We start from the raw sequence: 112,881 nt of genomic DNA, 5'->3' as shown, positions 1-112,881 counted from the left end.
GATGAGAATTCACCTATGATGGGCTCCTTCAGTCAATTCTCAATGTCCAGAATCTCTCGTGAATAGCCATTTTGGCAAGGCACTTATAGGGAAGCCTGCACACTCATTCCTCGACATGCAGACCTGCCTTTTGGAGCATCCACTGGTTGGAACTGCTTTGTCACAATACGCTCATCAAAGCGAGCATTTGTTTTGCATCCAAAGTCAACACAGCAGCTGCAGTCAGAGTTTCTTCTCTACTGTCCCAACAACATGCCTTCAATCTCAGGGCTTCTTCCACTGTACCAGTATCAGACCGCCACATCCCACATCAGCCTCCTTGTCCCCTTTCTGAACAGCGATGCCAAATTACGCTTTATGGCCAGTTCTGCGCTACGGACTTGCTACTGTACTAGGAACTGATTGAGCTCATTCTATTTGGGATTCTGATGGGACAGATAGTTAGCCCATCAATCTGGGCTCAATCCAGGCCCCTGAGGTGAAGAATGGAAGATTATTATTCAGGGAAAACTGACTTGCATGACAAGAAGTCACAGATATCCATTGGAACGAGTTTAAGATACAGATCCCAAAAATTGAGGATTCCCTAAGTTATAGTTTAAGGAAGACGAAAACTGCCACTTTTGGTTGCCGAGTGCTGAACTGCTTTCGTCAGTCTCCTTAAATTCACCTAATATCAGATTTAACCCACTCACCCTACATAAAGCACCAAAACCACCACTTCTAAAGCATCAGCCAGCAGCTTCCGGTGGTAACAGGGCACCATGCATTCTGCTGGTGTTGCACTGAAGGCAAGGGTATTAAAATGACTTTCTGCAGAGTTCAATTTAATCGAGTACACACGGTTCATTTTCATGTTAACTCTAAAATAAATATTTGCAGAGAACAGATACGAGCGCGCAAAAAAAATAACAAATTAAAAGAGCAAAGGGAAAAACTGGCAAACCGTCTAAGGGGAAGGAACTGGGGAATATAGAGTAATGCACATTAAAAGGCATCGGAGATTACAAACAAATGTGCAACTTTTCAAAAACCAAAACCGTCACAAAAGTTGAGCTGGCCGGGAGGGAGAAGAGGAAGAAACGACGAATACACAGGTCCAGCGGCATTTTATATACATGTTACAATAATGCAGATTTTATTTTGATAGTTTTTAACTGTAGTCTAAGTAGGTCAGCTGAACGGGATCTTGCAACTCTTTAAAGAAAAAAAAACAAGCGTGCAAGGATCCCACAGAAGGCAAGTACCGTCTACTCCTCTTAAGTGTACACAGTATCATTGCTACACAAAATTAAACACAAACAGAAATACATACTTAAAGCAAAAATAACCAAAAAATAAACACACACCAACTGTCTGCAGTCTAATGTGTCCAGCGCCAGGGCACCAGGTTTTAACATTCTAACTTTTCACAGTTGAGTACTTCATCGATTTTGTACAATTCAGAAACATATACACCAACACCTGCATGCAGGCAGCTCAGATTAACCTTCAACAAAGAGTTCAAGAAATGATCAGCTAATCCAATGAAGGCAGTAAACGGCTGTCAGCAACCATCATTCTATACACAGCTGAAGTATACATAAGTTACACAGTTGGCGAGAGTAGATTGAGGCTGCATAGGAATCAAGTTTCTGAAACTTTACACACTGTATAAAAACTGCAGCATTCCAGAATTTCATTTTCTGCTTTTCTTAAAATTAAAAACATCAGAAGCTACTAGATGGCTGACTGAAAACTGTGTGTGAAGGGAGAGCATGGCAGCAGGGATTACACTCTCAGAAAAATGGGTGTAGTTCACTGGTCGTTACTCTCCCTTGCTGCTGGTTCTGTGTCTGACAGGAGGGGGCAGGGGGAGGGGGAGGGGTGTGTGTGTGTGTGTGGGGGGGGGGGGGGCAGGGAGGTTAGCGAATGGGAAATCAGCAGAGGTCAGGGGCATAACAAACACACACAGTCTCAGAATCCAGGCTGCACCAGTTTCCATTCTGAAACACCATTTTTAAACAGGTAAGCTCTTCTAATTCATGAAAACTGAATTTTGGAGCCCTACAGTTTTGATGGGACTCACCAACAGCTTTAACAAGGAGGAGTTTGGGGGAGGGGGTGGAATTTAAACACATATTCCTTTTTTTTTTAAAAAATACCTCTTCAAATACTAAAGAAGTACAAACCTGTTTTCTGTTGCACACAGTTTATTTAACAATATGGTATATAAGTAAGAAATGAGTTTTTTAACCAGTTTATACAGTGATTGAGAGTTTTGTTTCCTTATTTATAGTAATTATATAACTTGCATGATTTACACTATAATTGCTTTCGTCTCATTTCAAGTTTCACAGAGAATAGAGGAGGAAAGGAAAGGATTTTTCTTCTATTAAAATCAGCACAATCTATCAGTGATCATCCTAGTTTCACTAAAACCAGTTTATCATGAAACAAAGCAACAATTTCTACATCTGCAAGACAAAGTTTGGCATTTGCCAGTACATGTGTGCAATGGTCTATTCCTATCTATACAAATTTAATACTTGAAACGCCCGCACAGACTTCACTATAGAAAAACCTTCCCAGAACATGTCAGAAAATTATTGGTATACATTATATGTTGCATTTTTCAGGAAATTTTCTTTCCTGGTTTTTAAACACAAAAAATGCTTAAAGTCTGAAAAATACAAAATAAAAAATATGAATAATATAACGAACTTGCTTTTTTTCCCCATTTAAAAAAAAAATTAGGCATGAGTCATTAGCAACAAAAGAAAACAGGAAACAAAAATAAAAGGAAAAAACAAAACACGACTAGATTGTGCAACCAGTCTCAACAAAAAATATATTCTTTGTATTTTAACAGCATGTCATCCCTCAATGTCTAAGGAAGTTGCAGTTCCTTCCAGGGATAGTTTGTCCCCAGACAGCTGAAATTTTCAGTACAAAAAGTCTAAGGAAAAATTGCTCCCAAAATGCTACAAGTTTTCTTCCACAAACTTTTCTAGTGTGTCACATGTAATAGTGGAGCTCGTTAGGCTAGAGCTGTCAGCACCCAGTCCTAAGTCGCCAGTGGCGCTGTGTATAGCACTAATGCTGGGATTAGTCAGTTGTGGAAGCATTGCACTCTGTTCTGGGGTGCTAAAATGTCCCTGATCCATGGGGTTAGCCTGGGGCGCTGCTAATCCTGGGTGTGGGGAGCCGGTCTGGGGAGAGACGTGGTGGGGAGAAGGCTGCGGCTGTATCCTTGGCGAAGGGCTGGAATGTGGAGGCTGGGACTGGGGTCGGGGTGAGGGCACCGGCTGTGGAGACCGCACCTGGTTGCTGAGGGAAGTGGCCATCTGTTGGTTCTGAAGGTGAGATGACTGCGGTTGTCCTGAGAGCATGTGCTGCTGGGGGCTCATGGGGTTGGGCTGGCCTGGCGAGCCCATTTGTTGCTTCATCTGTTGCTGTTGCAGAATCCGCTGCTGTAGCGTCTGTTGGACGCTGGGAGTCCCGTCGGCTCCCATGCCTGGCTGAGCCAGCTGGTTTATCTGCCCCATCTGGGGGATCTGTCCCATTGGCCCACCTTGCATGGGCATGTGCTGCTGCATGCGTTGCTGTGGCATGGCTTGTGGGTAAGCTGGTCCTTGTGGTTGCTGGAACTGGGTGTGACCTGCCATTCCTCCGGCCATGCCAGTGCTCTGCTGTGCCTGCTGCTGTTGCTGGATGAGCTGGCGCCTGATCAGCAGCTCCCTGTACTGCGGGTTAATAGATGCCAAGCTGGGGTTGTGCCCGGGGTTCATCATATTCATGGTTTGGCCCTGGGCGTTCATGCCGCCCAAGCCTTGCTGTTGTGGGGACAAGGTAGGCCGCTGGGCACCTGCCTGCATGGGGTTCAAGTTCTGCAGTGGATTCTGCATGCCTGCTTGGGCGTGCATGCCTGTTTGTTGCATTCTGGGCTGGGACTGAGGTTGCATACCAGGCTGAGGCTGCATGCCGGGCTGGTTAGCCTGGTACTTAGCTGTTCGTTGCTTTATGAATGCTGCCATAAGTTGTGGGTTGGACTTCAAAATGTTAAGAACCTGCTGCTGCTGCTGAGGAGAACTGGGTGATTTCAGTGTCCGTAAGAGGTCCTGGAGAGCATTCGGGGAGATGTTGCTCCGCGGAGGCTGCTGGGCACCTGGCATTCTCTGCCCTGATGTCTGTGGCGGTATCTGCATGCCACTCCTCGACATGCCAGTCTGCAGAGACTGTGACTGCGATAGTGTCGTTCCTTGTGGCCACTGCCCTGGTTGCAGACCAGGCATCACCTGCCCCATTGGAGGCCGAGCGACTTTCATACCCACAGCTGGCATTTGGTTGACGGGCCCGATCTGATTTGCCATCATGCTTTGCCGCGCCATCCCTAGGCCATTGTTCATGTTTGTCATTTGGTAAAGCTGCTGCTGCTGCTGGGCCTCCAGCTCAATCTGCCTGGCGACTTCCAATGCCGCGGCCGGTGGGGGTTGAACAGGAGGAGCTTGGGGAAGTGGCGCTACCTGGTTTGTAGGCTTTCCTTGCGAGACAGCGGTGGGGGGTTGAGTCCTTGGTGGATTGGAGAAACCACTAGGCAAGTTATTGGATGGCGGGGGCTGGGGCGGGGGCTGAGGCTGTGGTGTCTGAGGAGTACTGGGCTGCTGCTGTCCAGTGGGCGTACCAGGCGCGGCTGAGGTAGGAGAAGGCAAACTTTGCTGAGGCACATTTCCGCGCTGCATAGTGGCCATCCTTCTGCGGAGCATCTGCGCTTGCTGCAGCCGATGTTGCAGCTGCTGCTGACGTAGCTTGTGTTTGATGTTGAGGCAGAATGGCACGGGGCATTTGTTCTCTTGGCAGTGTTTTGCGTGATAACAGCAGAGGGCAATAAGCTGCTTGCAGACAGGGCAGCCTCCGTTGGTCTTGCGCTTGCAGCCCTTGGTGTGCTGGACAACCCGCTTCATCTTCTGGCAGGATGGCAACGAGCAGTTGGCATTGCGGCACTGGCAGGCGTGGACCAAAGACTGGATGCAGCGTTGGATGCTGAGGCGACGAGACTCCTGCGGGCTCTTGGAAAGTGGATCTGGTTGGTTACTGCTCTCGTCATCCAGCCCCAAGCCCCATTTAACCATTTTGTGCTCATGGCCTTTAGTGTTGTGGCAGTTGACACACAGGTCGTAGTCCTGGACAAGAGGAGAAAGAAAGTCAGAACCACTGCATTGTAACTAACAACTAAAAATTGTAACAGTAGCTGACTTAAGGATGTGTATAGCAACCATTTATTGTGGCACAACTGTAAATATGAAAATGTTCTTCATATCATGCATTAATTCCACTTCATGTTCTAAGAAAAGATCAATACTGAAAACAAATAAACTTACTCAGAAGAGTATAATGAAAGTTTTGCATTAGAGAGATGGAATAGGGGGATGGTTTCTGGCCCTTGTTCTCCCCTCCTTCTCCGAGGGTGCTGACTCCTGCTGGGATATGGGCTCAGGGCACCTTCAGTATCTCAACCAAATGGCCATTCCTCACACGTGAGCCTGGCAGTGAGCATCAGCAGGCTAATTGATCACAGGCGGCATCACTGCCAAGCTGCATCCTGTCTTCACCCGTTCACCTACACACGCTTTCCACTAGATTGTGATCAGTGGCAGGAACCCGGGTTGATTATCCCCTCCTGTTCCCAGTGGCCCTGCAGGCAAGGGCTGTGGTCCTTGCTGTTCTGGGTTAGCTGATTTCCCAGCACAGACCAGGGACATCTGGCCTGCATGGCTCAGCTTTATTTGACTTCTCCAACTGAAGCTGGTTAATGTACACTTCTAACTGCTTATTCTTTTCAAGAACTCTTCTCAAATGGCACAAGTGATTCATTTACGGGGATCATCCAACTTGAAACATTTATATTTTATTACCAGAAGAGGAGTGGTAGGAGAGTTAGCCCATCTTACCTCACAGACTGTGCAGTGCCACCGAGTTTCCACATGGTGCTTGCACTCATTGCACGTGTAGACAAACCGGTCCTGGCCTTGATTGTGCAACTCCACCAGCATGCACATGGTGGACCACTTTGCACGGCGTAACGAGGAGAATTCCAGGTGCTTGTCCCTGGCCAGCGTCAGGAAAGCATCACGGCCGTCCATCAGATCACAGCTCAGCAAGGAGTCGGGGTCCACAATGGAGGGCAACGTATTCACCACCGGTCCAGCATGGAAGTGGATCACAAAAAATACCTGAAAAAGTAGTGTTATCATTAGAAAGGAACAGTGACGGTCTGGGAATTGATGCATTGGTTCTTGCACATTAATGTTGGCTTGGAAATTCAATGCACTTTTTTTTCTTTAAAATATGTGAATCAGAAACAGGAAAATTTGTCCAGAGTTATTTTATAGGAATGGAACTATTCCACACCTAATATCTTCTCCTCATCACATCCTATTTGCATTTACAAGCTGAGGATAAAGTGAACTTTAGTAACTCAAAAAGGGGTTGGACTGACACCTGCTGCTTCTACAGTGAGTACAGGTTCCTGAGATAGATCCTGATGGTCACTACAGGTCTTGGGGGCGGGGGGACAGTCTTATTATGGGCGTCAGTCTTCCATTGCGGGAATCTGGAAGATGAGTTTCTGCCAGTATACCCCATCTTGAATAACCAAATATCAGGCTCCATTTAGAAGACCTGGTAAAACACGAATTGAACTTGCCAAATGAGGGCAACGGAGTTCAAAATGGTCAGAGCTGGGGCACAAACTTGGTTTCCTGTTCCAGCTGACCTCAGCATTGCTAGGTTATCCACAAAACAATACATGAATAACTAGCAATAAGACCCACCGTTCAACTCCTGGGTTGGGTTTCGGACTAAGTCTTGAGGGAAGTAGTACTCTTCTTTTGGCTCCTGTGCTCCCTCCCTCCCCCATCTTCCTTGGTCAGGAGATGGAAATGGTGCAGCTTGCGAAGCTTTCGAGAGACCTTTTTTGTCACATTATGGTTAACTTGCCAGGAGGTAGGGCATTTTTCCCTCTGTCTCTCAGCCAGTTATTTATTTATACAGACAGACAGACAGACAGAGACACACACACACAGACAGACAGAGACACACACACACAGACAGACAGAGACACACTTCAAACTGGCAAACTTGCTATCTAAAAGAGCCAGAACGCAAACATCAAGAGGACTCCCAATGTTCCAAAATCTGACGAAAGGTCACCGATCTGAAACGTTGACTTTGTTTCTCCACAGACGCTGCCCAGTCTGCAGAGTATTTGAAGCATTTTCTGTTTTTATTCCAAAATCTTAGTTATTGGACAACGCAGCCACTTAACTCTGCAGCAGCAACAATTCTACAGCGTTCAAAGACCAACTGATATTGTGAGATGTAATATGATTAAGTAGAATTATTCTGGAATCTGAAACCTATTATGATAAGCTTTTGTTCTTCACTCTCCGCCTCACTAATTTTCTCCCGACCTCTCCTACGGACGTTGACTCCTTACTAGAGTAGTTTCACGGGTGTCCACTGCCTCGTTACCTCTCTCAGGAGGCCATTATTTGTGTGTGAGCGTTGACAATGGGCATCAACAGGCTGTTTGGCCCCTGGGGAAGGAAGGAGGGGTGGGAGGATTTCACCAGAGCCTGATCCTGTCCTTACCCAACACTCTCACACGTGTACACTTGCTGCAGGATTTGCTGGATCACAGTCAAGACCGTGAATCCTGGGTGATTTTTCTCCTCCCCTACCCCAGGGATGCTAATTTTTTATATTAAAAGAAACTTATCAATCAGTAGCAATTCAGGTAAGAAGGGCATACTGGAAAAAACGCATTTGGTGCTCAGGTAGGCTGATTTTATAAAATTGACTACAGTACCTCTTTATGCTTTTCCATCGTGGCATAGAGTTTCTGGGACAAGTCATTAGCTACGTTCGGCATTCCAGGTTTTTTCTTGTTGGCTCGGCTGATGCTGCTTTTATTCTTATTAGTTTTCTTGTTGTTCTTTTTCTTTGCATTTTTGCTGTCTCCCTTCTTTCCCTGGAACAGGTATAAAAGATGGGTATTCAAACAACTAAAGAACTTGTTCTCTACTACTCTAGATACCTCACATGGGACAATAATTCACCATGACTATCCTGATAAAGGTTAGTTTATACAGAACATAATTTAGGAGCATAGTCCATTCTGCAGCACTTCCTCGTGGCTTTACTTCTTTCTAATGTACACACATGGTGCATATTCTTGCTTGAAGTCTGGATAACTGCAGACTCTTCCATTAGTGTATTGATCTGCAGCTCCTGCACAAAGACCTCACACAAACGGTCCTAACTTGGGCAGCATTCTCAGATGGCCACAACAGGCATTTTTACAAACAGGGAAGAGTACCTACGATGCTAAGAATGAACTGCAAAGCCTGTGGGGACTTCTGTACCTAGGCTGACCACTCATTATTCCCCCCCGAGGTAACCATGTCACTAGTGATTACAATCAAAGATTCCTTAAAGACAATATGATCATGACAATTAGATAAATTGTTTTTAATGAGTTGGAATTTATATCATAGCTTGGAACAATAGTTTGAGGTTCCTTTGTCACCCTGCACTTTGTGAAGCAGGATGTGCTCGTTGGCATATTCTTGAATAGTAGAACTGCCTGTCTCATATGACTGTTGTAATGCTGCACTTCAAACATCAAATGGCCAATTTTTGCTCTTGATGTAATCGACAAGGATCTAAATTAACATTAGCCCGAATACCAAAACAGAGATTAAATTAATATTTGAGTCACAAGTTCAAGTGGCCTCCAGATTTTTAATGTACAGATCGTAACCAAGGTATTGAACCTCTACTCTGATTTCCATGTGAAGACTGAATTTCAAATTCTCCTAGAGTTCCACATTATTTTTTAAATGTGGTAAAAAAGTTCGGTTTTTAAATCATAGTGGGGTCATCACTTGGTCCATGAGGTGCAGGAGTTGTAAGGAGGAATGGGAACACTCGTTTCAAGAAACTTTTCTTGTCCACAATTACTAAATTTGAACAGCGGGAAGGAGGTGTGTTGTTCTATCTCAAATCAACTCATCTCCAAGTTCTCCTCCAAGTCGCACACCATCCTGACTGGATCATATATCGGCCATTCCTTCATCGTTGGATAAGCAGTAGCAAACATTTAAAAAGATATTTTATGACTCGCAACAAAAATATATCCCTATGAGGAGGAAAGACTCCACAAAAAGGGTGAACCAACCATGGCTAACTAAGGAAGTCAAGGATGGTATCAGGTTAAAAGAAAAAGCATACAACATGGCAAAGATTACCGGTAAGCCCAAAGATTGGGAAAACTTTAAAAACCAGCAAAGGATGACTCAAAGAATAATAAAGGAAGAAAACAAATTATGAGAGTAAACTAGCAAGAAATATAAAAACTGACAGTAAAAGCTTCTACAAGTATATAAAAAGGAAGAGGGTAGCTAAAGTAAACATTGGTCCCTTCGAGGATGAGACTGGGGAAATAATAATGGAAAACAAAGAAATGGCAGAGGAATTGAACAGATATTTTGTATCTGTCTTCACAGTAGAATACACTAATAATATACCAATAATAGTAGAAAATCAAGGGGCAAAGGGGAGGGAGGAACTAAAAACAATCACTAGAGAAAAAGTACTAGATAAACTAATGGGTCCAAAGGCTGACAAGTCCCCTGGACCTGATAGCTTGCATCCGAGGGTCTTAAAGGAAGTGGCTACAGAGATAGTGGATGCATTGGTTGTAATCTTCCAGAATTCACTAGATTCTGGAAAGGTCCCAGCAGTTTGGAAAACCGCAAATGTAACACCCCGATTCAAGAAGGGAGTGAGACAGAAAGCAGGTAACTATAGACCAGTTAGCCTAACATCTGTCATTGGGAAAATGCTAGAATCCATTATTAAGGAAGTAGTAGCAGGACATTTGGAGACTCATAATACAGTCAAGGAGAGTCAACATGGTTTTATGAAGGGGAAATCGTGTCTGACAAATTTATTAGAATTCTTTGAGGAAGTAAGGGGCAGGGTGGATAAAGGGGAACCAATGGATGCAGTATATTTGGATTTCCAAAAAGCATTTGATAAGGTGCCACATACAAGATAAGAGCTCATGGTGTTGGGGGTAATACACTGGATGGATAGAGGATTAGCTAACTAACAGAAAACAAAGAGTCGGGATAAAAGGGTCATTTTCAAAATGGCAATCTGTAACTAGTGGGATGCTGCAGGGCTCAGTGCTGGGGCCTCAACTATTTACAATATATATCGATGATTTGGATGAAGGAACAGAGTGCCTTGTGGCCAAATTTGCTGATGCTACAAAGATAGGTGGTAAAGCAAGTTGCGATGAGGACACAAAGTGTCTGCAAAGGGATATTGACAGGTTAAGTGAATGGGCAAAAATTTGTCAGATGGAATATAATGTGGGAAAATGTGAAGTCATCCACTTTGGGAGGAAAAATAAAAAAGCAAAATATTATTTGAATGGAGAAATACTACAAAATGCTGCTGTACAGAGGGATCTCTGTACAGCAGCATTTTGTAGTATTTCTCCACAAAATGCTGCTGTCCTCGTACATGAAACACAAAAAGTCAACACACAGGTGCAGCAGGTAATCCGGAAGGCAAACGGAATATTGGCCTTTATTTCTAGGGGGATGGAGTATAAAAGCAGGGAAGTCATGCTACAACTGTACAGGGTGCTGGTGAGACCACACCTGGAGTACTGCGTACAGTTCTGGTGCCCTTATTTAAGGAAGGACATACTTGCATTGGAAGCAGTTCAGAGAAGGTTCACTAGGCTGATTCCGGGTATGGAAGGGTTGTCTTATGAGGAAAGATTGAACAGGTTGGGTCTATACTCACTGGAATTTAGAAGAACGAGAGGAGATTTTATTGAAACGTACAAGATTCTGAGGAGACTCAATAGGGTAGATGCTGAGAGGATGTTACCCCTCATGGGGGAATCTAAAACTAGGGGGCACAGTCTCAGAATAAGGGGTCGCCCGTTTAAGACGGAAATGAGGAGGAATTTCTTCTCCCAGAGGGTCGTGAATCTTTGGAATTCTTTACTCAAAAAGCTGTGGAGGCCGAGTCATTGAATACATTCAAGGCTGAGTTAGACAAATTTTTGATCAGCAAAGGGGTCAAAGGATATGGGGAAAGGGCGGGAAAGTGGAGTTGAGGTAAAAATCAGATCAGCCATGATCTCATTGAATGGCGGAGCAGGTTCGAGGGGCCGAATGGCCTACTCCTGCTCCTATCTCTTATGGTCTTCTGCTCTTATGGTCGTTGGTTCAAAATCCTGGAACTTCCTACCTAACATCACTGTGGGAGAAACTTCACCACATGGACTGCAGCGGTTCAAGAAGATGGCGCACCACCACCTTCTCAAGGGCAATTAGGGATGGGCAATAAATGCCGGCCTCGCCAGCGACTCCCACATCCCATGAATGAATAAGAAAAATCTCAATGTAAAGTTGGGCAGGTCACAAACTGAGTATGAGTCCAAAATACTAAATATCAGTCAGGCATCAATGGCAGACTGGTGGGTCCCCTCGCTGGTGCGGAGCTTGTATACGAAGGCCTAAAGCCAAACTTTAATTCAAGTTTAACTAATCCATAAAATCTTGAGGACAGCCTCCTCCCAACACTCACATCAGGGGCTTCGCTGGGGATGCTGTTCTCCTCTCTCTTGCGTTCCTCCTCTTCCTGTTCCAACTCTTTTATGCTTTCTTCAAGTACGTTGGGCCAAAAGTCACCCTCAAAATAAGGCAACTCATTTGCACTGGTCAGCCGGTCCTCTGTCGCTTGCTTGAAGATATCCTGCCAGCAAATCGAAAAAAAAATTAACATCAAATGACATGTATTTTCTTATACAACAGGACTGTATGAAGCAAAGACGCCTTATTTAAGTTTGCACAAGTGTGGAAGAATGGTCAAGGGATGCTAGAGAATTAAAAAGTGTAATTTCAAAGGAACACGTTATTTTCCACAACCAAATACACACCAATTATTAGAGAGAGATTCATTGCCTCAAATCTAATTAACAATAGTGTCATCTCAAAGTGTGAAACTTCCTTTGGTATGTCACTGATGTTAAGGTTGTATCACTGTATTTTAAGATATTCATATAATTCAGGATTTGATATATTATAGAAAGTTTTATGCTTCAGGTATTTAGGGGAAGTTGCTGAATTATGCTGGATAAACAAGTGGTCGTACGAGTCTTATGCTGGTTGTGAACTCTATTGTTTAGATTCATCTGGAATCCCATGTCAAAGAGAATTTGGATTTAAAACCAATTGGTTTGACGAGACAGAGATAGAGATTATAGATAGATAGCTTCTTTGGAGCTGATGATTCAAAGGAACTGTTCTGTAATCGAGTTTAAGCAGAAGGAATTAAGCAGTGCTTAGAACTTTGGTTAGGTCTAAGGGACTATCAAACTTCTGCTGGAGAAGAGCTGTGAGCGGATTTAACTCTTTAATGGACTCTGTGCTGTATGGATGTGAACACTACCTTGTATTCTGTAGTATATGCCTAAACTTAATTCTGTCTCTTATGCTTCTGTGTGCTCTTTAAACTGTAAATAAATGATGTATTTAATTTAGCCTGTAAAAGTTTGGATCTATATGGTAACATTCTGATTACTATGGAGACTGAAACCATAGGACACACCTACAGGAACTGCAGCACATAGCTTACCGCAACTTAGAATAATTATAAAAGACTTGGGTCACCCATCATCAGCAAACAAAAGTACAGCCTTCCAGATTCATAGGTTCAAGGTCAACTCACGGGAAGTGATGTGAAACTGTTGGAAAAAGGTGTTGTAAAAAACCTGAATCATAATGTCCTGTAAGACTTTAATCTGGCAGAAAACCTCCCCTTTTGATTCAAAGTCTCAGATAATATGAATTTCCACTCTGAACAATAGATTTAATGCTTTAAAGCTACCTACACAGCCATCTTATTACAAACCAGTGAACAGTCTAACAGGCCATGTGCCACTTTACTTACAGTTGATATAGTTTGCCCTGACAATTGGGTAAGATGGAGAATAAGAGTCTGCCCGAATCAAACATGTTAACACGCATACAGGTTTACAACGATTTGTTCGAATAGGATTATCAGATTGTTCGGACAAACCGTACTTTGTATCCCACTAAGTTCACCCTTCGCAGGATTTTTTCTTGTACCAGAGAGCTGGGAGGTGAATCGTTTCAGCAACTGGAGACTGCAAGATTAGCGTGGAGTCGGGAGGCTTGGGGGAGGGGGGGTACTGTCAAAATACTACTAGTTAAGCAAATCTGCATTGGTCAGCATTTGAAAGCAACATCAAGCTAAAGGGATTGGATTACATTGGGGCATGCACAATATTTTATTTGTAAAGCAGGTATTGGGAGGATAATAGAACTTCAGAACACACCTTGAAATCGTGTATGATACGCTCTGCGAAAGCTTTATCCAGCATCTTCTTATACCATTCCTGTAACCGTTTGGGTTTGGGGATCTTCTGATCTGCTGGGTGGCAGTGGAAGATGTAATCATCACCTTCACTGGGAGGGCACGCCCAGATATGGCCTTGTGTAAAGCTGCGGGCAACAAGGTGAAATGGATTGTTCAGATACCTTTACAGCTCCGATCTAAATCACGCGAGGAAAATGGCAACCAGACGTACAGATTCCAGTTTAAATTGTTCAAAAAACTTACTTATAATTATACTCAGACATGGATGCAACAATTATACTCGGACATGGATGCAACAGTACTGCCAAAGTACAGCAATTCCAAAGCCAAAGATTGATTATGATTGGTAATGTGTATCTGAACTAGATAAACAGAGGTGTTCATGGGAAAATTAAAAGAGGTATTTCATTAGGTATAAAAGGAACAACGGAGAGAGTAGAGACCAGTATAAAACCAGCTGTAGATAACTGTGGCCACTATTAGGGATGCTGAAAAGGCAATGGAAAAAGGCGGCAGTTGACGACTGTATTAGGAATGGTGAAGCTTTTTTCAGTTATGTTACAAATCAGAAAACAACTGAAAGTCTCATTAGTCCTTTGAGGGACAGGTTCAGTATGAGAGCGAAGATATGGCTGGTGAGCTAAACAGATACTTTGCAATGGTTTTCATTTCTGGTGATGATGCTACAGTCCTGGTTATACAGGGTAGGTGTTCAGCTAAAATTGCTTCAACAGATTTAATTGCAGTAATGGTCTTAGTTAGGATTAAGGCACTTAAAAGCTGATTGTGCTGCTGGACCTGATTCCATTTACTGCAAGTGTGCTTAGAGAAATGGGGGATGTCATACGTGAGCCCTCAAGTATGGAATAAGCTGTTGCGGTCTGGATTGGTTCCAATGGATTGGAGGGAGGCTCCTGTGGTCCCATATTTAAGGGGGGGGGGGGGAAACAGACCCTGGGAATTACAAATCTGTCAGTTTTGATGTCGAGAAGTTGATGGAAACTATTATATGGGATATGCTCTGTGATCAATTGGAAAATTCAGTGATTACCATGGATTGCACAGAATCATAGAATCTTACAGTTCAGAAGGAGGCCAGTACCAGTTCTTTGAAAGAGTTATCCAATTAGTCCCAATCCCCTGCTCTTTCCCCATAGCCCTGCAAATGTTTCCTTTTTTTTGACATGGCTTCATGAAATGCAAGTCCTGTTTCATTAAACTGATTGAGTTCTTTGAAGCAGTGACCAGAAAAGTGGATGATGGCAATGTCGTTGATGTTCTAAAGTCTAAAAAGACTTTGATAAAGTGTCACATGGAACGTTGCTGGAAAATAGACCATACAGGATCACAGAACCAATATTATGCTGGATAGGTGACTGGTTAAAATCCTGCAGGTGTTGGGACTGCTGCTTTTCGTTAATATTGTGGAGTAATGCTTTAATGGAACCATTCATAAATGGACAGACGACAAAAATGCTAACTATTTCGGTCAAATCAATAGATTGCAGGCTGATCTAAATAAGTTAGAGAAACGGGCCCATGTGTGGCGGATGTCCTTCATGCAACAAGCTCAGTGTAGTGCATTTGAGGTCGGAAAACTTCAGGCATGTTTATACCAAGCAAGGATCCCTGTTAAGGTTATGGATCGAGAGGGACCTGGGGTATTGGTTAATTACTTATTAAAGGTGCACAAGCAGTGTGAGATGGCAATAGGGAAAGGGAATAGGGTTTTTAAGATGTAATGCTTAGACAATCGAGGAAAAAACAAAGAGCATTACACTTAGGTGATACATGATTTTTGTACCTCTGCACTTTGGACTAATAGTTTTGGTACCCACACGTGGAGAGAGGTATTGAGGTTCTAAAGTAATTGCAGATAAGTGACACCAGAACGGCACCTAGCTTTAGTTATCAGGATAGGTTGCAAAATTTAGGGTTATTTAGAGTAATGCAGGCTTTTAGGGGGTATGAAGGGCTTGGATTAGGGATTGTAGGGCTAGAAGGCATGCATATAAAATCCTTCGGCAAAGAGTCTGATTAGATGTCAGGAAGCATTTTTTCTTGTTGAGAAAAGAAATACGTGGTGGGTATAGATTTGCTGCAGTCCTTTAAAGGGGAATTTGCAAATTCCCGAATGAAGAGGACATTTCCAATTGTCGAGGCCAAGTTGTTAGTTAGCTGGGATTATGAGGGCTATCAAGTCTCCTGGAACTTTGTTTGATTGCCTTTGGGAGTCAAAGTTTTTCCTGAATTGGCTAAAGGTTTTTTTGGCTCTCCCCTGAGACTGAGTGGTTCAGGGTGGGCCAATGGCGCACGTGTTGCACCAGCAGATATGGGGGGCTTGATGCGTTTCATGGCCTTTCCTGTCCTTTTTGTACACCACTATGAGATGCGAGAGGGGGCATGACATGCACAAAAACTTTGCTCCCCATTACACACAAAGAACAAATAAACTTGCAAAGCTCTACCTTTGTTAAAATGGTACTTACCCAAGTTTTTTCACATACTCCAGGTAGCCAATTAAGATTTCATGATAGACTGCAGTTCGGAGGCACCTTGGGCGGAAGAAGTGAATACTGTCGAGGTATGATATGTACACACGCCTGCAAAGTTGTGCGAGAGACACAGTATCAGCCATTAGCTAGTGATTAAAAAGGCTATATTCGCCTTCATTAAACTAAACATCTACTATCCTGGGGACAAAACAAAGTGACTACTACTTTAAGGGTACATCATTTTCTTACAATAAATATTCTCCATTTTTTTTGATTTACTCCAGTTTCTAAGACATTTACATACTCTTTCAAAAGCTTAAGAGTTTTTTAAAAAAGCTTCTCCACTATTAAAGCATGGTCAAACTCATTGTTCCTTTACAAACTGAACATAAAAAGAAACTAAAGCAGGCTGTGAATAAATAACCTGCTAAATAAGATATTGCACACAGTGCATGTCAGTACCTTGTATTGGGGGTTGGGCAGTCAGAGCCGTATTCCTGTACATGCATTCCAAAGAAACAGACGTCCACACCATCAATCTCCTCAAAAGCAAAAAGTGCTTTGGTTCTATAAGGAAAGGTCTCCGACATTTCGCCTGTATCCACAAACCTGAAACAAGGGGCAACCATTAGACAGCCCAAAGGGTGAGTAACATTAGATCACAATACTCCCTCAGCTGCAAGTGCAAAACATTCTACCCATTAACAAACATAGTAAAAGCAGGGCAGGGAAGGAAGAGAAAATAGCATCCAAACTATATTTTGTATTAAAATAAACAGTCTGACACTGGGACCTACTTTTAGCAGGTTTTTTCTGCTCCAAAATCAGTGACATAAACTTTATACAGCACTAGCAAAGCTGGATGAGTAAATGTAGGGTGCTACATATCAAGGGGTCCTAGTTAGACTGACTCCACCAGTTAGTCTGATGTCACAAACTATGAATAATGAGTCTATCTTGGCGTAAAATTAAATGCCCAGCAGACACCATTGTAGTTATGTCACAATTGTGGTTTAATTTGATTTTCTTTTACTTTCTAACGTCTGGAAAGCTGCCGTTGCCATTTCCTCCCTGTCCTTACACCTGTACCTCCCTGACCCCCATCTCCTAATCACTCTAGGCCTGAGCCCTAGTCTTTTGGCAGTTTCTCCCCACCTTCTGCCTGCCCTTTCCAAGCTCACCTCGTCCACAAGACCAATCCTGCTCTCTCTATCCCTTCCCACTCAACTCACGACCACCCAGTCTCTCTTCTTGGCCTCCGTACTTGCTGATATCAATAATGATTTCCCTTCCTAAAGCACTGCCTGCCTCCTCTTCAAAACTGCCAGCATCATCTCAAGAAACCCACACCCGACTCATCCATCCTCCAAGTACTGTCCCATCTTCAACCTCCCTTTCCCCTCTAAGGTCCTCGGGCACACCATTGCCCCTAGGGCAGAATCCATTTCTCTCAGAATTCTGTTTGAACCACTTCTGCCCTGCTCACAGCATTGAAATGGCCCTAGTCAAAGCCAGAAATGAATTCCTCTGTTATTGTGGTGCATTATTCCCCCCCATATCCTATCTGCAGCATTTATCCATGGCCTCCTGCTCTTCCTGTTGCCTTTCCACATCATCATCTGCAGGCACCAGTTCAGCTTCCACATGTGTTTTGACACACAAACTATTCTCAGACAGAAAATTATAAAACTCCCAAGTGGCCATATCTTTCAGTGCTTCATGGGCAGAGAACGTATTTAATGACTTTTGTAATTAGAGGGTCCTCCGGGTGTTTGCTTTACTTGCCTGCTTTTCATTCCTGGTTTAACTTCCACAGTTTTATCGGAGCTGGATACCACACGGACATACACCTCCCCAGCCTCTGGGTGGTTCTGACGTCGCAGAAATTTGTTCACTCTGTCTTCTAAATGATTCCCTAACCTGGTTGTTTGTAACCCTATGAAAAGAAACACAGCATAAGGAAACACATTAGAAGTAAGTGAAATTCAGGTTACAAACTGCCCATTTCTCAAGTTAGGAAACCTCCAACTTCCTGGAAGGTACATTATGATCATTAGTGGATACAAAGCAATGTGACATTTGAGTTGTTGCAGCTGAGCTCTCACCAGGAAGAACATTTTTCTCTCTTTAAATCATGTATTAGATTACCAGGATCCAAAATCTATCAGTAAATATTTATGCACCAGAAATTTGGGGCTAAAAGAAAGAGGAGATGGTAATTTTATAAGCCGGTCACATCCTCCCTCAGGATTTCCGCCCAGTGAAGCAATTCCGTCATAGTGGATAGGGCAGCAACATACTCCCATCAGTTCCCGGTGTTGGTCCATTCCACTCCAGCACCATTTCCCACTGCTGATTAAAAACCAAAAAGCAGCTTGGCGAGATAGATACAGCTTTAAAATCAGCAACGAGGGTTGATCATTTAAATATCACATTGCTGAAAGGAGAAAGGTTGTGGGCGTAGCTGGTACAAAGGAGAGAATTTTGATGACGAGCAACATTGTCATATTGATCCGCTTAGAACAACCACGGATCACTAGCGTTTCTTAAGTGAAACTCTGGTCACATTATATATGGTGATGTGTGACAATGTAAATATAGGTTCATTACTTGTTTGCTCTCTTACATTAACTATTTGAGAATTTAGAGTGTATATTATTCAGTTCAAAGGCCTTCACTAATAATTAATGACTGCTGCTCAATCAGAACCAATTTTTAATTCAACCATGTACTAATTTGGTTACCTACTGCATTGTCACATTACTGCAAACGTTGTTAAGGGTGCTATTGGTGCCTTTCCAATCTCACAGTCACACTTAGTTATTATGTTTTATATTTCAAAACTGATGGTTGGCGGGAGCAGGTATGCGATACAGAAATTGCTCTGACATGATGCCATGTGTCCAGTCATGTACCACTAGAGTAGGAACTGTTAAATCCATAGGGTCGCCACACAATATCTGTGCTCCCAGGCTGTTTCAGATGAGAAGCTTTAAAGTATAAAACACAATAAGGCGGCGTGACAGACACCTCTGGTTATAACAATCCAGTAGACTGCACGTCCTCTTCTACCGCATATTTATTGGTTTAAGGATATTTATTTGTAGTGACAACCCGAGGTTAAATAAGATCTAGTTTCCAACTGTAACTGGTTATGCTCATTGTCAGCCTAATTGCTCAGGGATGGTCCAAATTCCCCCTCTGCTCCATGGAAAATCCCAGGCTGGGGTTTTTCCATTGACCCTGATTACGATTTGGTTTATAATGTAATGGGTGTTACCACCTTTGTGCAATAGTTATGATGTGGAGATGCCGGTGATGGACTGGGGTTGACAATTGTAAACAATTTTACAACACCAAGTTATAGTCCAACAATTTTATTTGAAAATCACAAGCTTTCGGAGGCTTCCTCCTTCCTCAGGTGAATGTCAAGAAATCCTCGAACCTTTCGCATTTATAAATCACAGAACAGTACCTGGTGAGTACAGATAATCTTTCCAACTGCCCGTTGCCAAGGCAATCAAAGTGGTCAGACAGAGAGGTGTTACCTACAGTACCACCGAATATACAAACAACCAAAAAAAAACCAAACAAACAGAGAGAGGCAGAAACATAGAAACATCCGGAAGGAAGAGAAAGACAGCAAATGACCCGTTATATTAAAAACAGATAACTTTTGTTCGCTGGTGGGGTTACGTGTAGCGTGACATGAACCCACGATCCTGGTTGAGGCCGTCCTCATGGGTGTGGAACTTGGCTATCAATTTCTGCTCGACGATTTTGCGTTGTCGTGTGTCTCGAAGGCCGCCTTGGAGTACGCTTACCCGAAGGTCGGTGGCTGAATGTCCTTGACTGCTGAAGTGTTCCCCGACTGGGAGGGAACCCTCCTGTCTGGCGATTGTTGCGCGGTGTCCGTTCATCCGTTGTCGCAGTGTCTGCATGGTCTCGCCAATGTACCATGCTCTGGGGCATCCTTTCCTGCAACGTATGAGGTAGACAACGTTGGCCGAGTCACAGGAGTATGAACCATGTACCTGGTGGGTGGTGTCCTCTCGTGTGATGGTGGTATCTGTGTCGATGATCTGGCATGTCTTGCAGAGGATACCGTGGCAGGGTTGTGTGGTGTCGTGGACGCTGTTCTCCTGAAAGCTGGGTAATTTGCTGCGAACGATGGTCTGTTTGAGGTTGGGTGGCTGTTTAAAGGCGAGTAGTGGAGGTGTGGGGATGGCCATAGCGAGGTGTTCGTCGTCATTGATGACATGTTGAAGGCTGCGGAGAACATGGCGTAGTTTCTCCGCTCCGGGGAAGTACCGGATGACGAAGGGTACTCTGTTGGTTGCGTCCCGTGTTAGTCTTCTGAGGAGGTCTATGCGATTTTTCGCTGTGGCCCGTCGGAACTGTCAATCGATGAGTCGAGCGTCATATCCCGTTCTTACTAGGGTGTCTTTCAGCGTCTGTAGGTGTCCAAAGCGTTCCTCCTCGTCTGAGCAGACCCTGTGTATTCACAGGGCCTGTCCATAGGGGATGGCCTCTTTGACGTGGTTAGGGTGGAAGCTGGAAAAGTGGAGCATCGTGAGGTTGTCCGTGGGCTTGCGGTAGAGTGAGGTGCCCGTCTTTGATGAAGATTCGTGTGTCCAAGAAAGAAACTGATTCTGAGGAGTGGTCCATGGTGAGCTTGATGGTGGGATGGAACTTGTTGATGTTATCGTGTAGTCTCTTTAGTGATTCTTCGCCGTGGATCCATAGAAAGAAAATGTCATCGATGTGTCTGGTGTATAGCGTTGGTTGGAGGTCCTGTGCAGTGAAGAAGTCCTGCTCGAACTTGTGCGTGAAAATGTTGGCGTATTGGGGTGCGAATTTGGTCCCCATGGCTGTTCCGTGTGTTTGGGTAAAGAACTGGTTATCGAAGGTGAAGACATTGTGATCCAGGATGAAGCGGATGAGTTGTAGGATGGCGTCTGGAGATTGGCTGTTGTTGGTGTTGAGTATTGATGCTGTCGCAGCGATGCCGTCATCATGGGGGATACTGGTGTAGAGTGCCGAGACGTCCATCGTGGTGAGAAGTGTTCCTGGTTCAACTGGTCCGTGGGTACTGAGTTTTTGTAGGAAGTCTGTCGTGTCGCGACAGAAGCTGGGGGTTCCCTGTACGATGGGTTTCAGGATGCCCTCGATGTATCCAGAGAAGTTCTCACACAGGGTTCCGTTGCCTGATACGATAGGACGTCCGGGTGTGTTGGCTTTGTGTATCTTTGGGAGGCAGTAGAAGTCTCCCACGCGGGAAGTACGTGGGATGAGAGTGCGTAGGATGTTTTGAAGGTCTGGATCGACGGTCTTGATCAGTTTGTTGAGCTGGTGGGTGTGTTCTTTGGTCGGATCTGCGGGTAACCGTCTGTAGTGTTCCTGGTTGTCCAGTTGTCGGTATGCTTCTTTGCAATAGTCCGTTCTGTTCTGTATGACGATGGCGCCTCCTTTGTCCGCTGGTTTGATGACGATGTTGCGGTTGGAACAGCTGACAGATCCGGAACAGCTGACAGAGGGATCCGTGGTACAGCAACCGAAGAGGAAAGAGTCAAACTGGACTCCTCCGGAGGGTCGCTGCCCTCAGCTTGACATGTATGCTCAAGCTGTCAGGAAATGCGTCAATGCCAGATTCATCAGCCGCACTCACAAGACAGTCCAGAATGTCACCCGAGCACAACGCAACGCCATCACCGCTCTCAAGACCAACCGCAACATCGTCATCAAACCAGCAGACAAAGGAGGAGCCATAGTCATACAGAACAGAACGGACTATTGCAAAGAAGCATACCGACAACTGGACAGCCGGGAACACTACAGACGGTTACCCGCAGATCCGACCAAAGAACACACCCACCAGCTCAACAAACTGATCAAGACCTTCGATCCAGACCTTCAAAGCATCCTACGCGCTCTCATCCCACGTACTCCCCGCGTGGAAGACTTCTACTGCCTCCCAAAGATACACAAAGCCAACACACCCGGACGTCCTATCGTATCAGGCAACGGAACCCTGTGTGAGAACCTCTCTGGATACATCGAGGGCATCCTGAAACCCATCGTACAGGGAACCCCCAGCTTCTGTCGCGACACTACAGACTTCCTACAAAAACTCAGTACCCACGGACCAGTTGAACCAGGAACACTTCTCACCACGATGGACGTCTCGGCACTCTACACCAGTATCCCCCACGATGACGGCATCGCTGCAACAGCCTCAGTACTCGAGCAGGACTTCTTCACTGCACAGGACCTCCAACCAACGCTATACACCAGATACATAGACGACATTTTCTTTCTATGGACCCATGGCGAAGAATCACTGAAGAGACTACAAGATAACATCAACAAGTTCCATCCCACTATCAAGCTCACCATGGACTACTCCTCAGAATCAGTTTCTTTCTTGGACACACGAATCTCCATCAAAGACGGGCACCTCAGCACCTCACTCTACCGCAAGCCCACGGACAACCTCACGATGCTCCACTTTTCCAGCTTCCACCCTAACCACATCAAAGAGGCCATCCCCTATGGACAGGCCCTGCGAATACACAGGGTCTGCTCAGACGAGGAGGAACGCGATGGACACCTACAGACGCTGAAAGACGCCCTAGTAAGAACGGGATATGACGCTCGACTCATCGATCGACAGTTCCGACGGGCCACAGCGAAAAATCGCATAGACCTCCTCAGAAGACTAACACGGGACGCAACCAACAAAGTAGCCTTCGTCATCCAGTACTTCCCCGGAGCGGAGAAACTACGCCATGTTCTCCGCAGCCTTCAACATGTCATCAATGACGACGAACACCTCGCTATGGCCATCCCCACACCTCCACTACTCGCCTTTAAACAGCCACCCAACCTCAAACAGACCATCGTTCGCAGCAAATTACCCAGCTTTCAGGAGAACAGTGTCCACGACACCACACAACCCTGCCACGGTATCCTCTGCAAGACATGCCAGATCATCGACACAGATACCACCATCACACGAGAGGACACCACCCACCAGGTACATGGTTCATACTCCTGTGACTCGGCCAACATTGTCTACCTCATACGTTGCAGGAAAGGATGCCCCAGAGCATGGTACATTGGCGAGACCATGCAGACACTGTGATAACGGATGAACGGACACCGCCAGACAGGAGGGTTCCCTCCCAGTCGGGGAACACTTCAGCAGTCAAGGACATTCAGCCACCGACCTTCGGGTAAGCGTATTCCAAGGCGGCCTTCGAGACACACGACAACGCAAAATCATTGAGCAGAAATTGATAGCCAAGTTCCGCACCCATGAGGACGGCCTCAACCGGGATCTTGAGTTCATGTCACGTAACCCCACCAGCGAACAAAAGTTATCTGTTTTTAATATAAGGGGTCATTTGCGGACTTTCTCTTCCTTCCGGATGTTTCTATGTTTCTGCCTCTCTCTGTTTGTTTTTTTTTGGTTGTTTGTATATTCGGTGGTACTGTAGGTAACACCTCTCTGTCTGAACACTTTGATTGCCTTGGCAACGGGCAGTTGGAAAGATTATCTGTAATCACCAGGTATTGTTCTGTGATTTATAAATGCGAAAGGTTCGAGGATTTCTTGACATTCACCTGAGGAAGGAGGAAGCCTCCGAAAGCTTGTGATTTTCAAATAAAATTGTTGGACTATAACTTGGTGTTGTAAAATTGTTTACAATAATTATGACTCAATTTAACTGCATCCAACCCGGGGTTCAAGAACCAAACACACACTCATTTCATGGTCTTAAAGAAGGATCGAAAAGATACAATACTATAATATTGTTACCCATCACTGCACTAGTCACAGATGCCAATCCTTCATCATGATGGTTGCAGGTCTCATATAATGGAATACAGTCTCCAAAACTGCCTTCAAAAAGACATTTAAAAAGATGTCAGCTTGGCTCAGTGGTAGCACTCTCATCCAAGTCAGAAGTGATGGATTCAAGCCAGGTAATGACCATTTGTAAACAATAAAGGCCCAGCCACCTCTCCTTGACATTCAATGGCATCACCTGCGCTTGCTCTGATGTAACATTTTCCCTTTCTCTTTCCAAATTGTCTGCTTTTTTATTTTAACTTTCATTTTACTCTTTCCTATCTATTTCAACCCAAGACAGATGCGGGTAATATTGCAAATAAAAATAAGGAAATGGCAATCTTGTTGAATAATTACTTTGTGTCAGTCTTCACAGTAGAGAAAGAGGATAATATACCTGACATTCCAGGGAAACTAAATGAATCAAGGACTGGAACTCATTGAAGTTAACTTAAGCAAGAGAACAGTATTTGAAAAAATAATGGCACTAAAGACTGATAAATCCCCAGGACCTGATGGTTTCCACTCCAAGGTTATAAAAGTAGGTGGTGAGGAAATTGCAGATGCTTTAGCCATAATCTTCCAAAGCGCTCTCGATTCAGGAATTGGCCCTTCAGGTTGGAAAATTGCAAATTTAACTCCATTATTTAAGAAAGGTGCGATAGAGAAACCAGGAAATGGTAGACCAGTTAGTCTAACATATGCTGTGGGGGAGTTATTGGAATCCATAATTAAGGGCAGAGTGACTGAGCACTTAGAGAAATTTAAGCTGGTAACAGAGAGCCAACATGGATTTGTAAAGGGTAGGTCATGTCCAACGAACATAATTGAATTTTTTGAGGCAGTAACTGAAGTAGTGGACAGGGGAATGTCTATGGGTGTAGTTTATATGGACTTCCAGAAGGCATTTGATAAGGTTCCACATAAGAGAATGTTAGCTAAAATTTAAGCTCATGGAATTGAAGGCAAATTATTGACCCGGTTAGGAGACTGGTTAGAAGGTAGAAGACGGAGAGTAGGGATAATGGGTATGTACTCAAATTGGAAGGAAGTGACTAGTGGTGTCCCACAAGGATCTGTGACCTCAACTATTCACTATATTTATTAATGACTTAGATAACACAATAAAGGACCATATATCCAAGTTTGCTGACGACACAAAGATTGGTGGCAGAGTAACTACAACTACACCGAGGTTCCTTCCTTTTAACCGGGTTCTAATCCATGCAAAAGAGTGTGACTTTGTAAAGGTTTGGCTCCTTTTGGATGGAAGCATAAAATTACAAAGAGACATTGATAGATTAAGTGAGTGGGCAAAACTGGCAGATGCATTTCAACACGGGTAAGTGTGAGGTAATCTATTTTAAGAATATAAGAAATAGGAGCAGGAGTAGGCCATAACGCCCCTTGAGCCTGCTCCGCCATTCAATAAGATCATGACTGATCTTCGACCTCAACTCCACTTTCCCGCCCGATCCCCATATCCCTTGATTCCCTTAGAGTCCAAAAATCTATCTTGAATATACTCAATGACTGAGCATCCACAGCCCTCTGGGGTAGAGAATTCCAAAGATTCACAACCCTCTGCGTGAAGAAATTCCTCCTCATCTCAGTCCTAAATGGCCAACCCCTTATCCTGAGACTCTCCAGCCAGGGGAAACAGCCTCTCAGCATCTACCCTGTCAAGCCCTCTCAGAATCTTATATGTTTCAATGAGATCACCTCCCATTCTTTCAAACTCCAGAGAGTATAGGCCCATTCTACTCGATCTCTCCTCAAAGGACAATCTTCTCATCCCAGGAATTAATCTAGTGAACCTTCATTACACTGCCTCTAAGGCAAGTATATCCTTACTTAGGTAAGGAGACCAAAACTGTACACAGTACTCCATGGGTGGTTGGACCAAAAAAGGTTAGATCCGAGTAATTTTTTTAAATGGTGAGAAGTTAGGAACAGTGGAGGTCCAAAGAGATTTAGGGGTCCATGTACAAAGATCATTAAAATGTAGTAGTTGGGTACAAACAATAATCAAAAAGGCTAATGGAATGTTAGCCTTTATAACTAGTGGGCTAGAATATAAAGGGGAGGAAGTTTTGCTACAGCTATACAAAGCCCTGGTTAAACCACATCTGGAGTACTGTGCAGTTCTGGGCACTGCACCTTAGAAAGGATATATTGGCCTTGGAAGGAGTGCAACGCAGATTCACCAGAATGATACCAGGGCTCCAAAGGTTAGATTATGAGAGATTACATAAACTGGCTTGTAGTCCCTGAAATATAGAAGGTTGAGGGGTGACTTGATTGAGGTTTTGAGAATTTTGAAAGGAATTGATAGGGTAGATAGAGAGATACTTTTTCCGTTGGTGGGGGAGTCTAGGACAAGGGGACATAACCTTAAAATCAGAGCCAGGCCATTCAGCAGAGAAGTTAGGAAACACTTCTTCATGCAAAGAGTGGTAGAAGTATGGAACTTTCTCCCACAAAAAGCAGTAGATGCTAGCTCAATTAATAACTTTAAATCTGAGAATGATAAATTTTTGCTAGCCAAGGGTATTAAGAGATATGGAGCCAAGTTGGGTGGATGAAGTTTGGATACAGATCAGTCATGATCTCACTGAATGGCGGAATAGGCTCGAGGAGCTGAATGGTCTACTCCTGTTCCTGTGTTCTCTCCAACTCTTTCCAGGCTCAGTCATTAATCGCACTATAAAATTTACCTCGCACAGCCACATGCAGTCGGAGGCTTTAATAGTGCTACCGTTCATCAACTCTTCAGAACCCAATGAAGATAAATGGTGAAAATTGGGATCCAAGGAGCAGTAGCACTATAATCATGACAGTGTTACACTTATACTGAACAATGCATGGTGAAGGCAGAGAGGTTTGTTAGCACTAAACAAGCCATTTTAGCTGTCAATCAAATACAAGTGATACAATCCACCACAGACAAAAGAGTTAAACTCTCAAGCCACAGAAAACACTTACTTTTGGAGCTGAATTTGTTCTCCTTCCTCGTTTTACCAGTTTTCTTCAAGCAATTGTCACAAACAAAGCTGTAGAGAGAAATTTATCAAAAATAGTAGTCTGCATACAAAGCATCTGCACGGTTAAATTCTAGTTAGGTATCATTCAAAAGGGGAAAAAGATTGCATTTGAACATTAAATCAATTTTACATGTTCCTTCTCACCCCACTTTTGTAGATCTTAGTTAATTTTCTAAATATAAGGGAGACAATTACTTTTAATTGGTAGCAGGAAATCTGTAGCAACTGATCTGTAACTGTTTTACATAAACAAATCACTCCTTAAGATTTTAAGTAAGTACTGGGTCAGTTGAAGCATTCAAAAGAAATGGATAAATTCATCATTCAGCAAAAATACATATTGATATGTCTAGAGGTCGGAAAAAGAAAAATGGTCACATTAGGCCCCCAAAACAAAGTCCTTCCTCCATTATTAAGGTTGATAATCAGTTGCCCCACCAGGACAGCCTGATATTGGAGCTGACTGCGTCCTAATATTCAAGAGTTTTCATTAGCTTTAGGGAACTGATGAATCAACAAAACAAGCATACAGAAAATATCAAAACAGCCTTGAAGAGTTTGTCTGAATGTCGCAAACCAAGGGTTTCGGTGTGGCTCTGTATCACTTGTGTTACTAACTGCCTGGAACTGAGGACACTAATTGACCAGGAGGCTGTAGACCAAGCAAGCACCAAAACAAAAACAGCTGTCACAATCTACAACAGCCAAAACAGCTTGACAAAGGGGTAGAGGTGGAGCTGGGAGGGAGATCTTGCCTGATCTACGCAAGATTATTTATGTGGTGATGTCCCTAACTGACCTGGACTGCTGGGGGGAGGGGCACATGTAAGTCATATGATAATTTATCTTGACTTCCAAAAGGAGCCATACCTTTACAAAGTCACACTCTTTTGCATGGATTAGAACCTGGTTAAAAGGAAGGAACCTCGGTGTAGTTGTAACAGGAGCAAGACTGGGAAGGGACGGGGTTATTTAGTGGGGCACCTCAGGGTTCCATCATGGGATATATAAATACAAGTCATTGTTGTCGAGATCTTCCTGGTATATATGAAGCACTTGGAATCCCAGTCTCAAATGCAATATAGATAAATTCATAGTTGACAGATGTTAGGGGTATAAGCCGACTTGTCACTCATCATATCTGAACAGTGCAAGCAGCAAAAACAAAGCAAATAGGATGTTAGGTTACGTTGGAAATCAATTCAGTTCAACACCCCCCTCCCCGAGGTCACGTTAGGCTGTGTAGTATCCTCCTGGTCAACACAACATAAGGGGCCCATTCTGGCCCAAGGCAGAGCAGAGCAACGAGAACTGGTGTAAAAAGTTAAGTGAACGACTTGATAAGTTAGGATTCCTTCGCCTCAAAAAGAGACATTTCAGTGGGGACCACCGTAGAGATATGAGATAAAGTAAACCCTAAACAACACTGCCAGGACAGCTGGGAAAGGCAGCAAATTTAGGACAGATGTCAGGAAGCATTTCTTATCAAAGCGTTTGGGGCCAGGACACCCAACTCATTTAACAAACAGCCAGAAATGGCAATGGGACGATGGAAGGATTAGTATTTTGGGAGGATGAGGTCAAATGGGCCGAAGGGCTCTTAACCTGAACCTATCATGATCAGAAAGCCTTAACCTAAAAATTAGTTAGAAAGTATGTAACCTAACAACTAAACAATACCACCTACCCTGAAGGCCAGATAGTTTCATTATGGAGAACGCAGATTTGATGCATTTTACGACCACATTCTTTACATTCAACAAAGCTAAAATGAGAAAATAAAATGTTAGATGCCCAATTTTGCAAATGTAACATTTTTGCACATTAACAATCCAAATTGATAACTTTACTAAATATGTAACACAATTTTAGACCAATAAAAAGGGCTACAAATAACCTGCAGTAAACTCTGCAGCAGGTCTGGAAGCAAATTAGTAAGAGTCAGGTATGCACACTGAAAATGATTTCTCGCTGCTAGCCAAGACCTGAGTTTAAATGGCTATGTTCTTTTAATTATTATAAGATAGGGTGCAGTAACTACAAATTGTCTTTAAATAATTAAAATTATGATAATTCATCAGCAATCCCTGAAGAGTGCTCATAACCTCAATCAGAGAATTCAAATTGGAACAGGAAACTAGAAAAGCTATGAAGCCAACCAAAGTCTTGACTAGGGATAAAGGGAACAATCAAAAACAGGTCAAATAATTCCAAGTGACTGGGAGAAACGAACACTTACGGCTCAGGATCCAATGTATCATTTTTCTTCTTTTCAAACTGATCTTTTGAAATGGTTCTGTAGAAAGGCAACAAAACAACAGTAACCAGGGGTTCTGTTTCACAAAACAATACATTACATTTTGTCCCAACTCTAGATTCTCAGTAGTACTTACATAGCATACCACATCTGTATGCTCAATTTACATCCATGTCTGCAGTCGAGGAGTTTAATTATCCAGGCAAATTTTAATGAGCTCAGTATTGAGTGTTCATGAACTGGATTCCCTGAGAAAGGTAGGTGGCAACTTCCAATAATTGCTACATGAACCCTCTATGAACCAGGCAATAGAAGGTGGCGACAGCTGGAATTTCACGACCAGAGAGGTCGGAAACATCCTGGCAGCAACAAATGGTTTCCGATTGGCACTGTAAAACTTTAAATACAAGCATTTCTGGAGGTCAACTGGGTATGCAGACTGAAGGGTGGAATACCAGGCAACTGGAATGGCCTTTTTAAGAGCCACACAGTCACATGGAGCCTCTGGGTGTACTGTGATATACCTGCCCCTCCATCCTGGTGGCATGTGATCTGAGTGAGTTGATTGATAATGTACTTCGACGGATCTAAGAAGTCTTCTATGGTTGTCACCCCTGGCTGAATTATAAGGATGATGTTGAGCATGAGAGAAAACTGTACAGATGTAGAGAGAAACTTCCCTAACCCAGGATATCAAAAGATCACCTCACACTATGGTTTGTCTGTCTTGACTGACCTACAACAGAATAGAAGGCTGCCTAGGGTCTGAGAGGTTGCCACAAGTCTGTTTCCGGGTTACCACATTTATTGAAAGTAAGATGGGCTGTGTCTAGATAAAAGGTCTATTCACGTGACTGGATACCATCACTGCTCAAGGGATTTGCTGTGGTAGTCTACTTTCCCCCAAAGTGTTGAACAGGAAAGAGGACGATGGATTTCAACACCAGGGCTATATCTGATGGCCCTGACTCACAGCAGCAGAAGCTGAAAATCTTGAAAATAAATGTGCATTTATATAGAACTGTACATGTTGAAACACCTCAAAGTTCTTCACGCAATTACTTTTGAAGTGCAGTGACCAATATTAAGGCTTCATGTGGTTATGTACCTCATTACAGTAGTGTTACGCATCCCAATTTTCACTCAGATGGAGGGTGAGGGCTAAAAAGTCTCTCAGAACTCCAGCCATTTAAAGTGCCTGGACACCTATGGATAGTTCGGTGCTCCTTGAAGTGAGCAGCTCATCGTGTGAGGGAAATTTCAGCGAATCGTTGTGAAAGATGCTGGCATGAGACAACATTGGAAGAAATGGGTGACACATGCAGCCTATAAATTGTGTCAAACTAGTTAATGGTGAAGATCAGAGAGATCTAGGGCTGTTAGTAGACTTGGCACTTAATACAGCGGCTGTAGGGCAACAATCAACAAAGGAGATAGTAAGATGAACTATACCGTAGAACATAAGTGGGAGGATGACATGCTGAAAGTGTACAGTGCTCTAGTCAGACTGCACCTTAAATAATGTCAATTTTTGATCATTAAGATACAAGGGAAACCTTCAAGTCCAGGTAGTGATGGAGACAACAGACACAAGGCTGATCCCTAGTATCTGAGGATTAGGTTATAAGGAGAGGCTGGAGAAACTTGATTATTTCTGTCTTGAAAGGGAGAAACCGAAAGAGGACCGTACACATATATATATTAAACGGTACATAAGAAATTGGAGGAGTAGGCCATAAGGCCCCTCGAGCCTGCTCCGCCATTCAATGAAATCATGGCCGATCTTCTGCCTCAACTCCACTTTCCCACCCGATCCCCATATCCCTTGATGCCCGTAAGTGTCCAAAAATTTAACTGATCTCAGTTTTGAATATACTCAATGACTAAGCAACCACAGTCTTCTGGGGTACAGAATTCCAAAAAGTCACAAGCTTGTGAGTGAAGAAATTTTTCCTCATCTCAGTCCTAAATGGCCAACCCCTTATCCTGAGACTATGACCCCTAGTTCTAGACTCTCCAAACAGGGGAAACAGCCTCTCAGCACCCACCCTGTCAAGCCCTCTAAGAATTTTTTACGTTTCAATGAGATCACCTCTCATTCTTCTAAACTCGAGAATTTAGGCCCATTCCACTTAATCTCTCCTCACAGGACAACTCTCTCATCCTAGGAGTCAATCTGGTGAACCTTCACTGCACCCCCTCCAAGGCAAGTATATCCTTCCTCAGGTAAGGAGACCAAAACTGTACACAAAAGATGAATCCAATCACCGCACAAGATAAATGTTGACAGTAGGACAAGAAGGCGTACACCGAAAGTGGTGAAAGGCAAATTCAGGACTGTGAGGAAGTTCTTCATACAAAGACTGATGAACATTTGAACATGAGCAATGTGGTTGATTCTTATCAGTTCTCTGAAATGGCCTAGCAAGCCACTCGGTTGTCAAGAAGGTGGCTCACCACCACCTTCTCAAGGGCAATTAGGGATGGGTAATAAATGCTGGCTTTGCCAGCGACGCCCACATCCCATGAATGAATAAATAAAAAGAAACTTGTAATGGACCTCTGGGTAAGTTAGTGCAGCCAAAAGCTTGGAATAATTTAGAAGACAGTTGGATGATGTAATGATGGAGAGGACGAAAGACATTATAATGGGCTGAATTTTCAATTAATCTCAGGAACTGACCTTAGGACCTAATATCTTCTGGTGGCATAAGACAACAGATGATGCATTGCTCAGCAGCAATGCTGACGTACTTGCCAATCTGCATGGTACTTTAGACTGCAGATGTCTGTTTGGAGTCATTATAATATCCAGTAAATGCCATGCTGAATGCAAAGGTGCAGGATGGAAATGGTAAAGTCACCAAGACAAGGGTTAGTTGAGGGTTATTCAGTGATCACATTATGGGAAACTGACACAATAATCATGTCAGCATTTCCTGCTGTATTCTCAGTAGATGCTGGAATTACAGAACTTGGGTAGTCGTGTGGCATAAGGTGCAGGCGGATTTGAGAACCCAATACCTTTGTCCCACTCAATAGGTACAGCTCTTTTGGACAATTTTAGTGCCCTTTTGCTCAAGCCTCTTTCTGACCTGCAGCTGTACATCTTTAATAAGCTGGAACTTACAAACCCCTTGTGATGGGCGTTGAAGGAAACTGTACTCATGTGGATAATTTCTTTCCAGCAAATTGCTACTCCTGAGTTAGTATAGCCTGTGCAATTCTGCAAATTGTGAACAAACACCTCATGGGTGGCAATCCATGGAAACAAGGCAAGATGGGTTGATCTTAAAACTAGTACCAAAGTCTGGATGAGCTGAACTGAATAAGGCATCAATTGAAGTGAAATAGGCCGTGGCCAATTTAGACTGCAAAAATAATAAGGTTTGGTTCTGAGATTAAACGTTGAAGCTGATGACTTTGCAAAGTGAGAAACCTTATACAAAAAGGCAAGGACCTATTTCCAAACTTTTAGAACAACTTTTCAGAAAGACCCAGGACTAGTTAGACAAGGTGATGCGACATTTTCCAGTATTAAAGGCTGCTGCCAACGGGAGAAAAAGAACCAAGGTTGTGTCCACTACTTCTCTCTTCTGCTGGTCTTTTCAAAAGAACCTAGATACACTTCTTTGACGAAACAGAAATACTGTGCAAGATGCCAAACTCTTAAATGGTTAGTGTCTCGGTGGTTTTCCCCCAATTTTGATGGCAGCTTATTTGTGGCAGGTGGAGGTTCAATGAAAGGAAAAGAAAGCAGGCAACGGACTTCTGAGCAGGTTGCACAGAGTAGAGGTCACATCAAACCTAGTCTGTCTCAAATGCAGGAAATCATCAGGTTGGCTGCATGCAATGTTCAAGTTCATTTCACTTGAATGCTTAATATAACACAAGTTGTACTGCAGACATTACCAGCAGCATTCCAGTGATTTTTGATCTAACTTGTGGATAGTCACCAAAGTTCTGGATTTCACATTTGGGTGGAAGATGTTCAAATTCAAAAGCACCTTAGTGATCGAAGGCTTACAGAGATTAGTGTCCAACACACAGAATACCTTTTAATTGGACTTCAGTATTTTTAATATATACAAGAACCACTACTAGTTCTCAATAATACAATAATGAATTTGGCAAATTAAAATTTTCCCACCAACCTTTCATTCTTATTCATCCTGGGCCACGGTTCCAAAAATGTTCCAGTCCTGCACAGCAGGGGATATTTGGAAAAATAAGCTCTCAGGTAATGACATATTCGTTGAAAAATGTGGACATAAAAAGGTCGAGGTGCCCAACGCTAATTCCATTTTACAGAGGAAATGGCAACACATGCAGAAAACAAGTAAAATCATTACTTACGTTTGCGGTTGTGCAGGATCGTCACCCAGAGTGACACTGTCGCCTTGGATCTCGTTGAAGCACTTCTCACAGAAGTGATACCTGTCAGCAAGAAGGCCATATTTGGGTGAACTGTTCGTCCACACAACACAGCCAGCCGAGCAACGGAGCCACCAATCAGAGAGGAGGGCAGGTCACCACGGCGAGAGGATTGGTTGGTTGATTGATGAGATTACGGGTCAGTGTTTTACCAGGTTGGGTCAGGTCAATGTGGACAATGGGGAGGGGAGGGTTAAGAAAAAAAGGGGAGGAACAAACAGCACAGACAAAGTAAGACGGAACACCAAGACAACACAGAGCAGAAAGCCAAGGCAAAGCATAGATTAGCATTTGGTCTCATCGGATAGGTTAAAAAGCAACACCACTACATAATTAAATCATTAAAATTTGATTCATGGGCATGTTGCATCTTTTGGATTACTAGTGCTTTTACCAATCAATCTTTAGCATGTTTCTTGGGTTGTTTTATGGTTACTGTGCTGGCAAAGCAGGGTAATAACCCATTACTGCACTAAGTCCAAGTGGCTTTACATTTACTTTTAAATTTTCACGTAATTGCCAATGACTTAATGAGGACCACCCCCTAAATAAGTTAAAAGATAGTTTGCCAAGCTGAATCCTCAATCAATATTCTGAACTGCATGGTGTTGTGCACAAATTCAATCGACACTTTGCAATTTTTGCCCACACAAGTGGTGGCATTTTGCCTCCTTGGTTGTTTCTAGGGTTCACAGTGGCCTGGTTTCACAATAAATATCATCCTAGGTGAGGCACATAATTCTGGGCTGCAAAATCATGATCTTAAGAGACCTTGGAGAGTATTTTATGACTCAGGTACTGTACTTTGAATAGTGCATTCCGTCCAGAAGCATTTTTAACAGTGGGGGAAACCAGGCCTCATTGAAATTAGCAGGTAGGCAAGTCAGGGGAGAAAATTTGCAATGTATGAGCGAATCATTCCACAGTTCAGAACATTTCATGGAGTATTCCGTTTGCAACTAAACTGTTGTTAAACAGCGCAAACTCGGCATTTAAGTGTCCCTCTCCCAAATAAAGCTTTTCACCCTCTAAAAATGGCCAGATTCCTGCATCCAGTCATTCCACGGAATGCCTTGGCAAACACATTGTCAAAATAGGACAAACTTGTACTAGAATTATATTAAACGGACAGAAATCACAAATGTACACGCCATCATTCAAATCCTCAATTAATATTTGAATGTCATGTAACATACAGCATTTGGAGTTTCTGAATTGTCAGGAGTGCTTGTTGCTTTAAGAAATCTATTGTGGACCAACCACTACAAATACTATTTTATAACCTATTTCATGGCTTGGTCTTGGGTATGTTTAAAAAAAAATCTGCAAAACGATGAGCTTGGCCACTGCACTACCCGCAAGGTTAAGCACCAAGGCTGATCTGCAGGCCCCGTGACTAAGTTGCCCTGTTCCAATCCCAAAGAACGAATCACCCAGAGAAGACTCAGTGATGCAGAACTGAGAGCCCTGGTTGCATAGGCCAAAATGAAGGGCACTTTATCTCATATCTGCCTAGCAGGCATGCTGAAAAGCCCTTCAGTCATGCATGGTTTGTAAACGCTGAGATCCCTGCGATGGGCATAATTTTTTCAACAAAAGCCTAGCTGGGAAAACCACTTCAGGAGTCGCTCGTAATCTGTGAATCTTTCTATGCAAAACTGCATGTAAAGGACTTGGCCAGAACACAGTTCCTCCTCTACCGTAAAGGGAAAGACTTTGTAATCTTTTGGAAGACCTTAAGGCCTTCTTCATGATGTAGATCGGGTATGGGCTTTCATACCACTCAGCTCAATTAACACCCACAGCAGACAGAAAACGCTGTCCTTTCAGCTGGAAGCAGGAAAATGGGCAGTTAATCTATTATGACTAAACCCAAACAATTATTTTATTGCGATTCCTGTAACTGATTACCTCACGTTTTGACATCAAGCTTTCAGATTGATCAAATCGGGAAAAGGATTATGTTTGGAGCTTACTTCAAAACACAGCTAGGAAAAGTTCCACTCCCAATATTTTCTATGAACCAGTGCAATGACAAAGTTCCACGATCTTACAGATTATCAGGAAACACTTTTTCACACAAAGGGTACTGGAAATATGGAACTTGCTCCCCCACAAGGCTGTGGATTGAAATTTGAAATTTTCTATCCTGTCAATTGAAATTTTCTATACGGAGATTGATAGATTTTTTTGTTAGGTAAGGGTACCAAGGGATATGTAGCAAAGACGGGTAAAATGGAGTTTAGGTACAGTTCAGCCATGATCTAATAGAACGGCAGTACAGGCTCGAGGGACTGAATGGCCTTTGCCTATTCCTAAGTAACTGTCGCTTGCTTTTAGCATTACCACCTACGTTGTAAATTTTTTCTAGCCTCTTCGTTTTTTTTTAAATCCCCGGAAAACTTTTTTTTTTAAAACAAAAAAAAACTGAAATGTAAAATTCTAACCATTTACCATTCAGCTCCTTAGACTGGTTGCAGTTATTGATACCTGAATCATTACGGGAATACTGCTGCCTTAGATCTGACAGTGCACTCTGGACCATTAGAAAACCCAAATGCATGCTAAAAATTTGAGTGATAAAATAACAAAGAAGCTGGCTGGGCTGCGATAAGCTGCATGGCCACAGAACAAAGCAACTCTGGTCACCTGTAGTAAAAGTAAGGGTAACTATGCAAGACAAAGATTCGCGGGAGTTTGAAGGTGAGGGGTGAGCAAAGGGAATGTGAATGCATCCACAAAGCAGTACCAAATATTACACAGCAGACATACGCAGATCATTGTAAAATCTACATTAGGACTAAGGGTGCCACAATCTAAGAATCTAACATTACAACAAAATCAGAGTGTCTGTGATTTACAAATTAAGAACATGTATACAGAATTGAAGATTTTCCCCCCACCCATACAAAAACAATGCCTAAAGTGTCCGGTTATTTAAAGCAGACCTACCTTTCAGTTTTGTTTTTCATGCATTTGTTGTTATCAAGATTCCTGGTACTACAGGGAGAGGCTATACTGCCTTTTCTTCGCAGTACATCTTGGAATGCAGGAGGTATGTATGCACACATAACTCTGCACGCATGCACACAATTCCAAGAGGGTGCCGTGAGACAGAGAACAGCAGGCTGTAGACTCCTCCACAGCTTCCTGCGTCATCACTGCTCCATAGATCAGGCAGCCGGGAGCATGCGACACTGGACAGCCATCAGCTAGGGCTGCCTGCTTTTCCCCGCAGTAGATTGTCTCGCACCTTAGCCAAGATGCTCGAGTCACCTGCGGCCTAGACTTGTTTGCAGAGAATCACAGTCCACTGCTCAGATTTGAACATGTTGCAAGACAAGTGTTGCTGCATAGCGTTAGGCTGTGGTGATCTGCAGTTCATAGTTTCACTAATAGAAGAAAGTTTTAAAATCAAAACTATTTTTTAAAAGCCTTAAGATGGACAACAGTGGTAGAATATGCTTGCCTCACAGGATAATGTTCTGGAAAGTTTATTACTGGGGCATTTTAGACTTTTATGTTGAGGGTAACTTTTTCCTGAAGGGGTTGGTTATATTGTAATATTTACTCCAGAGTTGTAATTCTCTTTCGAACATTTGTGCAGCAGTAAGATGATAACAATATGCAATTTCCAAGTTTTGTGTTAGCAAACAGGAATCTGTAAACAGAACTGAACAAATTCTCTACCTTAACAAATGCTCAAAACAGTGGCAGCTACACTCTCAACTGTGAATTAACTTAGCAGATTCAGAACAGAAACAAGTACCCCTCCTACCTTTTAAGGGCTATTTCAGCTATTGCTACATCCCAAGTAACAATTTTACCAAAACTTAACAGTCAACTGAATTTAAATAATTACTCTCAACATTATGGCACCCTTCGGCCTAAGCAAAAATTGTGTGGTTCCCGTAAAAGGTTTAGTTATCTAGCAAGTTTTTTTTTATTAAATGAAGTCTTATGCAGATTGTGGTTTACAATAGCACATCTTCAGCGGCTGCACAGGAACAAAAACAATTATAATTTGGCAACAAGATTTTATACGCATCTGGAGTTACAAAAGAGATGTGGCAAATTGAACAGTTGACCGTCCCAGTGGCTACAATACATAGCTTGCAAAAAAAGTCACCAGTGCAATTAGCAGTAGATGCTGTTAATAATTTATTTAGGAGTCCTAAATCCAGCGATCCAAAATAGTGAGTGTTCTCAATTCACCAAATGGAAGGACTGTACACCTGTCCAAATTATTTTGCGTCAGTTTTAATATGTGCGTCTGGACTAAATAAATTTGAGTGTAATCCCTGATATTAAGCACTTACTAAACTGTAAGAGGGTTTTTAATTTAAAGTAAATTCCTGGTAGATTTACTGGAACCACACTTTCAAAAGGTTATTCCATACTTTGAACAATACTGCTGTCCATCGTTATAACCGGACACTGTTTTCTGGTAAAACCTTGGCACTGCTGTGAATTCAACTGTGTCCACATGACCATAAAAAAAACAAGAAACAACCAATAGGTGGATGAAGAACGTGAGCTGACGCCCTCTTGTTGGCTCTCTCACTCACACACACCCAACCTCCTGCCTCACTGCAAGGTTCTGAATGGCACCAGCAAGTTCAATCATCCATGTGTACAACATACAAGAAACACGTACAAACACACACACTCTCGCTCAAATACTAGCAACAAAGAGACAGATATATGCTTTTTGGAAGAAAAAAAAGCATTTAAGAGAGATTCAACAGTATACGACTTAAAAGTTATCTCAAATGGGTTTACACATACAAAGAAATCAAACTTTCGGCAGTCAAAACTAAAATCAAGTTAATGTGTCAATTGCTTTCATCTTGATCTACGTATAAAATTAATATAAATGTAAATTCCCCTGCAATCATTATACCCTATAAAATACCAACATGGCAGTGTGCTATGAACTACTGGCAGACTTGCTGCTCACAGGGACACATCCGGCTTAACTGGGTCAGATTTCTAAAGAACTTTGGTCAATTTGATTTAGAAGAATGGAAGTTGACCAGTGGGCCACTCGGCTGGGTAAGTACAGATTTTTTTTCTTAAAAGTATGGTGAGATTTGACGATAGCAATTATGAACATATGCACTGTAATATTATGGCATCTGTGACACATTAACACCATCTTGTAACAGTGCCAGTTATCAGAATTGTAATAGTACTGTGCCAATTAGTGCTTAATTCCCTTCGACTCTGACTCAATATTTTCCATTTTTATTTGGCAAGTAAAATGGCCTCTGGCGAGAGATGAGTTAAAATCTGTAACAGAGAAGATCTGCAGATTTATACTTTGGTAATAAATGTCATGAGTAGTAAATTTAAGCCAGAGACAATGTAAACCCGGCAAATTGTTCAGCAATGTCAGAGCATGGTTGAAGTGAACCATTCACTCACAGGCTGCCCACTGCAGTAGGATACGTTTCTGGAGGCAAAACTGACCATGTACAGTTTTATTTGAAGAACAGATACAAGTTTTAAAAGTGTAACAGCGGAGAACAGTATCTGGGATCTGGTACATCCCGAATTCTTTGCTGGTGCCAGTTAAAACCTTGCCTGTGATTTTTCCGTCCAGCAGCTCATACAGCCACAGCTCTGCACACAAAATACCAAGTTCAACAAAGCAACAAAAAGGAGGTCGGCATTAGTCAATATGTTTACGGTTCGGTTACATCAATCTCAAACAGTTAGATCCTCAAAATCAAGAACAGGTCAGTGGAACCCTCGGAAGACAAACCATGTGCATTACTGGCTAAATCACTTGAGTTACTGCACACATTTTCTGTTTTGCGTGTCCCATTCATTGCCACTATTTCACGCTTTAAAAGGTGATTTGCCAATTTAAAGATTATCTCAAATGGGTTTAAACACAATGAAGCTACTGAAATATTGGTTTATTTAGTCAGCTCTTTGAAGGGCTAACATTAAATGTAGTTATCATTTTATCAATGTTTCAATCGCAAGTGATCTACATATCTGATATGCGTGCAGTACAAGCCTGTTCATTCCATTCCCCCACCATACACCAACAAGCGCTGCCCACCTACTGCAATTGTTTTTCAACATACTCAGGTGGGATAGGAGGCGACACTTCAAGTGTAAAATGGCATCATTATCTTAATCCCTGGATCACGAGATTTAACTGAAGTTTTGAATACAGAGTATTCACCCTTAAAAAGAGTAGCACGTTCAGTCCTCTCTTCCCTTCCATCAATGCTTGAAAGCAAATATAGTCGTAAATATGTATTTTCTGTTAGGAGGTACACAGGTCTTTAAAAATGGGAAGACAAGCTGGTGAAGTAGTTAAAAAAAAAAGCATATGGGATCCTTGGTTTTATAAATAGGAACATAGAGTAGCAAACCAAAGATGTTATGCTAAGCGGGTACAAATCATTGATTAGGCCGCAGTTAGAATATAGTGCCCTACTTTGGGCAGGAGACCAAGACCATGGAGACAGTGCAGTAGAGATTCACTAAGATGATTACAGGGATGAAAGGCATTATTATGAGAGAGTAGAGAAACTGTTCTGATGAAAGGTCATCGACCTGAAACGTTAACACTGTTTCTTGCTCCACAAATGCTGCCTGACCTGCTGAGTGTTTCCAGCATTTTGTGTTTTTATTATTTTAATAGAGAAACTGGGTTTCTTTTCAATAGAATAAAGGGAGCAATCGAAGTGTTCAAAATTATGAAGGGCTTTAATAAGGTAAATTGAAAAAACTATTTTCACTGATTGATGAGTCAGTAACTAGAGGGTATCAATTTAAAATCATCGCTGAAAGAACAAATGGAGGGGTCAGGAGAATTAAAAAAAAAATGTTTTAAAAGAGGGTTATAGGACATCGAATACCCGACCAGAAACAGTTATAGAAGCAGACTACGTAATAGCTTTTAAAAGGGGAGTGAATAAATATTTGAAAAAATAAACATTTAAAAGGATGTAAAGAAAGGACAGGTGTCTGGGACTAAGTTATAGCTCTTTTAGAGAGCTGGCACTGGCACAATGGGCCGAATGGCCTACCTCTGTGCTGTAAATTCTCAGAGTCAATATCCTTGCAGAGTTATATAAGAACATAAGAAATAGGAGCAGGAGTTGGCCATACGGCCCCTCGAGCCTGCTCCACCATTCAATAAGATCAAGGCTGATCTTCAACCTCAACTCTACTTTCCCGCCCAATCCCCATATCCCTTCATTCCCCTAGAGCCCAAATATGTATCTATCTCAGTCTTGAATATACGCAATGACTCAGCATCCACAGCTCGCTGGGGTAGAGAATTCCAAAGATTCACAACCCTCTGAGTGAAGAAATTCCTCATCTCAGTCTTAAATGGCCGGCCCCTTATCCTGAGATTATGCCCCCTAGTTCTAGATACTCCAGCCAGAGGAAACAACCTCTCAGCATCTACTCTGTCAAGCCCCCTTAGAATCTTATATGTTTCAATGAGATCACCTCTCATTCTTCTAAACACCAGGGAATATAGGCCCATTTTACTCAATCTCTCATCAAAGGACAACCCTTTCATCCCAGGAATCAATCCAGTGAACCTTTGTTGCACCACCTCTAAGGCAAGTATACCCTTCCTTAGATAAGGAGACCAGTACCCCAGGTGCAGTCTCACTAAAGCCCTGTACAATTGTAGCAAGACTTCCTTACTCTTGCACTTCAATCCCCTTGCAATAAAGGCCAACATGCCATTTACCTTCCTAATTGCTTGGTGTACCTGCATGCTAACTTTGTGTTTCTTGTACGAGGACACCCAGATCTCTCTGAAGACCAACATTTAATAGTTTCTCACCATTTAAAAACTTTCACCATTTTCCGTCTTTCACTCCTCTGCCAACTCAAATGACATACAGTACAGGGAGAGAGAGGCTGTGTGCATATGCCAGAGCACCTCTGAAGCCACCCAACCCGAAGAAAACACCATCAGGTGAACGTGCAGCAGTAACCAGCCAGCAGTGTGTTTCTCCGGGCCTGGGTAGCTCTGGATCAGCACCTGGCCACCATTAAAGTGAATGAAGCTGCTCCTGGACACGTGACCCATCCCATAACCCATATCACATAAGGAGGCTGAGGAGGAGATGGAGACTCAGGATAGAAGACCTATGCAATGCTGCTACGGGAACAAAATTTCTGAACAGCTAAAGGAAATTTGAGACGCTATTTTCAGGCCGAGATAAATGAAGTACTTTGAATAGGAAGTATTCCCTAAAGATTTTGTTTGAAAACCACTCACAGTGAACAAGGAGCAAAAACGTAAAAAGAGTACCTGATGGTAGCAATTAGAAGTATTGATGCTTTATATTAATAGTCGTAACCGGGGACCCTACACAGCATGCGAAAGAGAAGACTTGACTATTGACAAAATTTTCTAATCAGACACTTTGTAGACGATTTCCCCAACCACTATCAAGTACCCGAAATTCAACACCAGTTAATGCAAACAGGCGAAAGCCATATCTGCTCAAAATTTCATTCCTTAACTTTCACAACCAAAGTAAAAATGTAATCACTAACTATCAGGAGCACGAAGAAACAGGGTTCTTTGACATTTTTGACAGCAACTGAAAAAGCTTCGATTCCAACCCCAACATTCTTTTTATTTCATTCAGCACTTTGTGTGTTTTCTTCCTCTGCTCTGACAGGTTGCTATTTCAGCTGTTAGAAATTTCAGCCCCCAAGCAATAAAACAACCTATTAATATTAAAATCAGCCAAGTCAGTGTTAATGGATGGTGCATGCACGTACAGGAACAAGGTTTGCATAAAAGAGTGCAAGCTTCTAGTGTCACAATCTGGAGTTGAGGAACAGGGAAATCCATTTTCAAAAAGGAGCCATGGTTTCTGGAAATCCAAAGAACATTTCCAGACACTGAAAGCGCACAAGTATGTTTCCCAGCAGGCTGATTTCCAAAAGGAACTGAGTCTGACAATGGGAAATTCATGAAGTTTAGTTAAACTCACAGACAGAATCATAAATTGTCACTGTGCCTTGTGACACATTTAAGACAGAGAAAGTTAAATATATTTCTTCCCCACAACAATAATTGAAATGTCACCTCAAACCCAATAGAGCATAAAACATATTCCACAAATAGTCCAAGCCTGAAAGGATTCTTTTGTGCAAACTAATCTACACAAGCACATTTAGTATAAAGTCCAGAAAGCATATAGTCCAAAACAAAACCACAGATAAATCCCTCACAAATCAAAGCAGTAAACAGCTCATAATCACATCCCTCATTGGGCCCAAATTCATTGGCTTCCATTCCTAGTATCTTTAATGAATCCTACATTTCTAATGTAATTGCACGCAAATGGAAAATACAAGTGAACTAATCAAAGCAACATGTTTTCCTAAAGTTTACCTGCAGTCAGGCAATGAACTTGGTTTGTCACTGGGAGGAGAATAATTTCCTGTGTCTCTGCCTGCCTGCCTCCCTCCCTCCCTCCAGCAACATAACGTTTAACCTCCACTTCCTTACCTGTTCTGATAGCTGAAGTATGTGGCATCGCGAGGGATTGTACACAGCTGCTTGCCGTAACAGCACAACGTCTGAGGGGAGAACTCGTACTGTGAATAAAAGGCAAAGTAACATTTTAATCTGATCTAGTCTGCCAATTGTGCAGAGATTTTAATTCCGTGCAGGAGCAAACATCTTAAAAGCAGGAACTTCAACCTTCTCACCTCTACTGCAAATATGTAGTTACTGACATGAACCATCAGTGCTTCTTACTAACTTTAACTGTACTAATTTTAGTGGAGAATATGGACAGTGAGGACATGGGGAAATCAACAGCACTAATAAAATTAACTGAAAATATGTACAGGCCAGGGGCGGTTACATGTATGCCTTTATGCTTTGGGTGGTTAATGGGCTCACCAAAGTGAGGGATGTTCATGCTGCAGAATTGAACATTTCCCCACTTTAACAATTAGGAACTGAAGATTTTTCAGGAACAGGAAAAGGCTATTAGCTCAACAAGCCCGTCTTTTTGACCATGAGCTGACCCACCCTCATCATGTTCCTCAACGCCATCTGTTTTCCAGAAACGCATCTAGTTATCCTGTTTTAAACTATTCACTTCAACGGTCTTCACTGGCAATCCATTCCACAATCCTATGATCTTTTGTAGAAACTCCTAATTCCCTCATTTTAACTCGTTTCCTGTCGTATTAGAGCCTTTGGTTGCGGGGGACAATTTGCCTGAGACAAATCTCTCCCACAGCTTCAATTTGTAAAGAGAAGAGGCAGCAAATTATAAGAAGCCTCCCCATGGAATTTGAAAAAAGGAAAAGGAGGGGGGAGAAATGATGGGAGAAGAAAACAGGTAAACAAAACATTACTCAAACTTTAAAACAAAAGCAAAATACTGCGGATGCTGGAAATCTGAAATAAAAACATAAAATGCTGGAAATACTCAGCAGGTCAGGCAGCACCTGTGGAGAGAGAAACAGAGTTAACGTTTCAGGTCGATGACCTTTCATCAGAACTGGAAGTAGTTAAAGATTTAACAGTTTTTAAGCAAGTACAGAGCCAGGGAAAGGGAGAGGAAAGAACAAAATGGAAGGTCTGTGATAGGGTGGAGGGCAGGAGTGATTAAATGACAAAAGGGATAGGAACTGGAGTAGGTCATTCAGCCCCTCGAGACTGTTCTGCCATTCAATGAGATCATGGCTCCATATCTCAATACCCTTGGCTGGCAAAAATCTATCAATCTCAGACTTAAAATTATTAATTGAGCTAGCATCTACTGCTTTTTGTGGGAGAGAGTTCCACACTTCTACTACCCTTTGCGTGAAGAAGTGTTTCCTAACTTCTCGCCTGAATGGCCTGGCTCTGATTTTAAGGTTATGTCCCCTTATCCTAGACTCCCCCACCAGCAGAAAAAGTTCCTCTCAATCTACCCTATCAATTCCTTTCAAAATTGTCTCTTTTGTCATTTACTCACTCCTGCCATCACCTTACAATTAAAAAGGTGAATAACACATCACACCAATGACTGAAGGAAAAACCTCAATCAAATCACCTATTAACCTTCTATCTTCCAGGGAATACAAGTCAAGTTTATGTCATCTCTCCTCATAATTTAACCCTTGGAGCCCTGGTAACATTCTGGTGAATCTGCGCTGCACTCCTTCCAAAGCCAATATATCCTTTCTAAGGTGCCGTGCCCAGAACTGTACACAGTACTCCAGATGTGGTTTAACCAGGGCGGTGTATAGCTGTAGCAAAACTTCCTCCTTTATATTCTAGCCCTCTAGTTGTAAAGGCTAACATTCCATTGGTCCTTATGATTATTTTTTGTACCTGACTATTACATGTTAGTGATCTGTGTACTCCTAAATCTCTTTGAACCTCCACTGTTCCTAGCTTTTCGCCAAAACTCGGATCGATCCTTTTTTGGTCCAAAATGGATGACCTTACACTTACCTGCATTGAAATCCTTCTGCTACAGGTTTGCCCACTCACTCAATCTATCAATCTCTCTGTAATTTTATGCTCCCGTCTGCACTACTTAATATGCTACCAATCTTTGTGTCATCGGCAAACTTGGATATCTGGCTCTCTATTGTGTTATTTAAGTCATTAATAAATATAGTGAATAGATGAGGCCCCAGCACAGATCCTTGCAGGACACCACTAGTCACTTCCTTCCAATTCGAGTACATACCAAGAAGATAGATGAGGGCTGTGCAGTAGATGTGGTCTACATGGACTTCAGCAAAGCCTTTGACAAGGTACCGCATGGTAGGTTGTTACATAAGGTTAAATCTCACGGGATCCAAGGTGAGGTAGCCAATTGGATACAAAATTGGATTGACGACAGAAGACAGAGGGTGGTTGTAGAGGGTTGTTTTTCAAACTGGAGGCCTGTGTCCAGCGGTGTGCCTCAGGGATCGGTGCTGGGTCCATTGTTATTTGTTATTTATATTAATGATTTGGATGAGAATTTAGGAGGCATGGTTAGTAAGTTTGCAGATGACACCAAGATTGGTGGCATTGTGGACAGTGAAGAAGGTTATCTAGGATTGCAACAGGATCTTGATAAATTGGGCCAGTGGGCCGATGAATGGCAGATGGAGTTTAATTTGGATAAATGTGAGGTGATGCATTTTGGTAGATCGAATCGGGCCAGGATCTACTCCGTTAATGGTAGGGCGTTGGGGAGAGTTATAGAACAAAGAGATCTCGGAGTACAGGTTCATAGCTCCTTGAAAGTGGAGTCACAGGTGGATAGGGTGGTGAAGAAGGCATTCAGCATGCTTGGTTTCATTGGTCAGAACATTGAATACAGGAGTTGGGATGTCTTGTTGAAGTTGTACAAGACATTAGTAAGGCCACACTTGGAATACTGTGTACAGTTCTGGTCACCCTATTATAGAAAGGATATTATTAGACTAGAAAGAGTGCAGAAAAGATTTACTAGGATGCTACCGGGACTTGATGGTTTGACTTATAGGGAGAGGTTAGATAGACTGGGACTTTTTTCCCTGGAGAGTAGGAGGTTAAGGGGTGATCTTAAAGAAGTCTATAAAATAATGAGGGGCATAGATAAGGTAGACAGTCAAAATCTTTTCCCAAAGGTAGGGGAGTCTATAACGAGGGGGCATAGATTTAAGGTGAGAGGGGAGAGATACAAAAGGGTCCAGAGGGGCAATTTTTTCACTCAAAGGGAGGTGAGTGTCTGGAACGAGCTGCCAGAGGCAGTAGTAGAGGCGGTTACAATTTTGTCTTTTAAAAAGCATTTGGACAGTTACATGGGTAAGATGGGTATAGAGGGATATGGGCCAAGTGCAGGCAATTGGGACTAGCTTAGTGGTATAATCTGGGGGACATGGACATGTTGGGCCGAAGGGCCTGTTTCCATGTTGTAACTTCTATGATTCTATACCCATTATCCCTACTCTCCGTCTTCTACCGTCTAACCAATCTCCTAACCAGGTCAATAATTTGCCTTCAATTCCATGAGGTTTAATTTTAAATCACTGTCTCTTATGTTGCAAGGCAAAGGGATGGGGTAATGGGACAAGTAAAGAAACAAATGATGAGTCTAGAAGAACTGTAAACGGCAATTGCAGAACCATTACCAGCAACTGATGCCCGAAAAAATGGGAGCAGTGGTTATAATCTGAAGTTATTGAAATCAATGTTGAGTCTGGAATGTTGTAAAGTGCCTAATTGAAAGATGAGGTGCTGTTCCCTGATTTCAATTAGGCACTTTACAACATTCCGGACTCATCACTGATTTCAATAATTTCAGATCATAACTACTGCTCCAATTTTTTTGGGCAGCAGTTGCTGGTAATGGTTCTGCTGTTGCCATTTATAGTTCCTCTAGACCCATCTTTTGTTTCTTTACTTGTCTCATTACCATTCTCCTTACCGTGCACCATCATCTCTTTTGTCATTTACTCACTCTTGCCATCACTTTACAATTAAAAAGGTGAATAACACATCACACCAATGACTGAAGGAAATGCAGCAAAAATTATGGGAATTTTATACTAACTATACTCCTTTGGTTACAGTTTAATTATCCATTTTTAATTTAGGCACTTAAAACCACTAAGTAGAATCATAGAATGGTTACAGCACGGAAGGCGGCTATTCGGCCCGTCAAGTCCGTGCCGGCTCTTTGCAAGAGCAATCCAGCTAGTCCCACTCCTCTGCCCTATCCCCATCGCCTTGCAAATTTTTTCCCTTGAAGTACTTATCCAATTCCCTTTTGAAAGCCATGATTGAATCTGCCTCCACCACCCCCTCAGGCAGTGCATTCCAGGTCACAACCATTCGCTGTGTAAAAAAGTTTTTTCTCATGTCGCCAATCACCTTAAATCTATGTCCTCTGGTTTTTGACCCCTCTGCCAATGGCAACAGTTTCTCTCTATCTACTCTGCCAAGACCCTTCATGATTTTGAATACCTCTAGCAAATCTCCTCTCAACAAGTACTTCACATTTTTATAAATGATCTTACCTTCCGTCCACAGCAGTAGCCAAGAGATTGCATGACTGGATCGATCTCCAGCTCGAAGACCTCGGCTAATTTTGTACAGTATTTATATACGCGTGAGGTCTTGCGGTTGTACAACCATGCATTATTGAACATCAACCATACATCTTCCACGTACTGCCATGGCTCTTGGTACTGTCCAGTGTCCAGCTTGCGTTTTATTGTCGACAGATCCATAGAATTCTTCACTATGTCAAAATAATCCTACACAGAAGAGGAGGAGGAAGAAGAAACATCCCTTCAGTAACTGAAATCACAATGTTCTACAGTTTTCAAGTATAATACAATCCCCACTGGAAGTGTCAAGTTAAGGCCTGGAGCACAATATTTACTTTTCAGTTCCTGAGAAACACGACTGCAGAATTGAGAAATTGTTTACTTTTTATTAAAAATCAGGATTGGACAAAATGTTCATAAGAATCTGTAGAATGAGGAATGGCTATTTGATCCCAATTGACACAAATACAAGTTGCCTGCATCCAATGTTCTTGGTAACCTCAGGGTGATCTAATAACCATCCTGCCTTTCACTTAATTTTATACACCCTGAAGCAAAATCGATAAAGCTCCCCGATACGTTTTTAGGTTTCTTTATTCTTTTTTACTCAACATTTTTTGGCTTCTTAGACTACTCTCTGAGGTGAGCCCTACCTCCTTAACTTCCAGAGAGTGTTTTCATATATGTGGGAAAGGAGGAACTAACTAATGATAATCAGGCAATTTTTTTTTGAAAATAAGTTGCACAATACACTGGTATAGTATAGAGTCACATGTTTGAAGTTCTAAAAAAGGTCATCAGGAGAGGTTTATCGTTTTATTCACTCTAGAATTAAGATATCAGGAAGATTAGAAAAGGCCCAAGAAATTTTGTTCATTGGTTTGCTCCTAATACTCTGTAAAATAAGAAAAGTTGCAAGTATCTCCTTCTTAAAGGGGTCTCACCAGGCACCAATGCACTGCAATGAGTTAAATATCACTCCTTTGGCTGACTATAAGTCACTGATCCGGTCAGCCTCATGAGTGGAAATATCTTAACACATCACTACTGTGCAATATCCCTACTGATGTATTACACTCGAAAGAAAACAGGACCTTCAACTAGACATTTTTTATAAGGAGTCCAGGGGAGTTTCTGCGATTTGTAATTAGGATTCAGGGGGGATAAAATCTTTCAAACATCATCGATATACCCGTAACAGTCTGTTTGATTTTGTTATTCAAACAAGGTTATCTTACTAGCTACACAAGAGAAAAGATGTTGAAGATACATCAATTCTGAATCACTGCCTCACTTGCACCAAAAACCTCCTGCCATTTGCAACCCATACACGGAGTAGCGGGTGTGCGGTTAATGAACTTGCAATTTACTGATATCATACTCTTCTGTGGCTATAAGAAAAAGTGGAGGATTTTAAATGTTCTCAGGCAAACCACTAAACCACTAGCTTCCTCTAGTAGAACAATGAGAACGAGCACTAAACCGACTCTCGGCTTGATTTAGTAGTATTTTACAAAAGTCAGCCTCAATTATTAAGACTTAGGGTCAATGAAACATAAACTTCTGCATCCCGTTGGAAAGACCCAAGGACCACTTCCAACTATACAGTGCTACCAGTATATCTTCCAGAGAGTAGCTCAAGTTAGATAACCGTATGTGTATAATGCAAAGGAAATATCACATTTTGTAGAGTGCCGTTCAAAAAAAATTAGACAGCCATTATTTTCCCTCCTTCATATATTTAGTTAGCATATGCAAACCCCATTAGATTGGCAAACAAAACTATGTACAGATGTAGTTACCTATAATGAATTGCCATGTTATGCATTAGTACGATTAAAAAGTAGCATTATCTACACTGCATACAACAGAAATGGCCTCCCAAAGTGACAGATTCTATGCACAATTTGCTATTTTTTATATTCTTGCTGCAATGTGGAGTATTGAAATTTTACATCTCAGTCAGGTCATCTTTGAAGAGCTATGAATTTATCTGGACTTAAGACCGCAAAACAACTCAGTATTTTTGGCTTACTCAAAACATCAAACTTCTGAACTGGATCTAGTGTCGTAAGGACATTCGCTAAATGTTTTCAGCCACTGGAGAGCAGAGCAGAAGTCAGTAGAGATTGCCATCAGCGCATCCTACCCAAATTCTCTAGTCTGAACCCACTAAGAATTTTTTTTATTTGTTCATGGGATGTGGGCGTCGCTGGTGAGGGCAGCATTTATTGCCCATCCATAATTGCCCTTGAGAAGGTGGTGGTGAGCCGCCTTCTTGAACCGCTGCAGTCCGTGTGGTGAAGGTTCTTCCACAGTGCTGTTAGGAAGGGAGTTCCAGGATTTTGACCCAGCGACGATGAAGGAACGGCGATATATTTCCAAGTCGGGATGGTGTGTGACTTGGAGGGGAACGTGCAGGTGGTGTTGTTCCCATTGACCTGCTGCTCTTGTCCTTCTAGGTGGTAGAGGTCGCGGGTTTGGGAGGTGCTGTCGAAGAAGCCTTGGCGAGTTGCTGCAGTGCATCCTGTGGATGGTACACACTGCAGCCATAGTGCGCCTGTGGTGAAGGGAGTGAATGTTTAGGGTGGTGGATGGGGTGCCAATCACGCGGGCTGCTTTGTCCTGGATGGTGTCGAGCTTCTTGAGTGTTGTTGGAGCTGCACTCATCCAGGCAAGTGGAGAGTATTCCATCACACTCCTGACTTATGCCTTGTAGATGGTGGAAAGGCTTTGGGGAGTCAGGAGGTGAGTCACTCGCCGCAGAATACCCAGCCTTTGACCTGCTCTTGTAGCCACAGTATTTATATGGCTGGTCCAGTTAAGTTTCTGGTCAATAGTGACACCCAGGATGTAGATGGTGGGGGATTCAGCAATGGTAATGCCGTTGAATGTCAAGGGGAGGTGGTCATTGCCTGGCACTTGTCTGGCACGAACGTTACTTGCCACTTATGAGCCCAAGCCTGGATGTTGTCCAGGTCTTGCTGCATGCGGGCTTGGACTGTTTCATTATCTGAGGGGTTGCGAATGGAACTGAACACTGTGCAATCATCAGCGAACATCCCCATTTCTGACCTTATGATGGAGGGAAGGTCATTGATGAAGCAGCTGAAGATGGTTGGGCCTAGGACACTGCCCTGAGGAACTCCTGCAGCAATGCCCTGGGGCTGAGATGATTGGCCTCCAACAACCACTACCATCTTCCTTTGTGCTAGGTATGACTCCAGCCACTGGAGAGTTTTCCCCGATTCCCATTGACTTCAATTTTACTAGGGTTCCTTGGTGCCACACTCTGTCAAATGCTGCCTTGATGTCAAGGGCAGTCACTCTCACCTCTGGAATTCAGCTCTTTTGTCCATGTTTGGACAAAGGCTGTAATGAGGTCTGGAGCCGAGTGGTCCTGGCGGAACCCAAACTGAGCATCGGTGAGCAGGTTATTGGTGAGTAAGTGCCGCTTGATAGCACTGTCAACGACACCTTCCAGTGGTAATGTTTCGTTGCAGCCAAGTCGAAGCTTCACGATAAGTCGCTTTAGTCTGTTTTGTGGAATGCTGTTGTCTAGGGGCCAATAGGGTTTCACTTTCATTAAAAGAAAAAGAATGAACTTGCATTTATGTAGTACCTGATCATGTCCTCAGAACGTCCGAAAGCTCTTTAAAACCAATAGATCACTTTTGAATTGCAGTCACCATTGTGTAGGTAAAAGTAACAGCCAATTTGTACAAAGTGAGCCCCACAAACAGCAAATGAATCAATGGCCAGATAATCTGCTTTGCGAGGAGTTAGTGGAGGGAGGAATGCTGGCCAGGACACTGAGAAAACCTCCTGCTCTTGTACGAATAGTGCCATGGGATCTTTTCCTTCCACCTGAGCTGGCAAACGCGGATTCAGTTTATCATCCCATCCAACAGATGGCACCTCCGACAGTGCAGCACTCTCTCAGTACTGCATTAAAATGTCAGCGCTGATTATGGACTTAAAGATGAGAGTGCTACCAACGAAGCCAGGTTAACACATTAGGTTTACTTATGTTATCACTTAAATACATTTCAGCTACAGGAAACCCTTTATTATTACAAAAAGCATTTAATGATTCGAAACATAGTTTAAATTCCTTCCAGTGAATACTATCCCTAGTTACTTTGTCAGCTGCATAGAGTAACATGGTCAATAATATTTAGCTACCAGTACTTACTGGAATTCCTAAAAGCGAGGGATCCACAGGTTGCCTGAATGGCAATGATTCTGGGTCCTGACGGTACAATGCTTCAAGAGTGGGCATAAGGGCTTGCCGTAATTCCTCTGGTTTGAAAACTATCAGGAAACAACAGACAGTGACATCAGCTTACCATTGAACTGTGCCCTGTTCCAGAGAAACAGTACTCTGCCTAAACAAAAGCATCATGACACATTGCCACTCCAGTCTATATTAATATAATCAACTATGCTTTAATTGAAAGGTTACAGCTGCTTCTAATATTATGGATATCAGGAATGACAACCAACTATATAAACACTTGGCTCAGACTGTGATAGCCATTCATAATAGGGATACCTACTCAGTTCAGATATTCTAAAACAATTTACAATCACAGCTTCACAACGCTGCTACTAAATGCACAAATTTGTTGTGGGAGATAGTTTTCTCACATTTCCAAGCAGTGACAATCCTAATGTAAAACTTCCTATCTATGCCATGGAAATGTGCAGAAGCCTCCCAGCTGCTATTTTACCTGTAGAGGACTGTACTGAATGTCTTTATATTGTATTTTTTGTATCCCCCATCTTCCCACAGACCAGATAACGTCCATAAGCCTTTGTCAGCAGCAGGTATTTGAATAAGTTTTTTTTTGGTGACCCACAAACACCTACACTTTCTGCGTGACTGAGGTGGTGATGCCGATGACTGAGAAGATGCATTGGCGCCCGCCTCCTCTTCCTCTTTGGGCTCAGTTTTCATCTCTGGTTTCTCCTCCTCCTCCATGGGTTCTTGCTTAGTCTCAACACTCTCGTTACTCTCTTCCTTCAACTGTGGACATGAAGACATCTCATCACACTGCAGATAGAAGAAAAACAAAGACCTTTACATGGCCATAGCTATGAAAGCAGTTTCACGTCTAACGGGCAGCTTTTAGTCCATTACAATTACATTCACAAATTGCACTGTATTTTTCTTTTAAGAGCCAATAACAGGGATAGACTTTAATGCCTGAAAACCAATTAAAGACTTTAGCTGGACTGATTAAGTGCTTCAGCTTCTAGTAAATATAATTTGGAGGTCTGTAGCTGTGGCATTCTGATGATCAGCATTTACTGTGAACAGGTCAATCAGTTCACTAATTGACACCTTCATCCAAACCAATTCAGGATTAATTTCTTAAACACTTTTCTCAACAACCTCTCCACCTTCAACTCCAGTTAATGTGGCCAGAGTCCTTTCCTGCACAGCCATTATCCACCCTTGCCACACTCTACTGAGCCCCACTGAAACAACTTAAACATTTTAGTCTTCAAACCCCTCCACTTCCTTGCTACAGCCTACCCGGATGATCTTCTCCACCATTGCCCCAGCCCACAACCTGAACTCCTGACTCCAAACTAATTTGCTCCCTCAGACAGGCCTGGGTCTAATCCGGAGCTGCTCGAACCAGAGGAAATAAACCCACTAGTGGCGAGATACTGTTGCATACATAAGAGGCAAATGGAGCCTATAGGAGGCCAAATATCAATCCTCTGTATTGGTAGCCCACATTGCAGATACTGAACCCAATTTACTGCCTGTGAGCTTCCCTGATCCTGACATGGTAGTAAGGATGCTTCAGGTCAACTGCAACTAGTCCCCAGATTGCACCGCCTGTAGGAACCAAGTTAAACACAACAAAAAATTAAGCTGATTTCAGAAAACGTCAAACTCATTCTGGACTACCGTATTTCATCAACTCTCCCAGGGATAAAGATACAATTACTGCAATACAACACGCAATATTTGGAACTGTTAAGGTGACATCTGCTAGACTCTGTACCTCAGTTTTTATTTCCGTCTGGGTTTCCGGTGCCTCGGATTCCATTTCCTCCACTTTGGCCTCTGGTTTGGTTTCAGACAGTGGTGCTTCAGTTATGAGCTGCTGAGAGTTTGTGTCTGTACTAGCCACAGAGGCTGGGGTAGCTACTCTACCATCTGTGCTTGCTGCAGATTGTGAGAGCTTTAAAATTTGGGAGAGAAATAAAAATATTTCAGTTGCAAGAAAAAAGCTAAATAGAGGATACAGAATGAGAAGCTGTGAAAAAATAATCCATAACCCACGCAGCTTTGTTACGCATGAGTTAATAAGTGGGACGTAGATCATAGTTAATACCTATTTACAGGCTACCAATTACAGCACACATTATATAAATAAAATTAGATTAAATTTAATTTTAAATGTAAACTAAATTGATGCATGGATTGAGGGATGGTTCTAGAAATATCACTGTTAGCTTGACAACTGATTGGACTGCAGAGAATAAAGCTTTGCCTGTGATACAAAATGTATTTAACATCTTAGCATAATTAATACTGCAGATAGAATTTTTTTTAATATAACTAATCCTTTCATACACCCTTTAGGTGGTTATCAATGGGAGCAACAGCAAGAGCATTATTGGCACAAGGAGGGGTGTTATAATAGTCCAATATTAGTGAGAGACATAAAAAAAGCATCTTACACCAGGCAGCTCCCCAAAAGGCAGCCAACTAATTCTATTCTAGACTTCCTGGCCAATTAAGAAAACAGGCATTATATTTTACACTCGTCAAGGTAGGAGAGGTCAGTTCTGGAGAAAGGAACTACCATTCTGGGCACTTAAAGCCAGCAAATACTCAAAGCCGAGTCACGTTCCTTATGCTTTGCCTCACCTTCAGAAGAGCACTTCTGGAAGTGTACATTTCAGTGCACCAGTGTGACAATTTCACTGGCCGTGGCTTCTCTCAATTGTACTGACAGTTTAGCGCTGAATTAGCAGTCCCATGATGTGGGCCCATGTTCACTAGGAACTGGGTTGAGACTGGCCAAACTCATTTCACATCGGACCATGTCATGCAGCAAGAAAGAGGCTTTCATATCACCCCGGGCTGGGTCCAACTTTAAAAAAAAATAGCTCAAACATGTGTCTTTCATACACTATTTGATTAGACAAGGGAAAAGTAGGACCATTTTCAGCTTTGCCAAAAATAATTAACTAACAAGTAAATTCTGTACCCGTAAAGGTCATTGAAAACTTTAGGGGTTCAACGAGTAAAATTCAGAACTTCTCCATATCCTTGATGGCATTTAAGTGACTGAGGAAACAAGTCATTAACTTTATGAAAACAGTGATTAAATATTTGTCATGGTAAAAGAGAAAATTGATGCGATGATTATCAGAGGCTATGATTCTCATTTTGCTATTGCTCAATCTAAACCATTTTTGTTTCAGACAAGACTACTTACAGGAGTGGTAGGCTGAGCCGGCCCAGTTGACTGCTGCACTGGTTGTGGTGTTGGCACTGACTGTTGCGATTGTACTGGAGTTGGAGGCTGTGTCGGAGTTTGGGTCCGAGGTGGAGTCTGATTTGGGGTCGTGCTCCTTGCTGGAGTTGGCGTTGGTGTTGAGGCCCGACCTGAAGAGGAAGTTGGAGTGGAGGCCTGAGACTGGGAAGTTGCTGGTGGAGGAGAAGTCATGCCGGATGGGGGTGGATGCTGGATAGATGGTAGACTCCCAGCAGTGGTAGCGGCGACTGGGGCAGAGACAGAGGCAGGTGGAGGGGTCTGCCGGAGAGTTGGTTGAGAGACCGGTGGACAATGCATCTGAGCATTGGGTACTCCTATCATGTTTACAGAATTGTTCAATGGATGTGAAGTGCCGGGTGCCTGAGCCTGCTCCAAAAAAAACACAAGACACCTTACTAACTCATTAAGTACTTGGGTTTGCTGACACTGTACAGATTTACAGTAACAATTGAGAGAAGTTTAAAATAGTTCAATTAACTATGTTTTAAATGGGGGGGGGGGGGGAAGAGCCTTTAGAAATACACAAGGCATGATACTGCAGTCAGAGTGCTTCATGGTAGCATAGTTGAGCACCAGCGTGTTAAATAACATGTTTATTCCACATTATTTGTCAGAATTCAAGCCATTTTAGGTAGTTCACTCAACAATGAGAAAACAAAGCATTCAAAAAAACTCTGGATGAAACACTCAGCTAGAGACAAAGCCCATATAGGATACAGGTACACAGAGTGAGTTTAAATGTACATTTCATGTTGTACGGAACAGGCAAACTTACTAACTACATCCCAACTAGATCACCATGTTCTGAAGCTTCAAATGATGACAGAATTAATTTCTGGGCACTATTACCAATGTAATCCTGTCCCTCTTTAGACTCGGGCATATTTTCCAAACTCATTTTGAGCTCACAAATGAAAAGCAACTGCAAAAAGCAAGGGGTTTCACCTGAACATGACTACTTGTTAGAGTTGGAATATACTGAGAAGCACACCAAACAAGTCTGCTCAACCAAAAGTATCTTCTCTTATCTACCCTCTGACGCTGCACCTTGCATTATAGTGAATGTGTCAATGTCAGTCAAGGGCGGGGGAAGGAACTGAGAGATTAATGGCTCTCAGCCACCAAACAACATTACACACCACCTGTTCAAACATTTACCCTGTTCTGATTCAGGATCACTTCACTGTGTTACAGAATTCCTGTTCCTTCGTATACAAGACACCAATAGAAAGCAACACTAACTTCTAGAGGCACTCTGTTAAAATCTTAAGGAAAAACAACTCAAAAACATAGCATTTCCCATGCATAATGCTCCAGGATCCAGGATCTGTGGGGTGATATTGGCATAGGCAGATCGCTGAAAATCAGAAATTCATAAAGTATCTCATAATTAAGAGTTTAAAAACACATATTTGAAGTATGCCCTCCACCCCTGGCTGTTTTTACAATAATTAAAAGATCGGAGGCAATAATGCAGTTTTGAAAGCAATGCATTTATTTACAAGGACGATGTTACAACACAAGGAAACCTAAGGTAATAATGTACTGCCACTCCCTTGGGCCATGCCATAGCACCTTGTGAGAAACTGAACTAACAAGTGCTTTTGCAGTGACTGCGCTAAGCCTACCTGATTCATTCCAGGCTGGTTTGCAGGTTGAGATATGCCCACATTATTCACATTCATTCCACCAGAGGCTGCAGGAAACTGGTTCTGATTCAGAAACTGGTTCTGGGAGGAAGGCGGACCAATGTTGTTGGCATGCACTCCTATCATGCCCTGGGGCTGTGGCATTCGGGAAGGTGACATTCCCATCTGGAAGAAATTAAATAGTGTGTTACAATTCATACTAGAATAAAAGAAACAAACAGGCCCAGGATGCCCCACCCCCCAAGAAAAAGATACCGGTCAGATGAGGGACACAGAACTCAACAATGAACCAGGCTAGATTATACCATAAATACCTTCCCCAAAATGTAGTATTTTTATTAGGCAAACAAAAATTGAGCGAGACAGGAGTTTGGATAATTACAATAAATGGTATTATTAGGATGAGAATTTTAAATTTAAGGCATTTGGGAACCAGGAGGCAATGTAGGTCAGTGAGGACAGGGGTGATGGGAAAGTGGAAGAGTGTTGGGGAGGATAGGAGCAGCAGAGTTTTGGATAAGCTGAAGTTTATGACAGGTGGATGATGAGAGGCCAGCCAGGAGAGCATTGGAATAATCAAGCCTGGCGGTGATAAGGACATGAAGGTTTCAGTAGCAGATGGGCTGAGGTGGGGCTGAAGAATGGTTAAACAAGAACACCTTATTCCTGGTGCAAACTAATAGTACTTCCTCAGCCAGTATAACCTAAAAAACAGACACCAATTACTCACCTCATGGCTATTTTTAAGATACTGCTGGCCCAGAATAGTTGCTACATCTGCCTACATGTCAATACACTTGTAGATGTTTCAATGTGAAAAGCGCCATATAAGTACAAGTATGCTACCTTGTATTGGTAAATCTAATCATGGAGATTGAACCTCAAGAGGTGCGACTGGGTCTGACAGTAATGTTAGCACACCTTACAGTAGCAAGGACATCAACACCAAAAACATTGAAGGAACGCTGGTTACATGGATTGGTACTGGCCTGGAATGCCCCTATAGAGTTTGGAGGATGCCAAGTAGGAAGACAACAACCTATTTCTTTGAGCAAAGCCAGGAATCTTAAGAAGTCATTATGTGCCTGGCATCTTTGATTACTAACATTATCCAGGAGCTGGAGCATTTTACAATTCCCTAAACTTTTAACCTTCACTTACACTGGGCAATGCGTCTTCTAGAATTGAAACACATTGCAAATTTCAAAGTGATCTATAGATAGTCTTTTTCTCATTAGTAAATAAGTTTGATGTAACGGTCACTCTAGCCTCATTAGCAATGGAATAGCTGAACAGAAGAGTAATTACCGTTGGAATAGATCCCATGTTGCTCATCTGTACAGTATGGTTCATGGGAGGTGCTGCACGTGGTCCCATGGGTACCTGCGACATTTGCACATTCCCCAAAGACATGGGGCCAAACTGGTTCATACCTGTAAGAACAAACACAACCTTCTCATTAGCTGAAGTGAGACTGTACTAATTTAATTTTCAGTTTCCCATCAAGGGATTTTGGCATAAGCTGGGAGATGTAGCATGGCAACACTGCCCCAGATTAATGCTTTCCAAGTCACACCAAATTCAGAATTCCATTTGTCACACTAAATGAGGAAGTGGTTGTTCCACTAGTTTCCTCCATCAACAATTTTCCCCCCACCTAATCGATTGTAGTATGTATCCATGGGTGCCGGGCACTCTCTGGTACCTCACTCAAGTGGTCATTACTTGTGTGTGATCCTTTCTGATGACCAACGATAATCTACTCAACCACTGACCTCCATCCCTACCTCAGCCCATCTGCCACTGAAACCATCACTCATGCTTCTGTGGCTTGAGTACTCCAATGCTCTCCAGACTGACCTCTCATCAACAATCCTTCATAAACTTCAGCTCATCCAAAACTCTACTGCTGATATCCTCCTTCACATTGTCCTACTTGCCCATCACCCCCATCCTCACTGACCTACATTGCCCCCTGGTCCCCAAAAGCCTCAAATTTAAAATTCTCATCCTTGTGGTTAAATTTCTCCATGGCTCTTCAACTTCCTGCAATCCTAGAACCACCCATGGCTCATGCCTACTATCCTTACACCTCTGTGAAGCGCTTTGGGAAGTTTTTCTATGTTAAAGGCACTCTAAGTGCAAGTTGTTATTGTTGAGGAGGGGGAAGGAGAGAGGAGGAGGACATCTAAGACACTGCCAACAGAAGGTCATTGGCTAGTGGTTAGGAGCAGGAACCGTAATTTCCCCCTCACTAATTCCAGGGCACTGAGGACAACTGTAGCTTCCCTGCTGCGGCTAAGAGAAGCCAACTCAGAACAGACCAGGAATCAACCCTAGAACGGTACCAGCCTGCATGACTTAGTTATTCACTGGAGAAACTCAGTGAGCTATTGGGGCAACTCTGTTTCTTTAAAAAAAAAATAAAAGCCAGTTTATTTCATGTCAGCACTCTTTAAAAATAAGTTTCTTGGCAACATCAACTGGTAGGGGAACTGAATGTGGATCCTAGCTTCCCACAGTTAATATGAAATAAACAAATATGTCTGTGCTGTGGTTGCACAGCTCATTAGAAAACCAACAGACTGTTAGGAGACATCACTTTGCACCCATAATTGCCTACACAGTGGCCACTTTATCAGAGGGAAAGGGGGTGATACTGATCAGAGGGACACTGACCATAACCTCATACATCTTTTAAAATGGGAGAATGGACAGGAGGGAAAAAAAGATTCACCCTTTCCAGGTGGTTAGTTCTTGGCATTTTAGAGAAATTGCAGTCAGCAAATAGCCAAATGTTATCTTACACCAGATCATTTAACTTTACCAGGTGTGCGAAACCTTAACTGTAATGTAAAAAAATTACATTTAAAAGTTCCTAATCTTCCAAAAATTGGTAGCAACTAGTGATCTTCTTGTTGGTCACATAAGATCTTGTATCCATCTGAAATTCAGCAGGCAGGCATTTCAACCCAGAATATCAAACACTAGATTCCCGTCCAGCCTTTTCTGCCTTCCTCTCACAAAATTTTGAGCCTAGTGTCTCCACCATAGAGGCTCCAGTCAGTCAAATCCTGTCCATAAAATGCATTTTCCAGCATGGGTCACTGGACATGAATCATAAGTGGAAGTTTTTTTTTGGAACTAACGTTATGTGACAGGTCTTTTAATGTTAATGTCCTATCACAGTGCCACCTACAGGCGCAACTGGTACTGCAGGCAAATGCTGACACTTTTAAAAAGTCTTTTCCCAGAGACAGAGCCCGACGTAGGAGCTTTCAAAGCATTTTGAAATGGAATGTTGTGACCCATTCATTGATTTGAATATATAATAGATTTTGCTATTCATTACACAGGAAAAACTATAAAAGATTTACTTGCCTTGAGACCCTGGCATGCGATTTATGATCTGATTTGGCACATTCGGCATAGACAAGGGTCCATCTAAAACAAAATAAACTTGTCAGAATTACACACACCCAAAGCCACATCTCCTCAAAGCATTCCTTTGTTCAAACAAAAAACATTCGCTGGGAGCATTAAAATATCACTCATGGAAAACAACCGGCTAAAAATCAATAATGGGTGTCTAAGTGTAGACATGTTGTGGGGTTTTGCTCAATTACCTTCTGCACAACAATCCATTGGGTGATTCAATAGATATAGTTAAGTCTATACGAGGGCAGATTGTACATACGTGAAAGCCAAATAAAGCTATCTATATGCAGAATCTTCATCTTCCACACAGGGGATTGTGCTCCCTTTTGAGGGCAAAATCAGACAGGAAGATCCCTCCAAGTCTTATCTTCAGTGATGTCATTACAGTAGCACATTATCCTCATGGTTTCTTGCCCGACTGTATTCCTGACCCCAGTTCCTTTTGATTCAAAGGGACAACTTATGTCCTTTCCCTAAATGGGGATGATGTGGAGATGCCGGTGATGGACTGGGGATGGTAGGATGAGAGGCCGGTGTGTGAAAGATGCCTCAATTCAAAGAGTGAAGGTGACCATCAGTTAAATTATCTTTTATTCTTCGATTTTTTGGACAATAGTGGAAATAGTTGAAGTAGCAGTCAGAGGATAAGCGGCATTCTTTAGGGGAGATGATACTGCGATGGAGGTATGCACCATCCACACCTGTTAGATCGATCACTGATGCCGGATGATAGAGGGATTGTGTTTTCAGACTGTTTTGTGTTGAGTGTTGGTGCAGGAGAAGTAAGCACCTTTGTTTATTAAGATTTTGTAACTTTTTTTTTATAGTCTGTAATTTACTGTGAATCTACTGTTCATATTTAATACTGTTCCTTTATCTGTTTACAGTTCAATGCCTTGTAGTTTATAGCCTTAGCCACAGTCGACAGTGTATTTATTCTTCTGCCTCTGAAGTTGAAGGAAATCATATTACAGCACTCGATATCTGGTAAGCTAAAACAGTTACAAGGACTCACCACATTAACAGAGAGTTTGGGCAAGTAAAGGCACACTCTAGGGCAACGAGGTAAGGATGGCTGTGATGGTCCTCATGGTTGAGCAGCCTGGCACGGTTTAGTCTAAGAGAAACATGTCTGAGGTGCCAGTGAATTGCTGGCACCTATGGAACCATACAATTGGATGAGGCCTCCCTTCAGCAAAGGAAGGGAGAGAAAACTTGGGGGAGGGGAAGATGATAAGGGATCCACTTGTGATGGGTTACTGTCTCAAAGAGGCACCAGCAAGTGCTACAACACTCCTAGATGCACAGGTCAAAAAAAAAACGTGAAAGTGAACTTGAGTATTAGACGTTACTTTTTTTTTTACTTTACTCAGTCTTAAAAGTCCTCTTCTACAGCTATCATAGTATCTTTATCATCTACCATTTGGTATTGAGTCTGATTTTCAAGCCCTTTGACTTATGTTTAACTGATCAATGATCCACCATAATGGCTATTTAAGGGAATAACATGCCAATTCCCTGAAGTACATTTAGTTAACATCACACGTTTAAAATTGAGAACAGTCCCTTATGAAAACTCCGTGTCTATAATTCCAAATCTGCATCTTAAAATGCTTTTACTGTTAAAATATCACTCACTCATTTATATATGCACTGAGGTTATGTAAATTGGTTATGGGGAGCTTTGAGGCAAATTCAATCAATGAAATTAGAATAGACCATTGAGAAGTTGCTAGAAGTTATAGGGAAATCCAGAACGAGAGGAGAAAACACTTCAACAAATAATTTAATCACTGACGCAAATATGGGTTTTGATAGAAAGACCACCTTCGATTTCTATAGTGCTTTTCACAACCTCAGAATATCCCAAAGCACTTTACAGCCAATGAAGTACTTTTGAAGTGTAGTCGCTGTTGTAATGTACGGAAACGTGGCTTCAATTTGTGCACAGCAAGCTCCCACAAACAGCAATGCGATAAATGACCAGAACAATAGGGCATAATCTTAAAATTAGAGCTAGGCCAATGAGGAGTCAAATCAGGATGCACTTTTTCACATAAAGGGTAGTAAAAATCTGGAACTCACTCCCATAAGACCATAAGAGATAGGAGCAGGAGTAGGCCATTTGGCCCCTCGAGCCTGCTCCGCCATTCAATGAGATCATGGCTGATCTGATTTTTACCTCAACTCCACTTTCCCGCCTTTTCCCCATATCCTTTGACTCCCTTGCTGATCAAAAATTTGTCGAACTCAGCCTTGAATGTATTCAATGACTCAGCCTCCACAGCTTTTTGGAGTAAAGAATTCCAAAGATTCATGACCCTCTGGGAGAAGAAATTCCTCCTCATTTCCGTCTTAAACAGGTGACCTCTTATTCTGAGACTATGCCCCCTAGTTTTAGATTCCCCCATGAGGGGTAACATCCTCTCAGCATCTACCCTATCGAGTCCCCTCAGAATCTTGTATGTTTCAATAAGATCTCCTCTCATTCTTCTAAACTCCAATGAGTATAGACCCAACCTGTTCAATCTTTCGTCATAAGACAACCCTTCCATACCCGGAATCAACCTAGTGAACCTTCTCTGAACCGCCTCCAATGCAAGTATGTCCTTCCTTAAATAAGGGCACCAGAACTGTACGCAGTACTCCAGGTGTGGTCTCACCAGCACCCTGTACAGTTGTAGCATGACTTCCCTGCTTTTATACTCCATCCCCCTAGAAATAAAGGCCAATATTCAGTTTGCCTTCCGGATTACCTGCTGCACCTGTATGTTGACTTTTTCTGTTTCATGTACGAGGACACCCAGATCCCTTTGTATTGCAGCATTTTGTAGTATTTCTCCATGCAAATAATATTTTGCTTTTTTATTTTTCCTCCCAAAGTGGATGACTTCACATTTTCCCACATTATATTCCATCTGCCAAATTTTTGCCCATTTGCTTAACCTGTCAATATCCCTTTGCAGACACTTTGTGTCCTCATCACAACTTGCTTTTCCACCTATCTTTGTAGCATCAGCAAATTTGGCCACAATACACTCTGTTCCTTCATCCAAGTCATTGATATATATTGTAAATAGTTGAGGCCCCAGCACTGAGCCCTGCGGCACCCCACTAGTTACAGATTGTCATTTTGAAAATGGCCCTTTTATCCCGACTCTTTGTTTTCTGTTAGTTAGCCTATCCTCTATCCATGCCAGTATATTACCGCCAACACCATGAGCTCTTATCTTGTGCAGTAATCTTTTATGTGGCACCCTATCCAATGCCTTTTGGAAATCCAAATATACTGCATCCATTGGTTCCCCTTTATCCACCCTGCCCCTTACTTCCTCAAAGAACTCTAAAAAATTTGTCAGACACAATTTCCCCTTCATAAAACCATGTTGACTCTCCTTGATTGTATTATGAGTCTCTAAATGTCCTGCTACTACTTCCTTAATAATGGATTCTAGCATTTTCCCAATGACAGATATTAGGCTAACTGGTCTATAGTTACCTGCTTTCTGTCTCACTCCCTTCTTGAATAGGGGTGTAATGTTTGCGGTTTTCCAATCCGCTGGGACCTTTCCAGAATCTAGTGAATTCTGGAAGATTACAACCAATGCATCCATTATCTCTGTAGCCACTTCCTTTAAGACCCTCGGATGCAAGCTATCAGGTCCAGGGGACTTGTCAGCCTTTAGACTCATTAGTTTACCTAGTACTTTTTCTCTAGTGACAGTGATTGTTTTTAGTTCCTCCCTCCCCTTTGCCCCTTGATTTTCTACTATTATTGGTATATTATTAGTGTCTTCTACTGTGAAGACAGATACAAAATATCTGTTCAATTCCTCTGCCATTCCCTTGTTTTCCATTATTATTTCCCCAGTCTCATCCTCCAAGGGACCAATGTTTACTTTAGCTACCCTCTTCCTTTTTACATACTTGTACAAGCTTTTACAGTCAGTTTTTATTTTTCTTGCTAGTTTACCCTTATAATTTATTTTCTGCCTCTTTATTATTCTTCTAGTCATCCTTTGCTGGTTTTTAAAGTTTTACCAATCTTCGGGCTTACCAGTAATCTTTGCCACGTTGTATGCTTTTTCTTTTAACCTGATACCATCCTTGACTTCCTTAGTTAGCCAAGGTTGGTTCACCCTTTTTGTGGAGTCTTTCCTCCTCATAGGGATATATTTTTGTTGCGAGTCATAAAATATCTTTTTAAATGTTTGCCACTGCTTATCCACCATCATACCATCTAATCTGTTTACCCAGTCCACTTTAGCCAATTCTGCCCTCATGCCTTTATAATTGCCCTTATTTAAGTTTAATACAATAGTTTCAGACCCAAGATCCTCCCTCTCAAACTGGATGTGAAATTCTATCATGTTATGATCACTGCTTCCCAAGCAGTCCTTTACTTTGAGATCATTAATTAATCCTGTTTCGTTACCCATTACCAGATCCAAAATGGCCTGTTCCCTGGTTGGTTCTCCGACGTATTGGTCTAAGAAACAGTCCCTAATACACTCTATGAACTCCTCCTCAGGGCTATTTTTGCCAATTTGATTTGTCCAATCTATGTGAAAGTTAAAATTGCCCATGATTATTGCATTACCTTTTTTACAAGCCCCCCTTATTTCCTGATTTATATTTTGCCCTACAGTGTAACCACTGTTAGGGAGCCTATATACTACTCCCACCAATGATTTCTTTCCCTTGCTATTTCTTACCTCCACCCAAATTGATTCGACATCTTGATCTTCTGAGCCAAGATCATTTCTCACTATTATACCAATTTCATCCTTTATTAACAGAGCTACCCCACCACCTTTACCTTTTTTCCTATCCTTCCGAAATGTTGAATAACCCTGAATATTTAGCTCCTAACCTTGGTCACCTTGCAACCACGTCTCTGTAATGGCCACAAGATCATACCCATTTGTTTCTATTTGGGCCGTCAATTCATCTATCTTATTACGAATGCTGCACGCATTCAGATAAAGAACCTTTAATTTTGTCTTTTTACCATTCTTTCGTATCCCGGCCCCATTTGCTAGTGCACTCTTATGTTTGTACGCTGTGTCCCTTCCTGACACACTCTGTTTATCATTACCCCCATCACTTTCCTTGTCTTTTCTCTTTATCAATCTAAACTTCGCCCCACCTGAGCCCTCCCTCACTCTATTTAGTTTAAAGCCTTCTCTACCGCCCTAGTTATTCAGTTTGCCAGAACGCTGGTCCCAGCATGGTTCAGGTGAAGCCCGTCCCAACGGAACAGCTCCCTCTTTCCCCAGTACCGGTGCCAGTGCCCCATGAATCGAAACCCACTTCTCCCACACCAATCTTTGAGCCACACATTCATCTCTCTGATCTGATTTACCCTGTGCTAATTTGCTCGTGGCTCAGGTAATAATCTGGAGATTATCGCCTTTGTGGTTCTGCTTTTTAATTTAGTCCCTAGCTGCTCAAACTCCCTCAGCAGAACCTCTTTCTTAGTCCTACCTATGTCGTTGGTACCTACGTGGACCATGACAACCGGATCCTCCCCCTCCCACTCCAAGGTTCTCTCCAGCCCTGAGGAGATGTCCTTAATCCTGGCACTGGTGGGCAACACAGCCTTCAGGACTCACGCTCTTGGCTGCAGAACAGTATCTATCCCTCTAACTATACTGTCACCTACTACAACCACATTCCTTTTCACTCCCCCCACTTGAATGGCCCCCTGAACCACAGTGCCGTGGCCAGTTTGCTCATCCTCCCTGCAGTCCCTGCACTCGTCCACAAGGGCTGCAAGAACCTCGTATCTATTGGACAAGTGCAGAGGCTGATGCTCCTGCAATGCTTCCTCCCGGATCCCCGTACCTGCCTCACTCGCAGTCACACCCTCCTGTTCCAGACCACGTGCCAATTCTACAGTATTTAGTCTAAGGGGGGTGACTGCCTCCTGGATCAAAGTGTCCAGGTAACTTTCTCCCTCCCTGGTGCATCGCAATGTCTGCAGCTCGGACTCCAGCCCCTCAACTCTGAGTCGAAGTTCCTCGAGCTGCAGATGTAGTCGCCCTGGACAAAACTGTCCAGTAGCTCCCACATATTGCAGCTGCAACACATCTCCTGCCCTGTCATAACTATTTTATTTATTTAATTGATTACTACAATGCCAATCAAATTATTTTTAGGTTGAACCAAGTACTGGCCTTGTTTAATTTATTAAATTAAGTTTAGATTTTTAAAAAAAATTTTAGTTTTATGTACAAGTTATTTAGCCCACAGTCCTAAGAAAGAAGAAAACAGAAGAGATACTCACCACCAAACACCTAACTGCCTTACCTGTGACGTCAGACTGCAGTTTGCTTTTGTTGTTGCTGTGACCCGCTCTCGGTACGCTCCTCTCTGCTGTCTAAACAAATGCACCTCACCCCTTACTGCACCGAATCCCCTCACTCACCAAATTCCCAATTATAGACTCTGTCGATAGCTACTACTCCGTGCTCCCTCACTCCCTAAAAGGCTGTGGGTGCTGGGTGAATTGAGATTTTCAAGACTGCGATCGAAACATTTTGTCAGGTAAGAGTATCAAGGGAGATGGAGCAAAGATGGGTAAATGGAGTTGAGCTACATATCAGCCATGATCTAATTGAATGACAGAACATGCTTGAGGGCTAAATGGCCTTCTCCTGTTCACATCTTCCTATAATCTGTTTTCGTGACACCGGGAGAACCCCCTTGCTCGTCTTCAAATAGTGTAATGGGATGTTTTACATCCACCTGAAGGGGCAGATGGGACCTCGGTTTAACATCTCATCCGAAAGATGGCATCTCCAACAGTGCAGTACTCCCTCAGTACTGCATTGAAGTGTCAGCCTAGATTGTATGCTCAAGATTCTGGAATGGGGCTTGAACCTACAACCTACTGACTCAGGCGAGAGTGCTACCACTGAGTCACGGCTGATAACTAGGTTTTAAAGTGCTTGCTTTATGAACATTGACATTCCATGTAAGTGAGATGTTACCTTTTATTCACCACACAGGAAGTATACTTACTAGGTGGTCGGACGGGCTGGGCCTGAGCCATACCCGGCGCCTGCGACATGCCAGGTGGCTGGCCCGTCAAGGTACCCTGGTTTGGCAACATTCCCTGTTGTTTTTGAAGCCGAGAGCGTCTTTTTTCCTCCAGCTCTTTCTGAATCTTGTAAATCTTCTCTGCTAGTAGGTGATAGTATTCATCCTAAATGGAGACAAATAGAAAGTCAAAACTTAATGCTGCTTCTACCGGTTACTGGTTTACAATTGCTGCTGCTCTTTTTTTTTGCTTTAGTTGTCATTTTCTAGTTAACGCACAACTAATCTGTTTAGTTTTACAAATCGTGGGAGGTGGGAGAAATTAACAGGCATCAACCTCAAAGCAGCTTGACCTCAATACACTGGAAAACAGATGGTCAGACACCAATTGGCTGTCTATCAAGATCAATTGTAAACAATTTTACAACACCAAGTTATAGTCCAGCAATTTTATTTTAAATTCACAAGCTTTCGGAGGCTTCCTCCTTCGTCGGGTGAACGATGTGAAAATCTGAGGAAGGAGGAAGCCTCCGAAAGCTTGTGAATTTAAAATAAAATTGCTGGACTATAACTTGGTGTTGTAAAATTGTTTACAATTGTCAACCCCAGTCCATCACCGGCATCTCCACATCATATCAAGATCAACACCAGATCTGATTTTGGATTAGAGATGGACAGGAAACTGGATTGATGTCCAGCTGATTATTGGAAAGACAATGGCTGCAAACTCATGTTGGTTGAGGAAACTTTTGTGACTTTGATCAAAGTACATAATTTCTAGAAACTTAAGTTGAGTTAGCATATTCACGCTTGGAACCCCGGGGGAGATTTTCCGGTCACGTGCTGGGAGTGTGCACTGGGAAACAGTGCATCGCTAATCTGTGATTTTCTGCCTATTGACATTAATGGGCAGAAAATCATGGACTGGGGGTGCACAAATTTCCCAAAGCAGAAAATCTCCCGTTTCCACAGCCTCTTTTAGAGCACACATCTGCTGCAATGCTTTTCAAACATCTGGGACATAAACATTCTAGAGTTTTGTGGTATTCCACAACAGAGATACCAAACTACAGGCCAGATACAAATACTGCTTGCCCCCAACTCCCATATATATTTTGGTAATGAATACCACATTCATATATTTTGCCGGAATACCAAAAACTTAAGCTGAAGTATAGAATTTGGGATTCTACCATAGTGTCTGGTAAAACCACCATCTTAAATTATAGTTGTGTTGTAACAAAATGAAAGCAATGTTACAATGGAACACAGCGTGTGTGGCCTCCAATACAAACACACATTATTTGTACACACCTCACTTATAGAGAAACCATTCGAAGCATCATATTGAATAGTGGCCATCCATGTACTCATTTATTGCTTCTCTCCCCAGGCCCATATTATCAAAAATTAAAGTTCCCCAATATAAATTATTCAATTTGGATTTGATGCATTGTGGTGATTTATATATCAGTTTTCTCTCTCCAAGTCACTGCCAAGATTTCATCCACTCCAGTCAGGCCAGGAGTGGTTTAATATTTTAGAAACCACCCAGCCCCAATGCGTATTTATTCTAAATTGAATTCAAACTTTAAAAAAAATCCCATTTTGTGCTTAGTTCACCACTTCTCACACCAAATTTCACACAAAGCCTCTTTAAATCTGAACATAGAAAAGATCGATGTAAAGTCTTTCTAAACTAAATTCTTGGACTAACGCCTATCAGATACTGTGGTCAATACAAAATAAATTGCTCTCATCATTGCCCTGACTACAATAACACTCCATGATTTACTTTGCATAGCCTGCATTCCCCAAAGTGTGCTTCCCCTTGATGCTAATGTATTGAACATGAGCAATCCAAAGCTGGACTCGAACATAAACCAGCAAACTTCTGAAGGATTTAAGAAAGATCACGGCACTGAACAAGGTTACAATTTCCTGATCTGCTCTATCAGCACTATAAATTAAACCTGAAATAAAAACAGAAAATGCTGCAAACACTCAGCAGGCCGGGCAACATCTGTGGAGAGATGTCAGAATCTATTTTTCTCTCCACAGATGTTGCCTGACCTGCTGAGTGTTCTGTTTTTATTTCAGATTTCCAGTATCCGCAGTAATTTGCCTTTGCATTAAATTAAACCATCCACTGGCTCAATTCATTTCTGAACTTTAAAATGTTTGCATCTAGTGTTACACTGAAACCACTTTATCATGTAACAAAGGGAGTATGTGCGTATTTTGAAAATTGACGAGGCCCTCCAATGCTCCCAGTTCCATACCTGCTAGTGATTGGGATGTTATTCAATGGAACTCTACATACCAGTGAGAGGTGTAGACGTTTATTTTAAAAGGGGAAATTTTCTATTTGTTAAACTTACTATATCTTCAAATATTAGGATTTTAAAAAGCTGAAACTGAAACTGCAATTTCAAGGTTCTGCTAAGCACTGCCAAATATTTACTTAAGATCAGATCTTTAACAAAATGAATCTAACTTACTCTCTGCTGCCAAATTTTGTTCATTTTGTCAGCGTGTTTGGGGGTGGGTTAGGGGTTTGGAAATAAAGCAAAAGTCAAGCAGGTTTTCATACAAACAACATACGCTAATTTTAGGGAACAAGGAATTACTTCTGTTCACTGTAGGCAACCAAGTAGCCACGGTATGCAACATGCTCCTATCCACCATATCTCACTGGTTACTGAACTTCATCAAGAAGATGAAGAAACAAAAAGGGTGAAACAAGATAAGCCTTCAGGACAAAGGTAGTACAGGAGAGGGTCATTCTGGAGTAAACCATGGCTGCTGTTCAATTCCATGTCCCTAACGACACCGTCAGCAGGTATGTGGTCCCACTGAAATTCAATCATGACAGTTACTCATAGGCTCACCCTACGGTCAACTACATCAGTTCTTAGAATAACAGGATAAGTTCTAATGTACCTGTAGGTATTAGCAAATACCTACAAAAATGCAGCAGGAATTCCACTAAGGCCATTAATTAGGAAAAATATTTCTGCTCAAAGTAACAGCAAGCAGAGTACCGGCCGCTTAACTGAAGGATGAGACCCTCAGGTCTTGGCCCTCAGACTAATTATACTTAAAGCCCTGGTACACTACATAAACTGTGCTCTTTGTTATCACAAAATTACCAAATGATTTCGATTTACTTATTTGAGGTTGTGTTCTGGAACTCAAAGGCAGTATCACAGAATCATGCATCACAGAAGGAGGCCATTCAGCCCATCGTGCCTGTGCCAGCTCTTTGAAAGAACTAGCCAATTAGACCCACTCCCCTGCTCTTTCCCCATAGCCCAGAAAATTTTTCCTTTTCAAGTATTTATCCAATTCCCTTTTGAAAATTACTATTGAATCTGCTTCCACCACCCTTTCAGGCAGCGCATTCCAGATCATAACAACTCGCTGCGTAAATTATTTCTCATCTCCTGTTTGGTTCTTTCGCCAATTACCATAAATATGTGTCCTCTGGTTACTGACCCTCCTACCAGTGGAAACAGTTTCTCTTTATTTACTCTATCAAAACCCTTCATAATTTTGAACACCTCCATCAAATCTCCCCTTAACCTGGTCTCTGTTCTAAGGAGAACAATCCAGTTTCTCCATATATCTGAAGTCGCTCATCCCTGGTACCATTCCAGTAAATCTCCTCTGCACCACCTCCAAGGCCTTTACATCCTTCCTCCAACTCAGTGAGCAATGCCACCAGGGAGTCTGTTGATATTCTGTAAACTTGCAATGTGGATTATTATAAATTAGCGTAGTAATTTAGCTCTTTTTGAATTTAGATGGTTCATCTGGCCTGCAAAAGAGATTCAGTGATGTGAGGAGTTATTATGTCAGGTATTTGACTGTCTCACTGAGCTTCCCTCGAATGGAGATCCAAAGCAGAGCACTCCTTCAGACCAACCAGAACACTATGACATGCTTAGCCTTAGTTGGGTACCTCAAAGTTAGAAACTGAAGATAGTGAAAATGCACAGCAGGTCCATCAGCATCTGCTGAGTAAAAACATAGGTTAATGTTTCAGGCAGAACAGTTTGTCAGAATTCTCCACCCGAAATGTTAAACTTTTTTTTTTAAGATGTTGATGGACCAGCTATGCATCTGCTTTAATTTCAGAGTTCCAGCATATACAGCTTTCTTTCTTATTTCAAAATTTGTCATTTAACAGCATTGTATGAAGTTTGCATTGATGGGAATAATGGCAAATCTCATTTCAATGAGACTACGTACCCTGCTGTTAGCAGATTCATACATATCTCCTTCCACTTTCCGAGCATATGCCACAAGGTTTTCCATGCGACGATCCTTCAGTGCTGCTGGGTCAGGGGTTGGAAATATGGCTTGCACACTGTGGGAAATAGGATATAACCAGATGAATAACCAGTTTCCTACTTAACTTAGCTATAGAAACAAAGAACTTGCATTTATTAGGGCCTTTCGCGACCTCAGGATGTCCCAAAGCGCTTTACAAAAGTGTAGTCACTGTTGTAATGTAGGAAACGCAGCAGCCAATTTTCACACAGCAAGGTCCCACAATGAGATAATTACCAGATAATCTGCTTTTATGATGTTGGTTCAGGGATAAATATTGGCCAGGACACCGGGGAGAACTCCCCAGCTCTTCTTTGAATAGTACCACGAGATCTTTTACATGCGCCTGAGGGGGCAGACAGGGCCACGGTTTAACGTCTCTTAACTACGAACACTTAAAGTTCCACAATAGATACACGGGCACGGTACTTGCACGTTGCTTGGGTAAGATCACTGCTGCTACGTATATATTTCACCCTCAACAGTGCTTCTGCCAGAGATTTTCAACCAGACTGGATACCGTTTCACAAGCTCATTTTTAAATTTATATTTAACACCCAAGTTGTACCTAACTCGGGTAAGTTTAAATATCAATTCAGTTTCACTAGAGCATCAGCCATGTCTGTTTACAATTGCCTCTGCTGTGAACACAGTCTGCCGCGTGCATACAAACTGATGAACTCCCTTAAATGGAGAATTACTTGTGTTGGGAGCATCAGAGACTTATTGAATCTTTTTTGACCAAATGAAGAATACTCACAGCTTGTGAACCAGGTGATTGCGCAGATCCTGAGTTACATGTTCGTGCCACGGTTTTCGCACACCACTGGTGGACGGTGCTGCTGTCGGCAACGTGCCAATGTTACCAACATTTGTGCCATCGCTCATCATTTGACTAAAGAAAAACGAGGGTGCAGGAGTTATTTAAAAGGAATTCTACAATACTGCTGTTTATAAAGCTCAACGTTTAGTTGCATATCACTTACATTCATCATATTATAGACAAGTTCAGTCAACATCCTCATTTCCACGGAGAGTGAAACTAGTTTAAAATGAACTGTAAGACTAGAAGTTTATATCAGCATTTTGCTCAACAGCCGATAAATCAAATATAATTCTGTACTTAAGCCAACTTAGCCAAATCCAAAAGATAAAACCATTACAGTAAACAACAGTGCAGACTCATTCTAAAACAGTGAAAATTTGACCCGGACAATAATTTCACAGTACTCGCCACTTTGAACAACATGAGAGTGTTTTCACAATTATAACCAAGCTACAAAAAAAGCTGGCCTCGGATAGAAAAGTATAAAAACCCATAGAAACTAACTCCAAATAAAATGTGGTTATAAATTACTAATCACTTATCATCTTACACCAAGTTAAATTTAGCATTCTCCTTTTTATGGATCAGGTGCACAGCAAAATTCAATTCCTTCGATACTTCAAACTCTGAAGGCTTTGCAGGTAACTTTTGCTACTGATACCAAGAATATATAATTCCCTGTACTCCAGTCTTACCAGTGTCTATGCATTTCTGCTTGATATTTTTAATTGGGGGGGGGGGGGGGGGGAGGAAAGAGAAAGGAGTGGATTTTGATGGTATAAATTCTTGTGAAAACAAGAATTGAGAATCTGTTGAATGAGAAAATCCCATGTCGGTTCCATTTAAAAACCAACAGCTTGCATTTATATAGCTCCTTTAATGTTGTAAAACATCCCAAAGCGCTTCATAGGAGTGTTATTAAACAAAATTTGACACCAAGCCACAAAAGGAGATATTAGGACAGGTGAACAAAAGCTTAGTCAAAAAGGTAGGTTTTAAGGAGTGAGAGGTAGAGAGATGGAGAAATTTAGGGAGGGAATTCTAGAGATTAGGGCCTAAGCAGCTGAAGGCATGGCTGCCAATGGTGGGGCAAGAAAATCAGGGATGCAAACAGGAACTATCGGCAGCTGTCCCTATCTAGGGAAATCGCAACCCCAATTATCATTCTATTTTAAGGTAAAGTGGTATCACTATCCACTTTCCTGAAAGGATGGCCCGTCCTTCTATTAGAAGAAGCTTTCCAAGTACAAAGCAGTCAAAATATGGAAATTTGCAGATCTAGCCCACATTTTCTAAGTCCATAGCTATACAGGAATGAGACACAAACCCAATAACCATATTATGCTGTTGGGTATTTTTGAAGAATGCAAATTCCTTACTTTGGTGTACCGAGAGAAGGTGGAAGAGCAGAGTCAGACATCAAGTTTGACTGATCTGGGGTCGGAACTCCCATCCCTCCAACCACATTCATCTGGTTCGTACCTGCTGTGAGAAAGGAGTAGTCAGTAACTAAAGCCCACCCTGTAAGGCCACCCCACCTTGTATTGTACACCATGAACTGTATGTACAATGTATGGTGCATAACTGTATTGATTGTACCAGGACCGCTGAATTGTACTGTACGTACCGCTGCAAATTGTATGACCTGTATTGTATTTTGAAGCATGACTTGAATTGCATTGTATGTACCTTTACAAATTTTATGAATAAAGTATATTTTGAAATTTAAAAAAGCAGCAATTCCTAACCCAACAGCTTGAGCTTCCAGCTATACCTCACTGGTCAAACAAACTGGTCACAAAATTTTTCAAGAATAAAATACATGGCCAAGACCTGAAAGAAAATATTTCAAACTGCAATTCTATACTTTAAAAAAAAAATTCAAAAATGTGAAAATAATTCAGACAGGCCTCTGACAACCCACCGAGCCACAGTCTGCTGTATGATGGATAGATTCAGCTTGTAACTTTGGGCAAGGCGGGGGGGCGGGCCAAAGGACACGGAGAAGAAAAAAAGCACAGGAGAGGAGCAAAAGAGCCGTTTCTCCCCCCTGCAGTTATTCTAAGGCTTTAGTCTATCCCATCTTTGCTCTGCAACTGTACTGTACAACCTGCCACTGAAGTTGTAAAAAAAAATTTAACAGTAGCACAGAACCATTAGTGAGTCACTGCAAACTACCCTCTCACACTGCCTACTGGCTGGCTGAGAAGGAATCAATGGCCAAGGTCTGTCCCCTCGGTTGGACAATGGTCACTGTGTGGCTTGCAGGGGTATTTTGTTAATGATCTGCCACAGAGAAGAAACAGGAAATCAGTTCCAAGACCATCACCGAAGTTGCTCTTTGGCCACCAAAAGGTCCATTACAGTGACTCAGTAAGGATACCCAGTTCATCCCCCTCCTTTTAAGAATACCTGTAGTCTCTGCTCAGGGACTTGTTCACACTGGAAACCAAGGCAAGTGGTGGGAGAATCAATCTAAGAATCTCTTTCCCCTTGGTCTGTGCATTTGCACTTGCAATATGCAGGCTGATTGTGCCGTGCCTGTTTCAGCATGTCGGGGTATCGAAAATGAGGAGGGAAAGCAATTTAAAATGGAGAAATAAACATACTTCTCACTAAATGTTACAAGCTGTCCCCACTGTGATAAAATGGTTAGAAGATAGTACCCAACACAAAGTGCTGCTGACTCTACCACAACTGAGCAAAAATACCTATTAGTATACAACTAATTTCATCTTTTTGCTGAAGCCATACAACTGGTAGTTTATCGCTGTACTTACCCAATGGGTTTGGCCTCATTGGCTGGTGGACTTGAGGCTGTGTTGGCTGCTGGCCTTGTACCTGAGGCTGCGGCTGCGCTTGTGGCTGATTACCATAGGGCAGTCCAAGTGCGGCATATGCTCTCTGCATTGAGCTGGGGTCGATAGGGTTCGAGTTGCTGGATGTGCCCTGCGGACCACTTCCAACTGCACCCACTGTGTTTGGTAAACCACTCGGCAGTGAACCTAATAGGGCTGCAAGATTAGATGCAATACGATTATATTAAAATTACTATTTACATATAAAGCTGGCCAGTCATTACATAACACCCCTGTATACAGTCAGTTTGCATGAACATTTTATACTTCAGTGAAATGTAATACAAATTGATAAAGTGTAAATCAATGCTTCTTCACAGTGAAATACAATTTGTCGAAGAGTACAATTTACACTTGAATCTTTTTACATTAGCATAATATTGAATGGTAGTCTCCTGTGTGCTGTCACTAATCTAAGTGAAACAGAGACATGAAGGGTTTCTTCCCCCCACATTATCAGGGCCTCTCACTCAGGCACCTTTTTAAACCTTGCTGCAGACATGAATTAAAACAAACTGGCAGCTTCTTTTGGCCCACCTGTATTAGCCCTTTGAAGACTGACACAAGCAGTTCCAGGAGAAAAAGAAAAAAAATCCTCTTCTTCCTAATAGTCTGTTTGATGAAAAATATTTCAACGGGCTCATTAACACTGAGCTTCCACGGTCATTTTCCAGTTCTATTGCCAATAAAAGACCCTGTAGCAGAGTCTGATAAGGTGTCAGTTTTGGGTACAATATAAGAAAGAGCACCAGCAATGCTCAAAGAATTGAAGACACAATCTTTGTGCAAGGCAAGTGCCATTTAATCAACTATAAGGACTCCCTTTGGATTAGGAGTATCCAAGCTTTATGTCTTTGTGGTGCAAATCATGGCGCCTCAGGGACTGCATGTAAACTTTAATTGCATGTTCCCATTAATTTGTGCAGATCTCAAGATCTTGGTGTTCTGATTTAGGACTTATCCGCTCCTGATGAAGTAACAGTGCCCAAGAAATTTAAACAGGACAAACCATCGAGCAAGCAACATAAGCGCAAATAGAATAGAGTTACCTGCACTAGACTGCCAGGGCTCATGTACTGCATATGGTCCACAGGGCGTAGCCTGGATACCCCTGGTCTAGACCGATGGATATTCCAAGTCTGTATTCTTGTAATTGGCATTTGCTGCCTTAAAAGTCAAATACCAGTTACAGCTACACTGCCCAAAAGGAACATTCTTTAGCTCTCAAAAAAATGACATTAAAAAGATCCATTAAAATAAATTTTCCCCAGCTATCCAGTTTTGCACAGATATTTACTCCAGAGCCACACGGTTAATGCACTCACTGGTCCTCAGTTCTTTGCCTCAGGTTCTACAGCTTTATAGGAAAGTCATCTCAGTGACAGAAATGGCAGACGCTCTGGTGTAAATGTTACCTTCAGTGTACTAGAAAACAGTCAGGGTGTAAAAAAAAAATCATAGGCTATGAAATTTTACTACTTTTTTAAAGCATAAAGTGTGCCTTTTCTAGAGCAGGACAACGATAGCAAGTTTAAGTATGTGTGTGTATATAATCTACATGACATAAAAGCAGATGGCTACATTAGAACACAAATAAAAAGAGAGCCCCATTTAAAAAAAATCATTTTAATACCTTTAGGGAAAAATCTGAAATAACATAAGCTAGCCATCAAGTGAGGGGTAAACACCAAGTTCAAGCCCTCCACATGCAAACTGAGCCAACATTTTCACTTCAGACATAACATCACAGAAGCAACATCCCCAAGATAAGGTACATCTCATACAGGCACTCACTTAGCCTGCCCATATTTCCACTTTGTAATTAGTGCTGAGCCCTATGTACATTTTAATAGAGAACTAAGAAATGTGAAGATTATTAATATTTTCAAATAATTTATTACACATATACGGTACTGTGAATCAAGAACACTTACTCTGCTGATTCCTCTTGTCACTGGCGTTTTTCAGGGGTAGGCATACGGGACAGTCATGTCGAGTGCAGTTTTTCCAGTGAGAGATGATCTGTCTTGATGATGCACAGTGAGCAACTGTATAACAAAACAGTCAGAGCTCTAACGTTAATCTAGCGGATACAGGGTCAGATCAAACTGGGCAGCTGCAAATCAACTGCTTTTAAAATGTTCTCGTTTACATTTGTAAAATAAAGCCTATAAAACCATATAAAAGGCTGCTGCAGTTGAGAACGAGTCGGCAAAAAACGCAACACGTAGCTGCAGTAAATACTGTCAGGAGACGATGTCACCTTCTTGCCTGAGAAAAGGCAAATGGCATAGGGAAGCAAAACACTTTTTTTAAAAAAAGACGATGACATGATAGCCCCACAGGAGCACCAACTCATGACACCATGGAGGGCAGTTTCACTTTCCCACTCTGCTGAGTTCTCGATCTCAGCTCCAATATCGCTGTGGGAAAATGGCAAGTGTACGAGGTGCGTCCTATAGGGGCATGCACGCAGTGGGGGGAGGGTGGAGACAATAGAGGATAGTTACGCAGCCACTCTCTCACACAGCCAGCTGAAGAGTAACATTGGTTACTGCTGCCTGCTCGCCATCAGTATGTGCCCCAGGGAGACTGGAGTGGGGGCGGGGGGGAATATTTTATAGAAAATACAAAACACTTCTATCTTGAAAGTTTAATTTGTTAAAACTAAGCGTTGCTTTCTCCTGTTGGTCAAGAGGTACATTTTTTGTGAAGTTCACACACCAGCTTGAATTTATATCAGCTGCCACTGACATGATTATAGTGACAGTTATTGCATCAACCCCTTTCAGAATTATACAACACATCACAATAGGAAAGGTTTGCCATTTGAGCCATTTCTATAGCCGTCAAACATTAGAACTATACAAGATCACAAATTGCAAGGGGCAATCTATGAATTCCGCACCCCCACCCCACATTCATTGCAAATATACTTGAATCTTTTTTAAAATCAAATATTCAATGAAAAGAGCATTTTAGAGATTGGTTTGAGTGGTTCTTCACCTACTCATCTTAGTAATTTTTCAATATTACCACTGTAACAAAGGTTGAAAGTGATGTAAAAGGCAAAAAGCAGTGTGATAAGATTTACTGCCTGAATCACTGTTAAGTGTTCTGAGAACTGAATAGAAACAAGTCATACTGAGGAAACCTTAATGCATTAGGACATAGATTATACTGACAAAAGTTGTCTAATCATTTCCTGTATTAACAGCATATGATCTTGTACTCTACACACACATACACTACTGCCAGCAGAATCTCATGCTTGTTTGTGTTTTTACAATTAAGCCAAAGGCAGTATGTGCACAGACCCACAACAAAATGAACAGACATTTCCCTAATTAGATATTTCATAATGAAATGAAACTACTTAAGACAACGTAAACATAGAACACAGGAATAGGCCATTCAGCCCCTCGAGCCTGTTCCACCATACATTCAGATCATGGCTGACCTGTACCTCAACTCCATTTACCCTCCTGTGCTCCATATCCCTTGATACCCATACCTAACTATCAATCCCAGTCTTGAAAATTTCAATACACCCAACATCCACAGCCTTTTGGGGAGAGTGTTCCAGATTTCCACTATCCTTTGTGTTAAAAAGTCCTTCCTGATTTCACACTTGAATGGGCTAGCTCTAATTTAAGATTATGCCCCCTTGTTCTGGATTCTCCCACCGGAGGAAATAATTTATCTTCTCTAATCCCTTTATTATTTTAAATACCTCGATTAAATCACCCCTCACCCTCCTAAACTCAGGGGAATAAAAAACAAGTTTATGCAACCTGTCCTCATAATTTATAATTTAACCCTTTAAGTCCTGGTATAATTCCAGGTAATCTGCGCTGCACCCCCTCCAAGGTCAATATATCCTTCCTGAGGTGCAGTGCCCTAAACTGGACACAGTTCTCCAGATGGGGTCTGACTAAGGCTCTCTCTCCAACTGAAGCATCACTTCCTCTCTCTTTATTAACAAAATGAAATATGACAAGAAGCCAGTATAATTTGCTATCAGCATACTTACAAACCATCAGCTTCTCAGGGCAACTAGGGGTGGGCAATTAATGCTGGCCTTGCCAGAAATGCCCGCATCACAAGAACATTTTTTTTAAAAAGAGGGTGTCATTAGTTGTTGGTCAGTTTAGAGAATATAAAGTGAGAAAGTTTAACTGCATAAGTCTCAGGAAAATCATTCCATCTGGTATCACAAAATATCATCCTAGAAAACAAAAAATAATATTCTGCAAAAAATATTTAGTTCCTTGTAAAGAGAGACACCATGCACTGGAATGTGAGAATCAATCAAATGGGAGGGAGACAATTCCAGAGAGGTCTACCACCTACTAATGTTACAGTCGTCCTTCAACTCTTGTTGAGATTTCTTGAAGCTGACTAGAAAACCAAGACCTTGGAAAACAGAGAATCTATTGAACTGCTGTCCTTGACAAGGTGGTCAGAGGAACCAATCATACAGACGTGGAATGTGGCTCAAATGGACTACAGCTATGGTCAAGTGATTCAGGAACATTCTGGGGCCAGACCCAAAACCATAAGGGAGTACTTCTATAGTTCTTTCCCTCAATATAAACAACATGGCGATTTCCTGCGTAGTTAACGAGCTGCCATATGAAAGCAAACATCCTTTACGTTGATTACAATCAAATTTCCCGGACAGAAAGCCCAAATGGTGAAACGCAATGATCACCTTGGACTTTTAAAAAAAAAGTACTTTGATAGCTGCAGATGAAGACAATTTTGTTTTAAATAGGAGGAGTGGATTGGGATGAACTTTAAACAAAATTCCTTCCTTTTGTAATCTCTCAAATAAAACATGCATTGAGTAGTCTCAGGGGGCAAGTGGTCAAGGGGAAGAGCTGGACGCTCTCCAGAACTGTCTATTCGGGCGGAATTTATTTTGCTCTTTGGTATAAAAATCTAACATAATTGGTTTGTTGGACAGCTCTTCACACTTGTAGAGTCTCCTTGGGCTAAAACTCAAAAGCCCAGCCAGTCGTATTCAACTTCTAGGGATCTTTACTACCTGAGATTTTCATTCCAGCAGCCTGGGCTGTATTTATACTCCCAAATACATTGACCCCTAATCCACTGTTATGCTAGCTTTCTGCCCCTGTGAAAGAACATGCAACAAATCATTGGAGACCAACCATTCTTACACATGTTTGGGGTTTCTTTGAAATTATGGAGAATTCTATGTATACAAAGTTTTTCTTCTTTCTGGATTACTTCAGCACCATTCAACTTATAGTTCTGGGGCAAATTTTGCCCCTGGATACTCTTGCAAGATAAGCAGCTACTGTACCCCATAAGGCTATTCCAGAACAGTTTCCAACACAAACATACTGAACAAGTCTTTTTCTTCAACATTCTGAAGGTAGGTTCAAACATCAATTAATGTACTTGTGTATTTATTATTGTGTAGAACTGAGGAAAGGCCAATCAATTGTGATGTGGTCCCCTTTATAATTAGCTCACCTGCCCTCAGTTCTCTGGTACAGGTACTCACGTTACTGAACAAGTGCTTTAGGATTGTGGGCTGAAACCTCTGGATCTCACTGCAGGTACCAAGTTGAAACATTCTGAACAAATCATACCAATAACAATTCCAAGAAAAACATGACCCATGGAATATATAGATACAACTCAAATTGGAAACTCAGCAGGGATGGGGGAGGAATGGGAATGAGGGGCGCATTACTTTAGAAACCATACCAATTAAGTAAACAATTTTTAAAATTTGATTTTCATACTCACAAAAATGTAAATAGAACTGAATTTCTGTTCAGCATATGCCATCTCATACCAACGTTGTAGGAAGAAGTTTCACTAATCGAAACCCAGCCTGCATGGGTAGTCAGAAAGAGAGAATAGCCCTTCAAAGCCATCTGCAGGGGCTCAAATAAAATTTGAAGTAATGTACATCCTTCAAGGAAGCACTAATCCTGTCTACCACATCCATCACATCCACTAATATGAAGGGCTGGGCCTTTGCAAAGTGTCCTTGAAGGATTTGGATTGGCCTCATAACCAACACCATTTTACTGTTTAAAAAAAGCTAAGGGAACATTTAAAAACAGGTTCCAAATGTCCATTAACATACTCAAAACAGATTTTGGTTAATGGTCTTGTGGTCTTTATCTGCAGGAGGACTGTATTTGAACCCCTGGCCATCTGGCTCATTAAAAATAAGCGTAGGTAGTGCACAAAAGGTCAAATCAAGTACACTTACCCTGGCAGGACTTGCCTGCCTGACAGTGAGTCATGTGATTCAGGACGTTTTTCATGGTTCGGCAGTGGGGCAGCGCACAGGGTCGCACCTCACCGTTTGCCTGTTCTCTCCGCTGACACTTGTGGGCGTGAAGCAGTAGGACCAGCTGCTGCTGTATCAGTTTGCGTTTCTCGGGGTCTGCAGTCGGTGCAGATCCCATTCCTTGTGTCGGTACCTGGGATGGTACCTGCTGAACCTGGGGCTGCTGTTGCGACTGGGAAAGAAGAGAGAAAGAAAAAGTGAAAAGAGGACTCTTAAAATCCAGCGACAATTTCTAAAATGGAGGAGGAAGGGAAAAAAACAGCTTCTAAACAAGATTGAACACATGCAGAATTGCAGGAAAAACATGTCCAAAAATTGACCAGTATTCCCACACTGTCTAGAGGGGCAGAAGCAGTAATGAAACTTCTCCCAAGGCTTCTGATAAGGAATAAGCGAAGGCTTTGGCCTTTACACCACTCTTCTTTGGGGCGGACGTAGCATCATGTTGCGCTTTTTTTAAAAAAGAACAAAAAGGTCAAAACTTGTAACAAACACCAAGTAAACTCATTTCCCTAAACTAAGCTACCTTAGTGGAACAGAAAATAATTAAGGGGAGATAAAAATAAAATACAAACTTTTCCTCTCATTCCTATATCAGCTACCAATATCTGCAGCTAAGTTGACTGGAAGTATAACTTAATAAATAGCTGCTAGCATCTTCCTGAAGGCAAGAAGTCTCTCACCTCACCTTTAAGCAAATGGAGCATGGGCTAAAAATATACACTGTAGTAGTGGAGCCCACTGGCAGAGTGAAACCCAGGGATATAATTGTATGGATCAAGCATCTTAAAAGAGCATGTTTTCACATCTGCAACATGCACTGAATTATCAGCCTTTATACACGAGTGAAAATACTAAAGCAAAAAAAACTTTTCTTTGCAGTTTTAATTTTTAGGAACAGTTCAATTATTTACACCAACACGTTTGGAACACACAGCCTGCTTACCATGTTTGGCACATTCGTAACTTGAGTACCCTTTAAATCAGCGGGAAACGGAGGCAGGCTATTGGAAAGACTACTTTTGTTTTGCAATTGAGATCCAACCCCTGCAGCGCCTAATTGCTGCCCACCAGCTTGACCATAGGCTTGTCCGAATGGGCTTGCATTACCTGAAATCCCCATCTGCAAAGAAAGAAAGGGAACCTGATTATTCCAGCCAGGGAGTTTTGCATCACTCCAGAAATATAATTTCAGTATAATGTCTTATTTCTACCAGCTCAAGAAGTTTGAGAGGAATAGGTCCAGGTGGTCTAAACCCAAACACAAATGCGATGCTCAGGGATTAAGGGGACAGAGTACTAAGCAAATAAGGTGTACTGTGGGTCTGAGCTGACGCTATTGCCATTCACCATCCAGGTAGGTAACGAATAAGTACTACTGATCTGTTTGCAGAAAAGCTTGAAAAAAACATGAATCCATTTTATCCACTGACTCAGTTAGAAAACACATTCAAGCAACACCAAGATACCCATCTGCACATGCGCACTGTAACCAACTGGACCACATTTCCACATCCAGCATATGCAGATATCATTGTCAGATAATCATTTGAAAAAGACGGCATTCTGTCCATTATACTAGTTTCAAGCATAAGCAGGTGTACATCAAGGTTGTATCGTGTTATTGAGGCAGTTTGCACAGGTGACTGGGTCATGCAACTTGAGGCTGCTAATTTAGTATCCTGGTACCAATACAGGATCAGAAAAATTACACAAGCCAATATGCTTTATTGTTCTGCAAATAATTCATCACCTCAAATTGCTCCCACCACAGTATTTGACTCCAATGGTATAGAATTCAATGTTATTTCCAGACACAAATCAAGCTTAGAAAGTCAAAAGCTACAATTGTTCTTCTCGGTGTTTTTCACAGCTCAAATGGACACAATCAAACTTTCACAAGTGTACCATCACACTTAACTGAAATCTTAATAGCAACACTGATTAGGTATAAAGTCCAGAGACATTTGTTTAAAAGCTTCGCAGACTAATCTATGTGACAGAGCAGACATGCCTATTACAAAGCTGCGTCAAGCTTTAAATCAACATGTCCAAGACCAAGATAACAGTGACTGATGGAGGCTTTGGGCCCAAATGTTCACAGAGAAAGCCAGTGATTAAACATGTTCCAAATTTGCTCATCTCTGCAGCATGCTTACGGCAAATAGGCATTGGAAGGTCTTCGGATAAAATACTTTTGGTGGAACAAGCAGCTTAGAGTGAGACAACTGAAGTTCCAATAACTAGCTACATTCAATTTATCCATTCAACAGAAAGGAGGTGGAAGGGGGAAAATCAAGGAAATTAATTGTACTTTCAGAAAAGGTACTAGGCATGGTTTAGCAAATAAGTATTAATTGCTGAGGTGAGGCAATGGATAGCTCACTACTTTACAAATGAGCGAGAGAGATGTGAGTGTAGATGGATGGTTCGGCTCCATCACGACGACCTAATTCCAAACAGTTAAGCAAGCAATTAATCAGAACCCAACAAGACAGCAACATAAGAACATAAGAAATAGGAGCAGGAGTGGGCCATACGGCCCCTCGAGCCTGCTCCACCATTTAATAAGATCATAGCTGATCTTCAACCTCAACTCCACTTTTCCACCCTTTCACCATATCCTTTGATTCCCTTAGTGTCCAAAAATCTATCGATCTCAGTTTTGAATATACTCAACGACTGAGCATCCACGGCCTTCTGGGGTAGAGAATTCTAAAGATTCAAAACCATCTGAGTGAAGAACTTTTTCCTCATCTCAGTCCTAAATGGCCGACCCCTTGCCCTGAGACAATGTCTCCTAGTTCTAGACTCTCCAGCCTCTCAGCATCTACCCTGTCAAGCCCTCTAAGAACATGGATGATGAAAAGGAGCTGCTAATAGACATTTAACAAGACCTAGATAAAACAAGAGAAAAAGAAATGGCTTTCTTTGAATCTCTAGATCAAAGGAAGTAAAAAATTAAACTTTATGTCCCAGCACAGACACCATATGCTGTATTTGAGGGTGGAAAAGAATGAGGAAGTCAAGAATATAAATAAAAAGTAAAAACTATTGTCCTGCTGTATGTTAAAAGGGCCTCACCAGTTTGAGTGAACCGATTAACTCACTTTCCAACAAAAATATTATATTTTTAAAAATAAGGACATATTGTCACTATCCTTATAAGTGGAGCAATTGAGTTAGCTAATTTCAGCCAGAGAAGTAATAGGAATGTTAAAGATGGCTTCAGCATCCCTGGGTTAGAGAGGAGGAGGAAAATAACCAGGATTCTTGCTGCTGATCTCTGTCCAGCAACCCCTGCTGGACATACACATGCATGAACAGTAGGAGAGGACAGGATTGGGCTCAGCAATGATGTCTATAGCAGCCTGGCAGCTTTCCAATACTCACTGCCAAGACTCATATGTGAATAATGGTCACTGAGGTGAGGTACTGAGGTACCAGTAGAGCAGTACTCCAGCAAAACGTATAAACGAGAGGAATGAGGGGAAGGAAGGGGTGGGGAGAAGAGAAAATTGAAGAGGGAAAACGTGTGTTTGTTTTAAAAAATGAAGTGGTGCAGTTGCTCAGTCACTGCACAGGAGTTTACAGGAAGAGGTTAATAGCTTCCTACCGCTACAGAGTCAGGAAAGTCAATAAGGGTGGTTGCAGGTCAAACTTTCAATAAACCCACATTGTTGTGTGAAGCAAGATAGTTTCACAGAATTAGAACATAGGAAATAGCACCTCAGACCAATGGTCCATAAGTCATTTCTAATTATGATGAGGCACTGATTTCAAACACTTGATTTTTAGATATGGTAATCCATAAGTACATTTATTGCTTAGCTGGGACAGCTGCAACAATGCTATAATTAGTCTCAGTGCCCCTAGGTCAGGGAGAGGAAAATCAACGTTTTCTTACTCTTGATCAATAACCCGTTACACCTGCTGGAAAGGGCGGGGGGGGTGAGGGTGAGGGGGAAGGGCGGGGGCGCTCACACATGAAGAATGGCCTTGTGTACGAGGTGCTGGAGGGTGACTAGCACTCGTGGAACTGTGCCCCAGCAAGGAGTTAACACCTTGAGGAGCAGGACAATGGCAAAGACAGATAATTTCTGGAAAACGCGAAGAAAAACTACATTTATTGCAATTTGCCTGTACAACACTAGCATAGCATCAATAGTAACAAGGTGGAGTTAATCAATATGCCCAAAATTGTTACATTTGCACTTCTAGAAATTGTGCCATCATGGACGAGTACCAACACCGCAAACTCAGTACTCAAAAGATTAAAGACACATTCCACATTAAAGCACAGAGCACACTTCTATCACCAACTAAGGTCTCTGGTCCACTTGTAAATAAGTACACGAGTGACATCTAATAGTTGAATAGTGTTGCATTACACGAAGCTAAAAAAATGTTTTTTTAAAGTGGGGGGGGGGGGGGTGGGGGAGAAAGGAAGGTTGAATTCTGCCCTAAGGAAAATCTTATTCTAGCATAACTACCCACTGTACTGCTTAAAAAGGCAAATAAATTGGGAGCTTCAACTACAAGTTAAAAGAAAAACTTACTGGTGACATTATTGACCTGGATTTCACAGATTTTTCTCCTCTTCCCACGAATATTCTACGTAGTTTCACACGAGCCATTTTGACAGCATTACTATCCACATTCTATGATGTAATTTTCTGCCAATCTCACTTCAGTTGCAATCGCTACACAGCATTAACAAATCAAATTTAAATTTAAAGAAGTACCATGCTTCTGGGATTCTCAATTTTCTAACCCAAATGTGTTGGCAAACTGGTCTTTGATTAAGTTGATACAGTATTCACACAGCATACAAGTACACTGTTCCATACAGGGTTGCTTGTAGAAAGCAGTATTTGCTGGTAGCCAAACCTAGAAAAGCAAACCTCAGCCCATGAAACACTAACTACTGAGTTGTGAACTCTAATATCTCAAAACGTGGAATATTCAACATTCAAGCTCAATGATGATAATACTGGCAATCAGAAAAAAGGTTGATTTAATATCTTCTCATTTTAAGTTTGCAGCAAACCCAGCATCAAACCCTCATTTGCAACCAAAGAATTTAATTCTTTTATTTTGTCCCTATTTTAAAAGTTCACCCATTCCATGCCAAGCATCACTCCCTAAGCCAGGTGGTCAGACAGGCAGCCAGTTCCTAACACACATGATTCTACAATCAGCTTCTAAGAAAGTGCAAACTGGCCTAAGGTAACTCACCTACCAACTTTCGCTCCTTGTGTAAAAGCATTTGGCCTCCATCAGTCCCTTATGAAGAACTATCCGAAATTAAGAAGTCACTATGTCCTGCACCCTTTCTCTGTGTTAAAGCACATTGGAGCATCAAAATATTCAACTAGCAGCCTGCAACATGGCCAAATGTAATGCCAAATATCAAATACCGTAGCAAAAACCTGAGAAGGTTACCAACAAGTGAAGCACTTTGGGCCCATTTTTGAGATTTTGATTCAGAATTCTTTTTACTATGCAACTCAAACTCTTGGACACATCTTTGAAAATAAATAGCTCTTTTTAAACAAAGCTGGCCGAAAACAATAAGACATTTGCAGTATTCAAAGTTTGCAAAGACTGCTGTAGTTTCAATTATAAAAACTAGAACCCAAAGAAGTGATTTGAAAGAAAATGCCTTACATTTATAAGAACACAAGAAAGAAATTAGAGGCAGCCATTCAGCCGATTCCCTCCACAAACCATCTACAATTTCCCCATTCATGGGCCAAAACTCCTAAAAGGATACAATCACAGATCAATCTTGTGAAAAAGTCTCCCCAACAGCCCCCTTCCTCACCGCAATCAAGTAAAACATAGAAAATAGGAGCAGGGGTAGGCCATTCGAGCCTGCTCCGCCATTCAGTATGATCATGGCTGATCCTCTATCTCAATACCATATTCCCGCTCTCTCCTCATGCCCCTTGATGCCTTTTGTGTCTAGAAATCTATCTAGTTCCTTCTTAAATATATTCAGTGACTTGGCCTCCACAGCCTTCCATGGTAGAGAACTCCACAGGTTCACCACCCTCAGTGAAGACATTTCTCCTCATCTCAGTCCTAAATGTCCTACTCCGTATCCTGAGACTGTGACCCTCGTTCTGGACTCCCCAGCCAGGAGAAACATCCTCCCTGCATCCAGTCTGTCTGAATTTTATATGTTTCAATGAGATCCCCTCTCATTCTTCTAAATTCGAGTGAATACAAGCCAAGTCGCCCAATCTCTCCTTGTATGACAGTCCTGCCATCCCAGGGATCAGTCTGGTGAACCTTCACTGCACTCCCTCAATGGCAAGCATATCCTTTCTTAGGTAAGGAGACCAAAACTGCACACAATACTCCAGGTGTGGTCTCACCAAGGCCCTGTATAACTGCAGTAAGACATCCTTGCTCCTATACTCAAATCCTCTTGCAATGAAGGCTAACATACCATTTGCCTTCCTAACTGCTTGCTGCACCTGCATGTTTGCTTTCAGTGACTGGTGTACCGGTCCCTTTTTACATCAACATTCCCCAATCTATCACCATTGAAATAATACTCTGCCTTTCTGTTTTTCCTTCTGAAGTGGATAACTTCACACTTATCCACATTATACTGCATCTGCCATGTATTTGCCCATTCACTCAACTTGTCTAAATCACCTCGAAGCCTCTTTGCATCCTCCTCACAACTCACGATCCCACCTATTTTTGTGTCGTCAGCAAACTTGGAAATGTTACATTTGGTTCCCTCATCCAAATCATTGATATATATTGTGAATAGCTGGGGCCCAAGCACTGATCCCTGCGGTACCCCACTAGTCACTGCCTGCCACCCCGATTTATTCCTACTCTCTGTTTCCTGCCTGTTAACCAATTTTCAATGCATTCCAGCATATCACCACCAATCCCATGTGCTTTAATTTTGCACACTAACTTCTTATGTGGGACTTTATCAAAGGTCTTCTGAAAATCCAAACAAACCACATCCACTGGTTCTCCCTTATCTATTCTACCAGTTACATTCTATTCTACCAGTTACAGTTAAAAGCAAATGAATCCCAATTTACAGCGTACACTTAACATTCTGATCAATCATATTGCACAAATGACTTGCCCTTAGTTCCAACAGCACATGAATGGCCAAGCTCCAGATTTGATGTGTCTATCTCTAGAATGTGCAATCTCATTCGTTAACATATACTGATCTAGCTCTTTCATTTAAAGGATTTACATCAATACAACATAAGCTGCTGTTAGTTATCTAGGACTGGATTATTGTCTTGTAATTCAGATAGCCAACCAAGCAAAATAGACAACATGAAGTGATTCTTTGGATTTAATGGGTTTGATAAAGCTTCTATGTCATGGGGTTTTAAAGACCTCTCAAAATCTAAGAATTTTCTTCTTCCAATTCAATTTTATCCATCTTGACATGACTTCCTTTACTTGGTAACACCAGGGCATGTAGACAGTGCTATATAAAGATGGTCAAGAAATTCTCATTAACCACAACTTCAAGAAATCAGATATTGGTAACTGAAATACAAACAGATATGTGGCAAACAGGATTTGGGCCTTTCAGACAGCTACTTTTAGGTATTGGATTCTGTATAAAATTATCCCTAATATTGGACAGAGTGCAAGGACTTTCATGTTGCATTGTTATCCACAACCACCATCCATTCGGAAACGCTGGCATGCTGGGTTATTGCTTTGACTTTTCAGTCAACTGCCCTTTGTCGACAAAACAACTAGTAAGAAAGTAGGAAAACAACGTACAGCATCAAGTTTTGAACACTCAGTCTAGTCTTACACTATGCATCTCCTCCAGTTAAGAAGCTGAACTTATCCTAGCGGTTATTTATTCCATTTCTTGGTGGTGGGATCCCAATTACAGTTCAAACATAGCAGTGCTGTCACTATTCCAAGCCATCTAACAGCCTACTTCCCAAGCAATGCACAGTATGGCACGGTGTATGGGGAGATTTAAATCTAACTAAGAACAATAGGGTGAAGTTCCCCTTCTCTTTGCTACTGTAAAAGTTTGTATGTGAAATGCTCATAATTCTACCCTGATTGGCACTATTGCTCACAAATTATTAGGATAAATCCCGTGAGAAATGGAAATGACACAATGGTGCAAGGGGAAGAGGCTGCTTTTTTTTTTAAAAGGTTGCAGTTAAGGCACATTGAGGAACAAAAGTCTGTACCAGGCCTGCAAGTGGCTAACACAATAATGTGAGAGAAAAGTGAATTCCTTAGTGCAGTCAATCCCTCTAATGAGCAAAATTCACCCCGAGCAGAGAAATACTATTTTTGTTTAGAGAAGATACAACGCATGTATACACGTGAGAATAGAAGATCCTGAATAATGGAGACATTATTAACGGAGAGGATTGATGAGGGTAGTGCGGTTGATGTTCAGTATATGGACTTTCAAAAGGCAATTAATAAAATACCACATAGTATACTTGTTAGCAAAATTAAAGCCCATGGGATTAAAGGGACAGTGGTATACAGTGATGCTGCCCGGGATCACTATTAAGATCACTGCTCTTTTTGATATATATTAATGATCTGATCTTGGGTATACAGGGTCTAATTTGCAGATGACATGAAACTCAAAAATGTAGTAAACAATGTGGAAGATAGTAACAGACTTCAGCAGGACTGGTTAAATGGGTGGCAGATGAATTTTTAAAATTATTCGTTCATGGGATGCGGGCGTCGCAGGCAAGGCCAGCGTTTATTGCCCATCCCTAATTGCCCTTGAGAAGGTGGTGGTGAGCTGCCTTCTTGAACCACTGCAGTCCGTGTGGTGAAGGTTCTCCCACAGTGCTGTTAGGAAGGGAGTACCAGGATTTTGACCCAGCGACGATGAAGGAACGGCGATATATTTCCAAGTCGGGATGACGTGTGACTTGGAGGGGAACGTGCATGTGGTGTTGTTCCCATGTACCTGCTGCTCTTGTCCTTCTAGGTGGTAGAGGTCGCAGGTTTGGGAGGTGCTGTTGAAGACGCCTTGGCGAGTTGCTGCAGTGCATCCTGCGGATGGTACGCACTGCAGCCACTGTGCGCTGGTGGTGAAGGGAGTGAATGTTTAGGGTGGTGGACGGGATGCCAATCAAGCGGGCTGCTTTGTCCTGGATGGTGTTGAGCTTCTTGAGTGTTTTTGGAGCTGCACTCATCCAGGCAAGTGGAGAGTATTCCATCACACTCCTGACTTGTGCCTTGTAGATGGTGGAAAGGCTTTGGGGAGTCAGGAGGTGAGTCACTCGCTGCAGAATACCCAGCCTCTGACCTGCTCTTGTAGCCACAGTATTTATATGGCTGGTCCAGTTAAGTTTCTGGTCAATGGTGACCCCCAGGATGTTGATGGTGGGGGATTCGGCGATGGTAATGCCGTTGAATGTCAAGGGGAGGTGGTTAGACTCTCTCTTGTTGGAGGTGGTCATTGCCTGGCACGAATGTTACTTGCCACTTGTCAGCCCAAGCCTGGATGTTGTCCAGGTCTTGCTGCATGCGGGCACAGACTGCTTCATTATCTGAGGGGTTGCGAATGGAACTGAACACTGTGCAATCATCAGCGAACATCCCCATTTCTGACCTTACGATGGAGGGAAGGTCATTGATGAAGCAGCTGAAGATGGTTGGGCCTAGGACACTGCCCTGAGGAACTCCTGCAGCAATGTCCTGGGGCTGAGATGATTGGCCTCCAACAACCACTACCATCTTCCTTTGTGTTAGGTATGACTCCAGCCACTGGAGAGTTTTCCCCCTGATTCCTATTGACTTCAGTTTTACTACAGAGAAGTGTGAAGTGATACATTTTGGTAGGAAGAATGAGGAGAGGCAATATAAACTAAATGGTACAATTTTAAAGGGAGTGCAGGAGCAGAGAGACCTGGGGGTGTAAGTACACAAATCTTTGAAGGTGGCAGGATAAGTTGAGAAGGCTGTTAAAGAAGATTATGGGATCCTGGGCTTTATTAATAGAGGCATAGAGTACAAAAGCAAGGAAGTTATGCTAAACCTTTATAAAACACTGGTTAGGCCTCAGCTGGAGAATTGTGTTCAATTCTGGGCACTGCACTTTAGTAAGAATGTGAAGGCCTTAGAGGGTCCAGAAGAGATTTACTAGAATGGTACCAGGGATGAGGGACTTCAATTATGTGGAGAGACTGGAGAAGATTGTTCTCCTTAGAGCAGAGGTGGTTACAGGGAGATTTGATAGAGGTGTTGAAAATGATAAACAGTTTTGATGGAGTAAATACGAAGAAACTGTTTCCAGTGGCAGAAGGGTTGGTAACCAGAGGATACAGATTTAAGGTGATTGGTAAAAGAACCAGAGACGACATGAGGAAACATTTTTTAAATAGCGAGTTGTTATGATCTGGAATGAACTGCCTGAAAGGGTGGAAGCAGATTCAATAGTAACTTTCAAAAGGGAATTGGATAAATACCTGGTGAAAAAATATGCAGGGCTATGGGGAAAGAGCAGGGGGGGTGGGACTAATTGGATAGCTCTATCAAAGAGCCAGCACAATGGGCTGCATGGCCTCCTTCTGAGAGAAAGGAGAGAAAGAGAATTGCTGTGTGATCGAGAGAGAACACCCTAGATAATTCTTCCTTCCCGCAGGGTGTCAAAGCTGACACACAAATAATGAACAGTTGGGCAAGGTACCAAAGGGTGCCTAGAGCCGATGGAACCCCAGCACAGCAAGGAGTTAATGCCTTCAGTAAAGGAGGAGATAAAAAGGTGATCATCGTCACTCAGCATAACTAAGGTAGACTGAGTCCTCCAACAGAAAGGTAAGACATAGCTTTTGTAACCACCACAACAGGTCAGTGAGTTTATCCGGTGAGTAGTTGAAACATTCAGATTAGGAAAGTCCCAGGTTCGATCCCCAGTCTGTGCTCAGTCAGTCGGGGTGGCAGTAGCGGCACTACAATCGGCCTCAGCGCCCGTGGATCGAAGGGGAACCATAGTTGGTTGCATACAATAATGATTCAGTAGCACATTGTGTACGCAGTAGGAAACCAGCAGCCTACAAGGATGTGACACTTGACTAATATTTAGGCTAGTTTATATATACTCCATAGATCTAGAAGTTGAATAGCTTTTCTTTGGGATACGATACAAATACCATACCTCGATCGATCTAGTGAACCTATACTGAATGTTGTAAGCTCCACAAAAATGTCAAACAACGTAGAAAACATTTCAATTAGTCACTTGCAAAAGATATGTCCCATTCAAGATTTACTATGAAATGATAACAGTACAGAATTCAAATTTCCAGGACTTCCTTAGTAAGCTGTACAATTACCAGTTTAATCTCAATAATACCACCTTTTAACTTTTAAAGCAATTTTGGGGTGTCCGCAATATAGTATGTGCTTTCTGAGTTAGTTCTAAAATGAGATGCTAGGAGTGGCTTGGTCCTGGGCCGTGTGGAAGGGCTGTATTATCAGGAGTAAACTGGCAAATTTAGAAAGATTGATTATACGTATTTTAACTTCAGAGAGAAAGAGCAATGGAAACAGTAAAACTATAGTTTTAGAAACCTGTCATCGTCCTTCACCCCAAAGTACACATCCTTCCCTTTATGAACCCATTTGTGCAGAGTTTTAAAGTTATTAAAAAAAACCTCTGTAGACTGAAAGCATAATGAACGTTCTAAGACTGATTTTAAATTCTCAATCCATACGAAGTTCCAGCTATTCTATGCAATACAAAACAGCTGAAAAAAAACCGCCAGAAAACCTAACCAGGGTGTCATGCTGAAAACTAACAATAATAGAGTACGACATAAGCACCATAATAACTGTCAGTGCTTCCCACATAGTGATATTTCTGAAGTGTTTATTGTAAGATAGCAATACAAGGAGGTGTGATGAATTTTAATGGCGCAAAATTAAATTAGTGTGAGCCAGCTTTCAATATAAATGGAGTTTGGAGTGGTGACAGATGAAAAACGTTACTGGTCTGCAATACTTCAATCTCCACAGATTTATCTCGGCAATTGCTTGTGTATTTGAAACCTACCTGACCCTTAACAGGGAAAAAGTGAATTGGTGATAGCAAATATTAACTTACGCATCATTTTGAACAGTTATACTGTCAAAAGAAAAACTGTGACAATCTTGTCACGAAGACTAGATGCACAGACAGACAAGTAACTGCTTCATGCTGCACATGCAATAATAACTTTGCATGTCAATCTTTTTCAAGGTAACATAAATATGAAGTGGCAGAGACTTATAAATTTTCATCACCTCCAGCCACTACAATGAAACAAGGAGTACAATCCACTATATACCAGTCACGACCTGAATTTAATTTTTCATTGGTAACAATTTTGAGCTAGTGATTATAGCCATCACCAGCAGATTCTCTTTCCTCCTAGCAATTAATTTTGAATACATAGCACTGTTGAAATAAATCCACCTCATTATGCTTCAAACAGGCCCTGAATTCAGATATTTTTTGATGGGTTATGGTTGGCCCCCACAGTTGCTCAGCTGGGAGCCACCAACAACAGCTGGGGAATAGGAGAGTAATCAGACATTTTTTCAGGAAGTATTTCCATGACTTGACAAAATAGGAACTAAGTCTGTTCCCCAATAAACACACTAGTTTCCCTGCTATGTTTAAGAAAATCTAAAAGGCTCACATGTAAGTACGTTTAGAATTCTTTGTATTCTTATACAACTGTATTTTTAATAAATATGTGCTTTAGAAGATATATGCTCTCTTCACAGAAAAGACTCTACCAAAGTTTTTAATGTCTAACCAAATTACATATGGTCACACTTTATCTCTGTACCTGAGTCACTTAATCATATCCACAGACCTGTTTGATTTAAGCAATCATCTGAATGCTTACTCAAAACCAACCATAAGCTCTGCTAGCTATATTTCTTTTTGTTGTTGTTTCCTCCCTCCCACTATTTTCTTTCCCTTCCGCAGAAGGCATGGACACAGGTAACCTTCTGATGGTTCACCCAAGTGGCCATTGCTTGTGTGTGAGCTCAATCCTGTTGGTACAAGAGTTCCACACTGGTGCATTTTCCAGCAGAGGACACTGGATAGCAATCGGATGAGCTAACTCAGCACAAACAGAGGATACAACATGGTTCTTCTAGTCTGCATGGCTCAGTACCACACTGGGCACTGCGTTTACCAGCCAGGCCATTGTGGGAGCTCTTCTACTTGCTTTAAATTAAATCAACACTTTAGGGTAATTATTTTGATGCTATTGAGTGGCTGGAGGGTTAATGCTGCAATTCCACATACAACAAACTCCTAGCCTTGGATAAGCTAGCTGGTGAGGCAGAGAAAGCTTACACATTCCTGTTGTCAAACAGATAGACAGAAATAAATTGAAATGGATCCTTAAGAAACATTTCACACCATACTCTTGTATAATGCGATTATTAGAATTTGCTATCAGCTGCTTCCTGTAGTCTGTGCAGTGCATGTAACAGAAGGAAATTGAAATTTTCTGTAATAGACTTTACAACTTTTTTTATACTCAAAAATATGAACACTGTCTATTTGGATTCTTTTGGATAACTTTGTTTTGTTTTGAAGGCTCCAAAGATAAAACTGGAGAACTGATATATAGACAAACTATTGCAGGAAGCATGTGGGTAAAGTGGGATCACTTGTGCACCACCACACTGCACAGTAGAGCACACAAAAGAACAAAGCACCGTGGTAAATTTAGAGCATCCAGCTTGGAAGTTAACAAAATGCCCGAGAACTTCTGCATCAGTAAAAGTTTTGAATAAGACGGACTCCACACACTGTCTAATCGTAAAAGTTAGCCAGAATACAGACTCAGAATTTAAACTATACTTGTATTCAAACTAAAACAAGTCTCACCAGCGGGATCCTTTTAATAAAATCAGCTTACTAAGAAGTGGGACCATCTCTTACTTTTTTTTTTGCTTAATCAGTGATTCATTTTTTATTGCAGGAGTGGAGGGAGATGGAAAGAAGTGCGACTTGGAGGGATGTCAGGGTGCAAGCCCAGTACTAATTCAATTCCTATATTTTATTTATATATAAATATATATGAAGGAGCCTGAGTTAATGATGCCATCAATGGGTGCGAATTCAACTCTCTTTTATATTGCCAAAATCAATAAATCTTCCAAACCAGCACTTCCCTATGTTATCAATCCTCTGTGACTTACTGAATACTGTTTGATTAAACTGTTGCTCAGGTTAGTTCTTCAGGATGGTTTGATTTTTTTTTAAAAAGTCCTGATGAAAGTCTCTCTTTAAACTTGTACTATATATAAATAAAGTTCAGCATTTAGGTTTTAGGAATTTGAAAACAAATCCCTTCACATTTCACCCTGGAAAGATATCCAAATGATTCTCTTCCTATGCCCGAGCCAGGATAGCTTGATACAAATACCAAAATCCCAAATACAGAATACTCCTCCTGGAGCAATAACAATGAATGTACCAAATAGCAGCCTCTTTTCCATTCATACTTCCCCCGGGCAAAGTGAAACTCCCATCGGATGACCAGACTAACATATAAAATATAACACTACTCCTACATGCTGGGATTTTCACAGACTGCATTCTAGTCATTATTCATCCATTAGACAATTCAGGGATAGGAATAGGGCAAACTGTACCAACTGTTCATAATACAGAGGACTTTACAAATTTCACTTGGGACTGCCATTTAGCCATTGGCCTGGAATCTCCACATCAGAACATGTGAAAAGAACCTTGCAATGAACTAGGTTAGTGATTTGTCCAACGTAATCTGCAACAATCTGGGTAACAGAACAAGAGCATTTATCACTGAATTGTGTACTTCCTTAAAAATAGTAACCTTATAGAATAGAATCAGACAGCACAGGAGGTCATTTGGCTCTTTGAAAGAGCTATCCAATTAGTCCTGCTCTTTCCCCATAGCCCTGCAAATTTTTCATTTTCATGTATTTATCCAATTCCCTTTTGAAAGTTACTATTGAATCTGCTTCCACCACCCTTACAGGCAGTGCATTCCAGATCATAACAACTCACTGTGTAAAAACATTTCTCCTCCTCTCCCTGCTGGCTTTTGCCATTTACCTTAAACCTGTCACCTCTGGTTACCAACTCTCCTGCCAGTGGAAACTGTTTCTCCTTGTGTACTTTTAACAAAACAACTCAAAATTTTGAACACCTCCATTAAATCTCCCCTTAACCTTCTCTGTTCTAAAGAGAACAATCCCAGCTTCTCTAATCTCTCCACAGCTGGAGTATCTCATTCATGGTACCATTCTAGTAAATCTCCTCTGCACCCACTCCAAGGTCTTGACATCCTTCCTAAAGTGTGGCACCCAGAATTGGACACAATACTCTAGCTGAGGCCTAACCAGTGATTTATAAAGATTTAACATCACTTCCTTGCTTTTATACTCTTTACACGTATCTGCATGTTATCTTCCCTCTGAACGGTTACTTCTCTTGTGCTCATTTTAAGCAAAGTTGAAACTACCACAGTTGTATATGCCAGAAATCTGCATCAACCACCCAACAATAGTATATTTTAGGATAGATCTAATGATTAAGATTTGAATTAAGAGACCACCTGAAATCAGTTCCAAAGGGGCTTGTTATATACTGTAAACTTGTCTGGCTGTACATGACAGATGAAGTTTTGATTTCCTTACATATGAAGTTTTGCTATCGTTTGAAATCTAAAGGCAAAAACTTCAGCAGGGTTAAAAAAAAATCAATTCAGAGGAACCCATCGTCACCATTTTCTCTGTGGGCCACACACATACAAATGCATTCTGATTTATACTGGCTTCTTGTAAGTATGTTACCTTCAGTATTAATGATATACAGGAAACAAAAATCCACTGAATTTAGCTGTCTAGGGAACTGTTGCTGACATACAAGTAGAAAGAGAACTCATCTACTTTAAAATGGGGACTGTATTACATCTGGCCTCCGTGGTAAATTACTCGTCCCCTAACACCACTTCACCTGAAGACGACGCTTGGTTTAAACTCCCCATGTGCAACTCCACAGGAGATCAACCAAACATGATCTTTTGAGCAATTTCAAGGCCCTAAATTAATTCCAGGGCACAGATATGGTTTACGTGTCATTCAAACTCCTCAGCCTTTCAGTTAGATGACAGCCTTTGACTCACTTCCAGCTATTGTTGGTATTTACCATCTTAACCTAGCAGTAAGATTCCAGCCTGTAACTCACTCACTGGTATGTATTATTCTCTTTATAATAAAAACTTAACTGAAAAGCAGAGTTTCTTCTATCATAATACAGTCATTTAGGGTGCAACCCCAACACTACAGAGGGGCAAGTAGGTGGTCAAAGCCAGGTGTACTTCTATGCGTCTTCAGGTAAATAAATCCTGGCAAAAGTTTCATTTTGATGAGGCTTTATTGTACTTGAACAAATCATAGCTGCTACCATCAACTGCCCTGTAACGACTGCAGAGTATACATGGCCGGCCACCTTGTGGATGCCAGCAGGATCCAAGGTAAACTAAATACTGGGATCTTACAATACAAGAACTAATCAGTGACAGTATAAATCCTGTAATCAATTTACAAGAAGGGTTTAATTTTTTTAAAATCAAAACAGATTATGTGTTGCTCAAAGCCTTAGGGAATGCAAATGAAAGAAACATGATAGTGATCAATTACAGGACAAGAAAAAAAATGTACAAATGAACCTATCCAAAGTGCACACTTGCACTCACATTCTGAACCGCAAAACAACTTTCCAATTCCATTGCCAAGGTTAAGTAAAGCTAACTATTTAAAACATTGCCGGTTTTCATAGCCATCTGTTTCTTCACCTGGTTATTTTACCTTTACCAGTCAGCCTCTTCACAACTTGCTACGTCTATTTTTTAAATCAACTAACACAAGACCATCATGCTGTTACTGTAGCTCCACAGATAAGGTCATCTGCCCACTCAGTCATGTGTTCCTAACCTTCAAGTCCATAAGCAATGTTTGGGTGCATCAGGCCTGGGGCACTTGCTCTTAAGCTGACTGTACATGACAAGCTGCTGTTCAATACTAACACAGGTATGTAAAAAGAGAGAAAAAAAACATTCCATTCCACAGAACAAACACTCCTCACCTTGAGGAGCACTATAAGAAAACTAAAACAAAAAAAAGTCTCTGACCCAATATACAAAACCTAACAATCAGATAAGCAACAAATCTCTTACAATATTCAAAGACTTCAAATCCTATATATTTATACAGCAATAACCATGTTAAATTTATGGTGCACCCTCCATTAGACTGATCCACTGATGTTGGTGCTAGTTTACCTTCAGCAGTGCTCAATGCACCATCTGTTCAACCCATGACATTATTCAATAGTCATGATGTGGAGATGCCGGTGATGGACTGGGGTTGACAATTGTAAACAATTTTACAACACCAAGTTATAGTCCAGCAATTTTATTTTAAATTCACAAGCTTTCGGAGGCTACCTCCTTCCTCAGGTGAACGATGTGGAAATTAAGTCCTCGAAATGAAGTCCTCGAAATGAAGTCCTCCGAGGACTTCATTTCCACATCGTTCACCTGAGGAAGGAGGTAGCCTCCGAAAGCTTGTGAATTTAAAATAAAATTGCTGGACTATAACTTGGTGTTGTAAAATTGTTTACAATTATTCAATAGGGTGGTTCTTGTTAAAAAGTGGAATGATTTAACGTTTACAGCAGGTCTAGGACTTTGAAAAGTTTCTCACCTGGTTGTGAGAAGTTACCAAATGCTGATAGCTGACTTGATAGCACAGCATATCAGCATACTGCTCTCTCACCTCTAGGATCTGGGTTGGAATTAAAAGGCTCATCTTAGTGGCACCCTGCATGAAACAAGCTTGGACAGTCGCAACCCAGTTCCTGTTGGGGATCAAACCAAATTCTATATAAATCAACAATATCACTCGGGTCATAAATGATGTGGGGAATGAGAAACTTCATACTACTGCAGTATGGGTGCTAAAGTATAATACATGAGCTGTACTCTGCATCTAGCCATGCCACACCTGACCTGGGATTACATGATGCTAATTGAAAACTTGTACCGTTACACAACACAAATGTACTTCACTTTCATAAGCACAAAAACCCATCCAACAAAATGTTTACAAAATATGCCATTATCTTGTAATTTACTTAACATGCATTTTACTGCAGTTTAAGTGATGCTTGGTGAACTTTATTTTTCTGCAATTGTTAGTGCTGCTCAGCCTCCAACCTGGCAAGCCAGTGTTTTGACATGTATATTTCCAGCATGCCTATTTTCACAAGGAACCAAGAGCTTGCTGGAGAAAGTCAATGATATCCAATCAACCTCCACCAATTCCAAGGCATGATAACCACAGATTCCATGGATACCCAATCTTCTAAAGGCCATTAATGAAACTATTTCCACTGGTTGGGGATTCTAGGAGTAGGGGGCACAGGACACTGGGTTTCAAAAGGAACCAAGAGCCCGACAGGTTAAAAAAAAACTTTATGTAACTAACATGACAACTTAGAGATATCTAATACACTAATTGGAATACAGCATTGTTTCACGTTAAGCCACAACTGCAGGAACATAGGTACAAATTGATAACAGGCGAGATCAAGACTCATGCACTTCTTCACAAAAAGAATGGTTACAACCCCAAATGATGGGACTGGAGGCAACAAATCTTGAGTTATTCAAGAGGGTGTTAAATACTATGATGCGGGGATTCTATGGAAGGATGAGGTAGATGGGTCAAATGGCCTCTCTCAATTCTTAAAGGCTGTTGAGGTATGAAATGAAATGCCCACAAATTCATTTGCAGGTTTATCCAGACCCTGTGTGTGTTCATTTTCAGAAAGAACTTGAGAGCAAGTCACTCATGATGTTTAGTGAACCGTCGACAATAATTCCACTGCAGGAGGCCAGGTTTCTAAAAATGGAGTATGGAAATCAGGGCCAGTCACTGATCAACATACTGTAATCCCAAAGTGAAGATTTTTGGAGCTTATGCTAAAGTATCATAAAACACGTGTGTTGTTTGTTCTGGTGCAATCGCTTTACATTTCAGTGAAGCTGGACAGCTGGGGAAAAATGTAGGTTGAGACCTGTGTTAAGATGCAAATTATGTACCAGGTTTTACTGTACTTCATTTAACAATTTCCTACCTTCTCACTTTACATTTTATTCAGGGGAGGAAGAGTTTCTCTTCTCTCTGTGTCTTGCCTGCTTCCATTCCTTTTTAAAGTTGACCACAAATTAAATAAAGTTTGAGCAAATTCTGTTTTCCAGGTCTATTCCTTCAGATGTACCTCAAACCAATCTACAATATATTTGCTGCTGATCCAAAACTAAACCCAGCGCATCCCAGATTGGCAAGATTCTCTTAACTTTTGACAATATTCATTAGGATTATTGACTGCAAAAGTGTTAATGCAAGATTATCTATATTAAAAACAAAATGTGTGTTTGTCTGTAGCAAGTTGACTGGTATGTTGAAACCACACGACCATGATTATGAGTACCCTTTCCTGATTGATAAGTATATGTTTAGCAACACCAGAGACCAAACTGATCGAAGAATCATTCCAGCATAAGCACACAAGGCAGCCATTACACTGCCACACCAAAACTGAATAGTTGAAGTTTTTCCAACTATTTAAAAGTTGTAACTCAAATTTTCACTAAGTCAAAGTAATTGCAAACATTTAAAAATTCAAGCTCAAACTAAAATCTTCACTAAAGTGATGGGATTGGCCATTGAACAAAGCTGAGACTGAGTTAACTGCAGAGACCTACTCAATTCATTCCCCTCCAAAAAAAAACTGTTTGATAAGACCATAGATCAACTAGTTTTAAAAAATGCAGCTGAATTATCAGGATGTGCTCACATTCTGTGCATTTTAAACCATTTTAAAAAGTATTGAAAGGAAGTAACGAAAATACGGTGCTTGTAACATGATGCTATGTGGCTTCATGGCCCACCTCAATCAGCAGTGCTCTAATATCCTCATTCTGGCATTACACCAACTAAACATGCCTTCCATATATATAAAAAAATATACAAATTAATATCTGGGCTGGTTTAAAAACTGTAATTCAATCCCAGAGGTCAAGTGATATGTATAAACTGTTCAATCTTAGTTCACATCCAAATTCAACTGCATCACAGCCATTGAACTCAACTGCAGATGATTCTGTGTGTTTCTGCGTTGTGAAAGAGGGGCCCTTGGAAACAAGTACATTGAGGCACAGATGCCAGAGAAAACTGCCTTCACATTCCAGTCCAATTCTTAAAAAACTGGTGCTAATAAAGAATGTGACATTGATAAAACAAAAATGGTAGATTTTCTACTTGACGAACACATCAGATTTATACATTAGAACAAGGATAACTATTTTTACCTACAAAAGTATGCGGAGAGGGATCAGCTCTTTTTTGGTGACTCAATCTCCATAATTTTTTCCCCCATTGATTGATTTTACTTTTATATATTGAAGCCTCCAAATACAACAACAAACAATGTCAGAGGCTAGTTTAAATTTCTGGCTGTGTGTCAGACAATAAACATTACAACCCAAAACAAAAATAGAGAAATGAGCAAAATCCTACATAAAATTGATCTGTTAACTGGGTTTTCAAGGTGGCATGACAAAATGCTCTCACAGCACAAGCTTATAATAAACCCAACAAAAAATAATTCAAAATCAAAATGTAACTTTATATCACCCTAGTTGTATAAACTTAATCCTCAAGGCAAGCCATCAAATACAGAACTGATCCCACTTCTGAGTGGGGACTATGCAATCTACCTAGAGGCTGCAGGATTATTCTCCCCTTCACTTGTGAGCATAATAAATAGCTTGTCAGAATTTTCCATTTAGCCCTCAAAAAACATTCACTAAATGGTACTATTTCTGCAGTGCATAACCATATTTTAAAGAGAGAGACACAGAAAACAAAAAGGCAATTTAGAGAAAGCAAGCATGACTCCCACCCAGAGCTGAAGATAAATTAAAAAGTTCAGGGGTAATGTATTTCCAAAGTAAGTCTATGCTTTACCAAACAATATCGTTAAACCTATTATATTCTAACACTAATCCATATTTCCCAACATTTATTACTGATTAAGTGGCCAACATCCCAGTCAAATCACAATGCAAGTATATTCCAAAATGCACTTTGGTAGTAGGGGATTAAGCAACGTCAATCGTGAAATTATTAACAATTTAAGGACTTCTCAAAAGTGTGTGTATGGGGGGGTGGGGGGAAGAAAGAGAGTGTTTCCAAGAAATCAACATGTGGCCAAACCCAAACTGGACAATATTTTCATTCAGCCTGCGTATCTCTTTCATGATTGCCCCCATCCTCAAAAGTAGTGTTGCTGGTACCAAAATATCAGTGCCAACCTCACTCAATACATGTGTCATCTTCAGCTGCATGCCATAAAACAAACATTGCTCTTAATAAATAGAATATGTCTGAACATAAAGTAATCATACTACTTCTCTTAGTTCAAATTACCTGATCATTCATTTTTGGCACCAAACTCCAAACTTCCTATGTGATTTTTGCTGCTTAATTCAATTCACTGGATAATTCAAATTATTATAGCACAAAAAAATCTGAATTATCAGTAGTCTGTATTTAAGCTCAATAATCAATTCAAAATAATACTGCACTTGAATGTGTGTGCTGTATTTTTAAATGGACTTCAATGGACTCTAAGCATTAATGGCTTACTAAAAGGTATTACAGTTGAGAGCTTCAGTCTTCCATGTTCAGTGATGGAAATGATCACTGGATTGTAATTTAAGATAAAAATCCTACTAACTGTGATACCATTTTAACACATCTATTGCAAATTCAATTTCATCTCGCTACAGGTTTTCAACATTGCATTGCTGTTTTTGATAATCATGTTTTTGGGGTCATTTACATTCCTGAAACAATCAGGCAGTATAATCCTAAAGAACATGTCACTACCCCTCTTGCCTACTATCCTGCTGCCATTCCAGACTTGACTCCCTCTTGAATAAGCCCACAGTTACTCTCTGTGCCTCTCTCGGCATTCTCCGAAGGGCCCATCGAGGCACCCATTATTGCTTCACCACCATGAACAAGCAACCCCATCAGCTCTATCCTCCTCTCTGGCCGACTTCCCAGCCAAGTGAGCTCACTGGGAGCTAATCTCACCAACCTCCTTCCCCTCCTGCTCACCCTACCCACTACTACCTCCTTGGACTCTGCCAGCAGATCAATTACTGCCCCTCTCCACCGTTCCCTCCAGAATGTCAGTTTGCCCGTGGACAAGGCCCCTGTCATCCACTGCCTTATTGTGGATGACTGGATTGATATCCTGGCTTTGACGGTAAGTTGGCTCACAGGTGGAGACAACTGGTCTGGCTGTACCTTCCACCACCTGTCTTGCCCAGACCACCATTGTGGTAGTGTGGCCTTTATCACTATCACATCTTGGTCTCTCTCCCTACATCTCTGGCACCTTCACCTCCTTTGAGCACCTCACCCTGTTCCACCCCTCTCGCCTCTCCATTAAATCCTTGTTCACTGCTGTCCCATTCCAAGTTTCTCACCAAGCTACCATCCCTTGGCCCCTCCCCAGCACTTCCATCCCCCTCCCAGGCTCAGGTTGAGCCAGACTGCTAGCAACCTCTGATCTACTCGACCCTCTGCTGAGTTTTGAACCCTGTGTCTGCTCACCACAAAGACCTACGTCCACATCCGTAACATCGCCTGCCGCTGCTCCTGCCTTGGCCCATCTGCTGCTGAAACCCTCATCCATGCTTGTGTTACCTCCAGACTCGACTTTTTCAATGCTCTCCTGGCCGGCTTTGCACCCTGCAATAAACGTCAGCTCAACCCGAACTCCGCTCTCCTAACTCGCCCATTTATGGTGACTGAACATATCAAATTCTGCATTGATTGCATAGGATTCAGGATATTTACTGGTGTTTTGGGGATCACGGGCTACGGTTGTGTGTTTCTCAACAAAAAATGTCCTTGGTTATGCAGATTTGTATGATCTTAAGTCGTTTGGCTGCTTCACTTGCAAAAAAAAAGTACGGAACGGTCTGTCACAACTTGCATCAACTCACTTTAAAAGGGCCGTTTCCTTAGAAGATTACGGCTTACATGAATTAATCCTACGAAATTCGACGACGGGTATTTTGAATAGATTATTCACCCCTGCCGATACAAACTACCCGATCGGAGGCCTTGTTTATGCATGGATACACACATCAGGTAAATAGATTTGTGCGTGTGGTTTGACAACGCAGTCTTGGAACTAACACGCAACTGCAAGCCACAACTGCAGCAGTGGAACCACACCCACCGTTTCGCTCACTGTGTCTCCACACACCTCTGAACTCAACCTAATGCACACACCACAACGGCAATTGCAGAATTCCAGCCCTGACGCTCGGACTGGTGCAGAGCTACTTGGGACGCTGTGCCGCATATGTCGTAGCTTTTTACCAGTCACCGTGCAAAGTTGAAATCCAAACGCAAAACCAACACCCCCTCCCCACTGAAGTCAAATCAGAAATCGGACGCCAAGTTCAAAATCATGTGCACAAAGAATTCACGGGTGTTATTAAAAGTCCGGTACATGAGCACAGGTGGATTTGAAAATCCCCGCTGTACTGATCAGCGAACAGACCGCAGAAAGTGGCCGCAATCAGAAGCCGATTCTCGCGTGTCTGTGGCCGCTCTGTTCCAAGTTCCTCTCGGACACGGCACTCCGACAAGCACTTCTCCCGTTAGCTCTTGTCTGATCGTCCTGAAATTTTGCAACCCAATGCTCATTTCGCAACAGTGCAGAACGGAGGATTTGCGCGCAAAAGCAACCTAAAAATGACTGTAGGAAGGCGGCCCGGGATATTATAATCTAACATCCGCATAAAGGCAAGGGCAGAATTATGGTGCCCTCACACACCGATGTCAAGCATACTTCAAAAGGATCGCGCAGGAAGATCAAGCGAAAAATTCTACCTTAGCACACATTAACCTCTAAACTAAGTTACCAATAACTTGAAAAAGTACAAGCACATAGCATCATTACAAAGCATACGTTTTTAAAACCAAAGTTCATACTTTAGGGCGAAAATCCATTCATAAAAATACCCAAATCTACTAATTTAATTAATTTTGGGACCATTTACTCTGCACACTGAATATCAGTTTAAGGTTGCCTGTTCTAAATATCACAAAATACGACAATTTCTCTCTCATATATATATATATATAAATACAATTTCTATATATTAAACACAGAGTCTTGAAGCCATGCCACCTTCTAGTGATCTGATTGATAGGTCCAAAAGTACCGTATGATGAAGCCATGCCCCAATCTATCAATCTGATTGGGAGTAGCACAGATACCACAGACCAGAGACAAAGATTCATCCATATTTTACAGTAATACTGGCAACAGCTCTTCTGCTTGGCCTCTGTGGCAAAAATACACCTAGTTCGATCCAACTGGCCCAGGACCCCTTGGGCTAACTATTTCACTCTTTGTGCTCTGAATGCTCTAGCTGAGTATTAATGGCAGAGTGAGGGCCTGCTGCTCTCTGCAGCCTCAGTCCTACAATAACATGACTGCTTCGCTCCCTGGCCCTGTGCTCCACTCCCCATCTCATGCCCAACTGCTCTGATAATTTGGGCTTCATCCACCTGTCCCCGGTGCAGCTCCACTGAGAAGTCTATAAAATAATGAGGGGCATAGATAAGGTAGATAGTCAAAATCTTTTCCCAAATGCAGGGGAGTCTATAATGAGGGGGCATAGATTTAAGGTGAGAGGGGAGAGATACAAAAGGGTCCAGAGGGGCAATTTTTTCACTCAAAGGGTGGTGAGTGTCTGGAACGAGCTGCCAGAGGCAGTAGTAGAGGCGGGTACAATTTTGTCTTTTAAAAAGCATTTGGACAGTTACATGGGTAAGATGGGTATAGAGGGATATGGGCCAAGTGCAGGCAATTGGGACTAGCTTAGTGGTATAAACTGGGTGACATGGACATGTTGGGCTGAAGGGCCTGTTTCCATGTTGTAACTTCTATGATTCTATAAATTGCTACCTCCCTACTCAGCCCACACGCCTGAGAGGTCCATCCCCACAGGGTTACCCCTCCTATTCATTCTCTGCCCCATTTACCCTTCACAGGGTTACCCCCCCACATTCATTCCCAGCCCCACTTACCCTTCACAGGGTTACCCGTCCCCACTTACCCTTTGCAAGTGATTACTCTTCAGTTCACAGTGCTTTAGTCAAACGAGGGGAAAAGGTCAGAATGATGCTCCAACAAGGACTCTGCAGCCAAAAATTCAGCTTCGCCCAAGTTAGAAGATTGTGGATTCAAACCCGATTTGAGCACATTATCTAGGCTAATACTTCAATGCAGTACTGAGGGAGCGCAGCATTGTTGAAGGTGTTATCTTTTGGCTGAGGCATTAAACCAAAGCCCCATCAGCCTAATCTGGCGGGCCCAGCTGGTCAGAAAAGATGCCAAGGCATTACTCGAAGATTCACCTGGGCCAACATTTCTCCCTCAACCAACACCACCAAAAACATAATTTAACTAGTTATTCATCTCAATTGCTGTGGTAAATCTTCCTGTACACAGATTGGCTGCCAAAACAACAGTGATTGCACTTCAAAAGAAATTCATTGGCTGTGAAGTGTTTTGGGATGCTCCAAGGGCGTGAGAAGATGCTATGTAAAAGTTCTCTCTCTACATTTCATTATGATCAAGTCCATTTCTTTGCTAACATTTCATGTTTCCAGAACTCTGACCTCGCTCTACCCAATTACAATAGACCCCCTCAATTCACCAGGATCAACAGTCTTTTCAATATTATCTTTTTCTTCCACCTTTAAGACTCATCTCTCTCTGCTCCACCCATTGTCTCACTCTCTCTCCCCCCCTCGTATGATGCAGCAGCCTGGCTCACCATCTCTTCCCTGCCCAGTCCCAGTACCCACCCGCAATGTGCTGTGTGCCATTTTGCTTTTTGTTTTTTAAAATGAAGGTAGATACAAATTGAGTAAATCAGTAAAAGTCAATCTATGAGAAGGATACGGGGATAGTGAAACACATATTGAACAGAGAAGACAGGGAGAATGAGGCACATACAGAAAAGAGAAAAAGGCACAGAGACGTCAACAAGAGAGTGTGTGTGTGTGAGAGAGAGCGAGCACTATACAAAAAGAGAAAAAGAAATGGAAGACAAACACAAATTCAGATCGACTAGCAGCTTGGCTACCTGTGGGTAAGCAAGCAAGGGCAGGAGACCAGGTCCCAGCCTAGAACGTTTACTGGGGCCGATCATTCTTTAATAGTGGCAGACAATGCGCAGCCTGCCCACGTCCCAAAACAACATGTCCATCAAAACTATCCTTGGCCCAAGCTCTCTACCCACATCTGGGGCTCTAGTCTTGGCAGCACAGTCGGAACACAGTGTGATCTGGGTGGGAGGGGGTCCGGTTTGCAAGAGAAGCGCAGGAGAATGTAATTCAGCCAAGTACTAAAGTCTTTACTTTTTAATTCGCAAACAATGCCAGTGGAGATAACAGTTGTATAATTGTATAGAAAACACAGAATCATGAAAGTACATGAGGATCAATGGTTACAACACTATCAATAATAAATATTTAAAATGACTTACTTTTGCCATAGCTCCAGCTTTCTGTGCATTTAGACCCGTGTGTGCACCCATCTGTGCCGATCCCTGGGCTAAAGTCTCTGCTAGCACACTGCCAGAGTTGCTCAGGCCAGAGTTTGAATACTGCATGCCCCCTCGGCCCCTGCCAGCAGCCCCCAATGATCCATTCAGCACCTGTCCCTGCCCTTGCTGCGACTGCTGCATCAGGCCTTGGCTGTTGTTGCTGTTCAGTAGAGCTTGATGCGTGTGACTGAGACTGGAGTTGATGCCCATTCCTCCTGGCCCAGTCTGAGCAGCTGGGTTGCTATTGGCAGACACCATACCCGATGCTGCAGCGTTGTGAAGTTTCGGCTCTCCGTGTTTTTGTGCTTGTGTGTTCAGTGCTTGAGAGCCAGGGGTTGAAGAACTTGAACCACTGGCCGTCATCCCCAGACTGGAAGGTGAAGTCAGCCCTTGATTGTGGGGGCTTTTGCCCATGTTGCTTACGTTGGAGCTGTTCGGCTGGCCCTGGCCGGGACTGTCCATTGATCTGCTCGGGTTGCTGCTGGAGTTCACATTGCCCAGTCCTCCAGTGAGGTTGGAGCCACTGCCGGCTCGCAGGAGCTCCGAGAGCTGCTTGTGTTTAGAAGCGGCGTCCTGGCCAATGCCAGTGTTTAACTGCCCCAGCTCGCCACCATTGGGCAGTCCTAAAGGGTCGGATGATCTGATCAACTCATCAGGTAAATCATTTTCTAAATCAAACAGCGATCCGAAATCTAAAAAAAAATAAAGGTTACCCACTGCATTAGTATCCGATTAGCAAAAGTGCGCCTTGTTGACATTTTGTATTAAAGACAACTTCTGCACCCAAAAATAAACACACACATATAACGGACACACGATTTAACACAACTACTTAACAGAACCCCATTTAGGAGCAATGTTAGGAGAAGTACTTAGCACTAACACACCACCCAAACCAACCCAAAAGATAATGCTGGTTAATACATTTGCAACTGTATCTCGAATGGTTGAGATTCCTGCATCGAGCAATGGTCCCTGCTACACTCTATTTTCCAAGCTCCGTTGAAAGTAATGTAATTTTAAAAAATCACTACAATGCAATAGCATTTTGTTTTGTTCCTAATACCGTTCCGCTACAGCTCGATGTCATTCATCCTCTACAATAAAAGCATATCAAGTATCGTCTTCACATTAAATCATGAACAAGCCAAAACGTTTCTCGGACAATTTCAAATTTGATTCATGTCTGAAACTATTTTAGGATGAGAGATCTACTTCACCGAATCAGCAACACAACTTACCCGAGCCTAGCAACCATGTGTATCCTTATTGTTATTAAGGTGAGCATTTCCAACATGCATAACCATGCGATTAGAACACGTTTCGAGCAGAAACGTTTCCAGTAACTTATCCAAATGTACTTTGTAACAACTTTATAAACAATAACACAATGAATCTGACACCTGATACTGGGTTGTAACTGAACAGCGTTAACGAGACTTCATACAACGGTGGGTGCAGCTCGAGCAAAGGAAAAAGGTCAGCAAGTAATGTAATATCTACGGTCAAGTTGAATCTTGGTTTCACAGTAGTTGCATAGACCTTATTAGAAACCAACTGATATATATTCAGCTGTATTGGTTGCAATGTATGAACATACACACACAAACTATATATATTTTTTCAATGAATGTTGCATGGTATAAAGCAATAGCACAGGCTGCCATTCAAGTTTCAGAGACAGAATGCTCTGAAGTATCCCTCACCCACGGTGGTTGTGCATGTCCGCAACTGCATTATCCTACACCAATTAATTGTCATATCATGAAAACTAAGTTTAAATGTTTCATTGGTTCATATGTATTAGAGATGTAAAAGGGTAAACAAACTTCCAAAGCTATTCTAGAAAGACATTCTGTGTCGGTTTAATTTGCACACTACAAATATATAACACTCCCTTTGCTGAATTAACGGTATACTATCAAAAGACAATCTAAAGGAATGTCTGAGGATGCAGGTTGTCCATTCCCAGAGAACTAGCAATATCTCTGATGAAATACATTAGTTTAAAAATCTTATCCACAAGCTCAGTTCTTTGTAAATATATATTGTTTCCCCCATATAATCCAGTGCTAGTTTAATTAATCATTACCTTAAAATTACTGTATAACGAGAAACGCATACATTGTGGTTTTCTCTCCGGTTATTGTAAATTATTTGACTGTCAAGCTGCCATTTTAGTGGGTTTTGTCCTGTTAAATAGCTGTATGGGATAACTGACGGTTGGCTGTAATTATTACTACTTAAGGTTTTGACAGTCCTATCGATTACTCAGCTCACAGGATCACACAGGACGGTTACTGTGAGGTGTCGTTTTGCCACTAGACAATATAGAATTAAGTTTAAATCCCTGAGTTTCCGCCAACCAGCGCTGGTCATAATGCAGTCTGCCGCTACAAGTTTCTATTTACAAAATAATGACCAGAATACAGAGGACTGCTGCTGCTTCCGACACATGCACGTCTTAGACACAGCATAGGATGCATTTTTTTCAATTAATGCTGTAATCTTAGATTCAATACTTCTTTTACTCAAAGTAATTTAATAAGTTACTACTTCACTTGTCACAAAACAGTAGAAACGCTATTTAAGGGTTCCATTTGGTTTAAATGGTTTATCTACAGACTTTCATAAATATATACGATATTTTTTGGTAAACTACATATTGCATTAGTTTTAACTAAATGTTTTGTGCATTGCGAAAATCACCACAGGTACTATTCCTCCAATGTTACCATAACCAAATACTTTCGAGTTTAAATGTGGGTACAAGACAAACTTTATTTAAGCACACCGAAACTACTAACACGTTTTTAGTAATTTGTTTAATTGTGTGAACATTACTGAGTAAATACACCAATTACTGAACTTGAACTTTCTGTGAGATATTTAACAAGTAAATGCTAAACAATTCCTCAATCATTTTACACTGATCGGTAATTTTGTTTTATGCTCAACAGTCAATTCACAATTTCTCTCTCGTCTCCAAACTTGCACACGTTGCAACACTTAAAATCAGCAAACCCGTTCTTGGGTCATTTTCCCAAGCCTTCCCTATTACACTTTTGAAAAGACTACCACCTTCCCTATTGCAAAGACTGTTAGCTTTATTTTGGGAAGAGAGAAGGGGCAAAACAAACCCTGCCTCTTCCCCCATGTCCCCCACTAATTAAATCCTCCATCAACCCATCTCACAACTAACCATGGCTTAAGGTTGCTGACAAGATCCTTAAAAAAATACACATCATGCACGTAGTCCTCGTTAAACATCTGCAGAGGGTGGGAGGCTATGCAACTACCTGCACCCTCTTCCCTCCCCGGCAGTCCCAAGCGATGGTCCCCCTCCTTACCTGTACTGTCACTGGCGGAAAGCGCCGGCGAGTTGAGTTTGGGCCGTTTGGCAGACGGCGGTCCATCCAGCAGGTTCTCGGCCATTTTATTTTCTATATATTTCTATATATGTGTGTGTATATATATATATATATATTTTATATATGGGTTTCCCCCCTCCCTTTTCAAGCGAGCTTCATATAATAAACATCGAAAGGTGAGGGGGGTAAGGATAGGAACGGACGCAGTCGCGACTCTGGCAGGCCCCGGGGCCTCAGATTAGCAGCGAGCAGCCCGCTCCTCCTCACCCACAGCGCCATTCCCCCACCGCGACACCCCGCGCCGCCATTCCACGTTCCCCCCTCACAGAGGGAAAAAAAAATTTTTAGAAAGATTTTCTTTTACCCGCCCCCTTTTTTTCTTAATTATAAAAAAAATAATAATTTTAAATAAATTGGAACCGGTCAGTCAGACCGCATTTTCGGCTGTGGGGCCCAGGCCAGGCCGGGGACTGACGCCCGGCCGCTGCCGACTGAGGCGATGAAAACAATACTTCACCCAAAGAGACTCCGTACGGCGGAGCGAAGGGGATACGGGATTTTTTTTAACCCCTCTCACCCGGTCCCCTTTCTCTTATCACTTTTCCCCCGGTGAAACGCGCCCGGACCCACGCTAATTTGACGCCCGGGTAGATTTCGGAACCGAATGTGGGCTTTGGGGGTTCCTCAGGGCGGCGAGCGCAGCTCCCGACGCCGTTCAATTCCTCCGAAATTTCGGACGAAATTTTCCACCAAAATGGCGGCTGTTGATCTTAAAGTTTTTTTTCCTCCTGACGTTCCGTCCACCAAGAACCGACAACGGAGAGAGAGGGGGGGAGGGGCGAGAGTGTGGGGGGGGGCGGGGCTACAGGCCGACCGTCCGAAGCCGCTTCGGCAGCTGGCCGGAAACACCCGAACGATGCTGACGATTGGCCGCCTGCGCGAGGAATGAGGGCGAAGGCAGGAGGTCGTGCATTACGTCATGATGAGAACCGCTGGTGCATTGTGGGGTTACTATCAAACACCCATGCGCCTTGTGGAGAACTGTGAATGAGTTGCAACACTGGAAGCGCTCATAGGCATGTGAAATGCATGTATTATTAAACGTATAAC

The 112,881-nt window shown here is 42.0% G+C and overlaps 1 protein-coding gene across 3 annotated transcripts; it reads right to left on the bottom strand.

The window, feature by feature from the left end:
- Positions 1-1,121: 1,121 nt before the first annotated feature.
- On the bottom strand, positions 1,122-112,565 carry LOC137340799 (CREB-binding protein-like). 3 transcript variants are annotated; one of them, XM_068003587.1, is made up of 31 exons: positions 111,751-112,565; positions 108,341-109,092; positions 82,564-82,740; positions 81,537-81,789; positions 77,215-77,328; positions 75,203-75,436; positions 73,802-73,907; positions 72,357-72,491; positions 71,516-71,633; positions 67,244-67,427; positions 60,161-60,223; positions 58,088-58,212; positions 56,759-56,944; positions 55,071-55,496; positions 53,625-53,804; positions 52,474-52,657; positions 51,797-51,915; positions 47,569-47,808; positions 43,073-43,161; positions 33,478-33,558; positions 29,104-29,160; positions 28,552-28,629; positions 26,806-26,873; positions 17,751-17,901; positions 16,428-16,574; positions 15,960-16,073; positions 13,430-13,595; positions 11,656-11,823; positions 7,850-8,011; positions 5,931-6,212; positions 1,122-5,162 (listed from the first exon to the last, which is right to left on the bottom strand). In XM_068003587.1, exons 1-31 carry the CDS (start codon positions 111,833-111,835, stop codon positions 2,964-2,966), a joined length of 7,443 nt encoding a protein of 2,480 aa, XP_067859688.1. In that variant the 5' UTR covers positions 111,836-112,565; the 3' UTR covers positions 1,122-2,963. The 3 variants fall into 3 exon arrangements, with proteins under 3 accessions (XP_067859688.1, XP_067859689.1, XP_067859690.1); XM_068003588.1 differs by having other exon boundaries at positions 73,802-73,904; XM_068003589.1 differs by having other exon boundaries at positions 81,630-81,789.
- Between the last annotated feature and the right edge of the window lie 316 nt (positions 112,566-112,881).

Source organism: Heptranchias perlo, chromosome 22 (genome assembly GCF_035084215.1).
Source record: "Heptranchias perlo isolate sHepPer1 chromosome 22, sHepPer1.hap1, whole genome shotgun sequence".
Taxonomy (NCBI): domain Eukaryota; kingdom Metazoa; phylum Chordata; class Chondrichthyes; order Hexanchiformes; family Hexanchidae; genus Heptranchias; species Heptranchias perlo.
This window is presented reverse-complemented; position numbering and strand designations above follow the sequence as displayed.

Bases quoted from the DNA above. Each gene is read 5' to 3' on its own strand.
- LOC137340799 (XM_068003587.1), bottom strand. From the start codon at position 111,835: ATGGCCGAGAACCTGCTGGATGGACCGCCGTCTGCCAAACGGCCCAAA. The intron at 56,945-58,087 runs GTAATTACTCTT...AATTTCTTCCAG, and splicing joins ACATGGGATCTATTCCAACG to ATGGGAATGTCACCTTCCCG. The intron at 16,575-17,750 runs GCAAGTAAAGCA...CCCTTGTTTCAG, and splicing joins AAACCAGGAATGAAAAGCAG to GTTTGTGGATACAGGCGAAA.